Raw genomic sequence first — 144,179 nt, 5'->3', positions numbered from 1 at the left:
AATGCTTTACAAAGCTCTAGTTCATTTTGAACATCAAAATTTAGTATTTGGTTATATAAAGAGCCCTAATCAAATAATCTATGACACTAATACCCAACACTAGATAGAAGTCATCTAGTTAGAATTTGGCCATTTAATTAGAATGTTGGAAATTATTGGATATTGACAATAATAGAGCTTGATTGCCTTAGTATCAAATAAATTCATGATAAGATATTAGGAGTTCCTTTTTATTTGTTAGTGGAAATAAGGTGCTCATATAGCTAAACATAGTTAGGGTTGGAATCATTTCAATTCTCGAATTAATGTCTCATAATTGAGGATAGCTCCTTCATTTGGTAGTGTGTAATATTTTGATCCATATGTATTGATTAAGTGACAATATTTCCTATAAAACTAAATGTGAAGAGAAATATCAAATTTTATGTAACAAGATATGCTAAAATTTCTTGTTCATCGTAGATTATTGATCCTCTCATGTTTCAACCATAGACATAATATCAATTTCATGTCTATTACTCTATGTAAAACTATGATAGTTCCATGTAAGAATCTAGAGTGTACTGATTTTTTATTTAGATAAAGATAATATCAACAATTTCATTCCTAAATATTTCACATTTCCCTTCCTTCTTAGCTCTTTTAGCTTTTAAATATTCTGAAATTCTACTTAGTCTTTTAGAATAAGATTTTCATTTATAGACATTATAGCTTACCTTAACACAACTTAACCTATATTTATGTTGATTAATTTTTCCAATTTTCTCTTAAATTATTTGAATTTATAATTTTACTGAATCCTTCATTATAACTGGCATGTCTTTATCCTTTTGCTCTTTAATACTAAAATATAATGATGGTCAAAATTATATTGTAACTCTAAGTTTATACATCTCCTCGATCAATTAGATATTCAAGTTATGCTCTTATAACTCTAAGTTTATACATCTCCTCGATCAATTAGATATTGAAGTTATGATGTGAAGTATATAACGCTAAATCGTTATGCACGTTTTCTTCTGGTCTTTAATTCTGTCGTTTTGTTTTGAACTATTTTGTTTGAATTAATATTTTTTCAACTTTATTTTTTATTTTTTTGTTTCTTGCAATCCTGCATTTCTCAATTTCCAATATTCTATTTTTATGTTCGTATTCATGGTTGATGAATTAGTAGTTACAAAAATTCAATTTCCTTTAAAAGGAAATTTGTTTTTTAAGGAATTAAAATTTAGTTAAGTTAACTTTGGAATGATATAGATTTTTTTAAATAGATTAAATTTTTTATAAATGCAATTTTATAAAATTGGAATGAAAGTTTTGATATTAATATTAAGATTATTTATATTATTATTGCTTGTTTTTGCATCTATTAAGTTTATTTTTATCACAAAAATAATTTAGATAAAAATTGCACTTATAAATGATGATGATTATCAAGATTAATGTCTATTAAGTCTAATATTGTCTATCTGACTTTAAGAAAGTGAGAGATTAATTGAGACTTTTTAATTTTTTTCTTCCATGGTAAAATAGAAGGGAAATAAGTGTTTTTAGATCATTATAGTTTTGTTCACTTAACAAGTCAAAAACGTTGGTAGCATGGAAAATGTTTTTGAAATGAGAAAAAATTTGAGTAGGAGTCAGACAATCGAAGAGAATGTGCTTTTCATCTTCAACCATGTTTTAGAAATGAGAAATGATGTGAGTAGGAGTTAGGCAATCGAACAGAATGTGCTTTTCATCTTCAACCCTCTTGGTATCACAAAGGTGACAAAATATTTGATCCAAAGGTGTTTTGGGAATGGACCAACACCTCATTCCACTTTGAAGATCATGAGAATAAATTATTATCTTCGCAATGTTGATCTTGTTCCTAGCACTGGTTAAGATATAAAATATATGGTCGTTAGGAATATTTGGGTTGATCACCTCCATATATTAGCTTAGCTTCCTTTTCATCCCACAACTTATCCTTCAATTCTGAAGTAATAATATTTTTAATACTATCCTTCTTTCTAAGGTTCTCTCCTCCTTTATCCCCCAAAGATTGAGCCAAGACTAGGCATCCTTCTAACATCCCCAGAACAAGATATTAATAGTTTTAAGAATGTAGGTAATATCCTCTTGTTAGGAGACTTTAATGCTAGAACTACAACTTAACAAAGCTAATATTATAAGCTTAGGTAGAAGAATATTCATGCAAACATCTGCATAAATAAATTTTCTAAATATAAAACTCTATCTCAACATATCTACTTGCGACATATCTTTGTCAAAGCCTAGCATAAATATGCCACAAAATAACTCTTAATCATCTACATATACTTGGAAGTTCTTAACAGTGCTGCTCAAAAAAATCATCAAGCCAAATACAAACCCTAGTTCTGCCCAACATAGCCAAATCCTAGCATCAAATATGATCTGGATTTAAATAGGAATGCAAGAAATTACAGATATAACGACAAATACAAAGATGCAGTAGAAATAACACTTCATTTCATTAATATCAAATACTAAAATATGCTTACAAACAGAATTGAAAGAAGACTAGCTTGGGAGATACATGCCTATAAACTGTTACCATTAGGCTCAAATGCCTATTTATTATTTAGAAATAATGGAAAACCTTAAGCATCGAAAACCTTAACCCTAGGAGATTAACCACCAAACAATGGGTCACATTTGGGTAAATTGGTACATCAACTTCCTAGGGTAGTAACTTTGGCATACAATCTCTAATTGACGCGCAAATTACCATGTTAGAAATATCTATGCAAGGAGTACATCTTTTGAATGGCCAATATTGATGCAAGATCAATGATGGTCTTGGATTTCCCAAAAAATGTCGTTTAGGGCCTCAAAACGGCCCTGGAAGTTCAGGACTCGAAAAACTACCAAAAATAGTAAATTGCGCTACAAATAAGGAAACTAAAAAATGAAAGAAAGAATGGTGGGGGTCAAAGTGGAATAGGTTGGTGACCACCAATATCCACCTGGATCATTCCTCCCCCCTTAGGAATAAATGGTACATATTGCATTAAGTTCCTCTATGAGATGACGAGACTTCTGTTGAACTTGGTCCCTTGTGAGCCACTTGCCCTAGTGAAGGAGTTGGCCTACTTTGATAACTCGATAAGGTTGGATCCTTTGTTTTCTGATGTTCTTGATATTTTTGTCCATGATCCAATCAGTTGTGTCTTGTTCCATGCAATCTGGATTTAACTCTATAGGTGTGAGTTGTTTTGTTATGTCTGATGTGTCCAACAATGGTGGGAAGTATGGTCAAAGGTAGTCCACATTGAATACTAGGTGCACGCCAAAGAATGGTGGAATGGAGAGCTCAAATGCCTTCTGTCCCACAGCCATGGAAATGGTGTAAGGAGCATATCATAGCAGTCCGAGTTTCCAATAGCCTCTGCTAAGGCGTTCCTTCTACAAATGCAACTAGACTTTGTCACCCACCTGCAACTTATGCAGCACCTGATGTTGATCATGTCACTGCCTGTAATTTGCATTTTATTTTTGCAAAATGTCATGGACATGTTGGAAGATAGGTTGGATGTCCTCAATGAAGTTGTTTCCACTATCAGCTTTAGACTCGACATAAGATGACTCTGCCTAAGTAGCTGCAAATGGTATGGCCACATCAATGGGACATGGTGGCTTGAATACTAAGCCCACCTAAAAATGGCTATGCGTGGTCAAGACTTGGAGAGCCTGGTTATAGCTATGCTAGACATAGGGGAGGATCTCATCCCATGTGATTGGATTCTTTGACTTGTACATGCATAGAATGTGTATGATCATCTTGTTGACGACCTCTTCCTGGCCATCAGTTTGGGGATGGCAAGTTGTGGACTTTGTGATATTGGTGTGTAGCATTAACCAAAGACTAGACCAAAATATAGTGAGAAATCCATTGTCCGAGTCTGAGATAATAGACTGTGGGATACCAAAGTGTACCCACACTCATTCAAAGAAGAGTTTAGCAATGGCTTCTATTGTGATATTCTTCTTGTGTGTTGCAATAACGGCCATCTTTGAGAATATGTTGACAACAACAAAAGCATAGTTGTTGCCATATTTAGTAGAAGGAAGGACCAACATGTAATCCATGGAGATGGATTCCCAAGGTCGACTAGGGGTAGGAAATGTAATATAGAGGCCTTGCTTCTTGACGGTCGGTTTGGAAATGGCATAGACCACCATTTTCTCGACCCTGAAATGCCCAGCAGCCCGACTGTAGTGCGCTTCCCAAATCATCTTGGCACGCTCTATTGAGGGAAAAAAATGTTTCCCAGATGGTATAAGAAGGAATCCTGGAGGTGAAAATATGGAACTTGCTGACCCTCCAAGAGCGTCTAGTATCTGTGGCCGAATTCTATGGTGTCTTTGTAGAGAAGCAGCCAATCAGAATTCTCGTGCCCACAACAGTTGAGCACAATGGTTAACGCCACGATCGGTTGTCGGCTCAGACGGTCTGCAACATTATTGGTGTTACCCTTCTTATACATGATATTCAAATAGAACGGTTGCAGGTATGTGGAACACCTCTGATGGTGATCATTCTGGAACTACCCTTGCATCTGTAGGAATTGTAGGGGTCAGTAGTCTGTGTGGATGACCATTTCCTTCCCTAAAATGCAATGCTTCCATTGTCAGTAGGCCTGCAAAATGGAATACATCTCTTTGTCATAAATAGGATACTTCTGGACTATGTCTGATAGTGTTTCACTATAATATGCCATTCGATGCCCCTGTTGAGTAAAGACTCCCCAATAGCATATTCAGAGGCATTTCTCTTGATCTCAAATGGTTGTTACAATTCTGGTAATGTGAGTATTGGTGTGTAAAAGAGACAATATTTCAACTCTGTGAATGCCTTTTGTTGAGATTCAAACCAAAATAATTTTTCTTTCTCTCCTCCCTTGGTGTCTTGACTCAAGGGCCAAGTGATATCAGAGAATCCCAACATGAGCCTGCAGTAGAAATTGGCAAGACCCAGAGAGATGCAGAGCTCTGTCAGAGTGGTTGGCACTAGGTAGTCCCAAATGACTTGGATCTTGGCTGGATCCACATGCACCTCCCGTTCATCAATAATGTATTCCAGACACTGAACTCGGATCATCCCGAAAGTGCATTTCTCCAAATTGGCACATAACTTATGTTGTCGCAGTGTTTGGAGAACCTGTCAGATGTGGTGGAGGTGCTCTTCCCAACTCTGGCTAAAGATCAGGATGTCATCCAAGTATACCACTACAAATGAGTTGGTGAATAGCCACAAGACGTCATCCATTGGCCTCATGAAGGTTGCAGGAGCATTCGATGACCTGAAAGGCATAACCAACATTTCGAAAAGGCACTCCATTGCTTTGAAGGTAGCCTTCCACACATCAGAGTGTTCAATTGGTACCTAGTGATATCTCAACTTCAATTCGATCTTTCTAAAATATTCCCCCCTTAATTTGTTCCGAAGGTTATCAATTGGTGCGATTGGGTAGCTATTCTGGATAATGATCTTGTTTAGCACCCGATAGTCAATACAGAGCCTCTAAGTCCCATCCTTCCTTTATACCAACACGATCAGGCTCCCACAGGGCGATGAACTTCATTGGATGAATGCCGATAGATTTTTCCATTGGGCAATAACGCATCTAGGGTCAAATTGATGTAGTGCTTGACCTGATAGTGCAGAGGAACCACTATTAGGGAGGTGAATATGTCCTTGTACTCCTCGATGACCTCATCCATTTGTTGTTGTCGTGCAAAGGGGCACTATCTAGAGGTCGTGGCCACCGTCTTCTTCTTTCTCTGAGGGCTGATCATCAGGAAAATAAATTTTTCTATTTTGGAAATGAGCTTACTGCATTGTTTTACAGTAACCAAAGAGTTGATGGTAGGTAGTCCTACCTCCGCTATCCTGTACAACTTATTTCCCAAATTAACGATAACAAGGCAAGGCTTTGAATCATACACAAAATGTCGCTTCCACAGGTATGGTTGGCCTAATAATACATCATAAACATCAAGGGGAGAAACTTCACATAATACCTCATCCATGAAGTGCTTCATGCTGTATGGAAGGCAACACTGTTGGCTCATGTGAAGATCCCGTCCTTGGTGAAGCCATCCAATGGTGTATGGTTGTGGTTGTTGTCATTGGTAAGCCCAACTGCTTCACAACCTCTACCGAAATGAGGTTATCTTGGCTCCCGCTATTGATAATGAACTGTAGCGGGGAACCCTTTACCCACATCTAGGAGTGGAAGAGGCACTCCTCCTCCTATGGTTCTTCGGGTGTCTCCTTTTGGATCTTCTCGGTGGAAAAGGTGGTATTGGGCTCCAAATTGATAATATTCTTCCCTTTTTCATTCCCCTTGTCGGATTTTGACTCAGAGTTAGAACATGCATCTGATTCTCAACCCTTCATCTTGGCCACCAATGACTTCCTGGCTCGACACTCACTTGTGTTGTGAGTGGAGCTCTTATCTAATTCACACCACTTTCCCATGTCCTTCTTCAACTTCGTTGTGTTGTTCTTTCCTTGTAGATTTGGTGAGTTATCTTGGGCTACACCGACTTGGCTTTGTCCTTTGTTCTGTGGTTTTGGGGCACCTTTCCCTTGCTTCGGATTTGCAGATCCAAAGTATTGCTTCTTCTGTTTAAATTTTTTTCTCGATCTTGATAGTGTATTGGTACATCGTGCGAATATAGGAGATGTACAGGAATTCCATCTCGTCCTAGATGTACTTGTGTAGGAAGTCATGGTACTTAAGTACAAATTTTTTGTCGAGATCGTTGATACCCAACTTTGTGCGAAGGATATGAAAAGAATTAGTAAATTGTGGCACATCTTGGTCCCTTCCATGATGCAGCATTGTCCATTTTATGTATTTGTCCTCATATCTCCTGAGAGGGTCGTACTACTCCTTGATGGCATCTTGGAATGAATTCCAAGTGGGTTTGGCTGAAAACAATGAGGTCATACTTTCATCCTCTTGCTCATGGTAGGTTTCCCAGCAGTCCTTGGCATGGGGGGTAGCTTTGAGAAGAGAAAAACTAATTATTTCTCAACTGGGAAAATCATGCACAGAAAAAATATCCTTCTAGCAGATTTAACCATTTATCTATGGAGTCTGCATCTATTTGGCACTCAAATATGGGAATCTCAAAGTTTACTTGTACCTTAAAAGGAGTGGAGCCTCTAGAGTGGCTTCTGGATGTGGATGCACTGTCGGTGGGCAACCGTTGAAGGATTTGGGCAAAGTTATCTATCATTGCCTTCCTTTGTTTCTCAAGGGCCTCCTCCAACAACATTTTGATAGAATATCCTACCCCGTTGTCTTTCTTTTCTTCCCCCATGGGAAGCCATCAGTATTTGTGAGGTTTATCTTTTAAAGTTCCAACTAGATCGATCCTTAAATCCTTATATCCTAACCTCGTTGGCAACATGCAAAGAAAAACAGAGAAAGTGCGGAGCACTATGATACCGGTGATCTAGATTTAAATAGGAATGCAATAAATTGCATATATAACCATAAATACAAATATGTAGTAGAAATAACATTTGATTTCATTAATATCAAATACTAAAATATGCTTACAAAAAGAATGGAAATAATACTAGCTCGAGTGATGGTAGTTTTTCTCTGAGAAGAGATGTGGTGGCTATATGCCTCTAAAATGTGCTACAATGAGGCTCAAAGGCCTGTTTATAATTGAGAAACAATGGAAAACCCTAAAAAACGAAAAACCTAACCCAAGGAGATGATGCACCAAAAAATGGGCCCCATTTGGGTAAATTGGTATGTCAACTTCCCGGGGACATAAATTTTGCATATGATCTATGTTTGACGCACACAATAACTTGTTAGAAATATCTATCTAAGGAATACAACTTTTGAATGATAAAAATTGGTCCATGTCCCATGTTAGACCCTATTTTCCAAAGAGGCATCGTTTAGGGCCTCAAAACGGCTCCAAAGGTTCAGGACCTGAAAAACATCCAAAAATAGTAAATTGTGCTACAAATAGGGAAAGTAAAAAATTGAAAGAAACAATGGTGGGGTCCAAGTGGAATAGGCGAGTGGCCACCAATATCCACCTAGATCAAAATCATTGCTTCTTAATGATACGTTAAATTGATAAACACTAGAGGCAACATGAGGTAGCTGAAATATCATCATGATAATAGTCACTGTATTTGCAACATAAATAATAAATATGATCACACATTCTAAACCTGACAATTTATGACCTTTGACCATACATAATCAATCTTTGTGGTAGCAGACCCACAAAAATCAACAATACACAATAATTAACACATACTCTGATTAAATTACAAAATTCTTAATCATTCAACTATCCACTCTCAGCCATATGAGAAACTAACAGTAGCATAAGCTACCCTTTAGTCAACAATACACAAAAATTTTCATACCACAACAATCTTTGTTCTAAGTATTAGTAATACTAATTCAAGGTCATCAGAAATATACAAACTTGCTCGAATTCTCACACTAGCAAAGACACATTAAGCTACATATAGAATCATTGCAACCATGCTCTAGAATAAGATAGTGTTATACCAATAATGTACAGCCTTAGATTTGATTTCTTGTCATAGGAACAACACTTGCAAATACACCATCTTGTTCCTATTCTTTTCTTTATACCTTTTTCTTATATTTTTCGCTTGGAAGCGCCCTTAATTAGTTGATGCCTTAAACTTCATTTTTTCCTTGACCTAATATATTCTCTAATAATTGTTCAATATGCTTTAAGACAAGCCTAACATAGGTCTAGTCTTGGCCCTTATATGTTGATGCAGGAGCATGAGACTTGGCGGGAAAATCTTCAAACTTATTCCAAAAATCCAAAAAAATCTACACGTAAAGGAGTGGGGTCCTTTAGCAAGCAATTTCCATGCTTTTCTAGTTTAAGATAAGAATAGAAATAAGAATAAAATCATACAGCAATAATCGCTTATGGATAGGCTGTAACAAGCTTTATGCATAATTTCTTTAAATTGATCTATGTAAAAGGCATGCTTTTGTATGGATAAGGACTGAGAGGGCTTATCTATTAATTATAAAGTGAAATAATGAGATGCTCTAGAGTTAGAGAGAGCCCGGAAGCATTATCATCTAAAAAAAAACCTTTCTTTGTGCATCTGATTTTATGGGTCTCTGTTGAATGGTAATTGGATGCATGAATCAATTTTAAGGCTTTCTTCTGAGTCTAAATATTAATGAATTAACCTTGTTTCCACTTAATATTTTGGCTGAAGCTTTTAGATTGTGTTTTTCATTCATATCAGTGAGCATGGCTCTTTATTTGCTTAACAGACTTCTACGGGTAAAACTCTGTCTACACAGGAAATCTTTGGAAAATACTTAAACTGGACATAGTTCCAGACTTGAAATATTATTGAATCTAGTTCATACCCATGTCGGGTCTGAAACCTTTATTGCATCGCTGAGTGGGAGCGGAACAACGCTGAACCATTGGAATGCCGAACTCTAATAGCGCAACACTACCGTAGCGAAAACATTATAGGGAGGCTTTAATAACATATCGGGTCCACGATTATTATCGCATCACAAGTTCAAAGCGGAGGAGCCTTGCCTTGGGAGCATTGAAGTCGCCGATTGCGACCTCCGATAACACTACGTGTTATCGCATTGGAAGTAGGAGCTTGGAAGGGCTGATATAAAGCACCGATAGTGTTAATTGCGTTCGAACACATAGTTTTAAATATAAAGTGATGATAGTTAGTTCTTTAGAATTAAAAATATAGTGATAATAAGGCGCCGATAGTGTATTATGTTCCTTTGGAATGAAAGCTCTCTGCCTATGTATATTGCGTTTTAAACGCATTTTCACCTGTTTTATAGGAACGATAGTCTATTATTATAATTCCTATGGGATTATAATCCCAATAGAGGAAAATAGGCCTATGAGATGGTTTGTACCCAATAATAAGGGTTGGAGTGATAAGAGGAAATCCTCATGAGATAGTCAATCTAACATTACCCAAAATATAATGCTAGCAAAGAAGAATGTACTAAAACCTTTGTATAATAGATATAACAAAATATACAGAAAGATTAATCATAACAGTAATTATCTATCTTAAATACAGTATAGAATACTGATAGACTTAAACATTTGTTCCTAATTAAATATGTTTTTCCAACTGTCAAGTAATAAGCATAGATTTTGGTTACTTATCTATTTATGATTATTTTAGAATGGTGCAAATAATATTCTTTCTGGAAGGTCTCACCACCCAGCCATGGACCTGGCGATTACGTCTAGTGTACCCCTCCGAGCACTTCATGCTGCTAACAGTCACTAGACTTAACATAGTTTGATATCTTAGGCTTTAGGACTATTGTCCAGCCTCAAGTCACACACCAATTCAGCTATTTGGCATAGTTTTGTTTTCCTATTGGGTATTCCTGTCGAGCTCAAGGAAAATCCAAGAAACCCTTCCTACTTCTTTTCCCCTCCTTTTGGGGAAGAGAGATGGCAACTATTTCTAACTGTTCAAGGAGTTATTGTAACTGTTTCCATTCAGTTTTACTTAATCAAACACTATTCAATTCCTTTAAATAGAATACCATGATGTTCTGGCTTTTCCAGCCTTAATTTCTTAACAACTATGTTAATTAAAATTAAAAGTTTCTAATTTCTACGTAAAACTTGGTAAAAAAAAAAGTAAATAGTGTGAAACAAAGGGTGTCACAACTCTCCCCCCTTACGATGAACACCGTCCCCAATGTTCTTCTAAGAAACTAATGCCAGATAGGCCTGCAACATGATCTCCTCTTCTTTCCATGTGGCCTCCTCCGGGTCAAAGTGTTTCCATTTCACTTTAACCTAGGGGATGGTTCGCTTCTATAAGGCGGTTTACCTCTGATCTAGAATACGCAGAGGCTCAACCTGCACAATTTACAATTGTCTATTAGAATTTCACTAGACAACAATTTAATGTCACATATTCATTTGTTTTATTACCTATATATTTTCCCATTTAAATATCTATTAAGGGTTGTATACATGTTTTTTTAGCAAGGATACATGGAAAAAATTATGAACCCGGATGTGGCTGGGGAGTGATAATTTGTATGGCACTGGTCCAATTCGTTCCAGTACTTGGAACGATCCACAATACCGGGGTGCCAGCTTGGCGCAATGCTTCCACGGTAAGGTGATTTTTCAGGGTTTAACTTTTAAGTAGACATGATCCCCTAACTCGAATTATTTATTAGTCCTCTTTTTATCACCATAAACCTTTTGCCTATCGTGAGCACCCTTTAAGTTTCGGCGAGCCTTTTTCTCTGTGGACTCCTTTTCAGCTAACGTATCAGGACCCAACGTTAACTTATTAACTGGGTTATTCCAGGTCATGGATACTTGACACTTCCTTCCATAAAATACCACAAAACGGCTCATACCCAAAGATAGGTGATGGCCATTGTTATATGCGAACTCCACTAAATGGAGGTAGTCCTCCCACTTGTGTGGTTGCTGCATAACGAACATGCTTAACATGTCTTCTAGGACTTGATTCACTCGTTCTGTTTGGCCATATGTTTATGGATGGTAGGAGGTACTGAATTGAATCTGGGTACCCAATCTAGCAAAGATGGTTTTCCATAATGCGGATCTAAACTTTACATCCGTGTTGGAAATTACTACTTGGGGTATTCAATGTAATTAGAAGATTTCCCTCATGAATATGTTTTCGATTTCTATAGTCTTGTAGGTGGATTTCACAGGTACAAAATGGGTTGTTTTCCTTAGCTTATCCACTTCCACCATAACTGAGTCATGGTGCTTCTTAGTGCGGGGTAGTCTTGAAATAAAATGTAGAGTGATCGTCTCCGATTTTCATTCGGGAATGGGTAACGATTGCAATAGAAAAGCGGGATGTTGATGCTCTGCCTTCACTAACTAACACTCCAGACACTATGATAAGTAAACTTCAACATCCTTTCTTAAACCTGGCTAGAAAGAAATTCTCTGGATAGCTGTCAAAAGTTTCTAGTATCCTAGGTGAGCGGCATAAGCCTTCCTTTGAAATTCATCTAGTAATAATTGCTTGACAGTATTTTGGTTGGGAATATAGCTCTTGTTTATGAATGTTAACAATTTGTGAGAAGTTATATCATAGTCAGACTATTTTCCCTTTTTCTGATCATTTGTTGCTTGTTGCGAAAGAAAAGCATATTCAGGGTCCTTGAGGGATGCTTCCCTGATAATTTTAGGAAGGTTAGATTGCATTTGAATGAGTTGTATTTCATAGATGCAATGAATTTTCCTACTTAATGTGTGAGCCACTCAATTTTAGTTTCCTTTAAGGTGCTTCATTTCGAAGTCTAATTCACTAAAAAATGTTGTCCACCTGGCTTGTCGATCATTTAAACTTTATTGATTAAATTTTTTTGTTAAATTGTTATGATTGGTTAACGCCAGAAATTTATTTCCTAGAAGGTAGTTCCACCACATTTTAAGTGTGTGCATTACTGCGGTTAACTCTAGATCGTAAGTAGAGTACTGCTGCTCATAGTCTTTCAATTTACGTGATTCATATGCTATGACCTTTCCTTCTTGAGTTAATACACCACCGACCCCTTCTTTACTTGCATATGTGCATACTACGAATGATTTTCCTGGATCTGCTACCTTTAACACTGGTGCAGTGGTAAGTAATTGCTTCTGCTACTCAAAACATTGTTCGAATTCCGCTGTCCAACAAAAGGCACACCCATTTTTCTGTAGCGAGGTCATAGGAAAGGCTGTCTTTGAATTTTTTTTAATGAATCAATGGTAATAACCTATTAGGCCCAAGAAAGGTGTAATATTTGCAACATCTTTCGGGTTTGTCCATTCCCTTATAATTTTGATCTTTTCTGGATCTTTAGCTATACCCTTAGCTAGTATAACATGGTTGTAGTACTAAATCTTGTCCTTGTAAAAATCACACTTTCTATACTTAAGCATATAGCTGATTGTCTTGCAAAATTTGCAAAACTTTTTTTAAGTGATTTTCGTGCTCTTCCTGATTTTTTGAATAAATTAATATATCATTAATAAAAAGTAGCAACAATTTATCTAGGAAAGGCTTAAATATGTTGTGCATCAGGTTCATGAATGTGGCTGGGGTGTTGGTAAGACCGAAAGGTAGTACTATGAACTCATAATGACCGTAATGAGTTCGGAAGGCAGTTTTAAAAATGTCCTTATCCTTTATTCAGATCTGGTGGTAACCAGATCTTAGATCAGTCTTAGAGAATACGCTTTGATCAGTCAATACAAGGAAAAGGATATATATTTTTGATGGTAAGTTTGTTTAGCCAATGATAGTCAATGCATAATCTTAAAGTCTTGTCCTTCTTGCGAACAAACAATACAGGGGACCCCCATGGCGATACACTAGGGCGAATGTACCATTTCTCTAAAAGTTCCTGAAGCTAAATTTTGAGTTCTCTTAACTCAAGGATGCTCATGCAGTAAGAAGCTTTTGAAGCAAGAGCTGCTCCAGGTATGAGTTCGATTGTAGAATCAATATCCCATCCAGGTGGCAACCTAGGAATAGTTTCTTGAAAGACATCCACAAAATCCTGAATTACATGAATATTTTCTAATGAAGTCATTTTGTTTTTTTCATTAGAGTATCCTACTTGGACAGCGTAAATATGGCATACTTTTCTAATGCATTTCCCAAGCTGGTTAGAAGTAATGGGGCGTAACTTCATGCTTTTCTTTATTCCTTGAATTTCCTTCCTTTTCCCTGACTCTGTAAGGTAGTTCACATATTTCTCTTTACAATCCACTAAGGACCAACATCCTTCTAACTAGTCCATTCCTATAAATACATCATAGGAACCTAAGGGAAATATATTTAGATTAACATAAATGAGCTGCCCTAAAACTACGATGTAGCAATTTTCTATTTTGTAAGAAACCTTTCTCTTAGCTCCAGTGGCTATTTGAACTAGCCAAGATTTCTCAAATTTGTTGCTTGGTAGCTAACATTTTTCTACCACCTTGGGACGAATATAACTTAGGCTACCACTAGGATCAAATAAAACAAAAGTAGGTTGATCACCAATTGTACCTTCGCACTCGATCATGGTGGGCTAGTAGTTTGCTTGATGGTCATCCAGAGCGACATTAATGTTGGGAATACTCCTTGCTATATCTCCAACTATGGAGGCTTCTTTCATATTGGAATGTTGTTCCGTTTGATCTTTGTGCGGGAAGTTATTATAATAATGGGATTCCCCACATCCCGGGCATTACATAGGTGGTTTTAGCAGTTGATCAGTTGCAGGTTTATTAATTCGCTCTATCTGTTTGCTTTCACAGTATGCTGGAAACTTGGGTAGATTCCTGGTAAATTCTCCAAAGGTTCTTTGTTGATTATTCTGACAATTTCCTACGTTTTGTTGTCTGTTTGGTGGTAAATTCCACATTCTTCTGCCTGAAGCTCCTTTAGTGCTTTACTTTTTTGTTTCATCTGCTGGTAACAGATATGGGATTTTCGTAACGCATCATCCATCGATCTAGGATAGTCGAATTCTAACTTTTCCTTCATAAAATTGGGTAGATTGCTAATAAATCACTGAATTTTTTTATTTTTCCTCCCGCATGTATGGGACATATCGTAACAATGAGGTGAATCGCTTGACATATTCATCCATATTCAATTTTCCCAACCTCAGCTCATGGAACTCCTTTTCTTTTTCGTCATAATAACACTCAGTCAAGTTTTTATCCTTTAAATGTTTCTTGAATTCTTGCCACGTCACTTGTTCTTCATCAATCTTTCTCACTGTTTTGATTTCTTCCCACCAAAGAGTGGCCTTTCCGTGTAACTGGTAAAGTGCCAATCATGCTTTGAGTTTATCAATATATTCATAAATTTGGAAATATTTACCCATGTCAATCAGCCATGCTTCGACTGTGTCCTCATATTCTCCTTCGAATAGTGATAGTTTATTTTTTTAAACTCGCCCTGTAATTCCATCTTCTGGATTTTGGTTTTTCTTTGGTATGAAATGTTATCAAAATGCCCTTATTCATTCTCCTAATGTCCCTCTACTGATTCTACATTTTCCTCACCATGATGGGATATTGGTTTTCTTTCTCTGTTCTCTGTACTGGGGTCTGGCCCTCACTAATTCTGTCAGTCGGACAGACTCTTGAGAATCTTTTCTTGCTCCTGCCTCATGCGTTCATTATCTGACCTTAAATTTATCATTTCTATACATATTTGTTGTACTGTTTATATCGAGACAACATTAGGTTGCAAACACTCCTCCCCTAACTGTATCCATATATCTGGATTGGCTTCTACATAAGGCAACTCCGGCGGATTTGATATCCTGGGGCTCCTCTGCATGTATGTGTGTTGGTGCTGACTTCTGTCTTTGTGTTCACATTTACCAGCTTAGTTGTTTATTCCATAATTATAAGTATTCTAGCACTTAATTTTCTGTGTAATATTTAACCCAGAAGCCTCAGTGTGCGAAACTTGGCTCTGATACCATTTGCAACACATCTTACTATATAAAAAAAAATCTTTAGATATATATGTATAAACAATTATTACTCCATTCTATAACTTTAGCGTTAAATCTTATATGATTAAGCTATAATGTGAACATAGATATGTGATTGGGAATATCGATGAGTTTGGAAGATTATTAACTCAGATCTAGATTATACGGTTGATTACATGCTGTATTGGCTTGACTCCACCTGGCACCTCCTCGAGAGTTGTGATAGTTCTCCTACCTGTCACATGGGGTTCGAATTAATGTCGAGGTCTGGCCTACTGCCAGAGAGTTCGGGCATTGAATGCAGGACCTATTCACCACTGGATCCATGGTAGGTGGATCCAACGGCTCTAGACTTTTCCCTTTGTTAACCCTAACATTTCATTGCGTTTCAGCTGGTTGTTATTTTCATTTTTCCTACGACGTTTACTAGTTTCAAAACTCTGCAACTCATTGTGAACGGTAATGGATGATAAGGTTTTATCAGTGAATCCATTCGACCAACAAGAGAAAAATTATTTATTTAATTTAGTGTCCTTAATTGCTTGCATGAATTATCAACTTAAGTTTGTAAGCTCATGAAGTGTAGTGCACTATATGTGCTTAGTTAACCCTTCCTACTTTGTTGTTTTGTATTTTTATATTTTTTTGGGGGTTTCTGTTCTTTGATTCCTAATGATGTGCAATCTGAACTATGAGAAACTAAATCTAAACTTCCTAAAGGTGAACCAAGAGCTAAAACTAGTCAAAATCTAATTTAAAAGAAGGAAAAAACAGAGCATCTGTCCTATCTTGTCACTAATCCTAGGTCATGAATCTAATTCTTAAAATGAAAAGGTGAAGTTGTAATGCATGTTTAAATAAATACAGAGAATGAAATCAACTGAAGTACTTCTAGTTACTCTAACCTTCAATTTTGAAAGATAACCTTCTTGAGATGGAATACCAGCAACGTTCTGTACTTCATGATCTAGAGAACTAAATGAAAACATGCAGAAGGTAACTGATCGATTTCAACCATTGTGTGAAGTGAATGTTTAACCATTTAGTTTAGGATGGGTATCAACATGAAATGGTGATCAAAAACATTCATCAACATAGTGTGTTGACAATATGAACTAGAAAATAAATAACTAAACAATGAGTAAAACTAGTCAACAATGCATTCTCATTACTTCAACCTTACTCTATTTAGAAACAAAATCATTTCTTTTCATGAAATGTGTTGGAGAAACAGGACTGCACAATTGAGTTTTAATATTATGTTGTTGATCAAAACTAAAATAAATCAACCTAAGTTAGAAATGCTGCTAAAAGAAAATGGTGAAAATAAAACTAAACAGAAAACGAATCGAAAGAAAACCTCCTTTAGTGCAGGGGCCCTCTGTAACTGACTGGGTTGAGCTGCTAACTAATTGAAAATTCTCTTTTAAACGATCCTTGGTCAACACACCATTTTATATTATTGACATGAACGAATTCCAAAAATACACAGCTGAAAGCCTAAACTTAATACATCAAATTCTTCGAATCCTTCCTAGTTCTGTACAACCAGTATTTAAAAGGAAATAATCATAACTATATTTGAGGAAAACTAGCTGCAAGTGGCGTATACGTATTACAACAGGACTGCGTAAATTTTTTATCAGCTACAGGTGACTTGAATTCAAGCGACATGTTTGCAACAGAACCGTTAACATAGGTGGTTGATCTGAGTTAATGCTGCAACAGAACTATTGGATTTATTGATTAACCATGAAAAAGTAGACAAAGAGTCCTATTACTTCCGGGTATCATATGTTTGACTCCACCTTTAACTACAATCTTGAGCTTGCTTTCTTATCGATCTGGGCTGAGTGACTAGGATAGAATCTATGTGGAGACGATTATAGAGATCCCCATGTGGCCGGTTTCTTCATTTGACACCTGGAACCTACCAGACCATGCAAATAGCTACAGAATAGGTTGCGTTTTGTACCTAATTTGTAAAAATTTATTCAAATAGCAAAAACATAAAAATATAATATGTTAATCATTTAATGCCCTCCTTAAGACAAAACCTATCAGTTATCATTGATGGGGATCTGTAATCTTATGGAAAAGCAAGGGAAAGAAGTGAGAAAAGCTATCAAGGATAGGGTAATTCTGAGGTTCAACATACCCCCACTACAAAATCATTGCATGTCCTCATGCAATTTGTCAAAAATGTGAATTCTTCTTTCCTATTGCATTTGCTCAGACACTTCTGCTAGTACATCTAATTTTCTTCTTTTTCTCTTCTTTGAAGTGACTGCTATTCTGGGTTTCTTCATAAGAAGCCTGTATTTAAGGTTCTTGATTGTTCTGTTCAAAATTCTATTCTTCCTCTTTAACTTCCTATTCTTTTTATACCATAGCCCTAGATGCAGGATTGTATTATCATGAATAGTCTTAGCCAATTTACTTTCTTCCCTCAAGGTTTCAATTTCTTTCTTGATATGTCTGTTCAATATCTCCAACTCAAAGATTTCCTATTTGAGAGAGTAGGTTAGAGTTTCTTGTGGATTGACATAGCGTTCTGGATTGACGGAGGATTCTGGATCCATTGAGGCACTTTTCTTCTCCAGTGATTCTATATAATCATATATTTGTTGCTGCACTGGGTCTATTTCTAGAGATCTTCTGCTGGTGCTGCCTTGGAAATATTGTTCAAGAAAATTTTGAGGACTATGTGCAGATCGAACATTATCAGGAGATGGTACTGGGGTTTCTTCTTCTAAATTTATGAACTCCGTTACCTTTGATGATATCTTCTTTACCATACCTCGGATTCTAGAGCTCCTTCTAAGTTATAGAGGGCTTACGTTCTCCTCCTTTGTACCTTTTTCTTCCTTTCCTATATTTTCTTTTCTCTTGATTTGTTTCCTAATCTCTATCAATTTCCAGAGATTATTTTTTCATCATCTTGTTGTAATGAAGATTTAGGTTTGTTTCTAGTAGTTTCAACAACTTTCTTTTTCATCTTCCCTTTTGTTTGATTTGTTCATTGATCTCCATCAATTTTTCAGAGACTAGCTCTTCATCATTTTTCTACGTTGAGGAATCAAGTTTTCTTTGAATGGTTATATTGGTCCTCTTTCTCTTACTCCTCCTTACATTACCCTCTTCAGGTGACTCTGGTGCCTCTTGGAAATAATTTCTTATCAGGAAATTTTCCCAAGTATCTCCTATTCTTTTCAAATGATACTCAACCAGTATCTTTACCAACCCATGATGGTACATGGTTGTGTCTATGAACTCTATTTTCCTCTGTACATTTGAAGCCATCCTTCTTAAATTCTTTAGCATGAAGAAAGGGATATTGAATTCTCCATTTTCTAGAAATTTCATCAATAAACGTATATGAGAGACGTACATACATCCGAATCTCCCATCATAGGTAATGAATTTTTGTAATATCAAAAGCATGCTTCTCCATTTACTTTTAAGTGATGAAATGGGAATTCCTTTTCTAAACACAGAGACATCCATACCTAGGTTCCTGAGGATTATCTTTCATGCTTGACTATGGAATTCCTTATTTTTGAACCATCTTTCACCATGTCTTGGTAGTTTTGTAGCCTCTGTTATGTAGGATTTTGTTACTGCAAACACAATGTCTCTAATTTCTACTTCTGTACCATCAAATGATATAGCAAAATATTTTGTGATTTCTTTATAGAAGTCATCAAATTTTTCAATGAAATTGAGCCATTTAGCATTCTGCAACATTTCCTTGAGTTGTGGGTGTCCCTCGATATATTTTTTTCCTACTGGCTCTGTCCTGACAATGAGTCCCATGGTTTCTGTTTCACAAAATTTCTTAACCTTCAGAATTACTATCCTTGTCTATGAAATGGACTGACTTTGGGTATGGTGAAAAATAACTACGGGTTTGCATGGGATATGTAGACGGTGAGGGTTTGGAGAGACGTGGATAAGTTGGTCACATCGTAGCCATGAGCATTAACATATGGAGTTATTAGGGACGGTTTAGGTACAAAGTATGGAGAGTGTAGTGGAGATGTGGTATGATGAAGTTATTATGGACCGTTTGGTACTAAGTATGGAAGATGTGGTGCAGATGTGGTATAATGAAGTGGCAGTCAAATCAAATGATGACTCATTAAAGAGACATACAATTATTCATATTACGTTTTTAACTTGTTGTTTGAATAAAATTTGCATTTTACCTTTAGAACTTAACCTTTTGCTTGATAACTCTTTTGGTGTTGATCCGTAGGGACCTTTAGCATGTTTGGTCTCCAAAACTTGATTCTTCATTTTCCTGCATTCATGATTTATTTGCAAGTTGTAGAATTGTGCTGATAAGTAAGTTGTAGCTACAAAATGAGATTAGCTGCAGAATGGAATCAGTTGCAGCATGTCAAAGGAAGGAAAAGTGAAGTATGGCTTATGGAATATGAGTAAAAAATTAAATGGAAATGGGTTATGATAGTGAGATGCAATGAGATGTAAAATAAAATGGGAAATAGGGTGAAATGGAGTAAAACTGTAAAAATAAAATGTAAATGAAATATGACAGTGAGATGAAATGGAACTGTAAATTAGAATGAAAACTGAATGAGATGGAATGAGACTATGAATTTGCAGACTCTAAACTGCAAATGAATGTAGCTTTTTGTCACTACTTATTACAGAAAGGAAATGGAAAATACAGGATGTCAAAGATCTCTAATTTTCACCGTGTTTTTTCTGTATAAGTATGCCAATCAATGATTGGTTTTCAAACTCATACAATTTATTTATTTTTTTATATTTTTTTTATATTTTTTTTAAGGAAAAATAAAGGCTAAGTTAGTGGAGAAGAATTCTTCTTCTTTACTATCTTCATTTCAGAGTTATTCTGGAAAATATTAATGAACTCCTCTCTTGAAATTGGTTTCTGATATATCTTCATCCAATGACCATTCACAAGAAGAGTTATTTTGCTTCCATTTATTGTCCTTATCCTTACTGCTATGTTATTAAAGGTCTCTTCAATCTCATATGTCCCAAGGTAATGAATATGAAACTTCCTTTGAAAATCTTTAAATTTTGAACCGAACAAAAGTGCCCAATCTCCTGCTTGAAAATTTTTCTCCTTGATATATTTGTCATGCCATTTAGCCCTTTACTGTTGGACTATATTGGTTCTTTGAACTGCATCTTGCCTGATTTCATCAAGCTCATTGAGTTAGTCCAAATTATGTTTCTGTTCCTCTGATAAATCCAGTCCCAATTGGACTGCCATCTTAAAGGTTTTAATTTGAAACTCTATAGGGAACAAGCCTTGTTTCCCATAAACAACTTCATAGGGTGTGTGTCCCATTGTGTTCCTCCATGTTATTCCATAAGCCCATAAGGCTTCAAGAAGCCTTTCTGCCCAATCTCTTCTATTTAGATGCACAGTCTTAGTGAGAATTCCTTCAATCACCTTATTTGTATATTCAACTTAACCATTTACTTGTGGATGATAAGGGGTAGATTTTCTATGTTTGATATTGTAATATTCAACAAGACTTTTCACCTTTTTAGATGTAAATTGAGATCCCTGATTTGTCACAGTTTCTCTTGGAACACCAAAACGAGTGAAGATGTCCTCAAAAATAAAATTAACTACAGATTTTTCATTAGCAAAAGGTAATTCTTTAGCCTCTACCCATTTAGTGACATAATCAGTGCATACCAGTATATACTTCTTTTGCTTAGATGGGGGATTAATTGGTCCAACAAAATCCAAGGCCCATTTTTCAAAACGTAACCTAAATTTGTAGTTGCATTTCATTTGAAGTAGGTTTTCCTACCCTTTGGTAGCTGTCACACCTCTTGACATATTATTTGGCATCATTGAAGATGGATAGCCAATAATATCATAGAGAAAGGATTTTATAGGATGTCCTCTTATCAGCAAAGTGTCCACCACATGGTTCATCATGACATGCTTTAAGAATCTCAGGTATTTCATCTTCCCTCACACATCTTCTCATCATGATATCTAGACCTGTTTTATACAATTCATTAGTGATCGATGAGTATCTTGCACTTATTTCAACGATTCTTCTTTTTCCTCTAGGAAACAAATGTGAAGGAAATTTCCCTGTGACTTAGTAATTGTCAATATCTGCAAATGAAGGGGTATAAGTAGTCATTGCAAAAAGATATTCATCAGGAAACGTATCTTATTTTTTTTGCTGAAGCAAAAGTAGGACCTTCTTTACCATTAATAATATACAAAATTTACAAAAAGCCACTTTGAAAAGTGGCGAAGGAGATCAGCCTCCCAAAGGAACTGAGAACGGGCCTAGGTAGAAGACTTAGCAAAAAAAATTACCTTTCAACACATCAAAGCTAAACAGGAAAAGCCAAAAATGAACCTAAGTAGTGGATGGACCAGAGAAAAAGAAAAAAGGGCCCCACTGGCCTTCCAAGACCTGGAGAGAATCGAGCCCCACAGAAACCATACAACAAAGAGGGGCCCATGCTAAACCCGCCGAAAAACAAATCTTTCATCAGAATCTGCAGTGAAGAACCGTCGGGCCCTATCCAATAGCTCCAAACAAAATCACAAAGGAGAGAAGCACGCCACTTAACTGGCATCGCCTGCAACCTGCTCAACCTATTGTCACCGTTGATTTGTAAATTTGGATCCGATGGTCAAGCGACATATCACACCCACCAAGAATGCCTGAAATTAGTGTGCGATGGGGCCCCACCAAACTGCTCATTCAATCCCGAGCGCTAATTTCCCTTGGTCCATCAGACGACTGAGCTGAAAATCGCGTGCTCGAAGTCATCGCCCTTTAGGGAGTGAGGAGAGTGGTTTTTGGATTGGGCCCTTCACCGCATGTCCTACTCTTTATGGCATCGCTACCAAAAAATTGAAACCACTTTTGACATAAAAGCAGTGCGATTGTTACGAAACCGCTCCCGGGGAGGTATTGACATTAGCAGATGAAAAAATTGGGTGATCCGGAAGCTTAGATACTGCTTTCTTCAGTCAAGGAAACTCTGTCGCGAGTTGTGGAGAATATTCCTGATCGCGGTCAACAATGTCACCAACTTTGTCTCACCTCCCATAGTTTACCTTTCAGTCCAACCTTGTGAAGCCCTTTGATCGCTGTCCTAAACTAGCTGGATTCTATCTTTTTGCTTCTATACTCTTCTTTGTCCTCCTCCGCCTGGTTATGACAGAGTTTTTTTAGATCGCTCTGCGCCATTGTGCTCCACCTCGTTTAAATTGTGTTGTCCTTGCAACTAACACCTTGATTGGCTAGAATGTCCACCAATTTGTTGGCCTTTCTCCTCACATGAATAAATCTGAGAGTACGAAGTTCCTGTAGATGTACTTGAGTCCTATGTAGAACCTGATTTAACCTCCAGTGTTTTGTGACCTTTTCCGGCCCTGTTCCATTACTGATTCTCTTGGCTGCATTTTTTAGTAACTCTGAATCCGCTTCTATTATGACATTTTGACAATTGTTCTGAATCAAAAATTCTAAGCATTGTTCCAAGGCCACAAGTTATGGCATGTTGTTAATGGCTTTTCCTAAGTTTCCATGGAAGAGGGAGATTATGCTACATGTATCATCCCTTAGAACTCCTCCAAAGACAGCCACCCCCGGGATGCCTTTGGAAGCTCCATCAATGTTGTACATTAAAAAACCTTCAGGGGGAGGATGCCAAAATTCCTCCACCTTCTCTCTCATGCTTGCTTTCCTATCTAGAACTTGAGGAATAAGCCCTTGCATGTCTAACAGCTAGAGGATTCTTAACTCTTCTACCGCGGGAGGATTTTTGGGGAGATTCCTAACCGTGGTGCCAATTTTCTCCTTAAGTTGTTTTACAATCAGCTTCACCATGCTAAGTGAGTCATTCTTTACCTCTTTGAATATTCTTTTGTTCCTTTCTTTCCACACATTCCAAATAATGAAGCTTGGCAAGAGATCCCAGGCTGTATTGAGAACTTCATTATCAGAAAAATTATTCCTCCAATTGTTAAGAGTGTTAGGAATAACTTCTTTGTCTCTATTAGACTGTTTGAAGATGTTGGTAAAAAAATCCCATATCCTATCGAAGAAGATACAGCTGTTGAGAAGATGCTCGATAGTCTCCTCATGGGTCTCACAGAGATGACATCTAGAGGGTCCTAGCATGCCCCTTTTTTTAAGGTTGTCCCAGGTTAAAATTTTCCTGTGGTGAACTAACCACATGAAGAGTTTGATTTTCATCCAACCTTTGTGTCTCCAAAGCTTCTGCCAAGTTTTATTTGGAGCTTGGGGTTCTTGATCAAGGAGAAAACCTTTAGCTTCCTTAATATTAAAATTTCCCTCTTTGTTGTTACCCCATCTCAGTTGGTCCTGCCCTTCTGTTACTAAAATTATTCTCTGATCCAGTATTCTCTTAAGGGACTCTACTTTACTGTTGAGGGTCCTATCCTCTCTGCCCTCTACTTTTTTCCAAATTCTCCATTTTCCAACATTATAGGGATTCTCCAAAAAGTCTTTCAACTTTACTAAACCTTGATTCTTAGTCTCATGCTTGAGGCCTAAAAATTATTCCTTCCGTAGATTAGGTTCTTGTTGCCATTTGTCCTCCCATAAAAGTGCCAAATCTCCCTCTAATTTCCCAGAAACTATTTTTTTGAACCACTTCTCTATTCTCTAGGCCTTGTTCCATATGGGGTAGCCTTTCACTGTTCCAGTCATACATATGATTTCAGAAGCTGGCCAGGCATTGGCATATTTTTCCTTCCAGATGCTTGCCCATTGAGCTTTAGGATCCTTAACCCACCTCCACAAAAATTTGGCTCCGAGAACCTTATTGGGAATCTCAGGATTGTCCAAACCCAGGCCTCCTTGGTTCTTGGGTTTGCAGATCTCTTCCCATGAGACTAAAGCCCATTTTTTCCTTATTTCCTCTTTTCCCTAGATAAAATCTCGTTGAATATTCTGAAATTGTTGTAAGACTCTTATTAGAGCTGGGAGGGATGATAGCATAAAGATTGGGATCGCTTGGAGAACTTCTTTAGTAAGAACCAATCTACCAACTAAATTTAAAGATATATTTGTATGTTTCCTGACTTTGTCTTGCATTTTAGTTACTAGAGGATCCCATATACTCTTGTGTCAAGGTTTATCTGTAAGAGGAACTCCCAAATACTTAGAGGGAAGGGATTCTCTTTGAAAGCCTAAAATTATAGAGACATTTCTTTGGATGGTAGTATGAGTGTTAAATAAAAAGACTTTTGATTTGGAAAGGTTTACTTCCATACCTGTAGCCTTCGAGAAGTCATTCAAAATTTGTTTGTAAGCAAGTGCTTCTTTAACTGTGGCAATTCCCTGTAACATGGTATCATCTACAAACTTTTGATGAGTCAGAACTTACCCATTCTCTGAAAGTTGGAGTCCTTCAATTTTTCCCATTACTCTTGCATGCTTGATGGACCACCCTAGCCTTTCCATCATGAGGATGAAGAGAAAAGGAGAAAGAAGATCTCCCTGCCTAAGACCCCTGGAAGGGAGAAAATTTTTAGAAGTAGAGCCATTCACTAAAATTGAAAAGCTGGAAGAAGTCACAAGGGCCGTGACCCATCTGACCCAATTATGATTGAAACCAAACGCTGTGAGCACTTTTTTGGTGTACATCCAATTAACTTTGTCATATGCTTTGGCTATGTCCAGTTGCATGATCATGCCCGCTCTCTTGTAGCAAGTTAACGAGTGAACCACCTCGTGAGCTTGAATTATGTTGTCGAGAATTTGTCTTCCTTCTACGTACCCTGTTTTTTCCCTGGAGATGATCGTGGGTAGCAAGTGTTTGAGTCTGCTAGCCGCAACCTTGGAAACTATCTTGTAGACAACATTGCATGATGGGCCTCTATCTCTCTGGTGTTTGGGAATTATCATATTTTGGAATAAGGGCAATAAAAGAGGTATTGAGAGCTTTCAAAATGGTCTTGTTCTGCCTGGAGTCTTCGACAATCTCGACAATATCCCTTTTAACAATATTCCAGTAGGCTTTGAAGAAATCCACATTAAATTCATCCGGACCTAGTGCCTTTCCATTTTGCATTTCCTTGAGGATCTCACTAATCTCCTATTTAGTCATAGGTCTGTTGAGATTACAATTATCCTCTCTGGATACCAGTTTAGGTATATGTTTAATTAAGTTCTTAATGAAAGGTTCTCTTCCTGAAAAGTTTTCCTTGGAAATGTCCCGAAAATGCTTTACTAACACTGCATCTATCTCCTCATGGGATTGAAGAATTTGGCCATTCTCATCCTTGATCAAAGAGATTCTGTTGTGAGTTATATTCACAATGGTAGATCTATGGAAAAATTCAGTATTTCGTTCTCCTTCTTTTAGCCATAGAACCCTGGATTTTTGTTTCCAAAAAAATTCTTCTTGTTTACACAGCATTTCCCATTCTTGGTGATATTTCTCTGCTTGATCATTTTTGTCTTTATCAAAGCCATTCTTGATCAGAGCTTGGTTGAGCTCTAGGATTTTGTTTTCCACAATTTTTTTACTTATGAAAATATTGCCAAATTCCTTTTGGTTCCATTCCTTTATCTTCTGCTTGATGTGTTTTAATCTCTTATGTAGTAGGAACATGGAAGATCCCTAAATCTGAAGATCTTCAGCCCACCATTTTCCAATGTTGCTGATGAAATTCGGATGTGAAAGCCAAATATTTTCAAACCTGAATGGTTTGTTTCTAGGGGTGCCAATGCCCTTGATCTTGATTTGAATTGGCTAGTGATCTCAGCCTCCAAAAGGAATAATATATGCTATTATTTCCTTTTCTAGAAGCATGAGCTCTTCAGAGATCATGAACCTATCTAGCTTGGAAGCTACTTGGGAATCCCCTCCTCTTTTCTTGTACCAAGTGCAAAGACCATTATTTGTCTCAATGTATACCGGCTTCATGTTTTCTTAAATACATTGGAAAGCTGAGGAATCTTTGTTTAGTGCTCTTGTGCCCCCTTTTTTCTCTGACAGAGATCTAATCATGTTGAAATCTCCTCCTATAGCCCACGGTAGCCCTGCAAATATTTTTCGAAGGTCCACTAAGGACTCAATAAACTTGATTGTGTCATCTAACCTTTGAGGGCCATAAACATTTGTTACAATATAAGTGTCCCTGTCTCCTACTGGCTATATAACAACTGATAAATAATTCCTTGATGCCTCTGCATCAATAATACCTGTTTTTTGGGGATTCCAAAGGATGAGGATACCCCCTGCTGTATTTTCTGCTTTGACTTCTATAAACTCATATCTGCTGAGCCACTTACTATGTATTTGTCTTATATTTTGAACAGAGCATTTCGTTTCTTGGAAAAAAATTATATCCGAAGATACCTGTCTCATTCTATTATTCAGCATTCTCTATTTTCTTTTGCTTCCTAGACCTTTGATGTTCCAAGTTGTAAACTTCTTAATTACTAATTGGTAAAGGAGTAACTGGTTAGGTCTTTCATCTTACCTGAGTCTATCATGAGCTTTCCACATTCCATTAATAGCTCGTTCTGCTTTTTTTGCTCATTTTTTTCCCCGGGTTTCTTGGAGCCAATCCTGGAGTTGATTTTACCACTTTCATTCCCTACTTTCCCTATCTTTAAATGCTATTATCTTCTCCCAAACCCTTTGTCTGAGTTTTCCATAAGAATAACTACTTTATTTGATTGAATTCCTCTTGTGGTAGAGATTCTACTCCACCTGTGGTTCCCTTACTCAAGAACCCTTCTAGATCTAGGTTTTCTCTGTCGAGAATCTCTTGTAACTCATTGTCTTCCATTTCCATCTCACTCTAGGTCATTTCCTGATCCATATCCATCTTTGATTCACTCATCATGATCTCTTTCTGTTTTTCCTTTACCTGTTCCTGGTCTTGTTCTTCTTCCTTTTCCTGCTTATCATCTCCATCCTTCATAACTTGGTTTTCAACTGCTGCATCTTCCTCCTCTTCAAGAACATGGAACTGATTTGGCCTCACTTTTTGGTCTCTGCTTTGGTGATGTTTTGGTCCTTTTTTTTTGTTTTTTCCTTTGTGATCTACTTTGTGAAAGCCATTTGTTTCTTTCATTGTGTTAGGTTTGCTTTTGTTCTCTGCCTTACTGAGAGGACAGTCTCTAAGAACGTGCCCGTGTTCATGACATTTTCGACATCTAAATGGAATATGCTCGTAGTCAACTATCTGCACCCATTCCTCATCATAAACCTCTAATATGACCTCGTCTGAAAGTGCTCCAGATAGGTCCATCTCTACACAAATCCTGGCAAAGGAGGTATACTTTCCCCTTCTTGTGGCTTCATAATTTTTGACATACCTCCCTAATTTATTTCCTATGGCTGTTAGTGATTCTATTTGCCAATAATCCAGAGGTAGCGAATAGAGTCTTACCCAAACCGAGATTGAGGTAAAGGTTTCTCGCTCTGGCACAAAGTTCATCATCCACGGCCGCATGTAGAGCCCTGCTGTTGCATAGAAGTAGGGTCCACCATCAAACAATTTGTCTTTGTCCTCAATGTTCACAAACACCACAATGAAAAAACCCTTGGATCCTAGGTGAAGATCAATGCTTCCTTTAGGCTTCCAGTGGTATTTGATCCATGTTTGTAAAGCCTTCTCGGTGGGCCATAGTCCCATGAATTTTCATATGATTACATAAGTCTGCATGTGCTCCTTGAGTGCCTGCAGCTCAGGATTATTTGAGATTACTCTGGGAATGACTTTAGCTTTGGGCTTTCACAGTCCCTGTTGTTTCCTGTCTTGTGTTCCCTATTTTTTGTCATTTTCCTCTTTCTCCTTTGTGCCATCCTTCTCCTTCTCCTTGTTACTTTTTGTTTCCTCTTCCCAATTTTTTCCTCCTTCCATCGTGTTACCTTTGCCTAAATCAGGAGGTGTCTTGCTCTTTTTAACCACTACCTCACTGTAGGAGGGAGTGGAGCTCCCTCCTCTGCACCCGTCCATGGAGAAAATCCCACGCAGAAACCCTCAACCTTGGTTTTCCACTCTTCCACTCTCTTCCTGCCTCGCTCAAAAATACTTGTTGCGTCGACGCAAGGAATCATCAAGAAACTTATCTTCAACTGGAATGTCATCTTTGATATTTTGAATTCTGGACAAGAAATCAGCAACTGTGTTTTGTTTTCCAGGTCTATCTAGCATAGTAATATTAAATTCTTGCAAGAGTAATAGCCATCTTGTATTTCTTCCATTAGTAATAGGTTTATTCATTAAGTATCTAATTGCAGAGTGATCTGTATGAACAAAGGTTTCATAGCCTGTTATATAATGTCTAAACTTGTTGATGGCATGAACAACAGCTAAAAATTCCTTTCCAATTACAGTATAATTTAACTCGGTGGGAGTCAAATTCTTACTTGTATAGTAGATGGCATAGGGAATCAAATCCTTTTGTCCTAATACAGCTCCCAGATCTGTATTTGAAGCATCTGTTGAAATATTAAAAGGTAGTTTCCAATTTTGACCTCTCAAGATGGATTCTTCAGAAATTCGTGCTTTTAAAGTCTCAAGTGCTAACTAGCAATCAGGATTCCAATTGAATTCACAATCCTTGGTGAGTAATTTGAAGAGTGGGGATGCTATTTTAGTGAAATTTTCTATAAATCGTCTATAGTATCATGTAAATCCTAGAGAACTTCTAACATCCTTTTCAAAATTTGGAATTGGTTATTTAGAGATGACTTCAACTTTAGATTTATAATTCCATCTCCTAAAATGTGATGTCCTAAAAAAATCCCTTCTGTAAACATCATAAAACATTTTTCATGGCTTAGTGAAAGGTTTGCTTCCTTACATGTTTTAAGAACATTTTCCAAATTTTCCAAAGCTTCTTCAAATGTATTCCCATAGACTGTAAAATCATCCATATATACCTCTACAAAATCATGTATTAGATGAGAGAAAATTCCTAATACTGCTCTTTGGAATGTTGCAGGTGCATTACATAATCCAAAAGGAAGTACTCTGTAGGCATAGGTTCCCCATGGACAAGTAAATGTTGTTTTATCTTGATCTTCATGTACCACCTGTATTTGATTGTAACCACTAAAACCATCCAAGAATGTGAAATACTTCTTACCTGCTAATGTATCGAGCACTTGATCTATAAAGGGCAAAGGAAAATGATCTTTAAGCGTAGCTTTATTCAATTATCGATAATCAATGCACACCCTCCATTTACCATTATTTTTAGGCACAATCACTAAAGGGGATACCCATTTGCTATCTGGAATTGGGTAAATGAATTTTATATTCAACAATTTTTGCAGCTCTTCTTTCACAATTTCCCTAAGATTTGGATTCATCCTTCTTTGAGGTTGTATGATAGGTTTACAATGTTCCTCAATATAGATGTGATGTATACAAGTCTTAGGACTAATTCCTTTCATGTCAGTATATTCCCATGCATATGCAGCAGTATGTTGTCGTAATATTTTGATTAGCTTTTCCTACTGTAATTTCTCGAAGTTATTGTTTACGTTCAATGTTCTCCCTGGAAAGATTTCAATTGTAGAGCTACCAAACTCTTCCATAGAATAAAGAGACATCTGCTTAGATGACAAATATTCAATATTTGATTTTTCTTGGAATTGAACATGTTCATATTTTGGAGATGATTCAAAATTTTCCATTGTATTCAAGATTTGACTATCTTCACTAATATCTGAAATAGTAAAGAGAGGTTGAATGTCACTTTCATCATCAATCCATTCTTTGTCATCTATTTCTGTGATTTTTCTTGCTGGAGGATATAGAGTGAATTTCTTTGTTGAATTCCCATCAGAAATATACATGTCACCAGATCTACAACTAATGAAAGCATCAACTGTGGCCAACCAAGGTCTTCCTAATATAAGTGGATGTCCTCCTAGATTGTTCTTGGGGGTTAAGATCATAAAATCAACAGGGTATTCCCAAGAATATAAGGACACTAGAATATCTTCTAACACACCATATGGTTTGATTGTAGATCCATCTGCTAATTGCAGTAATGTAGGTGTGTAAAGAAGATTACGAAGCTTGAGTTGTTCCATGGTTTGTTTTCTCATGATGTTTATAGCTACTCCTAAATCAATCAATGTATTTGGAATTTCAACTCCATTGATATGTGTTTTCACAATTGGACTTCTCGGATCTACATATTTTTGTATGGCAATTTTTCCCATCATTATGTCTGCTATTTTTCCTACCAGGTGAATTCTTTTTGTTTCTTTTTATTTTGTTGCTAGTTTCTCTATGGTCAACTCCTTTGTTGTTTTAGCTAGGATTGGAATCTCCTTAATGCCTTGTAACAAAGGGATTTTGATACAAACATTTTTTAATTCATCTAGAAAATCATAATTAGGCAACATAATCTACTTTTCTACCCCTCTATCAACTTGTAATCTTTCAGGAAAAGGAGGCATAGAAGTAGATACTGGTTGCTCAATAATAGGAGTTGAGTTCATTGGTTCTTTCTATTTTTCATTTTCAATATTTTTGTTTTGGAGAGATGTTCCTTCAAAACTTTTATTCAGCTGTAGAGATTCTTCCTCAAAATTTTCTTGTTCCTGAATAATTATAGAATACCTCTCCTTTTCTAATATCCTATTAGATCTTAGTTGAACATCATTGAGATCTAGAGGAGTGATCATATAAGTTGGAAATTGTTGTCCTCCCACCATGTAAGTATTTTTAGGAATTTTATTTTTGGGTTTTGGTAATGGTTGGGCAGGTAGCTGATTTGGTCTCTGTTGAAATGGTAGTAAGAGTTGAGGATTTTGGTTTTGAAGTTGAGGTTACTGGTTTTGTTGTGGAATTTGTTGTGGAAATGGTAGTGAAAGTTGAGGGTTCTGATTTTGAAGTTGTAGTTGCTCATTTTGTTGTGGAATTTGTGGGGGAGGATAATTCTGATATGATGGAGGATATTGATAATATTGAGAAAATCTTCCATAAGGATTTTGTATTCCTTGAGCCCAAGGTTGAGATTGAGATTGAGGTTGAGGTCGAGGAAAAGGTTTCTGCCAAGAGTTCCAATTTGGTGGGGGTTGAAGATACATTTGATTGTCAAATCCTTGATTTCGTGGCCCCTTCCAAGGTCTTCTAGAGACAAAGCAAAGAGATTCTGCTGAATTTGTAATTGTTTCTTCTTGAAAAACAGCCTTAAGACCTGGAATTGAAGGACAAGCCTTGGTCTCATGGTTTTCTTAAAAAATAACACAAGTCTCTATGATTTTTGCTTCCAAAGGGCATTCTCTTAATGTGTGTTTTTTTTTGCATTTGAGACAGAAAATAGCTAAAGCATCAGCCTCAGTTTTCTACTTGTTTTGCAACTTAACGGTGTCCATTTTCTCACTAAGGCTCCCTAGAATATATGTTTTGAATTCATCAAGCATATTCCCAATTTCTACCCTACTCATTGATCCAGTTGCAAACTTATTTACTCTAACAAGAGAAGGGTCCCTTGGACCTTTCCCAGTTTTGGATTTCCCTCTTGAGAGATGAACACATAATTCTCCTATGTCACTTAATGGGAGTTGAGAGATATCTCCCTTCCCCATCATGTTAAGAATATCTATCCACACATCTCTAATGGCTTTTAATAGAAGATATTTTAAGGTATCTTCATCTAAATTATCCATCTTTGCTCTTTTCAGGTTATAGTAGAATCTCTCAATTAAATCCTCTAAATTTTCATCCTTTCTTTGCATCATTTTGAACACTTCATCCTTGTGATTGGTAGGCATGCAATAGTCCAAATACCTATCCAAAATCACTTCCTTTATGTCATTCCATGTTCTAATGGACTGAGTCACCAATCCCATGAACCACTTCAAAGTAGCTCCTTTCAATGTTGAATGAAACAACTTATGTTTTTGAGAGTCTTCTAAGTAATCATAGGTTCCGCACAAGACTTCAAACTGAAATAAAAATGTTTCTTGATCCTCACTTTTTAACCCATGGAAATTTTGGAGGATAGAAGGTGAGATATTTTTCATTGTGGCATTTGTTTCTTCATAAACTATAGGGAATCCAAAAGAATTATCTACTTCCCTATTTCCTCTGCCTCCTCCATTATTTCCTCTACCTCTTCCTCTACCCCCTCCTCCAAACAGTGTGAATTCTCCATCCTCTCCTTCTTCTGCCATTATAGTTTCTTCAGAGTCAGTATGAGGTTCAACCTGCAAGGTTAATTTCTCTTCCTCTGGTTACTCTATTAATGGTATGTGGGAGAGAGGTTCTACTTCTTCTTCCTCACTAGGTATTCTTAATTCTTCAACTAAAATATGCTCCCCTATGGATGAGAAAAAGGCTACTCTTGTTGGAGATCCAAGATTTTTCTCCTCTAGGACTGCCTCAATAGATGAAGTAGGAGATCCTTTTCATTGAATTTCTGACCTTAGAACTTCAGGAGTTCTATGGTTAGGAGTATGAGCTTGAGATGGAGGTGTATCTCTTCTTATTCTTGGTGGAGTATGTGGTGTTGTAGAAATTGGAATCCTGCCTCTAGCTAAAAATCTACCCCTAGAGTCTCTTTCTCTATGCATATCATTTTTTTTTTGAATGTAAGAGATAAGGTTACCTAATTACACTTCCCCGGAAACGACAACAAAATGTTTAGTCAATTTAGTGTCCTAAATTGCTTGCATGAATAATCAACCGAGGTTTGTAAGCTAATGAAGTGTAGTGCACTATATGTGCTTATTTAACCCTTCCTACCTTGTTGTTTTGTATTTTTATATTGTTTTCGAGGTTTTTGTTATCTGATTCCTAATGATGTACAATATGAACTATGAGAAACTATATCTAAACTTCCTAAAGGTGAACCAAGAGCTAAAACTAGTCAAAATCTAATTTAAAAGAAGGAAAAGTAGAGCATCTATCCTATCTTGTCATTAATCCTAAGTCATGAATCTAATTCTTAAAATTAAAAGGTGAATTTGTAATGCATGTTGAAATAAATACAGAGAATGAAATTAGCTGAACTACTTCTAGTTCCTCTAACCTTCAATTTTGATCTAGAAAACTAAATGAAAACATGTAGAAGGTAACTGATGGATTTCAACGATTGTGTGAAGTGAATGTTTAACCATTCAGTTTAGGATGGGTATCAACTTGAAATGGTGATAAAAAACATTCATCAACGCAGTGTATTCACAATCTGAACTAGAAAATAAATAACTAAACAGTGAGTAAAACTATCCAACAATGCATTCTCATTACCTCAAACTTACACTATTAGAAACAAAATCGTTTCCTTTCATGAAATGTGTTGGAGAAACAAGACTGCACAATTTAGTTTTGACATTATGCTATTGATCAAAACTAAAATAAATCAACCTAAGTTAAAAATACTGCTAAAAGAAAATGGTGAAATTAAAACTAAACAGAAAATGAATGGAAAGAAAACTCCCTTGAGTGTAGGGGCCCTCTGCAACTGACTCGGTTGAGTTGCTAACTAATTGAAAATTCTCTTTTAAATGATCATTGGTCAACACATGATTTTATATTATAGATAGGAACGAAATCCAAAAATACAGAGTTGGAAGTCTGAACTTAATACATCAAATTCTTTGAACCCCTCACGACTCTGTACAGCCAATATTTAAAAGCAAATAATCATAACTGTCTTTAAGGAAAACTAGCTACAGGTGGCCTATACGTATTACAACAGGACTGCGTAAATGTTTGATCAGCTACAGGTGACTTGAATTCAAGCGAGATGTTTGATCAACTACAGGTGATTCGAATTCAAGCGAGATGTTTGCAACAGAACCATTAACACAGGTAGCTGATCTGAGGTAATTATGCAATAGAATTGATGGATTTATTGATTAACCACGAAAGACTAGATGAAGAGTCATATTGCTTCCAGGTATCATATGTTTGACCTCACATTTGACTACGATCTTGAGCTTGCTTTCTTATCGATTTGGGTTGAGTGACTAAGATAGAATCCATGTGGAGATGATTCTAGAGATGCCCATGTGGCTGGTTTTTTCATTTGACACCTGGAACCTGCCAGACCATGGCAGTAGCTACGAAATACACAGTTAGATATAGAATAGGCCACGTTCTGTAGCTAATTTTCAAAAATTTATCCAAATAGCAAAAACATAAAAATATAACATGTCAATCATTTAATGCCCTCCTTAAGACAAAACCTATCCGTTATCATTGATGGGGATCTGTAATCTTATGGAAAACCAAGGGAAAGAAGTGATAAAATCTATCAAAGAGAGGATAATTCCGAGGTTAAAAAAACCGTCAGCTCAGAGCTTCGCAACTTGTCATATTCAAGTGAGCTTCCAGTGATAAGGTAAGGTTATCAGTTAATCCTTAGCTACTTTTCTCATTTCCTCCTTTACCACGAATGGCATCCGTTGATGGTAAGGATGTTGCAGGTATGCTCCACGGAGGTTGTCTCATTTTCTCCGTCGGTCAAGGTGTCAGTATGAGGACAATCTTCTGTGAGAGAACTTCAGGTTTGCCCTGTTACTGTGGATTAACTATTTGAGGTATTTTTTTATATTGGTTTAACGCTTCCAATTGTGTTATTAGGTCCCCAGAGCTTCCTCAACCGGAACGATTCTCCTCAGGTAAGCTAGAGTTAATGATTTGTATTTATATAGTTGTGAAAGGTTATGAATCTAGAGCTCTAACCCTCTGGATGATCTCGCAGGTAACCCTCTGTCCTTACTATTGGAGAAGAATCACTCATGGAACGTAACTGAACATAGGTAGCCTAACAGTGTGCCTTTTTCTATGCCTCCAGGTTCGTTTGTTAAGAACCCCAATGACATTGATCTGGATGTTCATACTTAGTTTTTGTATAATCGCTAGATTAATTAAGGGTTTGTACAGTTTGTGGTGGGAGCATTTTCCGACTCTGAGCATGGCCAAACCCTCACCACATTACCAGTAGTTCCTATCTTTATCGACTGGATTAATACTATGAGGCATAAACTATCTATAATGTTTCTTTTTGGTTATATAGGATCCGTAGTTTGGTTGCACAATACCTTATTGTATAAACTCCTTTCTTTTTACAGTAAATGAATTTTATGACATACTGTGCCTGACTTGATGATGCTTTGTTTTTGCATTTAAAGTTTACCATTTCGAAACGCTTGTTTCTAAATTGATGTTACGACTCGTTGAGTCTTGGCCATTTTCTTTAGAGTAGGCAGAGATTAGAAATGATCCTTACCACTTTCCTTAATTTTGTATATATATTCATTTATTTGTGTTGACGTTTAGATGGAAGAACTTGTGAGTTCATACTAAAGGTCGTTCATGCACTTGGGGGGAATTTTGTTGGTATTTATATTATTTGATGGTTTTCTCTGTTAAATGAATTATGTTTTAAATTATCTACTTCGATAGTAGATGTCTGGTAAAGAATAGGAGGAGTCAGACTTAAGCCCATAATCTCAGAATTATAGTGAACATGATTCCACGTTTTAGAACTGAAATGAATTTATACTTCATTGTTGGGTTTTTTACTTTCTTTGCTATAATTATTTACAGTATTGTTCTCTGGTTCTGTACTTTTGTGGATGGTTAATTACAACTTTCAGATCTATATATCGATATTAACATAGTCTGTATAAATCCTGCATCCATCAATGATGTTGTATTGTCATCATCAGACTTAGAAATCGTAACCCCATATTGCTTTTCCCACAATATAATGCTAGGAAAGAAGAATGTACTAAAAATTTTCTATACTAGATATAGTAGAATATTCAGAACGATTAATCATAACAGTAATTATCTATCTTAAATACAGTAGAGAATACTGACAGACTTAAACATATGTTCCTAATTAAATATGTTTTTCCAGCTGTCAAGTAATAAGCACAGAGTTTGGTTACTTATCTATTTATGATTATCTTAGAACAGTGCAAATAATATTCTTTATGGAAGGTCTCACCACCCATCCATGGACCTGGAAATTACATCCAGTGTCCCCCTCCGAGCACTTCCTGCTCTTGACAGTCACTAGACTTAACACAGTCTGGTATCTTGGGCTTCAAGACTATTGTCCAGCCTCAAGTCACACACCAATTCAACTATTTGCCATAGTTTTGTTTTCCCACTAGTTATTCATGCCCAGCTCAAGGAAAATCCAAGCAGCCCTTCCTGCTTCTTTTCCCCTCCTTTTGGGGAAGAGAGATGGAAATTGTTTCTAACTGTTCAAGGAGTTATTGTAACTGTTTCCATTCAATTTTACTTAATCAAACACTGTTCAATTTCTTTAAACAAAATATCATGATGTTCTGGCTTTTCCAACCTTAATTTCTTAACAACTATGTTAAGTAAAATTAAAAGTTTCTAAGTTCTGTATAAAACTTGGTAAAAACAAAAGTAAATATTTTGCAACAAAGGATGTTAGAACAGTAATATTTCAGCGATATAGGATAATATAGTCTCCTTAATATTAAGTATACTAAGTATTCTTTAATTTTGTATGCTTTATTTTATACTAAGTATGCCTTAATTTTGATTTTTCCAAAGATAAAATTCTTGCTCAATTGCATCTATGATTGGGCCAATGCGCTTTTCGTTTTTCCTTTATTCTTGGGGTGATGTTTTTAGAAGAGCATCCTTTTAGATGAGTCTCATGGCTAAATGTCGAAAATATGAGAATTGTTATTTATTAGGATTATTGTAGTTAGGGTTTTATGATTGGTAGAATATGAGAATGTTGGGTAAAAGGAGAAGCAGGTAACCTATGAAATAATATGAAATAATATAATTGAATAAGAATACAAATTTTATTTGGTTTTAGTTTATAAATGGGTATTTTGCGATGAACGTTCTTGTAAAAGGATTACAGGATGTGGATGTTGGGTTTAATTAAAGTTGATTGTATTTAAGTATATGATGGTGTTGAGGTCAAGGATGAACCTATTCTTTCTCATGGTAATGAATTTATAAACTGTAGTGACCAACACTCACTCATTAATTCTATTATCACTCTTAGAGGAAAATAAAACCAAGGAATTGTGCTAAATGATTTCAAACACAAGCACCAATTATGAAGGCCAATCTTTGGCCAGTAGGATATGTGGTTTTGAGTTTCCCATTTTTTCCATTGCTTCTTAAGGAGCTTCCTACAACTACTACTCCCCCAAGGAAAATGTTGAATGTGTTAGCACCACTAATAATGAGTAAGATTATTAAAATCCACCTCAAGTCAATATGGAGAGGGAACATGTTGTCTTGAAAAGGAAGAGGTCACCTAAAATTCATTGTGCACATTGTAATATTGTCAATGTCAATGATGATATCATCAAAGTTGAAGTTGATAGGATGGGGCCACTATGCACTTGGTGATCAATGCATTAGCTAAAAAAAATTAGTCTCCAATGAAAATCATTATTCTTCGAAGGTAAGTCCATAATAATATACCACGTTGACTTTGATACATAGGTTAATAAATTGGGTAGATGGAATGAAAATGGATGTTTTTAACTTAGTATTTTTTCCTTGGAAAATGTACATATGGACTGAAAAATGCTACTGCATGATTCCTAGAGTTTCATTGGTTTTATTTTCTATTTGAATTTCCTCACGCGGGGGGTAGGAGGAGGAGGCTCTCTTGTTCCACAACATGACCATAGAGGGCCCTAACTTTTCAATTCAGCATGAATCTATCTCATATTCCAGAAGGAGAGATTCACTCCTAACAAGGAAAACTTTATAGCAACAACTTTTGTCTAGATCCACTTCTACTCCATCGCTAGAGATTTTTTAGAAGAATTAACACCAAAATACATTGGAAATGTTCTCATGCATTATGTGAAGGCCTCATAGTCACAAAAATGGGAAATTACACCTCTTATGATCAAAGTCGGGTATAGATGGATATTTCTCAACCCCTCCCCACATCCGTTGATACTTAATATATGGACAAGGTATGGAAACAACCATTGGACTATGAGCATAATCCTTTCTGCAGCAGGTGATGGTATGAATATCGAAATCTCAATAAGGATTGTCATCATAGAGACACCCTCCACAGGGATCAGATTCACTTTAAGATAAAAATGGTTTTAGTTTGTTAAATCAACGAATAAACATCCCAGGTATTAAGCTTCTAAAGATGTGGATGAATATTTCTCCACTCAAAATAACTTTGAAACCTCGAAAAAGAACTCAATAGAGGACCTATATGCCAAACTAGGAAAAAGCCAATATATCCTTTATCCATTAGAAATAAGTGGCACAAAGAGAACTCATAAATTCCCTTACAGTCCTCCATTTCATCCTAAAACCAAAAACTACAGTAGTCATGAACAATAAAGTTTTCATGAAATAAGCTCCCCCAAAAGATACCTCAGAAGGACTAGAACAAATGGAATTGGGTTGACTTGATCTCCACACAATGGTGGTAAATTGAGAAATAAAATATCCCAAGGCTATCCCAGAACACCAAGTCTAAATCCTCAATAGAGCAGTGATTAAATATAACACAAAGTTTCCTTTAGATCTAATAATATAAAATTCATCTCCATCCAATCTCGATACCAATTTTCCAAGGAAGACAATAATATAGGGCATTGAACCAAAATAATAACCTTTAGGAGCTAGGCAAAATCATGGTAAAATCAATTTGAATAACACTAATCACAAATACTTTTTCCGCACCCACTCTCTCCACTAAATGAAAATAATTTATTAAAATATGTGAGGCCTCAATTGGAAAGGGAAATAGAGGTTCCTCAAAAGTAGAGGTCATAAAGACAAACGTGATATTATGATGTTCTAGGAAACTAGATTCTCAAGTTAAAGGGTCTGAACCATAGTTTGCAAATGTTGAAAAGGAGCCCATACCATAGCCATGGATGTGGATGGACAAGGAGGGATTGCTATTTTCTAGAACCTTGAAGAAGTAGATCTCATAGATTTTGTGGCCACCACAAGAATCCTAATTGCTAAATTTAGTCCCATAGGATAGGAGGAGGAGGGATTTATATCTAACATTTATGGATCACATATCGTATGAGAAAAGCAAGTATTCCTTAGAATGTTAGGGAGAATCCATCTTTTGATGGATGAATCTCCATGGGTTGTAGGTAGAGACTTCAACATAATTGAGTCCCTTGAAGAGAAAAAATGATGGATAAAATAATTCGATTAGGCAGAATAGGTCTTTAAAGAAACTGGGGATAGAAGGAGAATACATGAACTGCATAGCGATTCTGGAGGAGCGAGGAAAAAAGATGGAGCTAGGGTTTTTACTGCGCAAGAATGCATTTCTGGGTGTGGCCGCCTTGCTCTATCCTTTAGATGGCTTGAAGGGCAGTCATGGTGGCCATGATTCATGGAGGCGATGGAGGAGTTTATACCATACGACTTCATCATCCACGCTTGGTCTCTCTGGTTTATTTTTATCTCATGGGCTCTCGGTGGTCTGTCCTCACAGGCCAACTGGAATGCTATGGGCGCCTTGTGGTTTGTTGATACAGACGGTTTTGGGGTCTCGACGGCTGAAGCGGGCTTCCCTCCACAGTTTGCTTTGCGCTCAGGAAGTGGGTCAAGCAGGGTATGCGCCCAGTGGTGACCCAGGTTTTGGGCATGGGATTTTGTCTGCCCAAGGTATGCAGCAGGGGGTAGTGCTGGGATTTCCCGGCGGAATTTCTGGCTCGGGGGTGGACACAGGTCGGACACTCTACCTGCTCTGGTCACTTGACGTCACGGGCAATGAATCTTTCTTCCTCCTGGTAGTTTTGGACCTCGGAATTACAGAGGATGTGATGCTTTGTCTCTTCTCGGAACTGTTCTTTTGCAGGTTTCCCTTGAAGCAACAGACCTGCTCATTGAGCTTGGCAATCGAGGCGTGGGCTCAAAATTCTCGTATGCCATCACCTGCTCAGAGCGGCCCTCGGTGGCTTGTGCCCTCTCCTTTGTCGCGTGCCCTGGGGGCAACAAGCGAGAGGAAGGCACCAGGTTCCAGGCTGGTCAAGGAACCGAAATAGAGCGGAGATCTGCAACGACATCCTGGCTATCATCTGGACAGAGGAAACCCAGTAAAATAGTAAGGGGGCTGACCACAGAGGCTTCCTTAGAGCGGGGAGCTGAGACAGGGTATGTCAAAAATGAGTCGAATAAACAAGATCTGGTGACCCTAGGGGGAGGACAAAAAAAAAAAACAGGGGAGCGATGGATATTATACAGAACACATCCAATCTACAGAAGCTCTCCCACAAAGTGGCTGAACCACACTGCCAGGATGAAAATAGGATTCAAATCTTTATAAAATCAACTGGGGGCAGCCACCGTTGCATGAGACTCAGTATGGGATCAAACATACAAGAGCTTAAAAAAGAAATACAACATCAACTTGGAATACCATCAAATCACCAATACCTGATTTGTGCAGGTCGTAGTCTACAGGACCAACTTACTCTTCAGGAATATGGTATCTGTCAAGATACAACCATATTTCTTAACCTAAGGCTGCGCGGTGGATGCAACTGATCCGGCTCAAAGACGCCAACCTCCTTCCGTGATGCAGTCAAGGGAAAAGAAAAAATGCAGAACAAACCAGTGATACCAACAGAGCAACCAGGTCCATATATAGTAGATCAAAAACTGGAATCCCCAATGCTCCAAGTTACAATGCCAGAGGTAATAGATCTACACTCTGACCTCACTAAAACTGTTGTAATATGTAGATTCAATGGATTCTGGCCAAAATCCGATGCTTTACATCAGTGGATATACTCCAATTGGACACCAGACTACGATATACATCGATGTGCAAAAGGTTTCTTCATAGTTAGCTTCCACACAGAAGAAGAAAGGGATAGTATCATCATTGAGGGGCCTTGGTTTTGGGGTAATGCTGGTCTTTTTGTTACCCCTTGGTCCGCTGATTTTGATGCAAACACTATGAAAATCTCAACAATGCCTGTTTGGGTGAGGCTTCATAATCTCCCATTACACTTCTAGCATCATTTAGTTTTAACTGCCATTGGGAATACCTTAGGGAAATTCCTAAAAATGGATGAGGACAGAGTTAGCAGAGGAATCTTCTCCTTCGCCAGAATTTGCGTTGAAGTGGATCTGAGTCAGGGGCTGCCTGATCATATCTCTCTAAACTTCAACAACACTCAGTGGATTCAGCCCCTTGACTATGAAAACACCGCATTCAGATGCTGTAGTTGCAGGCAAACAGGACACCTCCAATACTCTTGCCCCCTGGTCAAAAAGAATCCTAAAGGAAACAAGAACAGAAAAAAAAGCCCAATGGGTGGCAGCACACGGAACCGCTGGAAGAAGAGGACATACTGTCAGAACAGGCAGTAGACCAAGAGGAACCTGATACAAATATGGAACAGAAGGGTACACAAAATGATAATACTCCAGACCCTCATATGGAAGCACCCCAAAATCAAATTCAGCAAAATCCTCAGCTGGATGTAAGTGGCATCAAAAGGTCTCATGGATCAGAAGGCTCTGAATCCGACAAGGAACCACCAGTGAACACTCTGGAGTCCATGCAGGCTATCATTGTTCCCTCTCCTGACTCTCAGGGTTGGCGTAGGGTGGAGAAGAAAAAGGGTAGAAAAGTATAGGCTTGCGGTATTTTTTATTTTATTATTTTCTTTTTATTGTATCAGTCCTTCTCATGGACAGCTTATCTGCATATGCTTACAAGCATCTACAACATGTAATTTTTTTCATTTTATGAATATAAATTACGCTCTCTTTTTCCTTGGAAAAAAAGGTCTTTAAAGAAACTGCACAAATATTAAAGCTGGTGGATTTAGATAGAATCAATGGCATCATCACTTAGAACATCCAGTGAAGGCTTATACAACATGTAACCTCTAGTTTTGACCATTTTTTAGTTTCTAAATCCTTTATGGATAAATATCTCTTCCTATAAGCATCCATCTTTCCTTCTAGAGGCTTACATCATTGGCCAATCTTCCTCATGCTTGATTTCAAATCTTGACAAAAGAATAAGCTCATCTACTTTTAAAGGTTCTGGCTTTTAGACCCCTCCTTTATTGATAAAGAAAAAACTTGGTGGTTGGTTTCTAACATGAATGCATGTTAAACTATGTGATCATTCCCAAAAAAGCTAAAACATCTAAAGGGTTTCATCAAAATTGGAACAAATCAGAATTTGGGAAAAACCTTCGAGGCACATCGATCGTTGGAAGAGTTCATTGAAAAATTACAATAGTGAATCATCATGGAAGGAATATCAGAAGCCTTATCCAAAGAAGAAACAATCCTAATAAATAAATAGTAAAATCAACCCGAGGAAGAAGAAATATCGTGCCGCCAAAAGTCATGAATTTGATGGGTCAAAGAAGATGAGATAAATACTAAAATTTTCCAAAAATCTATGATTAACCATCACACTAGAAACAAAATCTCTTTACTCAATGAAATAGATGGAACAACAATCCTAAAGAATGATGTCGCCAAAGAGGAATTAGTCTGAGATTACAAGATTGTCCTATCATAACTGCATGAGAATCAAGATGAAGCCATAATCAATATTTTTAGTTGAATACCCACTCTCATTAGGATAGAAAAGCATGAAGCCCTAATGAGGTTGGTTGAGATGGAGGAGGTGGAAAGCTAAGTATTTTGAATTGCAATGAATAAAGCTCCCCGGCCAAATGGATTTACCACTAACTTCTATCAAGTGTTCTAGTATTTCCTAAAGGAAGAAATTTGGGTGGTTGTTGAAGAATAAAGGAAAACATGATCAATTCTCCCATCAGTCAATGCTACTATGCTATATTTGGCTACAAAATAAGAATGATATGAAGATCCCAATCACTTTTTCCTTATTTATATTTGTGATACTATCCCCAAAATTATCTCCAAATTGATATCTAATATAATTAAGCCAATACTTCCATCTCTCATCTCCAAAGAGCATTGAAGCTATGTGGGTAAACAAATTTTCGATAACATAGTGGTAGCACATGAGGTGGCCCATGCTATCCATAAAAATAAAACTAGGTATGCTAATGAAATTGGATCTATCTAAAGCTTTTGACAAGCTCAACTAGAATTACATTTATAAAATTCTTCTTGTCTTTGATTTCTCCACTAATTATTCCATTAGATTCCTTCCTTGAACTCCTTCACTTTCTTATTAATATTATTAAATTTCTCCCCTTCCTCCATTTTCAATTCCTCTAGAGGTATTAGATTGGGTGATCGTCTCTCATAATTAATCTTAATTTTCACAGCTGAAGGATTAGCAGATCTTTGAAAAAAGTTGCGGTAGACGAGAAAATCAAAGAACTTTTCCTTTTTGACTTGGCATGGTTATTCTCACACCAACAACTTTTAGATGAAACTATGCTAATGGGTACACCCGCTATTAGATAAGTTAAAGCTTTCTATAATGTTCCATTATAATTAATGGTTGTTTCCATAATATGAAATCTTCTTTCTAAATACTACTCTCGCCATTTAAGGTCACATCATGAAGTTTTTTGGCTTCAAAAAATGTAATCTATCTTCAAAAATTTGGGATTCCTTTTATCCTCCAACTATATTTCGGGTAATATATGAATATATCTAATCCATAAATTTTCTAATAGATTGGATTGTTGGACATTTCATTCCTTGAACATTGCAGGTAGGATGGTGCTCCTTAAATTTGTCTTACTAGCACTTCCTATATATCTTTTCTCACCCCTTCAAGTTCCTTAATGTGTGCTCAACCATATCTGAACACTTAAAGATTACTTTTTATGGGGAAGGGATAAAAGAGAATGGAAGTGGGCATTTGTTTCTTGGGTTAAGTTATGTCTTCTTATAAGTGAAGGAGGCATCACTCTCCATAAGCCAAAGAGAGTGACTATAGTTTTAGATGCTAAATTATGGTGGAGATAGTTAAAATGGGGAGGAGGTTTGTGAAAAAATATATGGTGCCTCAAATATAGTAGTCACATCCATGGTAGACAACAAATTAGTGTTTGAAAATTCCCCATTGGATTATCAGTTTGGAATCTAGGCTATAAAGGTAAGCATCGATATTGCAAAAGCATTGATTTTGAGAAGTTAAAGATGGAAGGATAACTAGATCTTGGGAGAACTTGTGCCACCAAATTCCCAAATTATTTGACCAAAACTACCTCCAAGATATTCAGGATCTCATGATATCCCACTAGCAAACTTGTGTTTCCTATTATTGGGATGGCATATCACCATACACCAAATTGCACATATGGAAATCTCACAACTCTTGGTATTTCCCCAATCCTTCAGAATATATGTTGTGCTATATATTAAGGGTTATGATAAACATATACATCAACCATGGCTAGGGTTTTATAGCTTCCTCTTCAGATTGTTTCTTGGATCCTCTACAAATTCCCACAAGATACTCGAATAAACCCAATTTTGTATGAACATGATCTGTGAATTATGATGCATATTCCATTGGATAGGTCCTCACAACAAATATATTAAATGCAAACTGAAATCTATACCACATAGGGTTAAATCCATTATATTTCTAATTTATTATTAGCGATTGTTTGTTTATGCATGAAATAGATAAAATGAAAAAAATAGAAAACAATAAAGTAAAAACACAAACCAATCACAACGAATGAGAATGTATGCTCCGGAAACACCTCTTAGGAGAAACCCTAGCTAGAGGGTGGGACTACTATGTTATATTTTGTCTAGAATAAAAATGATACAAATAAAGAAGAGAATGAACTCTCTATAGAGTTACCTAAGACCTGTGGCCCATGGAATACTACATAACACAAGCCCCCTCTATTCTACTTTTTGTATCCACCCTTAGTTAGTCTACTATATAACAAAATGGAATCAAATAGAATATAACCCATTTTCCTCCTAGTGGCCTGGTTATAAGCTAACCCAATATCTAACTAGGGGTTAAGCACGACTCCAAATCTTGAGAATCACAACATTTCCTTTTCTAAAGTCTTCTTCATAGTTCCCACATAGCTAGCTCCATTTCCATGAGTAAATGGGGGTTCACTTTGCATTTTCTCAAATTATGGTGGTTAATCATAATAGGTGAACATCTATGAAGCATAAATTTTACATTGAAATATTAATTCACGTAATTCGTGCTCCAATTAAAAAGACTCTAAATGTAAAATAGCATCACTGAATTCCCTAGCTCTTAACCACAATATTTTAACCTTCAAAAAATTTAATTTAATACCTCAAAATAGTTTGCTAAACCCCAATTCTAAAAACAAAATTTCACTAATCAAACTGCTAAAAAAAGAAAAACAAAAACAAAAACAACTCTAATTTTTTTAATCTAAATATATCAACATAATAAATAATATACCGATCCAATATAAATCACTATATTTATACTTAAAAATAAAATATTATAAAACAACTATTAATCATTTATTTCCTATTAATTATTAACTTTATAATTACTAAAACAAAATTACACGATTTTATATTATATAATTGCATGCTTCCATATGTATATACTTCTAATATTATAATGGATATATTATTTTAATGTACTTCTAATAATATAATTATAACATGGCTACCACTATAGTAATGATTTATGACTAGCCACTATAGTTTTCACTTCCTATGATGATAATTTATGCATCCCCGCTGGGACATGCATTATATTGTTTATAATGTTTCAAATTGTTTTTTATTAATTTTATTAAGACCAATGTATTTTTTAAAATGTATATAATTAAATCTACAGATACATTCTAATATATTTGATCGTTGCTACCTGATTAAGCTCATTTCATTTTTATTTAATATACTAAAATACTTCTATTAATTTAGGCTTAGCCTACAAGTTATAATTCCATGATGATGGTGATCGGTTCTAAAGAACCATTTGGGAATACTATTATTTCAAAATTCCCCGGTATTGTCTTTGCTTTATGGGTTTAGCTATTTCCGTGATATGTGTTTTGTTTTTCAAGTTATTGTCATGGAGATATTTTTAATTAATAAAAATTAACATCTTTTTTGTTGGGAAGATTTAAAATTTTTATTTTTAATTAATTAGCAATTCCTTTAAATAACAAATAGTTATTTTTTTAAGTTTTACAATTTCTTTTAATTAATAATGCTAAATCGTTTCACATAAAAAAAATAACAGTTTGTATTCATTATTTTTAAGGTTAATTAATGATAAGGTATAATGAATTTTATCATCTTAAAACTATTGTTTTTAATTCATTATTAATTAAGTTATTATAGATTTAAATATTTAAAAAAATTATTTATATAATTTAGAAAAGTGTTTTCAATTTTTTTTTAAATAAATGTTTTTATTTATATTTCTTTCTTCAAAATTAGATATGTTTCACTTATAAATAATTTTTTAATTTCAACCTAATAACAATAAAATTTATAACAAATCTTATTAATCAAACACATATATTTTAATTGAAAAGCATATATTTTATTTCAAACAAGATTCATTATATTTTTTATTATGTAAATAGATTTTATCTCAAAAACTTGTGGGGCACTCTAATTATATAGATTAAACACTTTAAAGTCGTGTTTTCAAAAATATCTATCAAATTTTGATTAAAAGTAAAAAAAACCATTTCCTCTATAAATTAGACTTTTTGTAAAATTTAATAAATTTTTATTTAAATATTTAAAATACTATGAGTTTAGAGTAAATGGGCTAATGCCCAACAACATTCAAAATACTATAAGTTTACAGTAAATAGGCTAATTCCTCACAAATATTAAAACAATAAATAAGATTATTACTAATAACATTATCAATTCAGTTCATCATTCCAATCTCATTGATATCGAAATCTTCCATTCCTTGACCATCCACGAAAGCATCCTTCGTATTGCTTTGATCAGAATACATATCTTCATACACAAGCTCGTTCATCGCTGCGTCCAATGATGTTGGAAATCCCATGTAGAACTCTTGTAATCCAAAATCGGTCCACATGGATGGAGAAGAAACCAGATTAAAGTCTGGATACGATGTTTCTTGCACATCAGAGGAACTCTCGGCTCGTGTAGCTCCATGTTCTGCAAAATTTTCTGAATGGGGAGATTGCTGGTCTCCTAAACTAGACATGGAGTTTCTAGCTTGACGTCTTTCAACCAGATTAACATTTTCCATCGGAAAGCCAATCCTCTCCGAATCATCTTCTGGGATGGAATAAATTGCATTTTCTTCAATAGTAGACAATTTGAGGACATGACCTGAACTTATGCGATTACTGCAGCCGTTTGCAGTTTCCATTTCACTGTGCTTAACCGCAGTTGTTAATCTGACGGGGGTTGGTTTGAAGACCTGATTTTGTATGGGAGAAGGAGATTTTGGGATCGTCTTGGGTTGCGATTCATCTATTAACAACTTCCTTTTTAGATGTGTGTTCCAGTAGCTTTTAATTTGCTGGTTTGTCCGCCCAGGCAGTCGTCCTGCTATTAGCGACCACCTGCATGCATGGCCACTCTTACTCTGCCAGTTTTCAAAGATTTTGTAGACCATGATATAAGGAATCAATAGATTTTACTTTATGAATAGATCAGATCATGTTCAGTCATTCTGCACATACCGGTTGCCAAGAAGGCGATGCAGTCCACAAATGAGCTCCTCCTCGTCGGGGGAAATGTTGCCCCGTTTAATGTTGGGACGAACATAATTCACCCAACGTAGTCTACAGCTCTTTGCACACCGCTTTAGCCCTGAAAAACAAATTCAACTTATTTGGTAATTCAATGAATTCTACATTTATATACCAGTTTAACGGATTTATTGATGTAGTCTTGAATTTTAAGTTAATTATCAATAATTATTAAGTGAATGGTAGAGATTTAACCTCTCCTAAATATTTTAGAATATTTATAGTAGTATACGCAAATTAAAGGTTGAGATTTATCTTGAAAGTAGTTGTGTCATTTTCCCCTTTTAACTAAATTGATTATTATCTTTTTAAATGGAATATGAGCAAGTGTTATATGAAGTGAATGGTGGCTTTTTATGTATGGAGCATTAATAAGCCATGGTATTGGCCCATGGTATTGTAAAAATGCCTATTTACAGAGTAGGAATAACCATGTCAAAGTGAGAGTAAATATGCGTGGTTAAGAATATTTTTCCATATTATTTTAAATGTATATATGTTTAGCTTATATATTACTTCATTTTACTATTCATGGGAGACTATACAAATTGAATAGTTGTTCAAGTAAGCATCAATTCATAATAAACATCAAAACTAACTAAATTATAACTTTATTTTAACTTAAATCCTTATAAGTATATATCCATAATATGTATCAAAATAATTACTACACGATATATCTTGAGTTGCTAAAATTAAAAAAATTATAATAACTAACTCAATTATAACATTATTTTAAATAATTATTATTAATAATTATTCAATAGACGTGTTTATTTTGGAATAGGGCTTCCATAATTTTAATATCATTATTAATAGTTATGCGAAAATGCATAGCTATTTTGGAATATATATTCCAAAATTTTTATTTAATTATCAACAATTATTAACGTGAGTTGTCCACACTTGTCAATATTCATTAATTTCCACAAGTCATTGTGGTCATCATTAACTAATTCTTCCCTAATTATAACAAGATAAAAAATATTGAGCTAATAATAATGAATCGACCTAGTAGGTGGGACCCTTCCCTAAAGAGCGACACTTGTCAATATTCATTAATTTCCACAAGTCATTTTGGTCATCATTAAGTAATTCTTCCCTAATAATAACATGATAAAAGATATTGAGCTAATAATAATGAATCGAACTAGTAGGTGGGACCCTTCCCCAGAGAGAACCCTTTACCAAAGCTCAAGGTCAGTATGTGTCTTGGTTGACCTGAATGTTTTATATGTCAATTCAAGAGTTGGTGGTCTCTTTCGTTATATAATCATTTGATTCATAAGAATATATATATATATATATATATATATATATATATATATATATATATATATATGTATGTCATACGAGGACCTGAGACTCATTATAAAGAAAATGGATACGATGATTCTCCTTTTGCAGAGGCAAAAACCACCTCCGATGAAGGTGGGGATGTGTACTTGGATTTTTTTCAAGTACGTACATAGATCATGAGGCATGATTGATTGAATCACGTGAATCCTTTCATATTATTCCCCATAGGTAGTGGTTTTCCAAATATGAGAAACATGATGGTGGTGATGTCTTCCTAGGTGGTGAAAAGAAGACCATAATTATAGGGAGAGAAACGTTCAAGCTAGATCTTATAAGTGGAAGGATTAGAACACTTCTTGATGTTCTCCACATTCCTGGATTTGCCAAAAAGCTAATTTATGTAAGCAAGATGGATGGTGCAGGTGTAAAGACAATGTTCGAGAAAGATACTTGCAAGGTGGTTCGAGGAGCACTGGTACTAATGAGGGGATTTCAGATTGAAGCTATATACAAGCCTATGGGTCATAATTTCATTGATGGGTGCAGCAATTCTATCATTCTTAAATGTACAATAGAAAATATTATAGTCTCTAGTGAAAAGGTTATGTCATGGCATCAAACACTAGGGAATATTAGAGAGAAGGGCCTTTGGATAATACATGGTAATGGTATGGTAGAATGTATGTCTAATTTCTCTATGAATTTTAATATTAGATGGGAAAAAGAATCGGATGAGTTTTCCCTCTAGTGCTAAGAGGGAAGAATTAACCTTAGAGCTTGTGCATAGTGATGTGTTTGGACATGTTTTGGTTCCAAAACTAGGTAAGTCTATGTACTATGTCTCATTTATAAATGACATCTCGAGTAATACATGGATATATTTCCTCAGGAATAAATCTGAAGATTTTGACAGGTTTAAAGAATTAAAGGCTTTGGTGGAAAATTGGACAAAGATGAAGATTAAGGTGTTGATGTGATTTGTTTATGAAACTTGAAGGTGATATACAAATTGCAAGTGAAATTTTATGTATTTTGGGTAATGGATCAAGTTACAAAACACATAAACAAATGATTTTTAAACATAACTAACATCCAAAACAGACACAAAATACCATAGTAGAAACACATAATAGGAAACATGATAAAGGATTTCACCTCTCTCCTGGGCTACATCTCCTGGTCTAGCTTCCAATGTAGGGCCTCTTTCATTAAGTGCTCAAATTTGAGTTCTCATGGCTTTAAAATGCTCAGAATGAAAAAAAACATGTCTCTAATGGATCGAGAACTATAAAAACCCCCCCTCTAGGTTCTTTCTACACCTCATTTTGCCAAAAACTGATAAAGTTATGCTTGTTACAAGTTTTTCCCAATTTCTATAGCATGAAATCCTCCAATTAAGCCCAAACATGGATTTAGCGCCCCAAACCCGGAACCAGTGTGAAAACCTGGCCTACAATCTTGCCCGTCGGGTGAAATTGTCACACAGTTAAACTGTCCATTAACCCCCCAATTCCAAAATTTCTGGTCATAAGGGGGCCACATGCTTAGGGGTCAGGGCTAACTACCTGCCCTCGCCGTTCGGTGCCCCAACACATTGCATCATGGTTGTATGCGCCCATAAGACCTGGACCTAGTGCCCACTGAGAGCACGCGCCAAAAACTCTACATGCTGCAGTCATGTGACAGGTTATATGACCCGGGGTTGGCCCGACTATAAGAACCTAGGGCTAAGCCCCCTTCTACTATGCCCTGGTGGTTGTATTGGCTGCATGTGGCCTGGGGCAAGCCCCCTTGGCTCCTACGCTGTGTTATGGCTCAAGTGTAGTTTCATGGTGTGGGCACTGCGATTATGGGTTGGGGCTAAGTGTTAGCCCTAGGATCGCTCCGCCATGGTCCTGTGGTGTGGGTTGTGGCCATGGTCTAGGGCTTAGCACTAGCGCCTTCCCCCATTACATTTGCGCTACCACTTTAAATATAACATGAACACTATGGGTAAGAAATAAATGAATAGTGCGGCGGTATGGCTTGTTGCTACTAGGTGGTAGGCCTTGAGTTCAATTCTCGTGGGGTTCTTAGACCCCATACTAAATTTCACTACAGAGTTCGGAGGCCACGTGGCAGCTAGCCATTGGCCCAAGTAGCCCTCCATCATTAAACCACATCAATGACCCAACAGCCAATCAAAAACCAATAAATTTAGACCAACCAAATTAAGACACATGTCGAAAAAATGTCAACTATCCAGTCACCTGCCTAGTCAGCGTATGCACTACTAACTATGTGTACCTCCAACCAATATTACAAATATTTTAGTTTTCTAACAAATCGATTAGAACACAATATCAGGTGCATATGATATCAATTTTGAGTGAAATGATATATGTTGGATAAGGGGTGTGAGATCATCAATTTGGCACCAGTTTTGAGCACTTTTGAACACTTCGAATTTTCAGAATTTTACTGATCCCCTGGATCATGATGACAGATAATAGTGGAGAGTTATGCAATAAGGAATTCAAAGTATTTTGAAAGAAGTGTGGTATAGCATGGTAGAATATTACTCCATATAGGCCTCAATAAAATGGAGTTATAGAAGGGATGAATAGGATGTTGATGGAAAATGAAAGAAGCATTCTTAGTGGCATTGGATTAGGGTAGGATTTCTGGGTAGAGGAAGTGGATACGACATGTTACTTGTTTAACAAGTCACCTTCATCAGTGTCTGAGGATAAGACTCTACATGAAGTATGGACTCGTAATGAAGCCTCTCTTTCACATGTAAATGTATTTGGATGCAATGCATATGTACATGTTCCATAGGAGAAAAGAACCAAGTTGAATAGTAAATATGAAAGGTGCATATTATTCATAGGGCCTTCAATGGGGGAGAAATACCATACCACATGGGTTCATATTGGGGGATATATATTGAGGAAAAAATGGCATAATATATTGAGAATATATTAGGGGGTAAAGGGCTTTTATATTGGCAAGTATAAACAATGGAACTCAATGTTAGAGAAAAATTATAAAGGGGTATAAAAATGTTAATAAGAAAATGTATACCTACAATATCTAGTGAAAGTAGGGGTTTTAAATTGGGAAGGCATATTGGGTTCGTATCGGTAGTGGGTTAAACAATGTGATTTTTAGAGGTATTTTTCAATATGTAGTCAAATTAGGGTTATTATTTAGTATGCCATGAACGCATGTGATATGTCAGATGTTCATTGGGTGAATCCCCCATGATATTTATTTGGTGTAAAGATGGTTTAAAAGGTTACAATATTTGGCACGTAGCAACAATAAATGTTTTGTACTATCACCAGGTGGTACTTATAGAGGTGAAGGATGTTATGAAATAAGAATTACCATCAAAGGAAAATGAATGATATAAGTAGAGTTTGAACTAAAAGAGGATGAAACACACACTCTGGTTTTGAGGAGATTAGTTCATCAAAGAAGGAAGCTAGAGAGGTATAGTCCATCTAATTTTAGTTCAAATTTTTATTTATTTTTTACTGATGATGATCCTAGACCTATCAGTGAGGTAGCAGATTGAAAGGATGAAAAAATCTAGAATAAGACCATGTTGGAAGAAATAGCAGCCCTAAACAAGAATGATGAGTGAGATTTGGTAGAACTACTGGCTGGAGGAAAATTGATTGGGAACAAATGGGTGTTTAATAAGAAGATGAATCAGGGAAAATTTATAAATATAATAAATGGGCGAATCTCCATGGTATAAAGGAAAAATGGAAGGCGATTTTATCAATAATATAATTTGTATATATAATTTTTTGGCAAATCTCTCACCAGACATGGCGAATATTTTACTCAATTATAAAATCTTGTAAGATCTTGGCGAGTCTTTCACTAAATAATAAAACTTTGTAAAGTCCTAGTGAATCTTAGCATAGGCTACATGCTGGTTTAATTCCCCCATTTAAATAGGCTACATTCCAGGTGAATACCATGGGTCAATACCATGTGCCATTTTGGTGAATACCATGGGTCAATACCATGTGCCATTTTTATTTTTATTAGAATATTTTACTCAATTATAAAATCTTGTAAGATCTTGGCGAGTCTTTCACTAAATAATAAAGCTTCGTAAAGTCCTAGTGAATCTTAGCATAGGCTACATGTTGGTTTAATTCCCCCATTTAAATAGGCTACATTCCAGGTGAATACCATGGTTCAATACCATGTGCCATTTTGGTGAATACCATGGGTCAATACCATGTGCCATTTTTATTTTTATTAATTCTAATATTAGGGTTAATAGTGGTTTTTTGCATGGTATTAATAACAATCTAGTCCATGGTATTTGTCCCGTAGTATTTTGGCCATAGGTTTCACCTAAATATAACCCATTTTTTGAGTGTTCGTAAATATAAGGTGACTTATGGAGTAAATATAAAAAAATGTTTTATTTGTTTACCATACCTCTGGTTTATTTATATTTTTATTAATTTACCATACCTCTTTTACAAATATGGCATTTGGCCCATAGGATTCACTTAAATAAAACCTCTTTCTTGAGCCTTCATAAATAGAACGAGGTTTATGGACTAAATATAAAAAGAGGTTTTATTTATTTACGACACATCTAGTTTATTTATATTTTTATTTATTTACCATACCTTTTGAGTAAGTATAAAAAGATGTTTTATTTATTTACCATACATCCACTTTACTTATATTTTTATTTGTTTACACCCTTACATGTATATAAGGTGACTTATGGAGTAAATATAAAAAATGTTTTATTTATTTACCATACCTCTCATTTATTTATATTTTTATTAATTTACCATACCTCTTTTATAAATATGGTATTTGGCCCATAGGATTCACTTAAATAAAACCTATTCTTGAAAATGGGCGAATGGATTCACTTAAATAAAACCTATTCTTGAAAATGGGCGAATGGAAGGTTGTAAGTCCTAATTTCAAGGGCTAAATTTACCTTTTTTTCCCTCTCCCTTAGAATAAGGTGGGCTATTTGAGGTGATTTGTAAAAATGTACTATGATACAAAATATTCGCCCACTAAAAATTTAAAACCCCTTAATTTCGCCAAAGGGCGAACATTCGCCCCTAAAATTATCCTTGAGATGAATTTTGAATGCAAAGTGGAGAAGTACAAATCTCGATTAGTAGTGAAAGTTTATTCATATGTGTCATGAATTGATTTTGGTGATATTTTCTCTCATGTTGTCATGTTTTCTTTTATTATATTATGTTTATATGTTGCTATTGCTCTATATCTTCAGGTAGAGTGTTATGGAACCAGCTCAAGAAAAGATAGAAAAGATAGATCAACGCCTTAGAATTCAGCATCTTCGAGGGGGCAACCTCCTTTACATTACATAAATGAACAATTATTGGATGATACAAATGAAAAGACCTCCTTTCTATATATCGGAGTCTAAGGGGTCATAACATAATTAGAGCCGACATAACAATAATAATGTAAGGGCACAATAATAACAATAGTGGGCTTCTATGGGGCACAATAGTAACAATATGGGCATTACATGGGTACATCAATATAATAAGTGGGTTATACTAATAACAATAAGGGGTTACACTAGTAGTATAGGGGCCTAACATGCCCCTCTCCTTCAAAAAGCATTGTCCTCAACGCTTAAGTAGTTCTTGATGCTTCTGTATAAAATTCTTGTCCTCCCATGTGGAATATTCAGCGGGTAAGTTCTTCCACTTGATGAGATACTCTGAAATTGATTGATTTCGTAGCTGTCGGATTCTTGCTTTTGTGACTACTCCAGTTTCCAATATGATTTTTCCTTCCTCTTTAATTTCTGGCAATATTGTTTGAATTGGGATCTTTTGCAACTTTTCAATAAGTGGCCATACTTCTTCGTCCTTCTTCCATTCATCCCTTGCTTCGTTTATCCAATCTGGTTGGATAATATAAATAGCACAAAACAATGCTTCCGCATCCTCATCCTTGAAGAGTCTTCCCATTTGGTAAGGTCGCCATTTTTTAAGTGCATGTAGTATTGCCTTCTCATAAATAGCTTGCTTGAAATGTAGCAGTAAAAATACCCAATCACCTACATCAAAAGATTTTTCACTACAATGTTGATCTACCTGTTGTTTCGTTTGATTTTGCATCGAAGCGGCGTTATCCTTTAAAAGTTGGAGAACTTGTTGTTGATGCTCGATGTGATCTTTCACTACTTGAACCTTTTTCTCCTTGATATGTCCTTCTATCTCTAGAGTTTGAGGAGTGGTAATTTCTTCCAATCCTTTACAAGATATGGTCGGATTCATTTCTTAATGCTCGATGTGATCTTTCACTTCTTGAACATTTTTCTTCTTTATATGTCCTTCTATCTAGATAGTTTGAGGAGTGGTAATTTCGAACAATGAATTACAAGATATGGTTGGATTCATTTCTTCTTTCTCGATGTGATCTTTCACTTCTTGCACCTTTTTCTTCTTGATATGTCCTTCTATCATGAGATTTTGAGGAGTGGTAATTCTTGCCAATGCTTTACAAGATATGGTCTGATTCATTTCTTCTTTCTCTGGGGTGGGGTCCTGGTGTATATCTTCTTCTTTTGTTCTTTCTTGATCCTTTTCTTCCTCCTCTTTATATTCTATGTAAAATAATTTCTTCTCAGCAAACTTATGACCTTTAGTGCATTTGCTATCACAATTGTAACAAAGCCCTTTTTCTTTTTTTTCTTCCAATTGTTGTGGTGTAACCCTTGTAGGTTGTGGAAGGCTAGGAGAAACAACACTTCCATCTTTATAGTTGTGAGGGGTACGCTTCCTGGTTTCCATAATTTTTCTTTCCACTATGTCACAAAGCCCTTTTACTCTTTCCAATTGTTGTGGTGTTGCTCTAAAGAAGGTGTTGCTCTTTGTATCTTCATAATGTGCTATCATTTCCTCCATGAAAATTCACCACGTAACAAGTTGTTTACGAGAGAAAATCCCTTTGTACCATAAAAATTGATCTGGTTCTAAATATGAAGATGCAATACATACCTTTTGTAACAGTTGTACACCATGTAGATCAAAATATTGCTCCATCTGAAGTATCCAATTTACCGGATCCTTGCCATCAAACTTCCTCATCTTCCTTTTTCTTGATTTTAGGAGCTCGACCTTGAAATGACTGTAACTCTATACTTTCGGATCTTTAAGTTCTAAAATTGTGACCTGTAGTAGCCCTCTGTGTCCTCTTTCCAATGCCACTAGTCTTATCCAAATTGGATTCTCCAAGAAAGAGTTATGCACAATCTCCCAATATGACCTGATTATAGACTAGTTCAGTAGAGCGAACTTGTACGATGTGCCATGAGTCACTGTTTCAACCTTTGGATCTGAAAAATGCATACAAGAAACTAAAGTCTGTCCTCTTTTTCTACCTTCTTACGAAATTTCAATCTGATCCCCAGAGAGAAAGTTATGGAGATTTTCCCCAGGTCACCTGTTTTGAATGTAATTCAGGAGTCTGCAAAAAGACCAACTTCCTCAGATCATATCTCCGAAAATATCGCGCGAAAAGTTGTAAAATTCGGACCCAAGGTTCAGCGTGATTTCTTCTCAAATGGGTTTTTTTTACGACTTCTGAAACATCACAGAAAAAAGTTATAGCGAAAATTCCACGATGACCTGTTTGGAGCAGCAAAACCCTAGAATCCAAAGCTCTGATACCAAATGTTATGAAACCAGCTCAAGAAAAGATAGAAAAGATAGATCAACGCCTTAGAATTCAGCCTCTTCGAGGGGGCAACCTCCTTTACATTACATAAATGAACAATTATTGGATGATACAAATGAAAAGACCTCCTTTCTATAAATAGGAGTCTAAGGAGTCATAACATAATCAGAGTCAACATAACAATAATAATGTAAGGGCACAATAATAACAATAGTGGGCTTCTATGGGGCACAATAGTAACAATATGGGCACTACATGGGTACATCAATATAGTAAGTGGGTTATACTAATAACAATAAGGGGTTACACTAGTAGTATAGGGGCCTAACATAGAGAAAATGAATGTGATGACATCATTCCTAAATGGCGATATGGAAGAAGAGACCTTCATGAAGCAACCAAAAGGTTTTGCATTGAAGGGTAAGAAAGAATGGGTATGCAAGTTAAATAAGTCTTTATATGGGTTAAAGTAATCACCAAGGATGTGTAATTAGAAATTTGATACATATATGCAGGGACTTGGCTTCACAAGGAGTAAAGCAAATCACTATGTGTATTTTAAAATAGTTGGTGATAGTGTTGTTTATTTTGTCTTACATGTGGATGATATATTGCTAATTAGAAATGATAAAGAAACTATCTAGGATGTGAAGATCCAATTGTCCTCTAAATTTATCATGAAGGATCTTGGTGCTGCAAACTTAACATTGGGCATGGAAATTAAAAGAGATCAAGAAAAGAGGAAGCTCTGGTTAAACTAGAGGAAGTATGTTGAGAAAATATTAAAAAAAATTAGTATGAAGGATAGAAAACTGGTGAAGGTTCCTATTCCTGTAGGTGTAAATCTATTTATAGAACAGTGTCCCAAGACACAAGAAGAGGAAGAGGACATGTCCATGTTTCACATGCAAGCGTAGTTGGTAGTTTGATGTATGCAATGTTATGTACCAAACCAAACATTACACATGCAATGGGAGTATTGAGCAGGTTTATGTCAAAACTAGGGAAGGAGAATTGGAAAATAATAAAGTAGGGCATGGCACTAGTGATTATGGTCTGTGCTACAAGAGAAGACTACAATTGGACATAGTTTTGAACATATGAAACTTTGTTTATGCAACTTGGGTTCAAGATTTGGATCAGAGAAAATTTACAAGTGAGTATGTGTTTAACCTATTTGGAGGAGCAGTCAGTCAGATAAGAAAGATACAATATGTAATGGCACTTAAAAATATAGTGGTTGAATACATGGCACCCACTCATGCAAGCATGGAAGAAATTTGGTTGTAGATATTGTGTTTAGGTATGGGGTTGGTACAACAAGCTATAAGGATAGATTGAAACAGCAAAGTGGATTGTTATTAGAAATGAACCACACATATCATTTGAATACAAAGCATATTCTTGTCCAGTATCACTTTGTGAGGGATATGGTTGAAGACAAAAAGGTGTTGTTATTAAAGGTGGAAACATTGAAGAATATTGAAGATGCATTAAAAAAATTTGTGAGCACTGAGAATTTTTATTGGTGTAGAGAAACAGTGGGTGTTACATCCCTCGACTGATTACTTATGTGCTCTTGCGACCCCTTGTGTGTAAAGAAGACAATAAGAGGGAGATTGTTGCATATGTGTTATATCCTTTGCATAACTAGAACCAAGCATTGTCATGGTGCACAGGGTCTAGTGGGAGAGTCATAAAGCGGGTGGAAGTGACCCATATCGGGGGGATTTTAAGGGGGAAACAAACCCCCTTGTTGATGGGTTCGTAAAAAAAAAATTAATGTAGGCTTGAAGGTGGTTGGGTAGACCAAGGATGGAAGTGGACTAAAGGATGGGAGCAGAACCAAGGATGGCATGTGGACCCACCCATGGTTTTGTGCATGGTTTTGATATGATGGTTTTACCCATGATAATTTGTAGATCTTGTCAAGGGAACACTGCTTATGTTCTAATCCATGGGTAATGGATTGGGGGTTTATGAATGATTTGACATGTATATAATGTATGTTAACATTGAATGGAATATAATGAAAAATCAATATGGTTTTCCCATTTTTGGGCTCCGGGAGAAAAACATTTGTGTGTATTTTATTTTCTAACCATTGTATGTTTTTCTTTCTTCAAGAATTAATTTGTAGGTAATTTATGTAAAAAGGTTAAAACCTTCAATTCCATTGTTTTTCATGGATTCAATGACCATATTTTGCTTGTTAATGAAGAAAATTTACTAATGATAACTTTATTTGGAAAGAACCATTAACACAAGAACAATGATGTGGCAACTTTGATGGCGAATGGAAATACGACATTTCTTCATCAGTCATAATTCTAGGGAATAATTCCATTATCACCTAGGAACCTTGAGTCATAGGAAGTATTACCAATGTTTATTAGTCTTATTTATAGGTAATTTATCGATCAAGAAGTTTGACCAACAAACTATTATGACCATTGACCTATAATCATCTTATTCATTCATTGATCAAATTTCTTACCACTTAGAATCACTACGGTAATAGTTCCCATTGGTTATAGTTACTGGTGAGTACCAGTATTGCAGCAATAATGCTGCAACTCTTGGAACTTCCTACTTTACTTTTATCAACCCGATAGTTCGTAACAAACTGAGAAGCGACGGTGCTATATGCACAAATACTAGTTCTTACTTTGGGTTGTCACTTGGTCAGTTGGCACAAGATCACTAGGAGCTTAAGCCAACTTCTATGATTTCTAGAAGAAGCATTATGTGTGATGAAAGAAAGAAAAGCTTACTCTACAAAGGCTATTCTACTTGCAGAAAGAGAAGGAAGACTGAAATGTGAAGTAACCCTAGCAAACCCTAATTAACCAACACTACTTTTGCAGAAAGAGAGACGAAAAACCATAAAAAAAATGCTATTACCTACTTAGGAAGTAAACAACATCTATTCAAGATATTTCTACAAGGAAATGAGAAAATAAAATCTTTTTGGCTTTTTATGTATTTTGTGTGAAATTGTCATGAAAGTAATTTTTTTGTGTGTGGATGTGGCAGTGATTAGGTGGCGATGGAGCGCGACTTTGGGATTTTCAGAGGTGTAGGAAGGTGTGGAGGGGTCCTAGGAGACCTCTGGAAACCTTCTAGAGGCTTTCCCTGCAATCAGACTTTAAAAAGTCACCTATAGGAAATTCTACAGGAGGCTATAGGGGATCTACAGGAGGATGCCGAGAGCTATTTCAGAGGTTCTAAAGGTGGGAAAATGGTTGGAAAGGGTAGCTGAGGGCTAGAAGGATGTGTTAAGGTGTCTGAGGCTCATCAGGGAGAATTAGGAAAGAGAGAGGTGGTTGTATTTGTTCAAGGAAAGGGAGGAAAGTTTATGAGAAAAGTGTACAAAATTAGGGCAGATTTATGAGGGCCTGTGAATGACTTGTGGAACATGTAGCAAAGAGAGATGGTGATGGATGATTTATTAACTATTATGAGTGGAGATGTACTACAAGAGAGCTACAAATCAACACTGAAACTAAGCAAGCAAAGAACTAGCTACACCAAAAAACAGAACTGTATCTCATTTTGACCTAAATTCTGATCTAGGAAAATAAAATGATGAACAATGCTATATGGAAAGGAAAGTGTGAATGGAGATTTATTGCAGAAACAGAAACGAGCATGAAAAAATAGATCTGAAGCAAAGCATTAACCTCTAAATCAAACTACAACACTAGAAATTGCATGGAGAAGGAAAAACTGTGTTTTTGTGGTAGCAAGAGGGTCTTGACCTCAGCTCATGGTCCCAAAGGGAGGAAAGGAGGTCAAGGCCCTATTGATGGCCTATTTTTATCTTTCTCCTAACACTATTTAACCTACTTCAACAAACTGAGATGGAAACAACTATGTAAATCACCAAAAGCAACATATTCTAACTAGGAAAGAAATCTATCTAACTGCAACTAATTCATAAACTAAAATAAAACATATAAATACAAAACAAGAGGTGCTAGGAAGCTTGGGTTGGGCCTTAACCAAAGAGCTTCTACCCTTTGAGGTAACTCAGTGTTGGCTCAGAAAGGATTTCATCTTCATTATCAAAATAATAGTCACATTTAATGAAATTGTCTACAAAAGTAAGCTCAAAATGAGCTGAGCAAAAGCTGCAACAAAAGTGCAAAAATTCGACTAACATCCAACAACCTAATGAGGCTGTAGGCCTCTCTACTTATACAAATAGAGCTCCCAATATCTCCCCTAAAATCAAGGAGGCTTGGCTCCCAAGATTTGAGATAGACAACAGTTATTCTTCACCTTCTTGGCTGCCTCTTTGATGCATTGGTGTGGCTACTTGTGCTCCGAGATTTCTAAAGGAGGATTCAAAGGAGGGACTCATAAATGAGGGCGACACCCTCCTACAAACCCTCTCCCTTTTCTTCTTCGAATATTTGATGCCAAACGCTCATTAAACCTTTGACTTTATCTCCAAAATTGATCAAAAATCTGCATTAAGCACACATTGGACTTCAAGGCATAATGACCAACCCAACTCACTCTATTAGCATAAATATAATAAAAAACATGAAATAAACTGATGAGAATGGTGGATTAAGGTAATTTAGGAGGCAAAATGAGCCCATATAGTTACCCATTTCTGGGGCTCATCATCACCCCCCTACTGAATGTGTTGCTCATCCTTTGAGAAACTAGTTCATCTTTTCATATTTGATGACCCTGATGGCCTCCCCGACATCCCATGCTTCTGATGTGAGATCCTTTTCCTTATCATGGAATCCTGCCTTTCTATCCACTTCTTCCCACTACTGTTTTTCTTCTTCCTCTTTTCTGCTCTCTAGCAGTCCTAACAGCACTAGGGGACTTAGTTTGAGGCCAATACAATTGACCTTCAAACTCTGCATAGAGTGCTTGTACAGTGGCACTCTCCTTAATGCTTCTTTCATCCTAGTTGGGGAGTGATACTCCCTAATCTGCAAGCTGTGTGGCAGTGTATTCCACCTCCTCATACAAGCATGAATACAGTCATCTCCAAGCAATCTTTCCATGTCCTCAAAATGTGCAATGGCTTGAGCTTGATCATTAACATATTTAAGGGCAATTTGAGGATTATTTGAAAGTAGCTAGTGGGAGCTAATGAGAGCCATAGGGTCTGATGGCTCTGCTCTAATCATGAGGAGTTCATTTTGTTCTTTTTCCATAAACTTCTTGATTTTTGTTGCCCTTTTCTCCTCATGACTCATCCATGATGCCATGGCCATCAGTTGCAATTCCCCTAACCTATCATTGGGGTCCCATAGGTTCATATCAGTTAGGGCCATGTTATGCAAATAGAACTTAGCTTTCTTTGCCTTTTCTTCTGCTAAACTGTGGTCACATAGGTCCATGAACTATCTATAATCCTTAAATGGCATGGTGCCTCTCTGTGTCAAGGTCTTGATCTGAAACTGTAGCGACTAGTCTTTGAGGTATACTCCATATGCTTTTGCTAGTGTCTTGCACTGTAGTGCCTCCATAGACTAGCTGGCCATGCATGCCAATTATGTTTCCCTTTCTTGCAGTTGTTTTCTTAACATTTCATTTTCTTCTTCCAAGTGAGATCTTCTGATTTCTTCTGTATGTCTTACAGTGCTTAGATCCTTACCCATTTCTCTAAGCTTTCTCTCCATGTGGCCAATATCTTCCACCCGTTTTGACTTGGCAATCTGCATCCATCTATGGCTCCTTATCCTTTCTTTTTCCAGTTCAAAGAAAAGTGGGACTACAAATTTCTGTGGAATAATTTTTCCCCCTTCAAGAAGGTTGTAATAAGAGCCCAAACTAGGCTGGGGGTTAGGTTCTTGTGTCTCTATTGTTTCATCCTTCCCCTTGGTCTACTCTTCTGCCCTTTTCTCAAGTTTTTCGGTCTCCTGTAGCTTTGTTAGGGTCTCTTGTAGAGCAATATGTGCGTCCTGTAGTACTACTTTTGAGTCTTGTAGTTTTATTCTTTCCTTCTAAGTGGAAGATCTAGGACTTCCTTTTTCATAAGTGATGGGGGTTTTGGAGGGAGATTCTTCCCTTTTGACAGTAGGGGAATCTTCAATTATGATAGGCTCTTTTGAGGATGGTTGTGGCTTCCCTGTTTTTATCCTTGTGATTTTTTGGGCTTTGAAACATTGATGGTTGCCTTTTCCTCTTTTCTTTGGGTTTAACTGGGGTGTTGAGGGTAGCAAGAACAGCTGCTGCCTCCCTTTCTAGTGTCTCAGGAGACACTTCTATGTTCTTTGCCCCTTTTTCCTCTTCTTTTGTCTTCTCTACCTCTGTTAGCTTTGTTTCCACTAGCTCTGTTTTGGATTCCTTCTCATCTTGTTTAGTTTCTTCCTTCTCTAATTCAGTCTTTTTCTTCTGTATTTTAGCCTTTTTCTTCTCTGTTTTAAGTTCTTCCTTCCCTGTTTTGGTTTTCTCCTCAACTTCCCCTTTTTTCTCTTCCCTGTCACTTTCAGAAGGACTGAGCTCATATGTGAGGGCCTTTATATCATCTTCTCTTGTCATATTTCTGAAGATTTCCCAGGCTATGGGGATTGTGAAGGTGTGGAGGGCTTCCTCCACCAACAATTTAATTAGTCCATGGTGAGCTAATTGATCTGGATCTCCTACCTTCAACTTAATGTTGGAGTCTATAAGGGACTGTAGGAGAAAATAGGGAATGCTGAGTTTTTGAGGTGTGGGAGTGTCCATGCCATATCTCAGCTCATGAAGAAGTCTAAAATGGTAGCCATAAACTATGCTATACCTCCCTTCACATGAAATGTACTTGATGATTTGGTAACTAACCTCATCCCAAGGGTAAGGTATGCTTGTTCTTTTAATGCCATTTTTCTCTTCGATAGGATGTTCATCTGGTTGGAAGAAGGTTTTCTTGGCAATTTGACCTAGTGGCTTTTCATCTTTGCTCCAGGGTATTCCAAGTGGAAGACTGGTAACCCTACTAATAAAGTCTGGGGTGATTTCCATGGTGAGACCTCTGAAAGTAACAGTGGCATGGGTCTTTGAGTGGGGTACCAAAGAAAGGGAAAACTCCCGAGCCACTTCTTCATCAAACCCTCTAAATTTTTCGAAAAATGGCATCCAATTGGCTCTGGTGAAAATGGCTACTACCTCGGGATGTTCATGGAGCCTGACTGAATTTATGGGCTCCTTCCTCATGAATCCCCCTGTCATTTTTCTTGCACCCTTTTGGAACACCTCAGGTGGAGAAGGAGACAAGAATTTTTGCAGAAACAGGAAAATAGAGAAAAACTGTGTTTTTTTCCAAGAAATAGGCAGAATTTTTTTTAATGAAATTCCTCTTCTTTTTCAGGCTTAATTCTTCCTTAAAATTGCATCACTCCTTGCACATATGAATATCCAAGGTGGGTTTGTATAGAGCCTACCTCTTCAAGTCCAAATTTGAGCGAAAACCCCATGTTTTCTCCTGTAAAACTGCTTACTGCCCCTCCTGTAGAAATGGTTGTAGGTTCTCCTGTAGAACCTATTACTGCTCCTGTAGAACCTAATAATGCTCCTGTAGAATGCCTTTAGGAGGAGGAGGAGGACTAAAAATGACAAATAACAATGGTTTCGAGGCTATGGAGGTGGTATGGAGCATGCTACAACTACGGGGATGATGATGAAATTGAAACAAAGGTGGTGGAGTAGTTCAACGGGGAGTACTTATGTCTATTTTGAGATATTTTTGGTGATTATGTGAGTTGGAGAAAATGGTATGTTGTCATTATTCAGACCATTGGTACCCACTGTTGTGTCATCATGACTCCTCATTACTTCTTCCCGCAATCACTTCCCATCATTTGCATCGGAGTTTATATACTCGCCACTACCTGTATTTTTGATTTTCTGTGAGTTGTCTAGGCACAAGTGTGGTGGGATCTCTGGATGAGTGCAGTCAAACTGGATGAGGGTGGCCAGTTAACTAGCCACCTTTCTGGTTTAACCTTAACCATCTCATTCGTTCATGCAATTTTTGAATTATACAAATGCAATAAAGGATAGGGTTAGACACTTACCTGCAGGTCGAATGTTCGTGCTACAGTGTTGCTTGGTTCTGTTGCTGCTGCATGCTCGGATTTCAGTGTTGCATGCCTGTATCCCTTCTGCTATATGCTTTTTGCTCCTTGATATGTGGCTTGTTTGTTTTGTACAGGTACCCTTTAACTAAATCTTGCTTCGAACATCCTCTACATTCCTATGGCTGCACCTATTTTGATGTTGGAGCTTGATTTTAAGGGGATTAGCTGCTACAAGAAATCCTACAGGAGCTCCTCTAGCTGCTTCTCCCTCTAAAATTTTTAGCTAATTCTTGTACTGGGAGCTGTTAGGATGCTACTAAAGATATCGATGGCAATGGAGAAGTATTTGGTAAGCTGTAGGTGACTTGTGGAGGTTTTGTTCTTTTTATTTCCTTATATTCTTTTAAACTGGTTTCTAAGTTTTTTCTACAGGAAGGAAATAAATCAATAGAAATGAGGTTGTGAAGGTGTGGGATGGAGGGTTAGGATGGTGGATGGTTGTGGGATGGCCTACATGCTCTCTATGAGAATCCCCAGCTCCTCAAACTGTTTTTAAAAGCTATTTCAGGCTCTCTGTGTTTTCTACAAGAGCCTCCTGTAGAACACACAGGGCCTCCTGTAGCATACACAGTCTTAAAAAAAACATAGAGAGGAGGAAAAAAGGTCAGAAATAATGGAGAAGAGGATAGAGGATGAGTAATTGGATTTGTGGCATTTCCTCCTGCTTCCTGTGGTCCACCTATAACCTACAATGCATCTTAAAAGTCAATTTTCTCTTCCTTTTTTCTCTGTTTTTTTATTTATTTGAAAAGACAACTAGGGTGCCTCTAGGAGGTTTTCACCCTACCTACCTGCTCTGGGTGCCTCCAAGGGAGGTTTTCACCCAGGGATCTTATTCTCTCTCTTTTTTCTATATTTTTCATCATTGGGCTACCTCAAAAGAGGTTTTCAACCCAATGATGGGACTCAAGCACCTCATAGAGGTTTTCACTTGAGTCCTTCTTATTATTATTATTTTTTTCTCAGTGAGTGGGTGGAGTGGAGGTTGAGACCTGCTCCACTACCAATACTGTCTTATTCAGATCTTCAATGAACTCTTGCTTGGAGAGGGGATTCTTTTAAATTTTCAACCTATATCCATTGACAAGCATGGGGATGGCTTCCTCATCAATGGTTCTGATCATAAATGAACCATTGTCATTGTATTTTTCTACAGTGTAGGGTCCCTGCCATTTTTTCCTCAGCTTGCCTTTGAAATATTTATACCTTTAGTCATTGAGCATCACCCAATCTCCTTCTTGGAATTACTTCTCCTTGATATTTTTGTCGTGCCATATATTCCTTTGAAGCTGGACTACCTCTATGTGGAGAAGGGCCTGCAATCTTTGTTCATCCAATCCATTGAGCTGGAGTAACCTTTCCCTTTGTGCATGGCTGAGGTCTAGGTCCAGCTGAGCTTCCATCCTTAGTGTATTGTATTCAAATTCTATTGACAGCAAAGCCTTCTTCCCATAGACCAGTTCATAGGGTGTGAACCCAGTGGTGGTCTTCCATGTGGTGTTGTAGGCCTAGGTGGCCTCAACCAATCTATCTGCCCAATATTTTCTACTACTGCTCGATACCTTGGTCAGAATTCCTTCCAGAGCTCTATTAGTGACTTCCACCTGCCCATTGGCTTGTGGATGGTAAGGGATGGAAGTCCTGTGGTTGATTTTATGATGTATGAGTAGGTTTTCAATCAAATTGGAAGTGAATTGACTGCCTTGATCTGTAACCAGTTCTCTTGGATACCCGAACTTATAAAAGATGTTCTCTCTTAAAAAATCAACTACTTTTTCCTCTGTTGCTACCTTGTTTTCTTTTGTCTCTGCCCATTTTGTCAGGTAATCAGTGCACACAATGATGTATTGCCTTTGTTTTGAAGGAGGGTTGAGAGGACCCACAAATTCCATGGCCCACTTCTAAAATGGCTCAAAATTCACTTGAGGTTGCATGGGCATCTCATCCTTTGGAGTAGGTCTCCCCATCCTTTGGCACCGATCACACTGGCCGGTATATCTTTTCACATCTTGATGAAGAGTGGGCCAATAGTAACCTACTTGCAAGATTTTGAAGGCAGTCCTTTTTGCTACAAAATGGCCTCCATAAGGACCGTCATGACAGGTGAGGAGAATGTCAAAAACTTCCTCCTCCCTGACACATCTTCTCAAGATCTGATCTGGGCCAAGTTTGAAGAGATTTCCCCCAATCCAAGTGAAATGGGTGCTTTTCCTCACAATCTTGCTCTTCTCTTTTGAGGACAGGTGTGGTGGGAACTATGCTGAAACCAAGTAATTTGCTATGTCATCAAACCATGGAGAGAGTACTGAGATAGCAAATATGTGTTCATTGGGCATTTGATCATCCACCACTTCTTCCTCGCCTACAGGTAGATTTACCCTAGACAAAAAGTTAGCAACAACATTTTCTTTACCAGGTTTATCAACAATGGTTAGATCAAACTACTGCAGTAAAAGAAACCATCTAATAATGTGAGAATTTACATTTGGTTTATGCATTAAATAACTAATTGCAACATGATCAGTGTGTAAAAAGGTTTGATAGCTTGTGATGTAATGTCTGAACTTATTTAAGGAATGCAGTACAACTAGGAGATCCTTCTCAGTGACCGTGTAGTTTAACTTTGCCTTGGTCAACTTTTTACTTATAAAGTATATGGCATAAGGTAAATTTTCATCAATCTACCCCGAGGCTGCTCTTATTTCTTTGTTCGAGGCTTTTGTGTGAATTTCGAAAGGTAGGGTCTAGTTTGGGCCTCTCAAAATTGGGGCAGTCACAAGTTTTCTTTTCAAGGTAACTAGGGCTTCTTGACCGTTTTCAGTCCATATGAACTTGACATCTTTTCCAAAAAGACCAAAAAACAAAGAGGCTAACTTACTGAAATATTTAATGAATCTTCTGTAATATCCTACTAAGCCTAGGAAACTTCGGACATCTCTTACCTTTTTAGGAGGTGGGACACTTTGGATGATGGCAATTTTGTTGGGGTCCACCTGCAATCCTTGTGGGAATATTGCATGACCTAGCACAGTCCCTTCAATCATCAAGAATTTACATTTCTCCAAACTGAGGGATGGGTTCATTTCAATACACTTGTCCAATACTTTTCCTAGTTTCGATAAAGATTCCTAGAAGTTAGAACCATAAGGAGTAAAATCATCCATATATATTTCCACTGCAGCATGAACCAGTTTATAAAATATACTCAATACTGCTCTCTAGAAAGTGGCTAGAGCATTACACAAACCAAAAGGAAGGACCCGATATGCAAAGGTACCCCAAGGACAAGTGAAAGTGGTCTTATCTTGGTCTTCTGGGCTTATTTATATCTGATTATATCCGTTGAACCCATATAGGAAGGAGAAAAACTTTTTCCCCGCCAAACCATTTAACACTTGATCTATGAAAGGCAAAGGAAAATGGTCCTTTTTAGTGGCCTTGTTCAATTCTCGATAATCGACACAGATTCTCCACTTACCATTTTTCTTTGGCACAAGCACCTAAGGAGAGACCCATTCACTGTCAGAGATGGGGTAGATGGATCCTGCATCCAGTAACTTTTGTAATTCTTCCTTGACAATGTCTTTAAGGGCTGGATTCATCCTCCTTTGAGGCTACCTGACTAGTTTGCAATGTTCCTTAATGTAAGTGTGATGAGTACAAACTGAAGGGTGCACTCCCTTCATCTCCTTATAGCTCCAGGCGAAGGCTTCTAAATGTTTTCTCAATAAGCTACTCAGTTCCTTCTCCTGGGAGGTGGATAGGGATGAGTTGATTTTAAAGGTTCTTTGTAGGCCGAACTCTATGTTCTTAACATGGAGAGAGGTTGGGTTGTCCACACAGAGATCAACTAAGGGATTGTCTTGGTTTTCTTTCACTAGATATTCTAATGGCAAAATACTAGGGTGTAGATTCTGTATTAAATTTTCAATGATATCATCCCCATTTTGTGGTTCCCCTCCATAACAGTTTCTACTGCAGACAGTGATGCACAATAGACTTCATCCTCATCCTCCTCCTCCAACCAGAGAGGTAGATCATATTCTAGCAGGGGTTGGGCAGGAGGGTATAGGATTAGTTGCTTGGACATATGCCCATTCTTGATTGTCATGTTCCCAGCTCGACAGCTGATGTAGGCATCTGCAGTAGCCAACCAGGGCCTTCCTAGGATGAGAGGATACCCAGTGAGCTTTGCTTCGGCTGGAGAACTAGGAAATCAACAGGGTACTCCTAGGAATCAATGTAGACCATCACATCCTCCATAGTCCCTTCAGGGGTCATGGTGGAGTGGTTTGCTAGTTGCAGTACTATCGTGGTCTTCCTCAAGGAGCCCTGAAGGTTGGGTTTGAGCATGGTTTCCTTTGTCATCACAGTAATGGCAGCCCCCAGACCAATCAAGGTGTGTGGTATCATGGTGCCATTGATGTGGACATTAACTACTGGGCTTCCATGGTCTAGATATTTTGGACAGATTACCTGCCCCAACATCAGGTCGGACAACTGTCCTATGACATTAATGGTTGGGGCATCTCTCTTGTGCTTGCCTGGATTCCTGAAGCACTTCTCTTTGATCATCTTATTGTATATGGGCACATCATTTATTGCTTGGAAAGTGGTATCTTTACACATAACTGTTTCAATTCTCCCAAAAGTTCAGATTCTTCTGGAGTGGGTTGTGTTGTTTCAAATAATCTCTCAAGAAAGGGTGGAATTGCTTTCGGTTCACTTTCCTCTTTATCTTCCTCAACCTCCTGAGGTGGAGGCTAGCTATCTAGGAGATCCTTCCCAGATCGTAGGTTAATATCCTGAATCTCCAAGGCATAGGTTGGGCATGATGGTTCCCCACTATATACTTGTTGAGCCTATCTGCTGTTTGGGTTCAGGTCTGGTTTAGTAAGCATTTGGGATTCCCTTGGTGGAGTAGGAGGCAATGGTTGTGGTTGAGTAGGTGGTGGAGGCAAAAGAGCGGGAGGAGAGTTGTATTGGGGCCTCCACCCCTGATGAGATGCATTCCACTAAGGTTGTGGCTGAGCATAGGAGTGAAATGAATGAGTGGCTGGTTGGGCAGTATATTGGGATGGATATGACCAAGGAGGAGGTGTGGACCCGGAAGGATGAGCAGGGGGACCCCAAGAAGGTATGGAAGTGGCTTGATTGGGGTTGTAGTATGCCTGATATTTCTCTTGCATCCCCTACTAGTATGGTTTAGGTCCATGCGGTCTGCTTTGGTTCATGAGATAGAGTGGTTCAGTGGCTCCTTCGATCCCTTGGTATACAACTTTAAGTCTGGGCAAGGAAGGACACTTATCTATAGAATGATCTTCTTCACAGACTGAAAAAACCTCTATAGAGTTCAATGGACATTTGTTCCTAGCGTTCCTTCTGGTGCACCTAGGAAAAAAATGGCCAAAGCCCTCTCTGCTTCCTCTTGTTTCCTTTTGATATGCAAGGTATCCATCTGCATGGAAAGAGTCTGAAACATCTCACTCTTGAAGTCTTCTAGCATGTTTCCTATTTCACCTTTTGGGGGATGAACTAGATGAGGAGGTACTGGCTGTGGGTTGACTCCCCCTACCTCTCTTTTTGGCTGCCCTAGAATGGTTTCTAAAAACAGTCTTTATGTCTTCATAAGGTAGCTAGTAGATGTCTCCCCCAACCAGTAAATAGAGGGTGTCTAGAAGGTCTTCTAGACTTCCCCTGAGTAAGACCAACTTTAGAGATTCGGGGTCAAGTGTGCAGCTGGCTCTTTTATAACTGAGCTAGAACCTCTCTTCATAATCATCCAAAGATTCATCACTTCGCTTGATCATTCAGAAGATTTCTTCCTTGGTATCTTTTAACCTACAGTAGTCCTGATATTTGTTATTAAAGGCTTGGTGCATCTGAGCCCAAGTGGTGATGCTATTTCCAAGTAACCCCATGAACTAGCACAATGTTGTATCCTTAAGAGTAGAAGCAAATAGTTTCAACTTTTGCTCATCTTCTGCATAGTTATAGGTTCGACAAATAACAAAAAACTCAAACACGAAGGTGTCATGATCTTCTATAGTAAATCCATGGAAGTGAGGTAGGGCTGATGGGCTTATATTTTTCATTTTAGTGTCCCCATTGGTTTCTCGGATGGGAAAGGTACCCTCTACTATTTCTCCATTCCCTCTAGCATTTCTGTTTTCAGCCATTGTCTCAAGAGGGATGATTTATTCATCTTCTTCTCCTATAGGTTCTTCAAATATCTTTTGTTGTTCCCCTAAAGGTTCTTCTAGATCACTGCCACCAAAGAAGAGAGGAGGGTGTCTTTGTGATGTGGTGGGGTGTTGGGTAGGAATTTCTCTGAATTATCTTTGTTCCTACAAGGCATCAAAGGAAATATCTTTTGGGTGATTTTTGTTTTTTTCTGCTTGTCCCAGCAAAAACTGAAATTGATTGAATAAATAAATTGCAACTATTGAAATGAACTTGCTGAAAGGAATTTGAAGAATTGAAATGAAAGCAAGGAAATGACTAATATACCTTTGCAGAAATGGAAATTACAGAATTGAAAGTACTAATCTACTTTCGCTGAAATGGAAATTGCAGAATTGAAAGGACTGATCTAGTTTTGTTGAAATGGAAATTGCAGAATTGAAATGAAAGCAAGAAAATGCAGAAATTGAAATAAACAACTACTCTACTTTTGCTTAAATGAACTAGTTAGGAGAATGTTGTAGTAGAAAATAGAAGAAAATTAGTAATCATAAAATACTCTGATGCTTCCCCAGCAACGATGCCAAAAAGTGGTGAGCACCAGTATTGTAGCAATAATGCTGCAACTCCTGGGGCTTCCTACTTTACTTTTATCAACCCGGTAGTTCGTAACAAACTTGGAAGCGACAGTGCTATATGAACAAGTACTAGTTCTTACTACAGGACGTCACTTGGTCAACTGGCACAAGATCACTAGGATCTTAAGACAGCTTCTATGATTTCTAGAAGAAGCTTTATGTGTGATGAAAGAAAGAAAAGCTTACTCAATATAGGCTATTCTACTTGCTAAAAGAGAAGGAAGACTAAAATGTGAAGTAACCCTAGCAAACCCTAATTAACCAACTAACCTTGCTCTTGTAGAAAGAGAGATGAAAAACCATAAAATGAATGCCATTACCTACTTAGGAAGTAAAAAACATATATTCAAGCTATTTCTAGAAGGAAATGAGAAAAAGACACCTTTTTGGGTTTTTATGTATTTTGTGTGAAGTTGTCATGCATGTAATTTATTTGTTTGTGGGTTTGGCAGTGATTAGGCGGTGATGGAGGGAGAATTTGGAATTTGCAGAGGTGTAGGAAGGTGTGGAGGGGTCCTAAGAGGCCTCTGGCAACCTTCTGGAGGCTATCCCTACAATCGGACTTCAAAACGTCACCTACAGGAAATTCTACAGGAGGCTATAGGGGATCTGCAGGAGGATCTACAGGAGGATGCTGAGAGCTATTTCAAAGGTTCTGAAGGAGGGAAATTTTGGTGGAAAGGGTAGCTGAGGGCCAGAAGGATGTGTTAAGGTGTCTAAGGTTCATTAGGGAGGATTTGGAAAGAGAGAGGTGGTTAGATTTGTTCAAGGAAAGGGAGGAAAGTTTATGAGAAAAGTCCAAAAAACTAGGGCAGATTTATGAGGGGCTTTGAATGACCCGTGGAACATGTAGCAAAGAGAGATGGTAATGGATAATTTATTGAATTATTATGAGTGGATATGTACTGCAAGAGAACTACAAATCAACACTGAAACTAAGCAAGAAAAGAACTAGCTACACCGAAAAACAGAATTGCATCTCATGTTGACCTTAATTTTGATCTAGGAAAATAAAATGATGAATAATGCTATATGGAAAGGAAAGCATGAATGGAGGTTTATTGCAAAAACAGAAATGAGCATGAAAAAATAGATCTAAAGCAAAGCATTAACCTCTAAATCAAACTACAACACTAGAAATTGCATGGAGAAGGAGAAACTGTGTTTTTGTGGCAGCAAGAGGGTCTTGACCTCAGCTCATGGTCCCAAAGGGAGGAAAGGAGGTCAAGGATCAGTTGATGGAAATTTTTTATCCTTCTCCTAACACTATTTAACCTACTTCAGTAAACTGAGATGGAAACAGCTATGTAAATCACCAAAAGCAAACTATTCTAACCATGAAAGAAATCTATCTGACTACAACTAATTCATAAACTACAACAAAACATATAAATACAAAACAAGAGTTGTTGGGGAGTTTCGGTTGGGCCCTAACTCAGGAGCATCAGCACTTTGATGTAACTCAGTGCTGGCTCATAAAATACTTTATCTTCATTATCAAAATAATAGTCAGATTACATGAAACTGTCCACAAAAGTAAGCTCGAAATGAGCTGAGCAAAAGCTGCAACAAAAGTGAAAAAAATTGACTAACATCCAACAACCTAATGAGGCCCTAGGCATCTCTACTTATTCAACTAGAGTTCCCAACAGCTCCCCTAAAATCAAGGAGGCTTGGCTCCAAAGACTTGAGATAGACAGTAGTTATTCTTCACTTGCTCGGCTGCCTCTTTAATGCATTGACATGGCTGCTTGTGCTCCGAGCTTTCTGAAGGAGGATTTGAAGGAGGGAGGCATAAATGTTAGGATATTCCGACACATAGGATATAGTTAAGTTCAACTTGGTCTAGTATAGAGTTAGGTTAGAGTTAGGTAAAGTGTGTTTCTTTACCGTTGTACATTTTGTAACTTACAATCCGACGGTCACGATATGTAGTGATCCGACGGTTCACTCTCACCTCGGTATTACCGACACTTGATCCGTGGCTTGACACCCGATTGGTCCATGAGTTCTATTTAAAGCGCATGGAGGGTCATTGTTCGGGTAATCCGTGCATGAGAGAAGCTTATGTAAATTTTCATTCTTTGATTAATAAATTGCCTGTAGTACCCACGTTGGGACAGGCCGTGGACTGTTTCCCTCCTTGCACTCTGAGGGTTTTAACCACGTCAAAAATACTGGTGTATTGATTTGAGATCTGGTTGTGAGCGGTGTCCTTTTGGTATTCTTTCTGTGGAACTTACCCTGTAAATTCCTACATGGTATCAGAGCGATTTGAGGGCCGCGTCCGTTGGTGATCCAAATCTGAAGCCGGTAGAACTGCATGCGGCTGTCGTTTCCTAGATCTGCTGTTTCTGACTGCTTTCGGGCCGAGAGGACTGCTCTGTTGCGTTCGGAGCATCTGTTCCAGTGAGGAACCCCTTTCGTTTCACGCGAAAAGGTTTTCGGTAGCCCTAGCTGCGTCATTTTTCAGATCGGGAGGTATACAGTGTTTTTTTTTGCAGTTTACTGTTATTTTCTCTCTGCTTATTTCGGTCTCAGTTTATTTAGCCTTTTTTCTTAACCGGATCTATACCTTTCATTTCTGCGTATGCTCTTTGCCCTGCGACTCTGTGCGATCTGGGCAAATCAGAAACAGAAAGGAAGGATTTTTCTCATGCGTATGCTCTTTTCCCTGCACCTTAGTGTGATCTCGGAAAATCAGAAACATTGAGAAAAATATTTAGTTTTTCGGCTAAAGCTAACTTTGAGATTTTTTTTAAAAATTTCTAGTTTTTTGGCTAAAGCTAACTTCGAGCCGCAAGGTTCGTTTTTCTTTGCATATTCGTGTTGGGTTTTGTGTTTTGTGTTTTGTAGGGAAAAAGAGCTTTCTCAAGGCAAGCACGCAAACCAAGGCCCCCCCCCTCTCTCTCTCTCTCTCAAATTTTTTGTATAGATCAATTGGTTCAAAGCTATTTTAAGAGAGTAGAGGTCTTGGGTTCAAGTCTCCATTTTGTGGGGGCGGATTTTTTCATTCCCGCACATTCGCGCACTTTGCCGGCAACGTCAACAATTTTTTTTTCAAAAAGCCATAACTTCTTCATCCGGAAGCCTTTTTCAGAGCCGTTTTTTTTAAAACCGCCTATTTTTTCGAGATCTATCCATTGGAACACTTACTTTCAGCATCTTCAGCTTCAGTTTTTTTTAAAATGGAAAGTCCATGCCAAGTCATTCTTGACAGCACTAACTACTTCCAATGGGTAGCCTACATGGAAGATTTACTTAGAAGTAAAGGTCTCTACAGAATAGCCACAGACCAAGAGAAGAAACCAAAAGATGAAGACAAGGCGGAAAAATGGGAAAATAGACAAGATCAAGCACGTGGTTTGATAGGGATGTCTATTTCTCCTGATCTTAGATTCCACATTGCAGAACTTGAGACTCCTCATGAAGCATTAGAAAAACTTGCTAAAGTTTTTGGGATTAAAAATGAAATTAGAGCCCATCAACTTGAAAATGAGCTGCTTACTTTGGATCCTAATAATTTTTCTTGCATTGAAGATTTCTTGTCCAAATTCAAGACCCTTAGATATCTCTTGGAAGGTGTTAAAGTTAAGAAAGAAGATGGTAACCTTATTTATTCCATCCTTACTAAGTTGGGACCAGCCTACTCTGTATTTGTTTCCACTTTCCATTCTACAAGGGAAGCTTTCATTTGTCAAGGACAAGACTACAAGGCCCCTTCCTTTGACTCCTTTTGTGATTCCTTAATAAGAGAACAAGAAAAACTCTTACACCTTGGTCTTCTTAATCTTGGAAACTCTTCCACGAAAGCGTTAGCCGCCCAGCAGCAACCAAATTCAAAGAATCCTAAGAAGTCATATCCTCAAAAGAATGGTCCTAAACCATCTCAGCCTCAAAATGAAAGATCATTTCAGCAAAATGATAAGACCAATAAAAACAAATGGAAGAAGACTGATAGACATTGTAACTTTTGTAATCGAGATGGCCACTTAGAATCTAAATGCTTTAAGAAGATGGAAGCCTTGGAAGCCGCAATGAAGAAACATAACATCCATGTGGAGCCTACTTCAACTTCAACTTCCGGAATGGCACTTTCTGCATGTCATTGTCAATCATCTCAGTCTGGTTATGCATTAAATGTATCTTCTTCTTCTTCTCATTCTCATGAGTGGCTCATTGATTCTGGAGCCTCTTGTCACATGGCCAAAAACCAAGCCATGTTTTCTTCTTTAAATGATTGTAACACCAAAAATATATATATTGGTGATGATAGATCTCTTAATGTTGTAGGGACTGGAACTGTTCATCTAGACAATGGTCAGTTTAATGATGTATTATGTGTTCCAACCTTATCCTGCAACCTTCTATCTGTCTATCAGATAACTCATTCAGGTGAAGGTAAAATTGTTGAATTTTCACCTCATGATGTTGTAATCAAGGATCTAAAAGATCCTAAACAGATTCTAGCTACTGGTCTTGCTGATGATTCCAAAAGGTTGTATAAGTTTCACAACTTTGGGTCATCCAATCTTCCCTCAGTATTTGTTGCTCATAATGATGAAGTGAGCAAACTTTGGCATGAGCGATTTGGTCACTTAAACTATCGCTCCCTTCAGCATCTATGTAAAGAAAATATGGTGACAGGTCTTCCTATGGTATCTTGCAGAGATGGTGTTTGTTCCGGATGTGTACTCGGAAAACATCATCGGGACAGTTTTGACAAACGTGCCTCTTGGCACGCCTCAGCCCCTTTACAGCTTGTGCACAGTGATTTATGTGGTCCTCTTCCTGTTGCTTCATTCTCTGGCTGCAAGTACTTCTTAACTTTCATTGATGATTTCTCCAGACGCACTTGGGTATACTTCTTAAAACTCAAGAGCGAAGTATTTAACACTTTTTTGGCCTTCAAAGCCTTTGTTGAAAAACAATCTGGACATCAAATTCTTAAGCTAAGAACTGATAATGGTGGAGAATATGTTAAAAACACATTCATCAACTTTTGCACCGAAAATGGAATTCAAATGCAACATACTGTTCCATACACTCCACAACAAAATGGTGTAGCTGAAAGGAAAAATCGCACCTTAAAGGAAATGGCTAATTGTATGCTGCAATCTAAAGGACTCAGTCTTAGTTTTTGGGCCGAAGCAATTAATTGTGCAAATTATATAATCAATCGCACTCCTACTAAGGTTCTAGAGAATATCACTCCAGAAGAAGCTTGGAGTTCCATTAAACCAGATGTAAGTCACTTTCGTGTGTTTGGAAGTGAAGCATGGGCCCATATTCCAGATGAAAAGCATAAAGCTTTAGAACCTAAGAGTGAGAAATGTACTTTTGTTGGATATTCTGAAGATGTAAAAGGTTATAGACTTATTCCATTTAAGTCCAAAAATGTTATCATTAGAAGAGATGTAAAATTTGATGAAAATAAATCGGCCTGCGAGCCTAGTCCGGCGGATGTGCCACCTCTTCCTATCTCTTCTACTTTTGAAAACATTTCTTCTTCAGATGATGAAAGCGAGGATGATAATCCTCCCCCACCTTCTCAGGATCCTCAACTTCCAAGATGGGTCCGTGCTACTCGGGATGCAGCAGGTGATCTTGCCGGTGATCCTACAGATCAGCGACGTACACGTTCTCAGTTTGAAAGAGCCTCTTCTTTACTGGCTCAAGCTCCAGTAAATCATGATCCTGACACTTTTGCAGAAGCTTCAGGCCATCCACATTGGGAAGCAGCTATGAATGAAGAATATCATTCATTGATGACAAATGATACATGGGATCTTGTTCCTCTACCAAAGGGACGCAAACTTGTTAGATGTAAATGGGTTTACAGAACCAAGTATGGACCAGATGGGAAAGTTGATAAACATAAAGCTCGTCTCGTTGCTAAGGGCTTTTCACAGGTTGAAGGCATTGACTACACTGAAACCTTCTCCCCTGTTGCCAAAATGAACTCTATCCGCCTTGTTCTTTCCCTTGCTGCCTCTTTAAAATGGGAAGTCCATCAGATGGATGTTAAATCTGCCTTCTTGCATGGGGACTTGCAGGAAGAAATCTATATGGAACAACCCATTGGCTTCATACAAACAGACTCCAGCCTTGTTTGTCGACTTAAGAAATCCCTTTATGGCCTCAAGCAAGCTCCTCGGGCTTGGTATGCCAAAATGGATAGCTTTCTTTTAGAATCTGGCTTTTCTAGGTGTCATTCTGACAATACTGTCTACACCAAGAAAGTGGGCAACTCTCTTATCATCCTTGTTCTTTATGTTGATGATCTTATTCTTACTGGTAGTGATCCCAACCTTATAAACCATGTGAAGTCCAGCCTTAAAAAGAAATTTGAAATGACAGACTTAGGACACTTACACTATTTTCTCGGTCTTCAAGTCTTGCAATCCCAGGAGGGTATTTTCCTTTCCCAGTCCAAGTATGCTTGTGATATTCTTCGTCATTTTCACATGGAAGACTGTAAGCCAGCCCCTTCTCCCTTTCAGTCTGGAGTCAAACTTTCAGTCTCTTGTACTTCTCCTGAAGTTGATGCTACCTTATACCGTCAACTTGTCGGAAAACTCTTGTATTAACCCATACTCGTCCTGATCTTTCCTTTGCTGTTGGCCTTGTTGCTCGTTTTATGCAAAACCCCCGTGAAAGTCATTGGAAAGCAGCTAAAAGAATACTTCGTTATGTTCGAGGTACAGTACAGTTTGGGATTCATTACAGTGCCAAAGCAGCTCCTCTGTTAGTTGGTTTCACTGATTCTGATTGGGCTGGTGACCATGATGATCGAAAGTCTACTGCCGGTTATGTCTTCACTCTTGGTTCAGGACCTATTACATGGGCTTGTAAGAAACAGGCTGCCATTTCTCTTTCGTCAGCAGAAGCAGAGTATCGTGGTGCCGTGGAAGCTAGTAAGGAAGCCTTGTGGCTTCGTCAGATCCTATCAGAGTTTGGCTTTGAGCAGCAGCATCCAACCACACTTTGGTGTGATAATCAAAGTGCCATTCAGCTATGCAAAGATCCAGTCCAGCATCAGCGCAGCAAACACATTGAACTACACATGCACTTCATCAGAAAGCTCATTCATGACCATGTTCTTGAAGTGCAATATTGTCCAACAGATGATCAGGTTGCAGACATCTTCACAAAGGCTCTCACAGAGGCGAAGTTCACTAAACTTCGATATATGCTTGGAGTTCAGGAAGTTGTCACTAAGGGGGGATAGGCTCTAGTGCCTCCTTCCTTCTCCTATTGTGTCATATTTGTAAATCCTTCAATCCTATCCCAAGTTGTTCTTAAGGGGGGATGTTAGGATATTCCGACACATAGGATATAGTTAAGTTCAACTTGGTCTAGTATAGAGTTAGGTTAGAGTTAGGTAAAGTGTGTTTCTTTACCGTTGTACATTTTGTAACTTACAATCCGACGGTCACGATATGTAGTGATCCGACGGTTCACTCTCACCTCGGTATTACCGACACTTGATCCGTGGCTTGACACCCGATTGGTCCATGAGTTCTATTTAAAGCGCATGGAGGGTCATTGTTCGGGTAATCCGTGCATGAGAGAAGCTTATGTAAATTTTCATTCTTTGATTAATAAATTGCCTGTAGTACCCACGTTGGGATAGGCCGTGGACTGTTTCCCTCCTTGCACTCTGATGGTTTTAACCACGTCAAAAATACTGGTGTATTGATTTGAGATCTGGTTGTAAGCGGTGTCCTTTTGGTATTCTTTCTGTGGAACTTACCCTGTAAATTCCTACAATAAATGAGGGGGACACCCTCCTACAAATACTCTCCCTTGTCTTCTTTGAATATTTTCTGCCAAATGCTCATTAAGCCTTTGACTTTGTCTCCAAAATTGACCAAAAATCTGCGTTAAGAACACATTAGACTTCAAGGCATAATGACCAACCCAAATCACTCTATTAGCATAAATATAATCAAAAGCATGCAATAAACTAATGAAAATGGTGTATTAAGCTAAGTTAGGAGGATAAATGTGCCCATATAATTACCCATTTCTGGGGCTCATCAGTTACTATGGGTTACAGATCCTATTGGCTAGAGTTCTTAAAATCACAGTTCTTGTTAAATTCATTCCAAAGAATATTTTTTCAATGTATCCATTATTTAATAGAATATTTTTTAGATGTTTAATTTCATGTTCTAGTTATTACTTATCTAAAAGCATTATAGCTTAAATTGTTAGAGTATTTATTAATTTAATCTTCATTGCATGGTCAATCAAGAACTCCAAGAACTATCGCCATAATAAATATGATGAAGTAATGTTTACAAACAAAGGAACTATGACCTTCTCTTGTTGGTGATAGTTCTAGGGAATAGTACATATCAACCGAAGTTATTGAGATAACAGTTGGAGGGTGACAAAGTTGGAGGGTGGAGAGAGAGAGAGAGAAAGAGAAAGAGAGAGTGATGGGGTGGGGGAGAGAGGGAGGCGAGAGAGAGGGAAAGAGGGGAAGGGAGAGAGAGGGAGGCGAGAGAGAGGGAAATAGGGGAAGGGAGAGAGAGAGAGAGAGAGAGGAGAGAGGGATGTGAGAGTGAGAGGAAGATAAACGGAGAGAGAGGAAGCAAGAGAGAGACGACGGTAGAGAGAGAAGGAGAGAGGGAGAGACATACATATGGAGTTGGAGGGGGAGAGAGTGGGAGGAAAGAGCAGAGACATAGAGAGATAGAGGTGGAGAGAGAGTGAGGGATAGAGGAGAGGAGCAAAGAGAGAGAAGAGGAGAGAAGAGAGATAGGGAGAGAAGGAGAAGAGAGAGATAGGGAGAGAAGGAGAAGAGAGAGATAGGGAGACACATAGATGGGTGGGAGAGAGAGTGAAGGAGAGAGGGAGCGAGATAGTGACAAATTTATAGGGAAGAGAGAGTGAGAGCGTGACGGGGTGGGAAGAGAGAGGGACATGGGAGAGAAAGAGAGAGAAATAGGATTCAATTTAGAGAAGGAGAGGGAGAGGAGGAGAGAGACGGAGTTGGAGGGGGAGAGAGGGAGGAATGAAGAAAGGCATAGAGGGAGAAAGGTGGAGAGAGAGAAGGGGTGACAAGGGAGAGATGGAGAGAGAGTGAGGGAGAGAGGAGAGTGGGAGGGAAGAGAGGGAGGAGAGAGGGAGGGAGGGGGAGACAAGGGGAAGAGAGAGAGGGAAATGACGAGGGAGTGAGAGAGAGATAGAAAGATATGGAGAGAGAGTGTGTATATTTTGGGGGTGAGATAGAGAGAGGGAATAAGAAAGAGACACATAGATACAAATATAGATATTATATAACTAGCCTAGATCAATCTTAACCTTGGATCTATAAAGTGCCAAGAGGGATCAAATATCTTGAGGTGATAACCTTTCCTCATGTTTTGCACTCAAAAAAGAGGTTTGCACCTCGAGATATTTGATCCCTCTCGACGCTTGATAGATCGGGATTAAGATGGATTTAGGATGGTTTATCTAAATAAATGTTCATAATTTTCTTAATAAAAACAAACTTAATGTTCAAAATTTATAAAATATTGATGTCTAACATCTAACATCTATCTACTACATATCTAGTGATTAAATAATATATTGAAACAAAATTAAAAGCGATTTTTTTTTACTTATAACTAATATATTTTTGTATGAGATTTATTTTATTTCTATTTTTATTTAAATTGTAATGTCTTTATATGATATTTGTTAAAGATATAATTTAGTGCAATGGTTTAAATTCCACATTTTAAAGTTAGATAATTTCATATTCCACAATTTTCAACAATGATTAAAATGAATTCAAATATTCTATAACAAGTTCAAAAAAGTAACGCATGTAACAAATCAATATATAAGAAGTTAATATTTTCATATGAAATTTTTGGAAATATTTTTACATTTATCTTTAATGTGATTTATATTTTTATATAAATAATATTCTATTATTGTGGACTAAGTTATGATGAGGATACTTTGGTTATTGATAAATGTTTATAACCATTCAAAAAACAAAAGTAAATTGAAATTATATAACTTCATGAATATGTGTAACTTTACGTGAATCTAAAGGTTTATTATTATATTTTAGATATAATGAGGCTTATATGGTTAATTAAGGGAGGATAAAGGAATTTGGAACCTTATTTACTACTACAAGGGCGAGGGAATATAGATACGTCCAATAAATAGTTGTAATGTGTGGGAAAATAAATTTTACTAATTATTTTATGTACTCATTTTCTTTTATGTTTGTCCTCATAATAGAATATTTTTATACTATTAATAAAAGTAACAACCTAGAGATCATGGCGTAGTTTCAAAATGCAATTCTAGCTGATATGGATGATGGGTTCAAATAAAAAATGAATTCAAGATAATTGTTGAGCCTAACTCCTAATTAATGGTTATTGGATTGTCTTGCTTTGAGGATGGCTCATTTTGAGGATGGGAATAATGGAAATAAAATCCTAACCATGGACATTAATAAAAGAACATCAAAGATAAAGTAACATACAATCACATAATATGTTACACTGGTCATCGTAACATGTGGTAGTAAAGAAGACACCAGTTGTTTAGGCAAGATGTGGAGATGATCAATAAATTGTCGTGGTTATTCCATTCGAACAATTCATCATAATAGATTTGATAAAATATTGAAATTTCTAATGTGAATGTTAATTATTTTTAGATCTCACATTATTTATTTATTCTTTGTATGCTTAAATATAAATTAGTTGAAAAGTAAGCAATATAAATGGAAAATACATACAAACACTAACCAAAATAGGCACAATTTTTTCCTTGGGAAACCCTTATGGGAGAAACCTAGCTAGAAGGTGAGGTTTCTTTGATCTGTATTTTCTAGTATGGAAAATGTCTATATACAAAGAAAGAGGTACTCTCGATAGAGTTTCCTAAGACTTATGTCTTGTAAAGTTGCTACAAAATCTTAATCCCCTTTTCTCTCTCCCTCACATCCCACTCTTAATTTCTTTGCTCAAATATGGAAGAAAATATAATAGCATGAAATGGAACCCCTACTCATCCTAGTGGCCTAGTATTTAACATAACCTAATATCTAACTATATGAAAGGTTTGAGTCCCTCAACCCTCAATTAGAGTTACAATTTTGGATCTTATAGAGTCTTTTTGAAAATCCATACATGTCTAGCCCAATATGCATGTGTAATAGGGATTAACGTGACATCAACTTGTACCATGGTAGTTAGTATGGTAGATCAACTTTGGAGAGGCATAAATTTTGCAAACAAACTTCGAGTACTAGAAGGTCTCGCACAAGCGATAATGTTTTTTACCCCAAAAATATTTGTTTAAGGCCTAAAAATGGCTCTGGAATATTTCATACCCAAATTTTCCAAATTGGGACCCATTGATAAAAAAGACCCTACAAGCTCATTAATGTAATTCTTCCGCTATGAAACCATTGAGATAGATAACGAAGAATATAATAATTGAATATGAATCAAGAGAATTATATATGAGAAATAGTATCACAATTCCATAAATTACATACGAATGAAGTCAAAATTGGAAGAAACTTACTCCTCAAAGAATACAAAACCTATGAGAAGATAGAAAAATAATTATACAAAAATGGAGGTTTGAAGAAATGAATGATGACAACCTATTGTAGTGCTCATAACCATGATCAATCTAGAATGATGATCTAAACATAAAAGAGTAATACATGGATACATAAAGTTAAATATGTGAAAGTTTCTCAAACAAGTGTAAGAAATCAACCAGAACATGATGGAGGCTTTTGTAATTAGGGAATAATGAAGATGAAATAACTTAGCACTCTACTCGCATATTGTAAATAAGCATGTGGAAAGTGGCTGTGGAATTGACTTTATATGTGGAAAATTAAATAAAGTATGTAGACTAATGAGAAAACACCTAGCATAATAAAAAAAAATAGTGAGAATCAACTAAGCGAGCTTGCACAAGAATGATGACCCCAGAAGTGCAAATGGGGCTATTATTAGGAACACATGCACACAAGAATGTGTGCCTATCCTTAGGAATGCACATGTGGTCGTAGTTTTCTAGGCTCTGTAAGGCCCAAACTAGGCTACCTGCTTAGCATGGCTCAAAACTGTACGTGCGTTATTAGGAAATATCATTATGCAATTTTAAAACCTTGACTTTATGCACTATGAAAATCCTAGCCTTGTGGAATTTGAAAACCCTATTAATGTGGAATGTGGAAACTGCAATATAGTGAGCTGAAATTTGAGTGATGACCTCAAGAAATTTGACCCTCATGAACTATGACCTTAGGAATCATTCTTTTGTTGTTCATAGTTCCCTTGTCAATTAGTAACTTTTAATTTATTTTACAAGAATCATGACCATAAGAATTATCATGTGGGATCTTTGACTATGAAATTAAACTAGGACCATTTTTTTCACTCATAGTTCTTGGGAATAATTCTTTTGTTAGTTAGGAACCTTAACTCACAATAACTATAATCAATGTGTATTAGTCATAGTTATAGGAAATTTCTTGATAATAGAATTATTATGACCAACGACCTATAATCCTCTAATTCATTCATTGATCAAAGTTCTTGTCATCTAGAGTAACTGTGGTAATAGTTCACATTGGTTATAGTTACTATGGGTTACAGTTCCTATTGGATAAAGTTATTAAGGTCATATCTTTTCTTGAATTGATTCCAAAATCTATCATTTCAATGTATCCATTATTTAATGATGAGCAGTGGCAGAATGACGAGAATTATCCACCATGATGAAGAGTACTTAAAATTATGCTATCCAGATGTATGCATGGATGATTTTCATAATCTTGGAACTTTTCCAGCATCCTCTTCCACCCATATTTTGGTCATCCATTTTCTTTCAACCCCTTATTCTGAAGTAATCTTCATTATGATCAGTGTTATAGTTTCCAAATGGTTGAGTAAGTGATATGGTGAGTTGACAAGGTAGTTTAAATATTAAATGTGATGGGGCAGTTTTTTTCAGTGTTAAATTTAAATTCAAAATCATAATGTTGCAGTATACCACCTCTCATTTGTCTGAGAGACTATTTCTAAAACCCTTTGTTTAGTTTGAAACGATGCACGGAGATGGAAGGAAATAGAGCCAAGACATAAGTAAGAGGCTCCATAATGGACATTTCATTGTAAAATATGTTTTGTGTCTTTTTCACTGTTGGAAGCAGTTTTTTATTCATGATCTTCTCTAACAAAAATTTTACATGGGGTATTTCAGAGAATGAGTCTTTCATTGTAAGTTTGGACTAATCTTTGAGTACTCTCTAGTTATCAACTCAGACATCAAGTGACCTCAAGTTTGGATAACTAATTATGGCATCTAATTACCTATTTTCTCATTATTTTCCAAGTTCCAGAAAATAAGTGTATTCAAATGCTCTACATTACAATTAGTAGGTCAATTGTTGAGTTACTACTTCAACAAAACATAAACTTGAAGTAATTTTAGCCACCTTGGAGAACTATAATGACGAAATTTTCTAACAAAGAGTCAAATGTTTGGAGTGCAATTGCACATGAAGCAAGTGAAATCTTTGTGTACACAACTAGAATCTCCATAGTCGCCACACCACTATTTATACAGATAGATGCTTCATCAATTCCTTTAAGGCACCATCCTCTGATAAGGGAAAGGATTTCCGTACCTAAGAGACCCTCAATGGGAAACCAAAACGACAATCAAAAGTAGACAAACTCTACCTCCTATCATATGGGTCATTAGTATAATATAATCTATGAAATTTGTCTCCATGATTAGGCCCCATAGATAGAGATATATAGAATAGTAGGTAAAAACCAAAAAGAAAATCTTATGTCCTTAATAAACACTTAATTGATAAGTCTTCTTTATTTTGTAAGACATTTATTAAATTATTTAAAATCCATATGTTTTATTTTTTCTTTCTTAAGTTTTTACTTCTAACCCTATGTTTTCAACAAAAATGTGTGTTGGTATCTAAGGTTTTTTTGTTGGCATTATGTTTCAGGAATGGCTATATATGTTACAGATGTTGTACTTGATGGCAACTCCCATGACAAGGCTCTCTTTTTATTGAAAAATAAGAAGGACGCAGGAAATCAGTTCAAAAGGTGCGTACCCGCAGGTACACCTTGCAGGGACCGCGTCCAGAGACGCAGGCCAGCCATTCAGGAGGTGCGTCCACCCAGTGCACACATTTCAAGGCAGAGAAAAGCTCACGTGGGGGTTTCTTGTGTTTTACTCTTGGTATCTAGCCGACGGTATTGTGTTATTATGGTGTCGGCTCGTGGTATTGTTCCATGTCTTGAGGAGGAGCTTGCCTATATAAAGCAAAGGAGATCATTTGGATTTTGTATGTCTTTGGTTGAATATCTTATGAGGTGAGATCTGGTCTAGATCTAAAAGGCGAATCTACTGAAGGACTGAGATCTCTTTGGCGCAAGATCAGATCTGTAGATCTGACTGTTTGGGTTACTCTTAAAGTCTTGAAATCATTCATACCCGAAAGGATGCAGGTACAGTGAAAGGAAAGTGCACCGGGACGCAGTGCAGTAGGAGGATACCTGCGTGGGGACGCAGGGTAGACGAAGTTCAGGTGCGTCCGGGACGCAGTTCGGTATCTGGAGATCTGCATCGGGACGCAGGGCGACCAAGGTTCAGGTGCGCCCCTGAAGCAAAAAGACGCGCCGCGATAGTATTTCTGGGTGTGTCCCTGCACAAAAGACGCAGCGCGACAGTGTTTCTGGGTGCGTCCCTGCAGCAAAAGGACGTAGTTCAGTTGAAGGAACAGTGCGTGGAAACGCGGCGCAGCAGAAGGATCTCTGCGCGTGGATGCAGGGGAGCAGAAGGTTAACTGCGTCTGGTCGCAGGCCACAGAAGGGAAAACTGCGTCTCTGTCTTAAGATGTTATGTTGATTGAATTTCTCTATTGATAAGGTGTTCTGGGTTAGTTCTGTTATTACTGATCTGATAACTGTAGTGGACTGTAACTGATATGTACTTGATGATCATTTGATGCTTTATGAAAGGAAGTAGGGGGTTGTAGCTCCCTTCCAGGAGAAGACTGGAAAACGAGAGAGAGAGTTGTAGCTCTCTGCAGGTTGCAGCCTGCGTACTGGTAAAGGACTGCACCAGTACAAAATCATTGTAAAAGGAGTTTCTAATTTGAAAGAAGATAGAGACATATTGCAGCAGGTGGTTTTCACCCACATTGGGTTTCCACCTTACATCTTGTGTTCTTTGGTGTGACTATCTGTTTTCTTTGTTCATGCTCATTATTTTATGGTACTGACATGCAAAAATAATTCAAAGATCAAGTAAAGAAGATTTATTAAATTTTTGCTAGATAATACTGATTCACCCCCCCTCTCAGTATTATTTCCAACAATTGGTATCAGAGTAGGTCCTTCAGAAAAGCTTGATCGCTTGAAGGTAGATCGTTCATCATGAGCAACTACGAGAGAGAAGCATCAATCAGGCCACCAGTTTTTGATGGGACAAACTTCAATTATTGGAAGGTAAGAGTTACTGCATATCTTCAATCTCTTGGTACAGAAGTTTGGGACATTGTAGAAACAGGCTATACTTTTCCTTCAGCTACTCCTACAGATCCAGCTGAGAAAAAGAAGTATGAAACAAATGCAAAAGTAGTCAGTACTCTGTTAGGATGTATATCCCAAACGGAATTCATGAAGGTAATGCACTACAAATCCGCAAAAGAAATATGGGACAAAATTGTCACAAGCTATGAAGGAGATGAACAGGTAAAGCGTGCTAAACTTCAAACTCTCAGGATTCAGTATGAGACTCTCAAGATGTATAATGATGAAAGTGTGGCTAACTATTTTCTTCGGGTAGATGAGATTGTTAATTGTATGAAAAATTTGGGTGAAGAAATAAGAGAGGCTATAGTGGTTGAAAAGGTTCTAAGATCTTTGTCTCCCAAGTTTGAATCTAAAGTATCTGCTATAGAAGAAAAGGAAAATCTACGAATTCTTACTATGTCTCAGCTACATGGAATTCTAACTGCTTATGAAATGAGAAAGGGAGGTCCTTCAGACATAAGAAAAGCTGCTTTCAAGGCATCAGGCAAAGGAGATTATTATGAAGCAAGCCACGTCCCAGAAGAAGAGGAAGAAGAATCAAACTTTGTCAGAAATCTTCAAAGGGGTTCTGGAAGGTTCAGAGGTAAGTTACCTTTTAAATGCTTTGCTTGTGGAAGAGTAGGTCATTATGCTGCAAAATGCCCTTATAAGGATAAAGGAAAGGAACCTGCTAGATGGAACAAGAAACAGAACGCAAATAAGAAAAGCTACTACACTCATGAAGATAGTGATGGTCTATCAAACAGTGATGAAGATGAACAAGGTAATGAATATAAGTTGTTAATGGCATTTGAAGATGATGATTATATGGATGTTGTTGATGTGGATAACCTTTATGATGAAATTACTAGACTCAAGAGATGTATAGAAGAAAAGAACATGATCATTGATACTCTACAATTTCAAATTGATGAAAAGGAAAAACATCTTGAAAAATTAGAAGGTGAAATTGTTGGTCTTAGAAAAGAGATTGAGAAAACAAAAGCTATTAATCTCAAGTTTGTCAAAGGATCTGAAACTTTGGATGAGATTATCAATGTGCAGCGGTCTCCTCTAAACAAGACAGGTATGGGCTATAATGGAGAAACCTCTCAAGCATCCACCTCAAAGAGTTATCTTGATGCGGCAAGAAGAAATGGGCAAAAGAACAATGAAGATCATCAGGTAAAGCAGGGACGAATTACAAACAGAAACCATCAGGGGCAATCCATCTTAAGGGTAAACAAAAGCTACAACCAGCCACAGGTAAAATCTTCTCAATTTGGTTCAAGAATAGATGAAAATAGAAATTACAATCAGTTGGCTGGTAGATTCAATAACTGCAAAAGTTTCTTCAATGGACAAAGCTTTTCTTGCCATAACTTTGGTCACAAAGCAGCTCAATGTGTTGCATATAAAACGATCATGACTAGGGAAGCTCAAAAACAAAGAAGTATGACAGGGATTACAAAAAGGACCTATAACAACTTTTCGGTTCTTGAAAATGAAGTTGAATGTTCTATTTGCAATAATTTTGGTCATGAAGACTCTGAATGCAGGAGTAGGTTTCAGCAGAAAAAGGAACAAGCCTCAAGCACCAAAACATGGAGAATAAAGGAACCTCAAACAGAAAGATGCGGGATAGCTTTTTATGCAGAGGGACAGGAAAATCTATGGTACATTGACAGTGGATGTTCGAAGCATATGACAGGTGATAAAGAAAAACTTGAATCTTATTCTGCTCTAGAAAAGGGAAAGAAAGTCTCTTTTGGAAATGATACTCCTGCAACTATAAAAGGAAAAGGCATTGCTCAGTTAAAAGAAAAGGTCAAGGCTGGAAATGTTTTGTATGTTGATGGATTGAAGCATAATCTTCTAAGTGTCAGCCGGATGTGTGATCAAAGAACCGAGGTTATATTCAGATCGAATGGATGTCTTGTTCATGATCTTGATACAGGTAAAACAGTGCTCAAAGGCAAAAGAACTCCAAATAATCTGTACATATTTGAAGAAGGACAACAACAATGCTATCTAAGCAAGGATGAAGAGCACTGGTTATGGCATCGAAGGTTGGGACATCTCAGCTTCTCACAAATAAGGAAAGCATGCAAATATCAGGCAGTTCGCGATCTTCCAGATATCAAAATTCCTGACAACACCATATGCAAATCATGTCAGTTTGGAAAACAAACCAGAACCAACTTTCCAGAAAAAGAAGGATCAGCTAGCATGCCTCTTGAGCTAGTAAATATAGATACATGCGGTCCCTTCAGAAAAAGAACACCTCGAGGAGAAGAATACTTGATATTATTCATTGACGATTTCTCCAGGTTTGTCTGGCTAGGACTTATGAAGCACAAAGATGAAGCATTCGAAAAATTCAAATCCTTCAAAGCCTTGATGGAAAATGAATCAGGTCACAAAATTAAGTGCCTCAGATCCAACAGAGGTGGGGAATTTACTTCAAATGAATTTTTCGATTTCTGTGAAGAACATGGGATAAGAAGGGAATTCTCTACAGCAAGAACTCCCCAGCAAAATGGAGTTGTGGAAAGAATGAATAGAACAATCTAACAAATGGCTCGTGCTATGCTTGATGAATCAGGAACTCCCGCTACTTTCTGGGGTGAAGCTGCACATGCTGCAGTTGTTATTCTCAACAAAACAAATGTCCGGGTGAACAGCACTCAAACTCCTCATGAGCTTTGGAATGGTAGGACTCCTTCGGTAAAGCACTTCAAAATCTTTGGGAGCAAATGCTATATCAAGAATACTGATGAACAGCTTGGCAAACATGAACCTAGAGCAGATGAAGGCATTCTTCTTGGTTATTCTCCATATAGCAAAGCATACAAATGCTACAATAAAAGACTTGGCAGAATTGTTGACAACATTGATGTAGTGGTTGATGAGAAGGGATACATTCCTAGGCAAGTACATTGTGAAGACATCGAAGAAGATGAAGGCTACCCTCAAAGACAGAATGATGAAGAAGAAGAACCTCAAGAAGAGCCAGAGGAGCAAACAAGAATAGAAGAAAAGACTCCATCCAGATATGTTCAGAAGAATCATCCAGAATCTCAGATTGTGGGGCAGAAAGAAGCAGGTGTACAAACAAGAAGAACAGTTGCAGAAGCCTCAAGCTATTTGGCATTACTCTCCTCTACTGAACCACAAAATGTGAAAGAAGCATGCAAAGATGAATGTTGGGTGAAAGCAATGGATGAAGAACTTGAGCAAATCGAAAAGAACAACACTTGGGAGCTGGTTCCTAGACCAAAGGATAAGAATGTTATTGGAACAAAATGGGTCTTCAAAAATAAATTGAATGAAAATGGAGAAGTAATTAGAAACAAAGCCAGACTTGTTTGTAAAGGGTATGCGCAGTAAGAAGGAATAGACTTTGAAGAAACCTTTGCTCTTGTTGCAAGACTTGAGGCCATCCGAATGTTCCTTGCTCTCTCAAGTTTTCAAAACTTCAAAGTATTTCAAATGGACGTGAAATCAGCCTTTCTGAATAGAGACTTGGAAGAAGAAGTGTACATTGAACAGCCAGATGGGTTCATTCTTGGAAATGATCCAAATCTTGTATGCAGATTGAAAAAGGCTCTCTATGGTCTCAAACAAGCTCCAAGGGCTTGGTACTACCGTTTGGACAAATATCTTCATCAACAAGGTTTTTCAAAAGGTTCATCAGATAGCAATCTTTATATAAAAGTTGAAAATGACAAATTGCTAATACTTGTTATGTATGTAGATGACATTATTTTTGGCAGCAATGAAGAAGCTATGAGTCAAAGCTTTGCCTCGGTCATGCAGAAAGAATTTGAAATGTCCTTGCTAGGAGAACTGACATATTTCCTTGGTTTGCAAATCCAGCAAAAGGAAGGAGGAATCTTTTTATCTCAAACCAAGTATCTCAAACAGATTTTGAAGAAATATGGCATGGAAGATGCAAAACCAATATGTACACCCATGGTCACAGGATGTAGTCTCAGTGCGAATGATGAATCTGTAGCAGTACATCAACCAACCTACAGATCTATGATTGGAAGTTTACTATATTTGACAGGTACCTGACCAGACATCATGCATGCAGTTGGAATAGTTGGAAGATTTCAGGCAAATCCGAAGGAGACTCATCTTCAGGCAGTGAAGAGAATTTTCAAATATCTTCAAGGGACTCAAAATTATGGCTTATGGTATCCTAGAGATACAGATCTTACTCTTCATGCTTATACAGATGCAGATTGGGCCGGAAGCATGGATGACAGGAAAAGCACAAGTGGTGGTGCGTTCTTTATGGGTTCCAGACTGGTATCTTGGTTCAGCAAGAAACAGAGTTCAATTGCCTTGTCTACAGCTGAAGCGGAATATGTTGCTGCTGCATCTTGTTGCACCCAACTTCTTTGGATGATGCAGACTCTGCAGGATTTTCAAATCACTTGTACACCACCTATCCCCATCTTATGTGATAACACAAGTGCAATCAGCATCTCAAAGAATCCGGTTATGCATTCAAAAACCAAGCACATACCAATCAAGTATCATTTTCTCCGGGAACAAGTGCTTGAACAGAAGGTCAAGTTGGAGTATGTTCCTTCTAAGGAACAAGTTGCTGATATTCTCACAAAACCATTGCCCAGGGACACCTTTGAATACCTCAGGCAAAATCTGGGGGTTGTTGATGCATCATCTTATTGTTGAATCTTTTCTGATTGATGGTACAGGTTCAGGGGGAGCATATAATGCATTGTTGGCATTATGGAGGATGGTCAGAAGGAGATCTTGGAAATAGCTGCAATATGTCTCTATCTCTTTCATGGAGGATTATGGTTCTTTGTTGCAGATCTGGTTCAGGGGGAGCATGATCTTAGGGGGAGCATACCCTTTGCCCTTGATGTCAAAGGGGGAGAATGAAGCAAAGTTTGTGAGGTTGCCATCAAGTCCAAAGGGGGAGATTGTTGGCATTATGTTTCAGGAATGGCTATATATGTTACAAATGTTATACTTGATGGCAACTCCCATGACAAGGCTCTCTTTTTATTGAAAAATAAGAAGGACGCAGGAAATCAGTTCAGAAGGTGTGTACCCGCAGGTACACCTTGCAGGGACCGCGTCCAGAGACGCAGGCCAGCCATTCAGGAGGTGCGTCCACCCAGTGCACACATTTCAAGGCAGAGAAAAGCTCATGTGGGGGTTTCTTGTGTTTTACTCTTGGTATCTAGCCGACGGTATTGTGTTATTATGGTGTCGGCTCGTGGTATTGTTCCATGTTTTGAGGAGGAGCTTGCCTATATAAAGCAAAGGAGATCATTTGGATTTTGTATGTCTTTGGTTGAATATCTTATGAGGTGAGATCTGGTCTAGATCTAAAAGGCGAATCTACTGAAGGACTGAGATCTCTTTGGCGCAAGATCAGATCTGTAGATCTGACTGTTTGGGTTACTCTTAAAGTCTTGAAATCATTCATACCTGAAAGGACGCAGGTACAGTGAAAGGAAAGTGCGCCGGGACGCAGTGCAGTAGGAGGATACCTGCGTGGGGACGCAGGGTAGACGAAGTTCAGGTGCGTCCGGGACGCAGTTCAGTATCTGGAGATCTGTGTGGGGACGCAGGGCGACCAAGGTTCAGGTGCGCCCCTGAAGCAAAAAGACGCGGCGCGATAGTATTTCTGGGTGCGTCCCTGCAGCAAAAGACGCGGCGCGACAGTGTTTCTGGGTGCATCCCTACAGCAACAGGACGCAGTTCAGTTGAAGGAACAGTGCGTGGAAACGCGGCGCAGCAGAAGGATCTTTGCGCGTGGACGCAGGGGAGCAGAAGGTTAACTGCGTCTGGTCGCAGGCCACAGAAAGGAAAACTGCGTCTCTGTCTTAAGATGTTCTGTTGATTGAATTTCTCTGTTGATAAGGTGTTCTGGGTTAGTTCTGTTATTACTGATCTGATAACTGTAGTGGACTGTAACTGTTATGTACTTGATGATCATTTGATGCTTTATGAAAGGAAGTAGGGGGTTGTAGCTCCCTTCCAGGAGAAGACTAGAAAACGAGAGAGAGAGTTGTAGCTCTCTGCAGGTTGCAGCCTGCGTACTGGTAAAGGACTGCACCAGTACAAAATCATTGTAAAAGGAGTTTCTAATTTGAAAGAAGATAGAGACATATTGCAGTGGGTGGTTTTCACCCACATTGGGTTTCCACCTTACATCTTGTGTTCTTTGGTGTGACTATTTGTTTTCTTTGTTCATGCTCATTATTTTATGGTACTGACATGCAAAAATAATTCAAAGATCAAGTAAAGAAGATTTATTAAATTGTTGCTAGATAATACTGATTCACCCCCCCTCTCAGTATTATTTCCAACAATTTTACTAATTTGAATTACTATAAATGTTTTAACAAATTTTAAACCCACCATTTAAAGCAATTATAGTTCACAATTTTTTTAAACAATATGAAAGAAATGATTTAAATACTTCACTATTTTAAATACCAATCAAGGTGAAAAATTTGTAATTACAAGGCAAGAGCTTTGCATTCCATCACCACATAGAACCTTGCCATAAAACAATGTATTAACATTTTTTTGATGTTTCCTTGAATTTATGCCTTCTTACTGAAGTCAAACTCACAAAAATAAATTGAGTACTATAGAATGACTTAGCATATTACAATTAAAAATCCATAAATATTTTACCCTCTTTTAATAGTTGAACTATTTTTCCATTTATCTTATTTATTGAAAAAAAATATCTAATATATTTTTATGAATAAGCATATTGTTAGACTAAACAAATAGCTTAAAATGTGATATGATCCTTCTAAAAAAATTAATTTCAAATGACAATTTCAAAATAATACATTTGACAATATATTCTTTGTCTATTAATATGTAGAAAGGCTTACAATTTTCAAAAAAATGAGGTTTTTTGCATTTGGGAATCCTTTAACCTCAAGCCTGTACTATAATTTTTCATTACAGTTAAGTTATTTTGGTAGTAAATGAATAATTTTTTATTACAATTAAGTTAGTTTTGATAGTAAATAAATAAATATTTTATTGCACATTTTATTGGTCAGAATTTTTTAATTTGAAGTGCTGGAATCAAATAACATCCAACATATTAAAGTAGTTTCTCCCTCGAACAAAATAAATAACCAAAAATTTGAACAACAATTTCAAAAATTTGTTACAGCTAATTTATAACCAAAGACTTGTAGATATTATAATTAAATTTATTTTTATACCCCACATGTGGGTCGATGTTTTTATTATCAAAATTTTGTTTTGAACAACCTAATCGAGAAAGCCCTAAAACCAACAACAGAATCGAGAAAGCCCTAAAATGAACAGAAGAATAAGATGTAAATCTCTACCTTCATCATCGAATCACATCTTAGTGTCGCGCTGATCTTGATCTTGAGAGTGATTTAGTAAATTTTTCATGGGTTGTGAATAATTTACACATTTGTACTGGGCTGGAAAATTCATCAATGCCCTGTTAGTATTAAGGATTAGCTTTTGTTTTTAGGATTATAGTAGTTAAGTAGTATTCAGGATTAGCTTTTGTTTTTAGGATTATAGTAGTTAAGTAGTATTCAGGATTAGCTTTTGTTTTTAGGATTATAGTAGTTAAGTAGTATTCAGGATTAGCTTTTGTTTTTAGGATTATAGTAGTTAAGTATTGAGAAACCAACCTGGACTGATTTTGCTGGGAATTAAGGTCAATTTTATTGATTAAGTGTAATATGGTCATACAAACAAAACAATTTATCTCAAGCAACAACTTCAAACTCAGAAGTTCGAAGACATTTCCTTCATTGCTAGTTAATAAAATGAATTAATGATACGAATGAGATATAAATGCATCAAAAGTACATCTCTTCCTACCAAAAGAGTTTTCTGGACTTGCACATCATTAAAACTTTATAGTTGAAATTAAATCGATCTTGAAAATAGATATCCCGGGATATAGTAACCCGTTACAGGATTCGACATCCAAAATCTCTTTTAATAACCTGCAGCAGACGTATCAACATCTTGTTTTGCTTCTTCTAGAATTAGTCCTCACTTTCTTCCTTTAATGCTACTGAATTTTATCCTTGCCTACACGGTAACATCAATTAAAAGGTAAAGAAATCAAGTAAAATAGTTTTTTATTCCCAACATAAAATTTGATTTTAAAAGTGTCAAGATCATAATATGGTGTTGGAGATTTTAGCGGCATTGTAAAGGGAGCTTACATAGCCTGAATCCATAGATTTGATCCCAATTCATATCCATTACCCCCAACTTGGGGAATTGCACCCACAGCCGCAGATGGAGAAGAGATCTGGCCCTAGGGAAGCTCTCTCTGATATCCATTATGGATTTGCCTTGGATATTCTTGTAGTGGGGCAGTGTAGAAGGCAGTGCGCGAGAGGTTCACATTGAAGCAGAGAACCATCTCTTCCATAATCAATAATCTGTTGCAGAAACTCCTCGTGCAATATTTCAATTTGTAATGCCATGTGCGAAGGCATTTGAATTTTTAAATCCTTCGGTGCAGAGGTAGCATTGAATGCATTTAAGTTCATGTCTTATCCACGACTGCTGGGAGTCAGAGTTGTTGAAGTATCGGAAATCAGGAGAGCTGAGGAGTTGTCGGAATATTGAAAGTATTATCGTAACTTATTAACAGAACGAGAAACTAAGACGGATGATTTGGAAATAATTAATTCCTACTTGTCTATGGTTGTACTTTTCTATTTGAGGAGTTTGTTCCTATGTAATAGGAATTTAGTTTCTCCTAGTTTAGTGTGTGGTTGAGAGAATCTCTCAACCACACTACTGTACGTCTAAGATAGCATTCCTATCTTAAGACTATTGATTGTATAAATATGTGTGTAATTTCCTCATTTAAAAATTAATAGAATATATTTTGAGTGACTGTAATTTTATCTTGGTATCAGACCTTGTGAGGGCCTCGCCCCTCCTGGGCTGAGGAAATAAGAGTATTTTTTTTAGTTTGTCCATTCAATCGGGCGGAGCTTGGCTGAGCGTAGGCAAGTGTTTTCCACTGTGTGTTTTGTGGAAGATTGGAATTGTTGCAGTTGACTCCAGTGTTGAGGCCCCACTTTGACGAGGCCCAGAGAATTTTTTTGCGACAAGAGTAACCCCTTCACTGAGGTCGCTTGGAGTTTGTCGAAGGGCGTGGACCGTTTGAAGTAGACAGAGAGCGTTGTTTGAAGCGCTGTAGTTGAATCCGAGCATGAGCGGTGAGCTGCTGCTTGGTGCGGTGAGCGTGGATTCACTGCCGGATCGCAGGCCGGGACTGTTAATTGAGAAGAGAGGCCACATGGAGGCGTGCAGTGATCGGAGGCTACTGCCTGCATTTTTCGCTAGATAGATGTCGCGTGGAGGAGGTAGCTATGCTCGGAGGCGATGCAAATGGTTTAAATTGATCCAGCACTATGGTGGATTGGTTTGGTGCAGTGGCTACATTTTTCCCATACTCACAGACGTCATCGTTGTTTGGGTGTATGAGAAGAAAGATCAGTTGAGTATCCACAGTGCAAATCCTATTGAGATAATCATCGATATTGGCATTCATCGTGGGTTGTTAGTTGGATTGAGGTGCTGTGAAAATCTTATCCGAAGGAGTTTGCATCATTTTTCCATTATTGTCGGTCTTTGCGATTCGATGACAAGCCAGATTATGCTTATCTGAAGCTAGAAAGTTTGGCACAAGGGCTGGTGCTTCAGAGAGAATTTCAGCGGGGCAGGATGGCCGTGAGCGAAAGTCTGGAACAGGTGAAGGATCTCATCGAAGATCTAATGGGGTAATGGTAATCTTCACAATATTGGTTCAGCAGATCAATATAGAAACAAGAATTTAGGGCTGGATGGCCCTTCAACATCAAAAGAAGTCCCAGACAGTGACCGTGGGCGAGCTGGGAGTTCATCCAGGAGGGCAGTTGCTTCAAGCAGGCCGACTACAGCTGCTGAGGTGGCGTAGTGTGTGAGTTCCGTAATTGTTCGGATCTGTTGCTCATGGATCGTATGTTGGTGCTGGACGTGGATCCCATCGTAGTGATTGAAGCAGCAGCCTAAGTTGCAATCGCAATCCCTGTGCGAGTTTCCCCTTCATCTCCTATGCCTACCAATCCAGAGGGGGATGCAGCGTGTCAGTGAATCCGGTGGGGATTCACTGCCTTGGGACGCTGAGTCGTGGTGAACCTGCTTGCCTTCGTAGGCAAATATGTTTGCGATGAAAATTATAATTCGAACTTCCTACATAGGTGCTGGACGCTCAGACAACCTTCAGTCGCATTTTGTTTGAAGCGTCAAGATGTTGGAGAGTCGTCCTTCAACCTCCCCTCCCAAGCGAATTGAAGCTCCCAACTCCGCTGTGTGGCTGCCATACGGTCCGGGGGCTCCAAACGACTCAGAATGTTTGCGTGCCTTGTATTTTGAGGAACTTGACAGAGATTTCTCGATCAGTTTGCGAGATCTGCTTTTCTGAGATTCGCACATGCTCGGTAAAGATATTCCTTCTCCTGCAGCGAGATTGACATATAGATCGACGATGTTGGGGCAATTGTTGCGGCACTGCGAAGAACATAATTTCTGACTAGATTGCGGTTCGAGTAAAGAATCGGTAGACATGCCCAGAGCCATAGGTTCTAAGCCGCAGGCATTAATGCAGTCCTCGCTTTCGATCCATTCCACCAATTCCTCAGCCATGACAGCCGACGACTGACATTGAAATTGCAATGTATCGTCCATCATTAGAGCCTTCTCGAGCACACATCTATTGCCAGTGGATGAAACAGAGAAAGCGCAGACTTCCACGGGCAGCTCCTCGCATGTCATAATGGCGCCTTTTACTCCCTGCACTGAAATGGCCGTCAATATGATGAGGAGCGCGTGAGTAGCAGGGATGAGGTTGGTGTAGGCCATCTCTATTCAAGAAACAGTAGTTTTGAATTTACTGAGAAAAGGCAACACAACCAATTGAGCTTTGGAAGGCCAGAGAAGCCTGTGTATTGTGTGGTTGCCTCTGGCGTGAAGAGATCGTAGCAGCCCTTCAAGGAGATCGGAAGCAGTTCTTTTGTAAATCGGCGTTTTCTTTTTAGACCTTTTCTGAAGTAAGACTTCGGTGCACTGAAGATTGACAGTAGAGACTGTTTCAACGTGGCAGATCTAAATAATCTGTTTGGCATCTTCTGCATTGGCGGCATGGAGTTGCCTTCAACCTAGCTGTGAAGGAGGCAGGATCAGATCAAAGCAGTGGATCTGTGGAGCACATCGTGGCGGTAAATGCTGATTGCCCGGGGAGAGTGGAGATCGGGGATCGGTGATAAGAGAATTATTGACGAGGAAGAGGCGTGGTAAGACTGCCAAGATCGCTTGCAGTCATTGACAAGGAGACTGAAGAAATGCTTGCCTGCAAGTCTATTTCCAAACGGATGTGAGGTGAGAAGTAGCTATAATGAACAATTTGCCTCAGCATCCGAACATTGTTACCTTGAAAGCCACGTACGAGGACGACCACGCTGTGCATCTCGTCATGGAGCTCTGCGAGGGTGGAGAGCTATTTGACAGGATCGTTGCTAGAGGACATTACAGCGAGCGTGCCGCGGCTGCTGTTACACGTACTATTGTTGAAGTTGTTCAGATGTGTCACAAAAACGGCGCGAGCGATTTTCTGAAATAGTGGGTAGTCCATATTACATGGCACCAGAAGTCTTGAAGCGGAACTATGGACCAGAGGTTGATGTGTGGAGTCCAGGGGTCATTCTGTTATGCCGCTATCTCTGAGGACAATGGTTCTGTGCCCATTGTGGAGCCAGAGGTTCTTCTGGATAGAGACCCTGTTGTGAGAATAGATGGTGGAATAGCCATACAGATTTGGTGAGTTAGTAAAGGGGCTATTTCGCTGCCCATCTTCCATGGAAATTGCTGTAGCAGGAGCGGCCTGCGACTTGGGGACCTGATGGGATGGGACTCCAACCCTCGATTTCGGCATCAGACTCGTCTCAATTCCTTTGACAAAATAGCAGAGGAAGACGAAGATGTGTGAGGTTGTGTGAATCGAGAGCAACCATTTCCTATGTGCAGTTTTGGGTATGCCAGGGCCGGTGATGGCCGATTGAGATCCAACAGGTTGTTGCAGATTGCCAGCCTTAGCTTTGGGTGGAGACCACTTTGAAGTTAAGTTTGCAGTGTATTTTTTTTTTTTGGGTATGTGTAAAGGCAAATTAGTCTTGGAAATTTGTATACATATTGAGATTCGCGACCTCAATATGAAGTTATTTTGTTAGAATTCGCGACTCTAACAAATGACAGGTTCATGGAGTTCCAAGAACTTATTTGACAAGAATGCCCAAGATATGAACAATGAATAGATGAGGTAAAGCAGCAGCAACAACAGTTATGGTGGACAGCAAAGTAGATGTTTGTTTGAGTTAGTGGAATAGACTCCCTAGCATGTTATTGTAATAGTCATTGTATGTACCCAGAAACTCCAAAAATGTGGAATCAGATGTAAGATTTTTAAAGGCATCTGAAAGTTCGTGGTGATCTTAAAACCACTTTGTAATGGTTTATGGTTGGTGGTGAGCCTGAAACCATCTTTTGTCACTGAATGTGAGGGTTGGTGGTGAGCCAGAAACCATCTATATAGTCTTTGTGACTGAAGTGCCTTTGTGGCCAGCTTGCCTTTGTGGCTGAATCGCCTGTGTGGCTTGAGGTGCCTTTGTGGCTGGAATCGTGGATGTCAACACGTTGTTTGACAAGCTAGCCTTTGTGGTTGTGTTGAGCTCTGGCTGAGTTGAGTCAGCGTGCCTTTGTGGCTGTGTGTACACGAGAGCTTTGTGCTCAATTGAGCAGGTGGACTGCAGAACACCTGGCTCGGACTCAGATGTTTTTTTTCTGAGTAGAAGGGGATTGGCGTTTTTCGCGCTAACAGCAATGCCAGGAAGGCCAACTGGCGCGTTTGTTAGGCCATTAATCGCGCCAATGGGTGCGGATTTTTCGTTAAGGATCGCGGCAATTCACCTTCAAGGGGATCCGTGGGATCAGAAAAGTTGTGGATCTGTCCGAGGGCGACAGATTGTGTTTTTCGAAGTCTTGTACATGCAATTCTGATAGTGGTGGATTTGACTATCATGACAAGTAGTCATTAAGGGGGGGAGTTGGAAATAATTAATTCCTACTTGTCTATGGTTGTACTTTTCTATTTGAGGAGTTTGTTCCTATGTAATAGGAATTTAGTTTCTCCTAGTTCAGTGTGTGGTTGAGAGAATCTCTCAACCACACTACTGTACGTCTAAGATAACATTCCTATCTTAAGACTATTGATTGTATAAATATGTGTGTAATTTCCTCATTTAAAAATTAATAGAATATATTTTGAGTGACTGCAATTTTATCTGGATGGGGCCAGCTAGCCACCTCAACAAGTTTGAGAAACATGAAATCGAGATAATATCGACGACTTCTCCCTATTAACAGATGGATAACGCACATATCTTGGAGGGCAAAGTGGTACCCGAATTTACTTTGTACTGGCCATCGTTGCTTTTTTAAAATTTATTGATATATATTAACCTAGTCATAAATCAAATTGCTGGTAAGTGTAAATATCCATAGTTCAAATGGTTAAAATATTTACTTCATAATACTAAAATTAAAATAACGAAAATTATGAAAATTAACTAAATTTTAAATTATTATTAACAATTTTAAAAATAATTAATATACATGTAATAAGATTTTTAATCACGTATTTACATCCCATTTTATTGTAGGTTTCATTATAATACTATTAATTATTAATATTTACTATCAAGCTTAAATTAATTAGGTTGTGTTGAATTTAATATCATGAAAAAAAGTTAGAATAAAAACTACTTTGCAAAAAATTAAACTATCTTCCATCAAACACAACACAATCCTCCATCATCAACAAGAAACTTTGTAATGCCCATTAAAAACCAAAAAAAGTCTACACTCCTGTAAATTTTAATTAAAAAACAAAACCCCATAATGGTGTGATAGCAACACTAAATGGTCAAGGATGGATACACCATGCTCGAGGCATGTGGTGGTGGATGACTAGTATCTGCAGTCATCTCACGACTAATTGAGGTTTTATAAACATTTAGTCAGAAATGGAGATATTTTCATTGCAGTCCCCCATTATTGTCAGGAACAAGTTTATTTTCGTGCACTTTGAGGAAAGCTAGAGACCTCCTTTCTGTTGTTGTAGTTTCCTTATTATTTTTTTGTTGGTCCTCTGGATCACGCCACCCCAGGCTCCTTTGTTCGGAATCATCGCCAACAATGAAAGTTGAGATCACTTGCTTTGTCAAGACCACTCTAGCTGCTAGGAATATTTTAGTTCCAAGACCACTTTACCTACTAGGCATATTTTAGTGCTTTATGCTTCTCAAGATAAACTCATGACTTGCCCTAGGTTTTTTTTCCGACAAAGGTTATATATTTTTTGTTATAGGTTCCAAGACCACTTTACCTACTAGGCATATTTCAGTGCTTTATGCTTGTCAAGATAAACTCATGACTTGCCCTATGTTTTTTTTCGGACAAAGGCTATATATTGCTATATATTTTTTCTCATAGTCGAGTTTCCCTTCTAGAAAAACATAACAAAATTCTTTATTTTTTATTAATGCAATGTTCTTGTAGCTTAAAAAAATTGTTATATATTTTTTCTCATAGTCGAGTTTCCCTTCTAGAAAAACATAACAAAATTCTTTATTTTTTATTAATGCAATGTTCTTGTAGCTTAAAAAAATTGTTATATAGAAAAAATCATGATTAATTTTATATAATAATTTTTTTAATTAATCAATCTAATTAAAAATACAAAAATTGCATAACTATTTTGAAAATAAATGTTAATATTTGAATTTAAATCATATAAAAAAAATTCAAGTAATAAAATTTTTTATTTCCAAAATTTCATTAAAATAATGAATTTGATATATTTTTTTTATAAGGTAAATATTAGAGATTTTTCATATATATCTAAATTTATTTATATTTTTTTATTAAAAATAACAATTTCAATATATCTCAAATTTTTCTCATAAGTAAATTTATTTATTATTTTCATAAAAGAAAAATTACGATTTCAATAACGAGTATGTCACAAAATTATAAGTTAAAACCAAATAACATTTAAAAACTGAATATTTACTAAAAATTGTGATGAACTTCAATCTTGACCGACCTTACATATAATAAAATCCATTTACTACAAATCTAAACATACTCCGATTGCTAACAACAATACCTACGGTTGTATTTGCATAACTAATAACAATGCTTATTTCCGTCTTTGTATCATGAAATGTGACTAAACCCTAAACATCAAACAAGCTTAGGATAAATGTAACAGTACTATCCTGTATTGTCTGCAATAAATTTCAAATACTAACGGTGCTAACGTGTCTGCTTTGGGATAAATTTCAAACGCTAACGTTACCAACGTTTACCAAGGTGTCTGCACTGCTTCGAAGCTAGGCAATTTTGTTCAAGGTTTCCACGTATGTATATGGATAAATAACTCGTCTTTCGCATGTGGAACGTATTTAATGATGACTGAAACGGTGTCAATATCATTGAAACCCTAACATTCAGATCGTAAAACGGAGTAGGTGGAGCTCCCCAAAGGTATCATTCCCATGTGGAACTTATTTACTGATGACTGATCCATTTAAAAATCATTAAAACCCATTTAAGTAATATGATAACTATTGTTTCAAATTTCAGGCCAATGAAATCTAAAAGCTGAAATGTTCAATTATATGATACGACATACATTATTGAATATTTGGTCTAGATAGCCATTTTTCTTTGGAATTTGTTTTTTTTTTTAATGTTTTAATTTTTTGAAGGTCGAAATAGATTATCACCATAAAATACCAATAATATTTAAAATTCTGATACTGGAATGCTATAATAAAATTCCAAAATTTAAAATATAAATCTTGTAAATATTTCCATTGATACCTAGTTTTTTCAAGTTATATTTCTTGTTAAATTGGAATTAGGATTATTAGACAAGTGAGAGTACATAAATTTCATTGTGATGAGTAGCGAGCTTATAACCTCCAACTTCTCACCTCATATTTTATGTGGTAAGACATCGAAATGTGACTTGCAAGATGTTGTCGTATCTTTGAAACTTGTTAAACACACGAGACTTGAAACCAAATCAAATGTGTATTAATCAATATCAAAGAATTATGTACAAGTTGTACATACAAATACATATAGGAAACAATTGAATCAGTTCTAGAGTCTTCCTGGACTCCAATAACTACCCACACTGACCCTATCATTAACCCTGAGGATTTGTTGTCCAATATTCCCCCCTTAATCCGAAGAGATGTACCAAATTTCAAGAATGAGAGCTCAAGATATAGAAATGCTTCACAGCTAAGCGTTGAATATCTCTTAGAAATGGTCTTTAAGGATAACCACAAACCAATATGGGAGAACTCAAGGTCTCAACCAACACCAACTATAGAACCTTCATAAGAATTCTCGGAACAACAAAAAATGTGGTTTTAAGGTAACCACAAACTTTGGAACTATCACAATAGTTGTTGAACAATTCCAATCAAGGAAGGCTCAATCAACTCGATCAACTAAACTGTGACTCAAGCTTGCTTGACATCTCGAACTCAAACCTGTAGCAGACCATCAACAATTCACCCCTTCTCGGATACAAGGTGATAAGTACTCTTCATCGCTGCAAGGGTGGTCATCACTCTCGAACATATTCTTTGGTATGACCTCTAAATATTCTTAGTTGTTTTCGTCCAATCCCAAGAAGCAATCCTTAAATAGAAATTAATTATTTATTATAAAATAATTAATTATTATTAATTTTGATTTATACATTAGTTATTTTATGAATTTATGAATTATTAAATTAATCTAGTATAAATAATTAATTATTAATAAGATCAAATATTTATTAATTTAATTTATTTGGAAATCAAATAGTTGATCATTATTATTTTAATTATATAAATTTTTTTATATAAAAAGTCTATATTAATTTATTTATCAGCTATTTTATTAATTAATATATGAATTATTATATTCATCTATTTTAATTATTAATTATCTATATTTTCTAATATAATTTAAATTAATATATTAATCAATAAATATGATTTAAAATTTATTATTTAGGTTAGCTGTAAATAAATATTAATCATTCATAATAGGTTTTGTTCTTATTAATTTAGTTATTAATTTATAATTGGTATTATAAAAATTTAATTATTATTATTTAGTAATAGTTAATTATTTATTATATAATAATTATTTATTATCATATTAATATTAATATTATATTAATTAATGTAGAAGTTATTATTATATTAATTTATTTAAATGATAATTATTAATAATAATCAAAATGAAATAAAAATATTAAAAATAATAATAATATAAATTTAGGATTCTAGCCGACTGTTTGTTCCTCCTTAGATAGTTTTGGCCTCGTTAGTATTTATTCTCCCTGCTTGCTCTTCTTTTATCATCATTCTTCAACCCTGATGATGGATCCCACTTGGGATTTGAAACGTTGGTTCAAAAATGTTTATACTGTGGATTCTCCGGTCAATTCAAAAAAAAAAAAAAAATCCATATGAAATTTAGCTTCTCTCTTGGAGTAGTCTTATTTTTGGAACCTCTATTTGTATGATGATTTCACTCTCCACAATGCTCACACAGGTGAAGATCAAAAGACTGATCTTTCACATGTCCAACTCTGTTACATTGTTGGCATCTATCAACTTGTTCTCAAACAACACAATCTAGAAATCCAAAACTTTGGAATTCTATCAGTTTAGCAAAATCTGGAATGTGAAAAGATGCATCCATAATATCCTTGTTGTAACCCAAACCAATTATGTTTTTGTTGTTAGTAATTTCTTCCCATGGCACTATAAAAGTTTTGGTAATGAGAGACTTCACATCTGTATGTAAATGGATCTCAAATACATTTTCCTCAACATGACTTTCCACTGCACCCAAATTTTCACTTGAAATCACTTCATTACAGCCATCATTTTTTGACTGATGATTTGGCTCAAACAAATACTTTTATGAATAATAACAAGTTCAAAATTCTTCTTTCGTTTTTCATGTAATTCATCTCACTGAAACTGGGATTCTAGCTCCAAGGATTCAATTAGGTTTTTAACATTTTGCAAACATGACTAGATGTCACAGAGCATGTCCTTGCTGACTTGGACACTGTTATGAATAGTTAATGACATTAAATTGTGTAATAATTGTAACAAATCATCGACTTTGGCCATTTTCTCTAGCAATCAACTTTGAAAAAAATGGATGTCGGCTATCACTGAAAATGCACCCAATACAAACTAATTTACAAAGTAATTTTAATAATGTTTTAAAAAAGATCAAACAATTACAAAGAAAATCATGTCATTTTGACACCTTGCCGATAGAAATCTATGTTCTAATTTGCTCGACTAAATTAGTCCTTGCAATCTCCTGTAAAACAATATTCAATCCTGCTATCTACAATGCTTCGTCTTTCAATGAATCAAAAGGTTTTTTAGTCTGAAATGTGCCACCTGTGCTAATAGACATAGTGGTAATATGAGAAGGCATCCAACTTGCCTCCCACTTATGCAAACCATAAAATTTTAATACATACAAAACTGCCACCTGAAAGCATATATTTGCAGACACCAATTGAATAAATGATGAACCACTACAAAACAATGGTAAAGTATTTGTATTGAGCACAAAAAAATGTTACTTCAATCATTGTTTTCTCCAAAAGATGACCTCGGTCTCTGTTTTCTCCAATTTAAAATTCCACAGTCTCCAAATTACAATGTTCAACTTTCAATAATCTTTCAAATAGATATCTCTCACTGATGGAACACTATAGTGCAAGAACTACACTCACACAATGCAATGTATCTACACACTCACAAAATCCAACACATTAGTTAAACACTTCTCTACACCTTCCTAAACTCCCCTTGGCTATAAAACTTGACATCAACAAGTAAATAGATAAACATGGGCTGACACAAACATTTTTTCTCCTTCAATCATCTGTTAAAGAAGTCGGAGGTGTAGATCTTCGACTAATGTGGAAATCACCTTGTACAATATTCAAAATTTAGAAGGAGGAAAGTGAGAATAATCACCCTTAAAGAAAGTAGAAAAAAACTTCTTTTCCAATGCTATCACTCTCTTCAACCAATTGGTCCAATAAAATATGCCACCAAAAAATATTTACTTCTCAAAAATAAATCTCTGGCCAAAATCTCATGTACATGTAAGACAAACATCTCCACTGAATAAAAAAATTATCTTGTTTATAGGTCATACTAAATTTTTTGTCACACTTATTGCATTGAATAATTGAATTATTTATGTAATTTCACCTTTAACCATGAATGCGAGTAAATTTCTCCATAATTACTCCATTCTTTCAATCAATTCTCATCTCGAAGTTCTATACAAAAATTTTGTTCATAAAAATTAAATTAACTCTCAAACTTTTAACTGTCATGGTTAAATTTTCCAATGAATCCAACCTCTTTTATATATCTTTTTAGCATCCAAGCTCCAAAATTTTCCAATGAAACCAACCTCTTTTATATATCGTTTTAGTATCCAAGCTCAAGAATGATCCTTAATGTCTACCCGTACAAAAATTATCCCTCCAAAAATAATGCTTGGCAATATTCAATAAGAATTCTTTCTAGTCAATTTAATAAAATAAAAAATTATATATCATCATTCATGGCTTCACTTCAACCCATAAAAATTGTGCCTTTAAACGATATTATCGTTTACCTCTTTTGACTGTACCTGGCTTTCAACATGTGAATAGTTGGTACTTCTTTTATCTTGCTGCTGGACTGAACGGAAAATATCTTCACCTTCAAACATGCCGACATCACATCTCTAATTGTTCCTGCATCGAATGTTGAATGCTTATTTTGCTAGACTGGGTTCACAAATTTAGGTGTTGAGGGTTCTAAGGAAATGAGAAAATAGTATCATAGTGTAATACTTCTAGATATCCTCTACAACCTGGAAGAGGAGCCTTTAGGAAAAAATGACTTAGGAATATAAATAAACACGACAAGGAGAATAACAACCAGCCATTCCTCGATCATTTTACAAATTCATTTTTGAAGAAATAGTTTACACTTTGTCCACACTTCCTATGCTTTACATTAGTTATCCAAGGTTCTATATTTTTTATTTTTTTAATTATTCTATGTTGACTTGAAGTGATTAAGACAGATGACTAACTTGTAGTGTATAAAAATAGCAGATCCACTCCTCTTGTGGTATCAATGTTCATGATTAATTTGTAGATTATATTTAATTGAATTACACCATATGATTTTCCTGGCCTAATGCAGGGCAGTCGAAAATGTGCCACCCAAAAATTTTTAAGCCAAGAAATGGTTTCGACTAAGCACTTAAATAATATGTTCTAAGCCCTGCAGTAAAATTAAATTAATGCCTCCAAAAAAACCCACATACCTTAGCAACACAATGGTATGATAAGATGTCCTCCTGTTTGTGACAAGGAAAACCACGAAAATTCTTCACGCTGATCAATGAAGCCATCCATCACTTAATTGCTTCTCCGCTCAATGGACTGGTTGGCCGATTCAGCTAGTCAAACTGCAAAATCCTTGATTGTTGTTAAAATGTCTATTCGCCTTCAATTCCCAACTCTTTCTGCTTTCCACAAATCTCTTGAGATTTTTTTTTATGCCTTCATTGCTTGAGATATGACCATGCTGCCTTTGAATCATATGAAAAAACAAATGTTCTAGTCACATAGCCGCTACCAGTTGTTAATCAAATAACTGCAACAAAACCATCATTCAATGTTCCTGTGATTTCTAACATACAATACGACCAACAAAAGCCAAAATCCATCAACAAAAACAGTAAGAACCATTAAAATAAACAACCTCGACCTCTTTGACACATTGCTGGTGCACATTTAGGCCATAAAAAAACTAGTCACTCATGTTGGCAGATAAATCGCCACTCTGATACCACTAGAAAACATACGTGATTGGAAACCGAATAAAATTTATATTTATAAATCTCAAGTAATTATGTACATGTTGTACATATAAATACATATAGGAAACATTTGAATTAGTTCTCAAGTCTTCTTGGACTCCAATAACTATCCATACTAACCCTATCATTAACCCTGAGGATTTGTTGACCAAAATTCCCCCTTTAATCCAAAGGGATGTACCAAATTCCAAGATGGAGAGATACAATGCTCTACTACATATTCAACTTTGAGATGTAAAGTGAACCTGAGTCAGAGTTGAGTTAATCGAGTTGATTGAGCACTTCCATATTTCGAATTGTTTGATGAACTGTTGTCATAGTTCGACAATTTATGTTCACAAAACCACATTTTTTGTTGCTCTGAGAACTGCTATAAAGGTTCCAGATTTGGTGTTGGATGAGACCTTAAGTTATCCTATCTCGGTGTTGGCATTATGATACATGTGTTGTACTTGATGGAAACCCACTTGTAGTAGAGGAACTCACTTGTATATGGTAACTAGATGAATCTACAGGAGAGATATCAGATGTGACAGAATGCATGGCAGTTGTTTTTACAGATGTGATAGAATGCATGGGAGTTCAAAGGAATCATTTCATAAGTAATATGGAAAATCACATTTTAACAAGTCTATTCGGAGGGAACAAAGTAATGGTACAAAAGAATAGGATGAAGGAACAAAGGTCTACAGATTAGAATCAAAAAATTGAAGAAAGAGAATGGTTTAAGAAGTATATGCTGGATCACCTTGTCCCGGTAGCATATATACGCGAACTCATGGAACAAAAGAAGCGTATACCTATACACACACTCCCATGGGAGGAAAATTGACTACATGTTGGAAAACCAAGGTTTTGGTCCAAGGTATTTTCGTCCAAGATATTGGTCAAAGTTATTTGGTCCAAGATATTTGGTTCGAGGTATTGACCCTAGGTATTTGGTCCAAGGTATTGGTCCTAAGTGTTTTTGGTGTGAGGTATTGACAAAGAATCTAAGTATATAAGCAGGAAAAGATCAAAGGGCTAAGAGAATAAGTAATGAATATCTTATGAAGTGTTAGATCAAAAGAAAATATGCATGTTATGGGTTTCTAATGCTTTTCTTAATGAGATATAATGATGGATCAGGATCATAATGACTTATCATTATGTGATCTAATAATGGATGGGCTAGATCGGATTTCTAACACATGTTTTATCCTTTATATGTGATGATCTAGGTATGTTTGAAGTTAGGAATCACAGTGAAGTAATAAGTAAGTATTTGCAAATCTATACACTAGTTTTATTTGGTAAAGGTGCGTATACACAGTGGTTTGGCTCTTCCAAGTAGCCTATGTAAAAGAAAATCTTGATGTTCAAGGATGACTGATCTATTAGATCAGTGTTGTTGTTTTACTGTTGTCTATCAATGAAGTCTTCTTAGATCTGAAAGTAAAACTGAATACATAAAGAGTTTGTGTCTCATTGATTAATTGATTGAGAAGGAAGGGTGACCCTTGTTGCTATCTGTTTAGAACTCTGTAATATGACAGTAGATCTTCAAAATATCACTGATTGGTATAATTTGTGGTTGAGAGATTTTATGATTCAATACCTTTAGAGGTATACGCAAGTTGGGCAAAAGGAATTAGCGTATACACGTAGGTTTTCTTCATTAAAGGAGCATATACATTCTAACACATGCCTTTTGAGGTTACAGTTAGTTCTAGTTGTTGATGTAGTGTTCCGAGTTCAGATCTATATACTGGTTACAGTGATCTGTCTGTCCCAGTTGATTGGTTGAATTTGATTAAGTTTGAATGAATGGTTGATTCATTTGTGTCAGAGGTTCAATGTTTGTTTGAATCAGTTATTTGAGATGTTCAAAGGTTTCAGTGATTGATTGTTTCAGTTATATCATAGATTGATGATTGGATTTCAATTATATCAGTGATTGATTGTTTCAGTTATATCAAAGATTGATGATTGGATTTCAGTTATATTAGAGATTTATTGGGTTTCAGTTATATCAATTATTATGGATAATTTTTGATGATGCATACAGTGCATACATGTTTCTTACATGGTGATCTTCATAAGGACAAGGAGAGGTACAAAGCTTGGGTACACAACTTCATTATTTGATGATGAGTCAATCGTTTCTTTTATGTTGTTGTCATCATGCCTTCAAAGATGCATAAAGTTCACATGGTGCAGTGATGATAGTTCTTAGCTCTCACAAGGTTGAGGATTGTTTTTGTTGATAGTATCAAGAAAGCTTGACAAATGACTATGAGCTCATGGTTTGCTAGCTACATATTGCTATCTCTTTGATGAATACACATTATGATGGATACATGGAGGATTACTTAAGTTGCATATTGATAAATATTGTTGGTTGGCCAAGAGAATGGTGTTATTACAGGTCTCATGAAGACATAGCTATTTGAAGACATGGATATTTTAAGATCTGGCCTACTTAGTCACATTAATGATGATGCATTCTTACTTTATGATGATAAGGTTGATACTCACATATGTTGATTATTATGGTTAATACTTATCAGATGCGGGATGTTCCCTAGAGATGATACATGGCTGATATATTGAGGGTTCTTGTGGAAAGATCATGCAGTTCTTGATGATGATGTTATGATCATAGATGATGACTATGGTGTTTTCACATACATATGATATGATGTGAATGATTTTGTGTTACTACTTGGAGATATGACATATGCTTAGTTGATTCATGGAAGGTTATGATAAGGCTCTTTCTACTAAGGAAACAAAGCAAGTTGATCTTGATGAGATCAAGAGGATGAGTTGATATCTATATGTGGCATACTTTGTCACAGGTTGATGATATTTACTTTGTCATATCTTCAGAACTGATGATGGACATATACAGGTTGCGGGTCTGGATGTTGCTGACAAATTCTTATGGTGCAGATCATATATGGTGTATGATAGTTGCTGATGACTATCATGGTCTTGTTTATATATTTTGTCTTTGTTATAAATTTCATGTATATCACTCGATGAAAAGGTTAGATAAAGGACCATGATGTAATAATATGTCTCTATCTGTCATAGTCTTTTAATGATTCCTTTTGGTCATATGATGTAATTTATACCCTCACTATGCATGGGAAGCATGATGTAATAATTGCTATATTTCATTCATGTACAAACATTTGGTATATCCCCACTTGGTTGGGTAGATTAGTCAAATTTGGTATATCCCCACTTGGTTGGGAGATTGATGTATGTATGAGTCATTGGTGATAGGAAGGTCATACTCACATAGTTGAGTTATAGAGTCATGTTATTTAGAAAATATATTTGCAGACTCTCCATGTGCTCACGGGAAGAATAGATGGTATAGTGCATCTCAGCATGTACAAAGGAGGAGTTTAATGGGAGAATTCTGCATGTGCCTAGGGGGAGCATGATCAATGTTCACATTCAGTTGTTCAGATATGGAAGTCTTAATTTTGGTCATCCCTTTACACTTGATATCAAAGGGGGAGAGTATCTTGGTCCACTCTATGACCTTGATGTCAGAGGGGGAGAGTATTTTGTTGTTTCTTGTTATCTCTAACAATTTCTACAACTTGCAGTAATCAACACCAACATGGTTTCCATCAAGTCCAAAGTGGGAGATTGTTGGCATTGTGATACATGTGTTGTATTTGATGAAAACCCACATGGAGCAAAACAACTCACTTGTATATGGTAACTAGATGAATCTACATAACTAGATGAATTATAGGAGAGATATCAGATGTGACAGAATGCATGGAAGTTTTTTTTACAGATTTGAAAAAATGCAAGGCAGTTCAAAGGAATCATTTCAGAAGTAATATGGAAAATCACATTAGAGGGAACAAAGTAATGGTACAAAAGAATAGGATGAAGGAACAAAGGACTACAGATCAGAATCAAGAAATTGAAGAAAGAGAATGGTTTAAGAAGTATACGCTGGTTCACCTTGTCCAAGTAGCATATACACATGAGTTCATGGAATAGAAGAAGTGTACATTTATACACGCACTGCCACAGGAGTAAAAGCACGTACATGTTGGAAAAACAAGGTTTTGGTCTGATGTATTTGCTCAAAGGTATTTTGGTCCAATGTATTGGTCGAAGGTATTTGGTCTGAGGTATTGACCCTAGGTATTTGGTCCAAGGTATTGCTCCTAAGTGGTTTTGGTCCGAGGTATTGACAAAGGATCTAAGTATATAAGGAGGAGAAGATCAAAGGGCTAAGAGAAGAAGTAATGAATATGTTATAAAGTATTAGATCAAAAGCAAATACGCATGTTATGGGTTTCTAATGCTTTGCTTAATCTAGACTAAATATGCACCTGAGCATTTGATGATGGATGGGATTTAATTATGGATCAAGATCGTAATGACTTATCATTATGTGATCTAATAATGGATGGGCTAGATCTGATTACTAACACATGTTTTATCCTTTATATGTGATGATCTAGGTATGTCTGAAGTCTGGAATCATAGTGAAGTTATAAGTAAGTATTTGTAGATCTATACGTTGGTTCGCTTTGGTGAGGGTGCATATACATGGTGGTTCGGCTCTTCCAAGTAGCGTATGTAAAAGAAAATCTTGATGTTCAAGGATGAGTGATCTATCAGATTAGTGTTGCTGTTTCACTATTGTCTGTCAATGAGGTCTTCTTAGATCTGAAAGTAAAACTGAATGCATAAAGAGTTTGTGTCTCATTGATTAATTGATTGAGAAAGAAGGGTGATCCTTGTTGCTATCTGTTTAGAACTTTGTAATATGACAGTAGATCTTCAGAATATCACTAATTGGTATAGTTTTTGGTTCATAGGTTTTATGATTCAGTAGCTTTAGAGGTATACATAGGTTGGGAAAAAGGAAGTAGCGTATACATGTAGGTTTTCTTCAGTAAAGGAGCATATACATTCTAACACATGCCTTTTGAGGTTACAATTAGTTCTGGTTGTTGATGTAGTGTTTTGGGTTTAGATCTCTGTACTGGTTACAGTGATCTGTTTGTTCTAGTTGGTTGGTTGAATTTGATTAATTTTGAATGAATGGTTGATTGAGTTGTGTCATAGGTTCAGTATTTGTTTGATTCAGTTGGGTCAAAGGTTCAAAGGTTTTAAGTGATTGATTGTTTCAGTTATATCATAGATTGATGATTGGGTTTCAGTTATATCAGTGATTGATTGTTTTAGTTATATCAGAGATTATTGGGTTTCAGTTATATCAGAGATTGATTCGATTTCAGTGATTGGTTGATGGAGATGTATTTGATGGTTGTATTGTAGTAGTGACTGATTTTGAGCTTCAATGTTACTAGGGTCTAGTGTGAAAATTTGATGAAACGAGGCCTTCATGTGTATTGTTGTGTACTAGGATAATCTAGTTTGAAAATTTATGAAATGTGGTCCCTGGAGGATACTAAGGGTTGGAGTCTTCAGTGAGGAAGTCGAAGCTTCCTGCCAGTAATGGCTGGTGATTTGATTAGGGGGGTGGAGCTCCCTTCCAGTAATAGCTGTAGAATGAGTGAAGGTTGTAGCTTTCTATAGGTTGGAGCCTAGTATTAGTAAACATATCAGCTAGTACAAGAACTAGGGGGTTGTAGCTCCCTTCCAGTAGAAGCTGGAGAATGAGAGAAGGTTTTAGCCTTCTGCAAGTGGGTGCCTGCGTACAATTATGAGTCTGCACCAGTACAAGATTGTAAACAAATTTTCTTATTATTAAAAGAAGACAGAGACAACAATAGTAGGTGGTTTTCACCCACGTTAGGTTTCCACCTTAAGTCTTGGTGTTCATGTTTGTTGCTTATGTGTGATCATTTATTATGTTATTATTGCACATGGTTACTATTTAATGTTTAATAAAGTATTGATGCACTGATTAAAGATCAACATATCATGAATTAACTAAATCATAAGTTCCTTGGATATACGTTGATTAACTTAAGAACATTTGCATGCACATGCGAGTTCCCTTCACTGAAGTAGCGTATATAAATCTGATTATGGAAATCAAAAAGTTATCGGTTTTTAAATACTGATTCACCCCCCCCCCCCCCCCCCTCAATATTATTTCCAACACTCGGTTTGTGATCATCCTTAAAGACCATTTCTTGAGAGACATTCAGCTCTTGGTTGAGATGCATTTCTGCATTTTGAGCTCTCATTCTTGGACTTTGGTACATCCCTTCAGATTAAGGGGGGAATGTTAGACAACTAATCCTCATGGTTAATGATAGTTTGGGTAGCTAATTGGAGTCCAAGAAGACTTGAGAACTAATTCAACTATTTCCTGTATGTATTAATATGTACAAATTGTACATCATTGTTTGAGATCAATTAATATACATTTGATTTGGTTTCCAAATTATCTTACAAAAATTATCCTCCAACATGGATATCCCCATTGTAATATACATTAAGTTTACATGAAAGGATAATGAAAGGATAACGAGCTATATGGATTTTTCATTTCAAGAAAGTCTTTCCATTTTTGTTTTGTTGGGAGTTTATTTTTTAGAGTGCTTGCTTTAATTTAACACTATTTTTATGTCAATGGGCAATGTATGAAAAACATTAAATATACCCAAATATTTTATGTTATATAAGACAAGATTAATAGCTGCAATTCAATATAGTCCTTGCCTCTACCACTAATTAATTGATTAAGGTAGTGAGGAGTGCATGTTTCTTCCTATTCGAGAATGCTCTATTTCCACAATCATTTTCACAATCTATTCTTATTTCTCCCTCTCACATATGCTTCCTCAGCACGATCTCATTAAACATGAGGGAAATCATAGTGTTAAAAAAAATTGACATCGGTGGAAACTCCATGTACTTCTAGACAATCACTACAACATAGAGGGTGTTTTTAAGAAAATATTGAGACAATTTTCGGGGAAATTGTCTTAAATTGAGATAAAAGAAACTTGTGTTTTGTCTTAAATATTGTCTAAAATTATAAGACAAACATTGTTGTCTCTTAGGATTTCAGTATTTTTGATTTGGTTGCTCTTGATTGCATATTTGTTATGTCTATGGCAAGGCCTTACCACTTTGTTTGCGTTGTTGTATTGTTATTGATTTTTGATGGTTATCTTCTTGTTTGTTTGTCGCCTTTCCTTTTATGTTTTTAGTCTTGGGTTTTTTTTTGGATAGAGGAAAGTTAATGGAGTTCAGAGACAGTTGTGTGGTATGGAACAAGTGATGTAAGGCCTGGATGAAACTCAGAGCATGTATAGTGGCAGTTGAAGGAATGTGTATGACAACTAGTTAGATTGGTTGGGTCCATTGAGTTAGATGGACGGTGATAGGACAACCATAAGAAGGGTAACAGAAAGGGTAAAGTAAATGAATTTGAGGTTACATATGCCTTGGATATGTTGGGAATTTTCATTCTCAATATTGTGCAAGTTGTGTATGAATAAAGGAATTTATCTTAACCTTGGACTTATGATACTTAGTAATTATGTTGTGATCATGATTGCTTTATGCTATTGCTTATATGCATATATGTATGTATGTACATTGTTATTTGACAAGGTCATCATGGATCATGATTGTTTTATGTTGATGTTTATATGTATACATGTATGTATGTGGTGGTTTGATAGGGTCACCAGGGATCATTCCTGTGGAGGAATGATTGCTTATGAAGGTGAATGGAATGAAGAGGTTCCTGGTTTATGGGAAATCAAGTGGGAATAATAGTCATGACAAATATATGAGGTCAATATCATGTGGATATGAATTTATATTGTATGCTTGTATTATGTCTATGTTTATGTTATGACATGTAATGTTGAAGGATACATCAATTGAATGAAAACAATGTGCTTTGCAACATGCTAGGATAAGCATGGATGGTGGAGAGACACTGGAAGAAAGGTTGATTGGTAGAGCCAGTATGGTTTTGAATGTGCATTGTTATTGTTCGGTATATGTTGTGCATGTTACATATTTAGTGATTGTAACTATGGTGATGTGTAATGTTGTATATGTAGTATTGTGTACATATGATGTTGTACGACTGTTGTATATATGGTATTGTGTGTAAATTACATATGCAGTGTTGGGTACAAAGGGTGCTATGTACATGTTGGATATGTGGTGTTATGTAGATACCATACTTTATGCATGTTGGATACGCAGTGTTGTGTGAAAATGGTGTTTTTCACATGTTGGATACATAGTTCTTTGTACATATGATGCTATGCACATGCTCTATATGCAAGGCTATGTACATATGGTGTTGTGTGCATGTTGTAAATATGGTACTATGTACATATGGTGTTGTGTGCATGTTGTAAATATGGTACTATGTACATATGGTGTTGTGTGAATGACTCTACATGTGGTATTATGTACACATTGTACAAGTGGTGCGGTGTACATATGGCACTGTGTACATGTTTTGTAGCTGGTGTCATGTACATGTGATGTTGTGCAGACGTTGTGAAGGTGGTGTTGTGTACAGGTGAAACTGTGTATATGGTGTACTTATGGTATTAGTGTACATGTGGTATTGTGTGCATGTCATACATGTTTTGTTGTGGGTATGTTATACTATGTATGTGCATTTTTTAGTCATGCTATCGTAACATGTGTATTTGTTGTGTTGTACTTTGTGTATGTATATTTATTGTGTGGTGGTGTACACCAGATGTAGGCGTATGTATTGTGTTGTCTTATACATTGCGTATAGATGTATGTGTTGTATGTCAAATGTAGGTGCATGTTTCTCAAGGTGTTGTATGCCATGTGTGGTTGTATGTGTGTGATGCACACCATGTGTATCTGCACAAGATTCAGGACAAGGAACTGGTTGATTTTCAGGTGTGGAAACCTATCTAGTGTGTATACAAAATAAAGACAATGGTAGAAGCTAAGGATTGATTAAAGGTTAAGTATTTATATTCTATTTCATTTTTATTATGCATGTGATTTATGATTTTGGTCTATGATGATTACATGTGATCAATGATTCTCCTTTATGATCATTACATGTTATATATGATTTTGATCTATGATGGTTGTGTTTTTAGCTAACTTAATGCAACGTGTCTATACATGATGATTTGGTCAAATATGCTAGTTTGACTTGTTGTGATAGGAACCGAACATAATTGCAAGTATACCTTATTGATGGGCCACCAATGAGGTATGAGTTGAAGTTATTTCAAATTATTTTAAATCTAATGGAAATTTTAGGCTTGGTAAAGGAATGCATAAACATGCATGGTTGGGTGGTTGAAATTGACTGCAAGAATTAGAATAAAGAATAAAATTAATTAGAAAATCCAATAGTACGCTGGTAAAGGATTCATGAGTTGGGCCATTTTGGTACACTGGTACCCAATAGTGTCCATTAATTTCCATGGGCATGCTATGACTCATATGATGGTTTTAAGGAAGGGATATGCCTTGGTTTTTGGACCTTTTGATGTGAGGAAACCTTGCCGAGGGATGGAATGCATGAGATGGTGGTGTTAGCAGAACTTGGAAGGTGCATGACTACATGAAAGGGGTTGATCGGATTTCCCGAGGGATTGTGTAGCAAAGAAGGGAAGGTAGGGTATGATTTATTTTTGGTATTTTTTATTTCCAGATCGAATGAGATGCATATTGGGAGTGTGGCCTAGAACAATGAGTTAGTAGTTGTTCACTGAGAGGACAAGTGGTGCATGATTGTGGTGCTAGGTATTAGATGTAATTTTCACTTTTGCAGTGGATTCTAGACTTCTTGGGAAGGAGATGAATCATGGTATTACTTTGATAGTGAAGGTGTGAGTCTCTGGATTCCCTTGTTTCAGATGCACACGTCTTATCTTTTTATTTGTTGGTTGAGAAAATGTGCATATGTTTGTATTATTGTAAATATTGTATTGAGCTAGATTTATAAAGTTCATAGACAATATGATTATTTTTTGAGTGAATCAAATGTGTATTAGAGTAGATGTGGTTATTATTGTAAATATCGTAATGAGTTGTGTTATAAAGATCCATGGGCAATATGTTTTTCTTCAACAAGTTGTTGGTTTATAAGTGTCATTAAACATTGAGGATGGTGCTCCCCCAAAGGGGAGAGTTCTGTAACAAGCCTGGTTAAAAATCCATGTAAAAATATATAAGACCATGGTCATGGGACATGTATTCCAAGATGAATGTTGGGAAAAACATCTTAGCTAGTGTTCATATTGGTTATTATGGCTAAAGGAATTTGGAAAAGGAAATGACAAAGGCTTTCGAAAGGCAAGAGGCATTAATTAACATTTTATTATGAAAATAATGGAAATTAGGAGAAAAGGACGGTGAAAGGTCACATGTTCGATTTGAGGAGGAAAATGAAGGAAAATAATGGAAATTGCAAAAAATAGAAGCCTAATTGATAAAAAGGCTTCTAAGGATTAGTTGGAAATATTTTACTTAGGATTTTTTAGCGTAACGTTTTGCCAATTCATTTTTGGAGCTCTCATTCTATTCTCTCTCTCATACTCTTGGACACAGATTTTTATTGGATCACCCTTGGGGATTGTGGAATACTTGGATGCTTGTAGCAAGAAAGAAAATGAAGGGAAGGAAAGTGTTAGAGGACAGCGGCATCAGCAGCTACAATGATTTTTTCTTGAAGGTATCGAGTTGCATGTATGTTTTCCTCACTAGTTTTGGAATGCAGGGAATATGCATGTGATTTATTCATCATGATTTATTATTGGCATGGAGGATTGCCTAGATTGAAAGTGGATTTTCCTAGCCTTTCCATTTCTTGGATAGCCATGGTGTTGTGGGTTTTACTTTTTTTTTTGGTTGGTTTTCTTGTGCCTTTGGCTATCGGTTGAGTTATTAGACCTGGAAGCCTTGGTTTCACAAACACTATGGAAGCACGATAATAGATTGGGTTGAGTTACTGGTCCTCGAACCCTTCGTTCGCCATATACTCTGGAAGCTCTCGGGGGGTTGAGTTACTAGTCATGGAAGCCTTTGGTGGATAAAGTCTCTAGAAGCCTGACGACAGTTCTGGGTTGATTTGCTAGTCCTCAAAGGCTTGGTTGGAAGAATGCTATAGAAGCCCGTCAATAGTTGTGGGTTGAGTTAGTTTTCATGGAAGTCGGGTTGGAAAAAACACTCTAGAGCTCTGGACAACCTGGGTAGAGACCGATCTAGTGATGGTTAGTGATGTACGACCATAAGGTGGAATCACTGCTTGAGGGTTGAGGAGGTTTGGCCTCTCGAAGCCCTAGTTGAATTTTTATGGATTTCCTACATGATATCGTACATTCATGCTTGAAATATCACACAGGGGTGACTAGATGAAAGAAAGGTTTGATTCAACCTAGTCTACAATCGGGTGGTTCATGGAAGTCCCATACCTTGTCATCTTATGAAATCATCAATAATAACTCGCTTTCTCCTTGGTATGTTTTGGGTAAATATATTGGTTTATATGTGGATTATATGGTTGTTGTTTCCTTGGTATTTATGTTGTTATTATGTTGTTTATGAACATGTATTATGATAGTGATTATGTATGGCTCTCATCATATTTTTACTTGTAAATGAATGAACAATGTGTTTATGGCCTAATAGATGAAATTGCATCTAATGTGTTGAGGCATCAATGCTTCATAGCGAATCTTTGATAAGTATGAGACCCCTATGCTCATTTCTACTATTAAGAACTGTAGCTTTCATGTTTGTGACATGTGTGACGAAATGCCTCACATGTCTAGTAGGGGTCCAGTCTAGTCCTTGTTGATGTTTTGCAAATGTCTCACTATTCTATTGTGTAAATTTATTTCTGAAGGTGTCATTAAGTTTTGGGCAGTGACTTGGGATCTTTACCTAAAAAAGTGGCACAAATCCGAGAGTAGCGACCACATCACTAGGGAAAAATCTTCCTAGAAGCTCCCTTTCCCTTGCTTTGGGAGCTTCTGGAGCCTCCCAGGTGCACCCTCGTTGATATCAAGGGAGCCTCCATGGGTTTGATGCAAAAAAATTTCAATTTGTCTAAGGGCATGGTTACCTACATGGTTGGGATGGCTCCTAGAAGTTTTGTTGCTGATGTGGAAGGTCTTTGTGATGTGTTCCATGGGTTCCACTTCCTTAACTAACACATAAGGTGTCAAACCATATCATAGTAACTTCTCATCACATGTTTACCTTGGTTGGCCAATTACTTGGGTAGATGTGGGATGATGGTGTTACATTGACAATCTTAAACTAATAACATCTACAATCATCAAACCATGTACCCTCATCCTCATAATCAAAATCAAAGAAACACAAACATCAATTAAAAGTTAGCTGACATGGAGAACATGCCACATTATAATGTATCCAGTGGAAAGATACCAAAAACTTTCAGTAAGAAAACCTAACCACCAGCAACGCACTATCTTTATGGAAAAAAGGGCACCAGAGAAGATCGGTCTAGGTGGAGTTCATGCGGTCAAGTTTAGGTAAAGGAAGAGGTCCAATTTAGCTCAACACCATAAACTAAAGAGCATGAAAACTCGCTAGAAGAAAGGACCATTGTCAGACGAGTGAAGCTCCTCTTGGGTTTAATTATTTATGTGCATAACAAATTTTGATTTCTAATATGCTAAGAATGAAATCCTAGAGAATTTTTCACCCCAAGAATTTTTTTGTCCAATTTTAAAAAATCTATGTCTAAATTATAGTGTGAATCTATTATTATCTTTCTCATTAAATGCACAATGGTTGTATACTATAACTATTAGATGCATGTTGTAGCAGAGTATTTTAGATAAAAACAGAGGGGTAGAAGAAATTTTACTATTGTTCTTAATTATTTTAATTTGTTGCTCATTCTATTCTTTGTTTATTTTTAATTACTCTCGAACACATCTGTTGAATCCAGTAAGAGTGTGCTTTGAGAGAAGAGTCATATTGCAACAATTGAGGAGTGATTTAGCCACTATGTTTTTCAGAATACTTGTTTTTTTTTGGAGAATTCCAAACCAACCTAGAGACATGAAAAGAAAACCTTAAAAACACCCAAACGAACAGAAATAAATGAAATGCATGCCAAGAAAACAAAATAGTTAACGAAAGGTATGTGCTTTTATCATGGAAACATGGGCATTTCCAACATGTTCTGATTTGCAAAGCATATAGAGGTGTGGACAAAAGAAGTATCCAAACTTTTATTAACATATTTAACTGTACATGTATAAATCTTATTAATAAACGGGAATTAAATACCTAAATTTCATAATGATCACGGTTGAGAAACAATTATCTATCTATATCTGCAGAATGATGTTTCTCATATTGAGAAGATTGACTAACCTGCAGATTTCATTCAAATCAAAACTCTAAGAATGCATATGATTCATCAAACAATTGATCCTGCAAGGAAGGAAGTATTGAATCTATGAAATGAGTGGTCATAAAGTAGCTTGTAAATGACAAAGATATGGTGTAATATCAATTCCCAGAAACCATCAGATCAGTTTCCATTAATCTGAGCCAGCTATTCTGAAAAAGCACATAAACAAGGGCACAAAGGGATATTTCTCCACAAAATTGGTCAATTGCAAAGGAGGGTCATCAACAATAATCACTCTCATTCACAATCATGGTTGCACCTTGGGTGGGCTTTCTCGGCAAGAAATAAATCTTTGGATCCTTTATATTATTACATGCTATGCTTGGATGGTTTGTTGTGAAGTGATTCTATTGGTTGAGCATATCGCTCACCTTTAATTCCTTCGTTGTGAACCCTACCTTAACCTGCCATGGTAAAGAATGTGGCCTCGATAGGGAGCTATTACTAGAGGCAAACATAGTGGGTCTTAAGCTACTTTATCCCCTGGGGTATCTTCCCTCTCTCGCATAGAATGAAGGCCAAAACAAGGAAAGGGGTTCAATCTATCTGATCCTGGGCCTATCCATATCTCCACCTCATCTAGGTGGACATGTGCGGTCACTAGTATCTCTTTATTTTGTATTTTTCACTAGTCAACATTATGAGGTATGTAGTTTATTTAGTTATCAGCAAGTTATGACGACCTATTCTTCAATAATATTGTGGCTCCATGTTCTTCAATAATATCAGAATGGGGAAAACACTGTTAAGATAAACTTAACATAGAGCATGTAGATAAAATGTGCACAGAATTGAAAAGAAAGAGTTGTAGCTCTCAGGTGTGGCCTGCACCTGGAGACTACACTCACAAAACTTGAGAGATCTCTCTCGTCCACTCTATTCATCAATCAATCAAAGATTACATCAATAAATACAATACTAGAAAATAGGAAGTTGCACCCAAACCCCATAATTATAGGAACTAATCCTAAACTAGGGAGAAAGTTACAACAACGTAACTATTTTCTCCATTAATAACAAAATAATATTAATTATTCTCAACTCCCCCCCTTAATGGAGAAAGGGTTCTCCTGAACTCCTAGCATCTTTCTAAACAATTCAAATTTCACTCGTGCAAGAGGCTTTGTAAAAATATCAGCCACATTATCACAAGTTTTACAATATTCGACAGCAATTTCTTTTGACTGTATTTTTTCTCTAACAAAGTGAAACTGGGTGTCTATGTGTTTGGTGTTTTTATGAAACACTGGATTGTATGCTAATTTGATAGTGCTCTAGTTGTCGCTTTTGATAGAAGTGGGTTGCTTCTGTTCTTTTCCTGCATCGTTAAGAAGTCTCCTCAACCAGATTGCTTCACATGTTGCTGCACACAATGCTTGATATTCAGCTTCACATGACGACAAAGATACAGTACTTTGTTTCTTGCTGCTCCATGCAATTACCCCAGAACTTATGTTAAATGCATAACCTGTGATGGACCTCCGATCATCCAGTTTACCTGCCCAGTCTGAGTCTGAAAAACCTGCTAGAGTAACATTAGATACACCAGTGTATAAAATACCAAAATGAACAGTACCACAAAGATACCTCAACACGCTTTTTGCTGTTGTCCAGTGACTTTCACGCTGTTTTGACATGAATTGGCTTAATACACTAACTGAGTATGCCAAGTCGGGTCTGGTTGTTGTAAGATATATAAGGCTGCCAGCCCACTGTCTGTACATTGTGGCATCTACCTCCTTAGTGCCATCGTCACTGCTCAATTTCAAATTTTGCTGCAAAGGTGTCGCTGCTGATCTACACCGATCCATCCCAAACTTTTCCAACAGATTTCTCGCATACTTCCCTTGAGTAAGGAAAGTTTGCCCAGTATCTTTGAATACTTCTAATCCCAAACAATAGTTAAGGTTTCCGAGATTTTTCATCTCAAAAACTTGTGCCATGAGCCTTTTGATTCCTCTAATTAAATCCTCTGCATTTCCTGTTAAAATCATATCATCCACATATAGAGAAATCAAAATAATCTGCCCCTGATTATTGTACTTGGTATACAAATTTGGGTCATTTAAGCTTCTATGGAAACCATGCTCTATAAAGAAAGAATCAACTTTTTCATACCATGACCTGGGAGCTTGCTTTAAACCAGATAAAGCCTTTTTCAATCTACAAACAAGCTGTTCCTGCCCCTGCTTCACAAATCCTTCTGGCTGTACTAAGTAAATTTCTTCTTTTAAATCACCATTTAAAAATGCAGATTTAACATCTAATTGGTGTAATTCCCAATTACATTTAGTAGCTAAAGCAATGAGTAATCTGATTGTATTTAGCTTTGCTATAGGTGCAAAAGTATCATCAAAATCAATACCTTCCTGCTGCGAGTATCCTTTTGCTACCAACCTAGCTTTTAACTTATCTATACTTCCATCTGCATTAATTTTGGGTTTAGAAAGCCATTTACTCCCTATAGGTGTTTTATTTTTAGGCAGCTCTACTAATTCCCAAGTATTATTTCTAAGAATTGATTCCATCTCCTCATTCATTGCAGCTCTCCATTCCTCAAATTGACTAGCTTCTTTATAATTAGAGGGCTCTATAATGTTCAAAAATTTTGACATCAACGCATAGTTTCTCAACTTCAATGGTAATTGAGTCTTCCTACCTGACCTTCTTGGTAGGGGACTTACCTCAAATTTGTTTTCTTCTGCAATAACTGGGCCTACTCTTTCACCTTCTTGCTGTTCTTCTTCATTCTCTTCTTTCTGCTCCTGTTCCTGCTCCCTTTCATCCTCGCTGCTTTCCTCCAACAGAAATGGAATGTGCCAATCATCTCCAACATCAGCTTTCCTTTCCTGTACCTGTTCATGAAAGACTACATCTCTACTTGCAATTGTCTTACGAGACTCAGGATTGAATAGTTTGTATGCTTTAAACTCTGTGCCATAACCAACAAAGATGCATTTGACTGCCTTAGGGTCTAGTTTCTGTCTATCAGCTTTGGGTACATGTGCAAATGCCTTTGACCCAAAGACTCTTAAGTGATTTACTGCTGGTTTAAATCCATACAAGGCTTCAAAAGGAGTTTTGAAGGCAAGAAACCTAGTAGGACTTCTATTTTTCAAATATACAGCAGTATTTATCACTTCTGCCCAAAAAGTATTAGATAGACCCTTACCTTGCAGCATGCTCCTTGCGCACTCTACCAGGGTTCTGTTTTTACGCTCTGCAACTCCGTTTTGTTGTGGTGTGTGCGACACTGTATACTGCTGAACAATCCCGTGAGATTTGCAGTATTTCATGAATTCCTTTGATTTGTATTCTCCTCCTTGATCAGATCGGAGAATTTTAATACTTTTTCCAAACTGTCTTTCCACCAGGGTTTTGAAATCTATAAAACATTTGAAAGTCTGACTTTTCTTGTTTAAAAAATAAACCCATGAATACCTAGTGCAGTCATCAGTAAACAACAAAAAATAGTATGCTCCCCCTAGCGACCTTGTCTGCATGGGACCACATACATCAGTGTGCACTAGTTGTAAGATTTCTGTTTGCCTCCTCCTATCATGCACAGGGAACTGTCCTCTGTGCATCTTTCCTAAGGCACAACCTTCACAGTTTAACTGAATGTTACGAAAGATGGGGAGACCTTCGACCATACCTTTCTTCTGTAACAACATGAGATCCTGCAGATTCAGATGTCCAAACCTCTGATGCCAGAGTTGTTCAGTTGTCGACTCTCCTGCAACCATGGCTTGCTTTGATATACTTTTTGCATCCAATCTGTATAGGCTTCCAACTCGCATGCCTGTTGCAACAATTTCATTCCTGCAATCCTTTATCAAACAGTGAGTCTTGAAGAATTCGACATGCATATCTTGATCAGCCATCATGGATACAGATATAAGGTTTTTCTTTATTCCAGGTACATATAAAAAATTTGAAAGGTGACTAATTTTTCCATTTGGTAACTTAACTGAAATCACTTCATGACCTTTAATCTGATACCCATTATCATCCCCTAGATATATTTTTGATCCATTTATAATTTCTTCAAGATTGTCGAAAAATTCTTTATTACCTGTCATGTGAGAGGATGCTCCGGAATCGACATACCAGATGTCATCTTCATTTGATGCAGAAAGGGCACAGTCGACTGTGGACAGTCGAAATTCATGACTGAAGTCTTCTTCTTCAACAAAATATCCTCTGTGTTTTGGATTTACCTGTCTCCTCCTTGCCTCATCAGCCTGCTTCTTATAATAACAATCTCTCTGTATATGACCCTTCTTTCCACAATAAAAGCATTTCTTTTCAGAATGATTTGCAAGCATACCTTTATGAAAGTGATTTTTATGTGTTGTTCCTCCTTTCTGGACTGATTGCTGCTGTGACTGCTTCCCTTTAGATAGTCGTCATTTTGCCACCAGCGCAAGATCGTCACTTTGGGGGTTCAGATTCAGGTTTTGTCGTCGCTCTTCCTCTTGCTGCAAGATCGCAGTGAGATCATCAAACGTGGGTGTTTTCTCCCTTGCTGAGACTCCAGTGATGAAAGTTTGGAAATCATCACGCATCCCATTCATTGTTATTGCAACAATATCTTCATCAGCCACCGCCACTCCAATGGCCCCCAATTCGTCTTTAACATCCTTAATTCGCACGACAAATGCAGTAGCAGACTCCCTTTCGTCCATCCTCATTGAAAATAGCTTGCTTTTCAGAGCCAAAACTCTGTTTGTATTCTGGGTCTCATACAGATTTTTGATTTTCATCCAGATGTCCGCGGACGTTTTACAGTCTCTGATGTGTGCAATGACATTGTCTTTCACAGACATCTTCAACAGGACTTTGGCCTTGTTTTCTCGTTTTTCCCAGTCTTCCTTCTGTGTGGTTGCAGTCGGCTTCTGCTCATCGCCTGTCACTATAGTCCAAGCGTTCGCACCTTCGAGCAGGGTCTGGATCTTAAACTTCCAATTCGTGAAGTTAGACCCGTTGAGTTTACCAGACTCGTTAAGGTAAGATTCCATCGTATTACTCATTGTGAATCTACTTAACAACAATAAAAAACAATACCTGTCAGATCGATCTGTCACCTCTGCCACCGATCTGCAGTGTCTGACACTCCGGCTTCAATGAGAAAATTCAGCGTTTCCAACACAGCCGAAACAATGATCTGATCACAATTGATCTGATCCACCTCTCCCAGATTGATCTGCCACTTCGCCGATCCTGCTCTCCCTGCAGATCGCCAAACAAAGTCGAGGTTTCCCGCAGAACTCCTCTGGCGCTTTCCCGATCTGTCTCTCCCGGAAGGGTCTGCAACTCCACCAATTTGCACCGTTTGCAAACTCCCAAACGAAGTTCACGCTATTCGCAGATCCCTTGGCACTACCCCGAGCGAAAAATCTGCGCTAACTGAAAATCGCTTAGAGTATTTCAATTGGCGCGACTTTCCCAGTAAAATCCTGCGCTAATCAGGCTTTTTGGCGCTCTGGCGCAGTTTATTCCCAGAAAACCGCGCTAATTCTGGTTCTGGCGCGACTGTCAGCGCAAAATCCGCGCCAATCCGTGCAAAATCCACGCCAAAATTTTCGAGTCCGAGCCAGGTGTTCTGCAGTCCACCTGCTCAATCGAGCACAGAGCTCTCGTGTACACACAGCCACAAAGGCACTTCAAGCCACACAGGCTATTCCAGCCACACCGGCAAGCTAGCTACTACAGGCACTTCAGCCTCACAGGTGACAAAAGATCAGGCTCACTCAATCTGAGCTCTGATACCAAGATAAAATGTGCACAGAATTGAAAAGAAAGAGTTGTAGCTCTCAGGTGTGGCCTGCACCTGGAAACTACACTCACAAAACTTGAGAGATCTCTCTCGTTCACTCTATTCATCAATCAATCAAATATTACATCAATAAATACAATACTAGGAAATAGGAAGTTGCACCCAAACCCCATAATTATAAGAACTAATCCTAAACTAGGGAGAAAGTTACAACAACGTAACTATTTTCTCCATTAATAACAAAATAATATTAATTATTCTCAACTCATGTAAGAGTTTCTAATCGATATTTCAAGGAATCATTCACGAGTAGATTGCGGCCTGACTTTCGAAAATTTGCATTTTGTAAATTTGAAAGCATCATCTCACCTCATATGATTATTGCAGCCAAGTGCAGTTACCATTTCCATGTGTTTATCCCCAGTTCTGATTCTGACGGGGCTGGTTTTGATTCAAACCATGTGAACACGTATTGGAGAAGGATATTTTGACATCGACATGGGTTGTTGTGATTCGTCCATAAACAGCTTCTTTTCAACTGGGTGTTCCACTACATCAATTCGTTTTCTGTGCATGACTACAACGTGCTTTACATTTTCTTTGCCATTTCTTGGAAATTTATACACCCTGACATGGGCAATCAATAAATTTGTACACTTCTTTTGCGGACCACGGAGATCTACCCATCCTGCATATTATTTTTATTTAAATACGTAAACATTGACACAACAGCTGATGATCTCCTCAGCTAGGAATAAACACAGAACTGGCCTACTATGTGTTACAGCAATAAATCATCGGTCAGTGAAAAAGAATGTTGATATGACCTGTAATTTATGAGCAGGATTCGTTTATCTACAACAAATTTATGGATATATTATGGCAGATCTGCCTCGTCGAAATCGAATGGCTAGTCTTCCTCCTTGCCACACTCGTTTTAAAAATGCCCCTATTTCTTACGGACTGATGACCAAAATCTACAGCAACGTTTGACAATTGACACGGAGATATTCCAATCGAAACAACTAATGTGAGATAATTTCCGGGTGATGACTGACTATGATGCGTGAGAATCTTCTTGAGCAACAAAGACTTGTCGTAAATGGTTGTTATAAAGAATTTTGATCGTATGTTTTTGGAATTCTTTACGACGTTAACATTTCTCAATACTTTTGTTTTTAATCAATTTAATGCGGAAATACTTAGGGTAACAATGATTGCATAGGTAAAAGATCATCCAAGGGTATTTCCATGTGTGTTTTGCGGGATAAAATAATAATAAATATAAATATTTATATTAAATAGTAAAATACATTTCATTCGTAAAATATTCATATTTACTTCATATTTAGCCACAAGGTTTTTGGTATACTTTTATGTATATAATTGGCACGGGATATACCCCTATAGGATAGAAGCAATACCACATTTATTATAAGCAATATTGATATTTATAAATATATAATTATAATAATATTATTATTTTATAAAATTATTATTATTATCATATTATAATTACAATAATAAACCAACATTAATAAATTCAAAGAATATTATATTATAAATCATAATATTAATATTATAACATTAATACTATAAGGTTTAATATTATAAATTTAATATTGAATCTCATTTTTTTAATTTAACAATGTAATATTGAATAAATTATAATCGAATATAACATTTTGACAATAATGGTTAGATTTATAGTCATATTGAGCCACAATATGATGTTGGATAGATTTGTGTACCATTCTAATGTCATAGCATTAAATCCTAATATAAAATCCTAATCTTATAAAACCCAATATAAGAAATGCTAAGATTAATATTATAAACCCTAATATTAAACCCCACTATTGTAAATTATAAGCCCATTATTAAAAACTTGATTATTACAAACCCTACTGTTAAATCACAATTTTGTAATGTAGCAATGTGATGTTGAATAAATTGCAAAGTAATGTAACAATGCAACAATGATTGTGAGTTTGATTGTCACATTGAGAAATGTTTGTTGTAATATGACATTAGATGGATTTTTGTACCATTCCAATGTCACAGTTTTAAGTCCTAATACAAAACTCCAACATTATAAGACTCAATATAATAAAATCTAATATTATTATTATCATAAACCCTAATTTTAATATTTTAAACCTTAAGATTATAAACCCTAGGATTGATATTATAAATCTCGAGATTAATTTTGTTAACCATATCGATCCACTATAACCCTCTATGGTCAACCATGACCATCGAGTATGGTTCATTATAGGTCCGTTATAGATAGACCATGATTCCTGAGGTAAGTACGGTTCACCATGGTAGTCGTGTTAACTATTGTTGACTATGATCCAGATCCCCATACTGACTATAGTTGACTATGCCAATACAATCAACCACATTTACCCCTTGGATTTATAATATTAATTCTTTAGAATTTTAATATTAGTATGTGGGTTTTATTAATCCCTTGGGTTTATAATATTAATAAACTCTTGGTTTCTAATATTAATTGGAAAGGTATTAATGATTGCTTGGATTTATTAATCCCTTGGGTTTATAATGTTAATAATACCTTAGGCTTATAATATTAATCCTTTGGGCTTGTAATATCATTCCCTTGGGCTTATAAACCCTAAGATTAATATCATGAACCCTAATATAATATATCATTAACGCTAAGATTAATATTATAAACCCTAATATGAAATCTTTGAATTAATATTATAAACCCTAGGATTATAATCCTTGTGATTAATATTACAAATCTTAAGACTGAAATTATAAGCACTAAATTTGATATTATAAATTTTCTGTAAATAATAAAGCGTAGGATTAATATTATAAACCCTAAGATTAACATCACAAACCATAAGATTACTATTATAAATTATACAATCTTAAGGTTTATATTACAAACCCTAAGATTAATAATATAAACCCTAAAACCTGGAATCAAAATTGATTCAATACAGATATGATTCATTAGTATAATATTATTTATATGTTTATTTGCAAATGTTTTCTTATATCATAAATATAATCATATAATGTATTTAAAAGATTTCTATTGTTCCACCATATTTAAATTTTTTTTTTTATTGTTTTTCTGTTGTTACATTAAAAAAATGTTTTGAAGATGTTTTAATTATCCTTTATCGACCAATACGATTTTAGACCACCATCCTATTTACTGTAAAGTAAAATTCGCAACCAAGTTACTCATTTGGATTTTTTGGTAACTTCACAACTAACTTACTCATTTGGATTTCTTGGTAACTGTAAACCGCTATTGCAAATTAACGTGATCAACTCCAACCTCAAATATATTTTGTGTACTCTGAAGGGGCACGTGAGATTTTGCCTGGCCCAAAATTTTCACAGTGTCCATTTGTTCCAATCTACCACAACAGTAGTGCTTAATTTTACGATCTCGGCCGTTGTAAATTCTACAATATTGTCCGTTGTGAATTATATATTTCTTGTCGAACCTTGAGATAAGATACCACCAAAAACGATCTCCAAATCCGACCGATTGTAGATTCAACGATAAGCGAAATAACACATTTTTCAGAGGGATCTAAGAGTAAGATATTATGATTATCAATACTAATGTACTCATTAATGCTATTATTAAAAAGCCGACTACAAAATTTACCCTGTTGCTTACCCTCTCCAAATTTGAAGCATTGTAGATTCAACGATAAGGGAAAGAACACATTTTCACACGGATCTGAGCAGCAAAATATGTTTAACAGAATCACTGTACTCAATAATGATATTATTGAAAAGAGTACAAAATTTATCCTCTTTCTTTAGATTTTGACAAAGAAAATTATTAAAAAATTCAAGTAAAAATCAGATATTCTCCAAAATACTATAATTATTTAATGCCACTTAGCTAGGATGATCTTCGGACAATATAATACTCAGCCGGGTTTATAGAACATAAAATCTTTAAATTTTGATAAGACAGGTAGTGAGTTCAAATATTCAATAAGAATCGGAATTTGACCAACAACACAGTTTCAGAAATTTCCCTGCGTCTCTACAAGATTAGATTCTTTATAGATTCAATCCTAAAAGACTACCGTCAAGATTCCTGATTGGTACACAAATACCAAACAAGTGCCTTCAACATCTTCTCTCCCTGATAATCAATATCTACCAACTACCTGAACACCTCATTTTTTAAGTATTTCGGCACCCAAGTTTAATTTTCTCTTCACCGAATTGCACAAGTTCTTGCCAAGTTCAGCAAGCCCATGGAAATCCATAAATTCATCAGCCCGTACACGTCAAACTCTAAAACAAACATTAAAACTACCTACCAAAGAAATAAAAAATTCTTCATAAAATGGTTAGAAGTTTAAAAACCTTAACAGTGTTCTGCCCATTCCTCCGCCCTTTGCTCGAAATTATTATAAGCTATATTATAAGTTAATTAGGAAAACATAAAAAAAAAACCATTATAATTAACATAAATAGAGTGCTCGAACTTATTACAAGCTATATTAATTAGAAAAACATAAAAATCAAAACCATTGAAATTAACATAGATCGAGTGACAAAATTAATACGAGGCAAAGTAAATAAATCCAACCCTCTACATACCGTAGGGTTTTGTTGGAGTTATGCAATCATCCACACTAAAATGGTGCTCTGGCCTACTCCCATAGGCATAGAGCATCCATGGGACCTTCCCCTTTTTTCTTCGTGCTCTCTTTTGATCGTGATCATTTCTATGCTTAAAATAAGCTAATTAGCCCTTTTTGATTCTTTTTTCTTCGTGCTCTTTTTTTTGATCGTGGTCATTTCTATGATTAAAATAAACTAATTACTCTCTTTTGATTGTGATCATTTCTATGGTTAAAGCAAATTAATTACTTCCACATGAGAAGTTGGATAAAATTAGAGAGAATATTGAGTCAAGTGTGTGCTTGCATGTCAAGATATTTTAAGTGAGTCGCTAGTTGGAAAAGGTTAAATACTCTTCACGAGTTCATTGCAAGGATTAAGTTTTTTTGTGATCAGTAGAAGAGCCGCAACTTCCATGTCAACATATTTTAGATGAGTCACTAGTTGGAAAAGGTTAAATACTCTTCACGAGTTCATTGTAAGGATCAAGTTTCTATGTGATCAATAGAAGAGCCGCAACTTGTTTGTTTTGGGTGAATTTTAGGTTTAAGCTTCTGTGTTTTTCCAACAACTTGGTATGAGAGTTAAGGAAGGATCACAATATCCATGGTGCATGCAAAGCCAGTGAGAGAGGGCCAAGAAAAAAAGCTCGGTGGTTTTTTTTCTTAAACTGCATTGCAAATTTGTAGAACAATTAAGAGGCATACAAATTTCGCACTTTATTAGTAGAACAAACCACATAGTTTTCATTTAACTTATATAAAAAAAATTATAATCAAGGGTTTTATTAAAATGAATGAGTTTATTCATAAGGAGTTTTTTGAGGACTTTTGCACAATTAATAAAATGAAAAATTTAGGGTTTCTTAAAAGAGAATTTTTTGAAGAAAGATGGCTTTCTCAAATTTCTAGCCCTAGTTCCCACCGTTTATAGGGAAATGTTATGATGTGTGGGTCATTAAGATGGTGACCACGTTGCAAGCTCATGATGTTTGAGATTATGTCCAACTTGGGTTTTCAAAACCTAAAGATAATGCAATAGAACGAGCTCCCAATAATGCAAAGAGGGAACAATGGAAGAAAGACAAGAAGAAGAATGCATAAGCATTGCAGCGTATCCAACACGGAGTGGACCGAGTAGTGTTGCAAAAGATTATGATCAGGTCTTCAGCAAAGGAAGCATGTGAGACTTTGGTGAAAAACTATAACGGTATGGCCAAATTCAATATTGTCAAGTTACAGAATACTAGGAGAGATTTTGAAAGTCTGTAAATGAAGGAGACAGAGGACATCAATTCTTTCATGGATCAGGTCATAACTTTTGTAAATTAGTTAAATATTTATGGTGAAAAAATTAATGACCAAACAGTGGTTGAAAAGGTCGTCAAATCTTTGTCTACCAAATTTGATGTTCTAGTAGCAGGTATAGAAGAAGTCAAGGATTTGGCATCATTGACAGTTGATGAGCTGAAGAGATCACTTCTATCATAAGAGGTGAGGATAGACATAAATAAGGATTCCACTTTAGAGATCAATTTCAAAAGTCAGGTTTCCATATCGAGAGGAAGAGGATGAGGCAGAAGATATGGTGGCCAGAGAGATGGTCAAGAAGAGCATGAACATGAAAGTGGAAGCAAATACAAGATATTCAACAATAATCAAAGAGTTGACAAATCAAAAGTGAGATGTTATTATTAGAGTAAATTTGTTCACTATGCTCGTGATTGTAGGAAGAAGATAGCTAATCAAGTGAACTAGAGAGCTAATGTCACTATAGAGAGTACTAACTCCATGTTTCTAGCTTGCCATACCATGCATGAACCTTCTGATAGTGTGTGGCTATTAGACAGTGGTTGCAATAACCACATGACAGGCAACAAGAAATTGGTTGCAAATTTGGATCAATCTGTGAAAACAAAGGTAAAGTTGGGGATTGCCAAGACTAGGGAAGTAGATAAGAAAGGATGATCCAGGTGGATGTTGGTGGCCACCCACCTATCCCATTTGGACCCCCACAACTGTCTCTTTTAGCTTTTTTCAGTTTCCTAAATTGTAGCACAGTTTACTATTTTTAGTAGTTTTTCGGGTCCTGAACTTCCGGAGCCGTTTTGAGGCCCTAAACGACGTTTTTTTTGGAATCTGGGACAACATGGGTCCATGGAACCATGTTGCCTCCCAAAGTGGTAGTACTCGGATAGATCTTTCTAACGAGCTATCGTACGCGTCAAACGAAGATCGTATGGCAAAGTTACGACCCCGGGAAATTGATGTACCAATTTACCCAAATGGGGCCCACAATTTGGCGTTTCATCTTCTAGGGTTAGGTTTCGAGATGTGAAGGGTTTTCCATTGTTTCTCAACAATAAATAGGCCTTCGAGCCTCATTGTAACACAGTTCGAAACAGTTCAGAGGCATGTAGCCGACACATCTCTTCTCAGAGATAAGCTACCATCGCCCTAACTGGTTGTTTTCTATTTGTAAGCATATTTCAATATTCTCCATTAATGAAATGAAGTATTATTTCTGCTGCATCTCTATTTTTATGGTTATCGCATCTCTATATTTATGGTTATCTATGTAATCTATTGTGTTCCTGCTTAAATTCGGATCAGTGGTATCAGAGCGGTCTGCTTTTTCTCTGTTTTTATTTGCATGTTCCCAACAAGGTTGGGATATAAGGAGTAAGGGCTTGAACTGGTTGAACCTTTGCAAGACCAGCCTCGCAAATCCCGACGACCTCCCATGGCGGACGAGAAGAAAGACGAGGGGGCAGGAGATCCCATCAAAATCTTGCTCGAAGAAGCCCTCGAGCGACAACGGAACGCGATGATGGACAGCTTTGCCCAGATCCTTCAGCGGCTACCCAGAAGCGGCGCATCGGCTTCCAATAGCTACTCTGGAAACGCCACACCCTTTAAGGTACAAGTTAATTTTGAAATCCCCATATTCGAGGGTCAGATAGACGCAGATGTCGTAGATAAATGGTTAAATCTGCTAGAGGATTATTTTTCTGTTCATGAATTTTCGAGTCGGGAAAAGATTGTTTTTTCTCTTCTCAAAGCAGCCCCCCAAGTCAAGGACTAGTGGGAAACCTACTGCGAGCAGAAGGATGAAAGTACTGGCTCACTATTTTCAGCCGCACCCACCTGGGATTCGTTCCGGGATGCCATCAAGGAGCACTACTACCCTGTCGGAAGCTATGAGGATGAATAGATAAAGTGGACCACGCTGCGGCAGGGAAGGGACCAAGACGTGCCGGAGTTCACCAATCTTTTCCATACCCTTCGCACAAAGTTGGGTATCAAGGATTCGGAGCAATATTTGATACTCAAATACCGTGGCTGCCTGCACAAGTACATCCAGGAAGAAATACAATTCCTAAACATCCACTCGCTCGGCGCAGCATACTGATATGCTGTCAAGGTCAAGCAGAAGTTTAAACAAAAGAAGCGAGACTTTGGATCTGCGAATCCAAAGCAGGGGAAAGGTGCCCCTAAACCATAGAAAAAAGGACAGAGCCAAGGCGGGACAGCCCAAGACAACCAGCCGAAGCTGCAAGCAAAGAACAACGCCGCGAAGCCGAGAAAGGACACTGGAAAATGGTGCGAGTTCCATAAGAGCTCCAGTCACAACACAAGTGAGTGTCGGGCCAAGCAGTCACTGGTGGCTGAGCTAAAGGTTTCAGAATCAAATGCATGTTCCGACTCTGAGTCAGAACCCGATAAGGGGTATGAAAAAGGGAAGCAGATCATTGATGCAGATCCCAGCGCCACTGTTGCTACCGCAAAGATCCAAAAAAATGAACCCGAAGATCTAGAGGAGGAGGAGCGTCTCTTCCACTCCCAGATGTGGGTAAAGGGCTCCCCGATACAGTTCATTGCTGATAGCGGGAGTCAAAAGAACCTCATTTCTGCAGAGGTCGTGAAGCGGTTGGGCTTACCGACCATAGCACATCCACAACCATACACCATTGGGTGGCTTCACCAAGGACGAGATCTTCGCGTGAGCCAGCAGTGTCGCCTTCCATACAACATCAAGCCCTTAATGGATGAGGTATTGTGTGACATTGCTCCCCTTGAAGTTTGTGATGTATTACTAGGCCATCCATACTTGTGGAGGCGACATGTTGTGTATGAGTCCAGGCCTCGTGCTGTCATTATTTCTTTGAATAATTCATTATACAGGATACCGGAGGTAGCCCCACCTACCGCCACATCTTTGATCACTACCAAGAAAGGCAGCAAGCTCATATCATAGACCAGGAAATTCATCTGTCTAGCTCACTCCCAAAATAAGGGGAAGATCGTTGCTACATCCATGACCGCTGCAAAGGGTTCCTCCATGCAGCAGCAGCAGCAAAGGGATACGATCATGACAAAACACAGGAACAACTTCTCCTCACCCACATGGGTACCACACAAGTTTCAGGTGGGCAACAAAGTCTAGTTGCATCGACAAAAAGAACGCCTTACCAGAACCCATCAGAAACTCAGGCGACTCCGACATGGTCCTTACACCAGTACCAAGGCTACGGGCAACAATGCTTTGAAGCACAGCATTCCTCCATTCCTTGGCTTGCACCGAGTGTTCAATGTGGACTGTCGTCAATCATGCTTCCCACCATTTTTGGACACATCAGAGATTGCGGAACAGCTCACCAGAGACCCAGATCAACAGAAGCTTCCTCATCTCAAGGAGGAACTCAACGCAATGGGGACCATTGCTTCCTAAGGGGGGAGGAATGATCCAGGTGGATGTTGGTGGCCACCCACCTATCCCATTTGGACCCCCACAACTGTCTCTTTCAGCTTTTTTCAGTTTCCTAAATTGTAGCACAGTTTACTATTTTTAGCAGTTTTTTGGGTCCTAAACTTCCGGAGCCGTTTTGAGGCCCTAAATGACGTTTTTTTGGGAATCTGGGGCAACATGGATCCGTGGACCATGTTGCCTCCCACAGCGGTAGTACTCGGATAGATCTTTCTAACGAGATATCGTACGCGTCAAACGGAGATCGTATGCCAAAATTACGATGCCGGGAAATTGATGTACCAATTTACCCAAACGGGGCCCACAATTTGGCATTTCATCTTCTAGGGTTAGGTTTCAGGATGTGAAGGGTTTTCGATTGTTTCTCAACAATAAATAGGCCTTCGAGCATCATTGTAACACAGTTCAGAGGCATGTAGCCGACACATCTCTTCTCAAAGATAAGCTACCATCGCCCTAGCTGGTTGTTTTCTATTTGTAAGCATATTTCAATATTCTCCATTAATGAAATGAAGTATTATTTCTATTGCATCTCTATTTTTATGGTTATCTCTGTAATCTATTTCGTTCCTGCTTAAATTCGGATCAAAGGAGTGGTCAACATTCTGACCAATAGGGGGAGTCGAAGGCAATCTCCTAGGTATATTATGTTCCTAGTCTCAAACATAACCTGATATGTGTTGGTCAATTGACACATAAAGTATATAGAGTTATCTTTCAAGGGCAAGAGTGTGTTATATATGACAAGTCCCCACGCAAGAAATTGATAGAAAAAGTGCAGATAATGAGGAAGAAAATCTTTACTCAAGTTATGAATTACAATGATTGGGTCAGTTCTTTTACAGTTGCATTTTCTAATGATTATTGGTTATGGCACTTTCGATTTGGACATTGCACTTTTCTAGTTTAAGATTGTTGTAGCACAAATAGATGGTCATAGAATTACCTCCCATCAAATAACCTGTTATTAGTTGTGAGTGTTGGATCTTTAGAAAGAAACACTGTGAAAGTTTTCGAAAGGGTGTTGCATACAGCAAAAAGCAACCTCTTGAGCTAGTGTATAAAGACATGTGTGGACCTATGTGGATAGAGTCAATTGGTGGAAGTCGTTACTTCCTCACTTTCGTTGATGATTATAGAAGAAAGACTTGGGTTTACTTCTTCAAGGATAAGTTTGAAACTTTTTCAAAGTTCAAGTAATTCAAAGCCTTAGCAGAGAACCAAAGTGATCAACAAATCAAGGTATTGAGGTTAGATCGTGGGGGAGAATATGATTCAAAGGCATTCCATGATTACTGGAAACAACATGCAATCAGAAGAAAGTTTACAACCAGGTACACACCATAGTAGAATGGTGTATCAGAGAGAAAGAACAATACAATTATGAACATCTAAGAAGCAAGACATTGTGACACTTTCATGAGAAGAAGAAGAATATGTAGAAGCAACATCAACAACATGTCAAGCATTATGGTTAAGAAGAGTATTTGATGGACTCAAGCAGAAACAACAAGGATCACCAACAATATATTGTGACAACACCTCAGTGATTACACAATCTAAGAATAGTGTGTTTCATCAAAAGAGCAATCATATTGAGACTAGATATCACTTTATTAGAGAACTTGTGAGTAATGGAGAAGTTCACTTGAAGCCTTGTAAATCTAGTGATCAATTGGATGATATATTTACTAAATAATTAGAAAAATATGTGTTTGAGTTTCATAGAAGAAACTTGGGTGTTGTAAGCCTAGCTAAGACATAGACGAGGAGGCATGTTTGAGTTGTCATGAGTCATGTCTTAGTTTAGCGGTCGTAATTAAGGGGGAGTGTTAAAATAAACTAATTACTCCCGCATGAGAAGTTGGCTAAAGTTAGGGTGTTAGATAACTGAGCATTGAGTCAAGTTGAGATAATTCATAGTTGAACTGATAGTGTGTGGCTGCTTTTCAAGTTGTGTTGTTGCATGTCAAGATATTTTAGATGAGTCGCTTGTTTGAGAAGGTTAAATACTCTTCATCGGGTTCATTGTAAGGATCAAATTATTTTGTGGTCAATAGAAGAGCCACAACTCATGTGTTTTGGGTGAATTTTATGTTTTAGCTTTTGTTCCTTTCCAACCTTCTTGAGTGCATTTGATTATATCTTTCGGGAGAAGATGAAACATGAGGTGCTCATTTCTTATTTTAGCATCATTGTTTTGATTAACTTATTTCAATATCCATTAACCTATTTCCATTACTAATGTCATTTATATCATCCATTCTAATGACAAAGCCAGCCACTTGGGCGACATATTTTCCCATCAAGCACTGAATCCATTTCAATAATCCTTTGTAACCATCCCTGGAGCACCCTAGTCACATATTTGGTCATCAAGCTACTAATGGCACTTGAATTAAGTTTAATTTAAGCACTTATTGAACATAGTAACCAAAAAGAATACATTCCTTTTGTAAATTTGGGCACTCTATACATTTATAAGGTTATTAATATTCCACCCACAATCAATCATGTCCATCCACTAAAAAAATATAAAAAATGAAATACCCCACATCTAGAAGTTGAAAGATCAAGAACCTCACATCGAAATGTCGAAATAAGAATGCTATTTAAAATAAATTTAAAACTTTAATATTATTATTTAATTGAAATTTTATTATTAGATTATAATTGTATAAGAAAATCTTTTTTTTAATATATTTGCTAGGCCAAGAAATCCACAACTCAGTATAGTGGAGATGTAAGAAAGTATGTCAATGTTTTTTAAACATACTATTGTTTATTTAACAAGTCATTTCTCTATATATTATTATTGGAATATTAATATATACTATTGATTATTATTATTCAAATATTTTATAATAATAATCATCTCCATTATAAGTATTAATATATTAGTGCTTACATATATTTTTAGTCAAACAGAGTGACATTTCTTAGTCATATGGATGTAGGGCGAGAAAGGGAAAAATAGAGAGATAAAAAGAGGAAAGGGAAAAATAGAGAGACAAAGAGAGGTGTAGAGACGAAGAGAGAGGGAGGGAGATAGTGAAAATTTTGGAGAGAGAGACATAGAGAGAGAGAGAGAGAGAGAGAGAGAGAGAGAGAGAGAGAGAGAGATGGGGGAGAGAGGAGAGAGAGGAATGAAGAGAGAGGAGAGGGTAGAGAGAGAAGGAGAGAGGGAGGGAGAGAGAGGTGGAGTTGAAGGGGGAGAGAGTGAAAGTTGGAGGGTGGGGAGAGAGACTCAAAGTGATGGGTGGGAGAGACAGAGGAAGGTGTGAGAGAAAGGAGAGAGAGGAAGCAAGCAAAACATGAATTTAGAGAGAAAGAAGGAGAGGGAGGGAGATGGAGATCGAGTTGTATGGGGCATGAGAAGGAGGCACGAAGAAAGAAATAGATAGAGAAAGATCGAGAGAGAGAGGAAGTGACAAGAGAGAGATGGAGACAGAGTGAGGGATGGAGGAGAGCAGGAGTGAAGAGAGATAGAGAAGGAGAGAGAGGTAGAGAAGGGGAAGAGACAGAGAGATGGGGAAGATATATATCGATAGATATAGAGAGAGAGTGTGTATGTTTGTGGTGAGATGGAGAGAAAAAGAATGAGAGACAAAGGGAGATAGAGATATAGATGAAGAGGGGGCAAAGAGAGGAAGAGAGTGAGGGAGAGAGGGAGGGACGACAGCTATGGAGATAGAAGGAGCATGTTTGTTTGGAGGGTTGAGACAAAGAGACAAAGAATGATATATAGAGGGAGATATAGATATAGGAGGGGAGGAGAGAAAGAGGGAAGAAGAGAGATAAAGAGAGGAGGGAGAAGCATACAAAGAGGGAGAGAGAGAGAGGATAGAGAAGGAAGGGAAGAGAGAGCAGTATTGGGAGATGCGATGTTATTCACTTAAACATATGCCTTGATATCAATGTGGATGTTAATTATTAATCTTATTTGATTGATTGCACTAGATACATTGATTTCAATGTAGTTTTCGATATTTAATATTTTTTATTACTTGCACTAGATGCATTGATTTCAGTGTAGATGTTGATTTCTAATCATGCTTGATTACTTGCACTAGATGCATTAATTTCAGTGTAGATTTTTATTTCTAATTCTATTTGATTTCTTGTACTAGATAGATTGATTTCAATGTACATGTTGATTCATGATTTAAATAACTAGATGTATGATGTAAATTAATTTCAAAGTAATTAGATTAATAATGTTAATTGATTTTAGTGTGAGAAAAAAAATATTAACGATGTGCATTGATTTATGTTTTATATTAATTCAACCATAAATAAAATACTTGAATTTTCATCTGAAATACAACATTCACTTACCTGAAATGTTTGCTTCTTGAAACTATAAACTATTTGTAATTGACTACATTGTTATTATTTTATTTTTCGATCATTCAACATTTTTAGTCACTTTGCACTTAAACAGGGTAATAAAAGACAACTACTATTGGAATTTACTTGGTGTTTAACACTCCATAAGTCACAATGGTAAACTTTGGAGAAATGAACTATTAATGTTGGAGAGAAACAGAGACAAGGTATGTCATTTACTACCATATCCTGAGTTAAAGATATGAATGGTATAGCTTGAGTATTTTCAGGTATCTACAAGGAACCATAGATTTGAATAGCTTGAGTTAACAATTTGACTAGCTCAAGTATTTTCATGTACCTACAACGAACCATAGATTTTTTCTTGTGGTATCTAATAGCAACATGCTTTGCTCTCAAAGTTTATATAGATGTAGAATGGGTGAGTAGTGTTGACGATAGAAAAAACACCAGTTGGGGAGCCTTCTTCCTTGGTAATTTTTTTGTCTCCTCATTCAAAAAGAAACAAACTCCAATTTTCCTATCCAAAAATTAAGTGGAGTATATTGCAAATGCGTCATGCCACTACCTCTCATACGTTCAACCTCCCTCTCGCTCAACCATACAAATGATTCTTTACATTCATATTTATCTCAACATACAAATTTGACATTATACATGACAAAGCAAATTATTAAGTCACTGGATGGATTATTATACAAAATGAGGGTTTTTCCGAACATGAAGAGGTTGGGGACTGCAACTAAGAGTTTCGCAGTAAATGCTTGAATATACATTTTAGCAACTATGCATTAAGTGATTTAACTATGTGATGTGTTGTGTAATGGTCAACCTTATACTTCTGTTTAGAACTTGAGTCATTTCAATTGCAAACAAAATTTCAACCTGCAAAAGTTCTCTTGGGGAAGTATGGTGATTGTCATTGTGTTTAAGGTGTTGGTTGACATTAATATTTTCAATAGTTGAGCCCTTCTTTTGCAGAGGATGGAGATCTAGCCATCATGTACTTTTTTTATATGTAAATACGTAAACATTGACACAACAGCTGATGATCTCCTTTGCTGGAAATAAACACAGAACTGGATTACTAAATGGTTAGAGAATTAAATCATTTGCTAGTGAAAAAGCATGCTGACGTGACCTTTAATTTATCTACAACAAATTTATGGATATATTATGGTAGATCTGCCTCATCGACATTGGATGGCTAGTCTTCCTCATTGCCACACTACATTTAAAAATGCCACGCCAGTGAAAAATCATGTTGATGTGACCTGTAATTTATAAGGAGGATTCGTTTATCTACAAAAATTTTATGGATATATTATGGCAAACCTGCCTCGTTGAAATCAAATGGCTAGTCTTCCTCATTGGCACACTCTTAAAAATTCCCCTGCTTCTTACAGACTGATGACAACAATCTACAACAACCTTTAACAATTGACACTAAGATATTCCAATCGAAACAACTAATGCGAGATAATTTCCAAGTGATGACTAACTATAATGTGTGATAATATTCTTGAGCAACAAAGACTCATCATAAGTGGTTGTTATAAAGAATTTTGATAGCATTTTTTTGGAATCCTCTACGACGTTAAAATTTCTCACTATTTTTGTTTTTAATCAATTTAATGTGGAAATACTTATTGTAAACAATGATTTCATAGTTAAAATATCATCCAAGGTTATTTCCATTTGTCATCTGCAGAATAAAATAATAATAATTTTAAATAGTAAAATATATTTCATTCGAAAAATATTAATATTTACTTCATATTTTTCCGCAAGGTTGTTTGGTATATTACTTCAATCCTTTAGAGGTTACATGTCCATAATGTAAAACTGCTGTAAAATTGTGTACGCTTACCGAATTTTTCATATATATAAACCACCATCCCAGAACAGGACAAGCTCCTCCTTCTACTTAAGTCAATCCATGCCCAAACCCAAAATGTCCAGACATACCTTTTCCACAGGAGCCAGAGTTTGACCATGTCCTAATGATACATGAGATTATTACTCTTGAAGGAGAGGACCCTAGATTGACAAAAATGTTTAGTGTCATGAGGGCAGCAAAAGCCCAGTATAGTTTAGGCTATCTTGAGCAAGACAAAGGCCTAATTCCAACCTGTAGATTTGGTCCTGTTCCAGATGACTGTAAAAATCCCGCAGTCATGGGATGCATAAATTCTTTACTCTCATGTATAAATGTATAAAATCAGAAATAAGTTCCAAATGGATGAAGGCCATGTTAAATTGGGACTTATTTACCAATCCAGAAGCTGAGAAGTTTGGTTTGAGTCATACTATTGAATAGAAGAGGAGATTAGATGAAGATTGGAAACATTATATGGAAATTACAAACTCTTGG

The 144,179-nt window shown here is 36.9% G+C and overlaps 1 protein-coding gene across 1 annotated transcript; it reads right to left on the bottom strand.

The window, feature by feature from the left end:
• Positions 1–98,060: 98,060 nt before the first annotated feature.
• Positions 98,061–98,769, bottom strand: LOC149264109 (uncharacterized). The gene has a single exon (XM_089395532.1). It carries the CDS (start codon positions 98,697–98,699, stop codon positions 98,061–98,063), a length of 639 nt encoding a protein of 212 aa, XP_089251658.1. The 5' UTR covers positions 98,700–98,769.
• Positions 98,770–144,179: the final 45,410 nt, after the last annotated feature.

The sequence above is a fragment of the Pinus tabuliformis genome, chromosome 6, assembly GCF_031772625.1.
Source record: "Pinus tabuliformis cultivar Carrire ecotype Pingquan chromosome 6, CPIR1, whole genome shotgun sequence".
Lineage (NCBI taxonomy): Eukaryota > Viridiplantae > Streptophyta > Pinopsida > Pinales > Pinaceae > Pinus > Pinus tabuliformis.
Note: the sequence above shows the minus strand (reverse complement) of the source record. Positions and strands in the feature narration are given on the sequence as shown.

Excerpts from the sequence above, each read along its gene's own strand:
- LOC149264109 (XM_089395532.1), bottom strand. The coding sequence starts at position 98,699 with ATGGCCTACACCAACCTCATCCCTGCTACTCACGCGCTCCTCATCATA.